This window comes from Ochotona princeps, chromosome 5 (assembly GCF_030435755.1).
Source record: "Ochotona princeps isolate mOchPri1 chromosome 5, mOchPri1.hap1, whole genome shotgun sequence".
Classification (NCBI taxonomy): Eukaryota; Metazoa; Chordata; class Mammalia; order Lagomorpha; family Ochotonidae; genus Ochotona; species Ochotona princeps.
This window is the reverse complement of record NC_080836.1, coordinates 53,399,182-53,543,360: the sequence shown is the minus strand read 5'-3', so window position 1 is coordinate 53,543,360 and position 144,179 is coordinate 53,399,182. Positions and strand designations below refer to the sequence as shown.

The 144,179-nt window shown below is 43.1% G+C and overlaps 1 protein-coding gene, 2 long non-coding RNA genes and 1 pseudogene across 3 annotated transcripts; 2 read left to right on the top strand and 2 right to left on the bottom strand.

Moving 5' to 3' along the window:
* Positions 1-23,448: 23,448 nt before the first annotated feature.
* Positions 23,449-72,258, top strand: SP3 (Sp3 transcription factor). The gene is made up of 7 exons (XM_058664649.1): positions 23,449-23,988; positions 24,514-24,671; positions 25,187-25,306; positions 32,585-33,944; positions 62,276-62,468; positions 68,395-68,591; positions 70,520-72,258. The coding sequence occupies exons 1-7, from the start codon at positions 23,982-23,984 to the stop codon at positions 70,834-70,836; spliced, it is 2,352 nt and encodes a 783-aa protein (XP_058520632.1). The 5' UTR covers positions 23,449-23,981; the 3' UTR covers positions 70,837-72,258.
* Positions 72,259-76,248: 3,990 nt separating this feature from the next.
* On the bottom strand, positions 76,249-76,990 carry LOC101534028 (platelet-activating factor acetylhydrolase IB subunit alpha1-like; annotated as a pseudogene).
* A 541-nt stretch (positions 76,991-77,531) lies between these two features.
* Positions 77,532-97,372, top strand: LOC131480308 (uncharacterized). The gene is made up of 3 exons (XR_009245405.1): positions 77,532-77,766; positions 95,634-95,741; positions 97,213-97,372. It is a non-coding gene; the product is annotated as an uncharacterized LOC131480308 (long non-coding RNA).
* A 14,114-nt stretch (positions 97,373-111,486) lies between these two features.
* Positions 111,487-120,779, bottom strand: LOC131480379 (uncharacterized). Its single transcript, XR_009245463.1, has 3 exons — positions 120,643-120,779; positions 120,300-120,386; positions 111,487-111,542 (listed from the first exon to the last, which is right to left on the bottom strand). It is a non-coding gene; the product is annotated as an uncharacterized LOC131480379 (long non-coding RNA).
* Positions 120,780-144,179: the final 23,400 nt, after the last annotated feature.

The window sequence follows — 144,179 nt, the reverse complement described above, 5'->3', positions numbered from 1 at the left end:
AGAATTGGCAAAAATATTTTGATAGCAATGCAAAACTTTGTAGATGCTTAAAGAAAAATTAGAGTAGGCTCTTATATTTTAAGGAAGCCTGGTTGGACTGGCTCTGTATTTTGGTCTTAGGGGTTCATTTATGTTTCTGTGTTGTGGGGTCTGCACAAGGGTCTACCAGCTCAGGGATACACTTAACCATTTGCCAACACTGTGGGGGTATTTATGTATTTCTGTGCATCTGTTTATGATGTGCATTTTTAGTTGTGACTTGAAGATGTGCATGTGCAAAAACTGCATAGATTTCATATTTGTTACATGAAACTAAACTTATCTTTTAATTCCATTTTCCATGAACTTTTTTTTTTTTTTTTTTTTTTTTGAAACAGCGATAGACTGAGACAGAGCTACCACCTGCTGGTTCACTGCTCAAAAGCTGGCAGGAGTTGGAACTGGGCTGAACCTGGGAGCTGGGCACTCCATCCAGGTCTTGCCTATGGGTGAGTGGGGACCCAAGTACCTGAGTCATCATTACTGCGCCCCGTATCTGCATGATCAGGGATGGAGTGGGGAGTGCAGCTACGCAAGGCGTTTGTGCCTCTTCACCTCTGGGCTAACCCAGCATTTGAAGAACACCTGCCTCTCTGGGTGTGGACCCTGTAAGTTCTGTTAAAGTTGCAAAATAATATAGCACTTTAGTCATTTGGGAAAATGAGGAGGGGTAACATCAGATAAATCTGGTAATACAGAGTCAAACAGGGAAGGCTTCAGTTATCAATTTGAAGTTGGCCTGCCTATCTGGAGAATCCCACATGACCCCACCTGGCTATCATCACCAAGTCACCTCTAGCACATTTCCTTTCTCAGGGACCGTCTGTGAACCTGTCTGGGAATTCATGGGCTCCTAATAAAGCTTGCTGTTTTCCTCCCACCACCTCTTGGGTCTCTTGAATTGCTTAGGGAAAATCTTCCCTTTTGAATCCATCATAGCCTTGGAGGTAAAAGGACTGTTGTACCTTCATAGTGACCTGGCCATGAAATTTCTTAATGTGTTCTCATTTTTAATTGGTGTATGCTATTGATTGCTGTTCTGTGGTATTTTATTTGGTATAATATATTCATTTTTCTGTACTAGTACCCAAAGTGCATGAGTTGCACACCTTCAGATAAAACAATGTTAAGAATCCTTGGAGGTGAGCAGATGGGGATTTAAGCATCTTATACAGTGAGGGTTTCCCTTAGTCCTGTGCACATGAGTCAGTGCCAGTCCATCAGTCAGCTTTCCTGAGCAGTTCAGTCTGTAGAATCGGTTTGGATTCAATTAATGAAAGTGGGAAAGTTTTGCTCATCTCAGCAAAAAGAGGTTTTCATGCAATTTGGGAGCGCGTGATAAACATCTCCATGGTAGAACATAAACGTGCAGGATTTGAAGGACCAGGATTTTCCTAGTGGCCCAACTATGAGCTTTTTTGAAAGGCTGAGCAGTTAAAACTGAGCAGAATTCAGATTGGAGTCATGCTTGCTGCAGGACTTAGCAATTGTGTAAATAACATCTTATCTACTTCATAAAGTGTTGTAAAAATAACTCACCCTGGTGAGTTGGTTTAACTTTTCAGGGACAAAAGACACAGAAATTCTCTGATTATTTTAAAAAGGATGAGAGGAAAATATTTTCATTCACATTATTATACTACAAGCAATTTGTTTTTCCCCCCTGGAATGTCAAAATACAGACCTTGATTACATGTAAATTCCACAAACAGAGTCTCAAGTTTGCATTGTTATCAAATTTAAGATTGAGCTTTATTTAAAAAGTTTGAGAGGCAGTGGCTAGCCTAGTGGTTAGAAAGCTGTTCATATCTGAGTACCTAGGATTGATACCCACTGCTGGCTCCTGACTCCAGCTTCCTGCTAATGCAGACCCTGGGAGACAGCAGTGATGGCTCCAGGAACTGAGTGGGAGACCCGGATTGAGTTCTCAGCCCCAACTGTCCATCCACTCCATCCGCAGCCACTGAGGGTATTTGGAGAGCAAACCAGTAGTTAGAACCTCTATCTGTCTCTCAAATCAATGTAAACACTTCTACTTAAAAAAAAAAAAAAGAAAAAAATTATTTGTTTTTATTGGAAAGTCAGATTTTTATTTTACTTAGAGAAGGAGAGACAGAAAGATCTTCTGTCTGCTGGTTCACTCCCCAAGCAGCTGCAACAGCCAGAGTTGAGCTGATCGGAAGCCAGGAGCCAGGAGCTTCTTCAGGGTCTCCTACCTGGGTACAGGGTCCCTAGGCTTTGGACTGTCCTTGACTGCTTTGCCAGGCCACAGTCAGGGAGCTGGATGGGAAGTGAAGCAGCTGAGATACACTGGTGCCCATATGGGATCCCAGTGAGTGCAAGGCAAGGACTTCAGCTGCTAAGCTTCTGTGCTGGGCCTGAACACGTCTACTTTTGAAAAGAAAGTCGTTACCCTGAATACTAATTGATCATGGTAATTACTCTTTTACAATGCTAAGCAGTTTATACAAAGTTCTCAAAAGCTGGCTCATTAAATTTTCAAGCCTAGAGAGGTAGATTCAACAGTATTTGTTATCTCTCCTTTACAGGAAGGAGGGCAGGGAGAGCAAGGCTCAGGAAAGTTAAGGCTCTTGCTCTAAGTCATAAAATAGAAGCATGAAGTCAGATCTGACACCAAAGCCATGCTCTTGGTTAGCTGCTGGTGATCGTTGGTAAGGACTGTGAAAAACTGCTGGATTTTGTCAGATGTTCTGGATCTTATGGTTTTATATTAAAGTGTCTAGTTTTGTTGGGATTCCAAAGGGAAAATCGCAGACAGGAAGCAAGTTCAAGCTTCCTAATGCTTTCAGGTCTCTGTCCATATTTATCATCACTGTTGGCCTAGGCAGCCTCTGTTTCTGATCCCGATGCTAAAAAATGAGATCTACAAAAAAATTCTTTCCTCTAGGCGTGGGCCAGCCCAGCTGTGACAACACAGGGTCCTTTCAAAATCGGCTCCTTCTAGTAAACTGAGAAAGCAAGTATGAAAGCATGTAAATGGATTTGTTTACAGAACTCGGATTTTTTTTTTTTTTTTTTTCAAATTTTAACTTAGCTCTTGCCTGGCCTGTAGCCAGTGTGGCTGTCAGAATACCCTACAGCAGTTCCTAGGCCTTGCTTGGAGGTGACAGGATGTGGTAGGATGTCACTGGAACACCTGGCCTAGGGTGGATTTTCCATCTCATAAACTCAGTCCTTCCCTTCATTCTTCAGTGTGAGCCCCCTGACGGTGGGTCCTGCCACATCTCTGTCCTGTGGCCACTTCCGGATCTTTTGGCTGCTGGATCCCATGGGGCATGTGATTTACAGCATGATAAACAAGCACTAGGTTGGGAGGAAGAGGCCTGGGACCAGGATCAAGCTCCTCTGTATGATGCTGGCAAGGCACTTTGCTTTTCTGGTCTGTTTCCCCACTTGGGAATTAAGTGGGTTACATTGGGCCCACTCTTATTTTGCAAATCTCCATCCTAGAAATGTCTGCCAGTTGATAAAGCTGAAGAGTCCCACTGGGCGTGGGGAGGAGTGTCATCTTTAACCAGTACAGATGCATAAGGGAAGGGATTAGATGCAGGCACCTTGCCTCTCCAAAGATCCAGAGGGCCAAAAACAACTCTTTTTTTTTTTTTTTAAAGTCCAGCACCTTATTGTCCAGATAAGTTCAACGGTTTCTTGGGGAGTCCATCTCTGGTCTGAAGGTAGAGCCGGCAGAGTATCATCCCAATCAATTAAAAGTCCCGACCTTACATCAGTAAAAATTTATAACGTTATGGAATTAGTTAACATGGTATTAGGTACCCAATATGTTAAAAGAGAAAAAAAAAAAAAGAAAAGAAAAGAAAAAAAAGAATGCAAGTTCTGTGACTTCTACACTGACAATTCCATTATTAGTTTATATACAACCTGGTTCTTTTTTTTTTTTTTTTTTTTTTTGAGTAAATTTTGTAACCGGGTTCTATACACCTTAAAATGGCTATAGATTACTATTCAGCTGTCTCATGTCTATTTTAATTTTAGTATTTCGCAGTTTATAGCGTTGAGGCATGATTTTGCTGAACCTGGCTGTTTTTCAGGTTGTCTAACTCTATAACTCTAACAAGACATATGTCAACAGTTTAGGTGAACAGTTTTAGGAGGGGTGTGCAGAGAAATCTTCAATACCCCGCTGAGGAGTAACTAAACTTTGTGTCCCACCCAGTGAGTTATAAGTGCATCCCCGCTGACCATTTCCTGTCTATTTCTAAGCTTTCCATGTTGTTCTCTATCTATTCTAGTTTTTGTTTGTTTGTTTGTTTTGAGGGGTTTCTGGAGCGATCCTGATAGTCATTACAAGAGAGAGGGTGGGGACCCAAAGTCGGCACCAGGCAAGGACTAGAGAAAGCTCCTCTCCCTAGTCCTGAAGGAAGTTTACTGTTCTTCTGTTTCTGCGGACCGCTCAGTGCTCCTGGTTGTCGTTCCAATGACCTTGTATCCTGCAAGGCAGGATTTGGGCTTCTTCTATCCCATGTGGTAGATCCAAATGGGGGTGGGTGACCTCAGAGTTCTTGGCCTCCGAAGGCACTCCATTTCCCCGTGGTCTCCTTGGCAGTTGGGATGTAGTCTTTAGTGCTCATACAGATAGTCCTTGGTGAGGATCTGGGAGTCTTCAGCCTCCTCCTGTCCTCCTGCTCCACTCTGGGGTTCTCCCCCCCAACCCCCCGCTGTATGCATATGACCTCCTGTTAAGAGGTAAACAACTCATTTGAATTCCAGGGATGCAAATAAGAGGGGAAAACCTGATAACTGCCGTGAGGAATAGAGAGCTGGAGAAGATGCAGGGCTGTCCCAGATGACAGTGGGATGTAAGCATCCCAGGGCAGCAGCTCCATTCTGTGTGGTGAAGTCCGCTATGTTTAGGCACCCAAGGCATGCTTCTTGGATGATAAAGGAATAAACATCTGATAAGATAAATGTGAGATTAGCTTGTCTGACAATATTTACCCTAAAATTATACCTGGACTTAGGCTAGCCCCTGGGTAGTCACATGGAGTACTGGAGTCACTAGAAGAGATGCTATCTATGGAGCCACTAACTGGTAAGAGCTTTCTTTTTACAACTCTTCTTTAACCCAAGCCTTGCCAGTGGAATGGGTGGTCTGACATTTATGACTCTGCCCATTTTCACTTAACCAGCACTCCCAGAATAACCACCCTGTAACTCAATTCAGTCATGAAGATGAAAAATCAGCAAGCTCATGCAACCCTCTGGAGAGTTCCTATAGTGCTAAGGGTGCTCCATAAACCTGAGTGGATATGTAAATAAGCTGAGAAGAGAAGGGGCTGGCATGGTGGCTCTATTGGCTAATCCTCTGACTGGCTCAGCTCCAGCTGTTGTCATTTGGGGAGAGATACAGCCAATGGATGATCTTTCTCTCTGTCTCCCTTCTCTCTGTAAATCTGACTTTCAAAAAAAAAAAATCTTAAAAAAAAAAGAACTGAGAGAAGAGGAAGAGAGGAACGCCACTAATTCTCCCAATCTCCATGGGTGCTTTTCCCTGATAATCAGGAACAGGCACAGATTGCCTTGCAAACACGCCTCCTGTGTTCTACTTTAAAAGCAGACAATAGCAAATGATTTCATTTTATTTTACATGCACCTCAACTGCAGTCAGAAAAGCCTGACACAGATATGCAACACACTAAATAGGGCTATAGGATTTAAAAAGAAACCTGGCAGGTCTTATGAAACCTGCGCGGAGCCAGCCCCAAAGCGTTGAACTGTGATGGGCCGACACCTCCCTCAGCGGCTCTTGCCTGCAGGCAGGTTCAAGCTTCTCCCTCTGCTTACCTCTTTTTCAGAATCCATTTCCACAGCCTGATGGCTTGGCCTTTTCACTTCTTTTCTTCACCAACCTCTGTTCTGCCTGGTCCCGTGGTGTGTGAGTGCTGTGGGATCCACATCCCAGGACACTGGCCATGTTGGTGAGCCCTGGCATTCGTCCCAAGAAGCAGGGTCACATAGTTCCAATTATACATGATCCTTGCGCAGTAAACACATCACAACTGAAGAATTCCATAGGACAGGCATGTTGATGGTGTGTAAAGAGTAAAATCAGCTGATGTTTTACAATGCATAATTTACAAGGAAATGGGATTCATTGTTTTTTCATGGAGAGAGCCGAACACTCCTGGCTGAGGGGACGGATTTATGATTTATTCATTTCATCATCCAGTGGTAACCACATAAATGCACCATGTTGGGCATTAATGTAGGAAGAAGATAAGTAGGCTGTATTTCTTTTCTCAGAAGTTATGGTCTGTAGCAGAATAGTGATGTATAAGTACAGGTAATGTTCAGCATGACCAAAAAGGGACACACACAAGGCGTAGGCGAAGGAGCATGGCTTTTCCACTGGGGAGGTGGTAGAGGCATTTGAAGTGGGTTTGCATGGGTGAGATCACTGATACTCTGAGATCAAAATAACACACAGAGGCACCAGTGCTATCACACAATGGATCAAGGTGCCTGTTGCTATGCTGGTATGCAGGTTCTACTCTGCTTCTGATCTGGTTCATTGCTAATGTGCAGAGGAAAACGGCCTGAGAACATGGGCCATGGTTCTGGACCTATTTGCTTTTTTTCTTTACAGATTCATTTATTGGTTTGAAAGGCGGAGTTACAGAGAGAGGTGGAGAAATGGAGACAGAAGTTTTTAGCCTTTTGGGGATCACATCCTCTTGAGAATTTGATAAAAGCGATCCAACCTCTTTCTAGAAAAATAAACACACATGCTCAGTCAGTCTTGTCGGGAGGTCCCGAATCCCTGTAGCCTATTCTTGGACTCCCAGGAGTCCATGGTCCCTAGGGTAAAAATTCCTGATGCTGGAAGATGTTAGAGTTCAGTGCTACAGGGCAGGGTCACACTGCTGGGGTCCTGGAGACTTCCACCCAAAGGAAGCCACCATCACAGTGCTTTTTTGGAGTGTGTGTGTTGTGTGTGGGGGGGGGAGAGGTTAGCACTCCTGGTACAGACTGATCTGCATGACCAAGAGTCACATTGGGTGCAAAGCTGTGCTCCTTGCTAGTGTGCGCCCACATGGACACGCTCGCACATGCACATGGGCAGAAAGGGGCTTTGTGCCTAGACAGGCTGCACATGTGTTTGGAAGTTTCCCTGGTAACTCTGGCACCTGGGAGATGTCCCACTCCCACTGCCTTAGGATGTTATTTTCTATCTGTCCCGCAGCTCTCCATGCTGAGAGACGCCTGGCAAGCCCATCAGACGTGCCCAGGCGAAATCTGTGTCCTGGCCCGGAGCCCAGCTGCAGCTCAGGCTGGGCCATCCCTCCTACTTGCCTTCCACGCTGCATTAATATTGAAACTGGATGGCAAAATAAGGCCACCAACAAGGAAACTCTAGAAAGCAGAGAGCTCATAAGCACTGGAGGAAATCCCTCTGCCATCTAGCCTCATGGGCAGGAGCCCGGCCGGGTGTTTCGAGGTCCTGGATAGGACTCAGTGGCTAAGGAAGTCCCATCTACTCTTCCAGATGCTGTGTAGAAGCAAGGTGGGATCTCCCTGGGGACTGAGGCTTTGAACAAGACAGAATGAGCACGTGGGCAAGGCCCCAGCACTATCCTTGGCCTTGGCCTGCGTCTGCTCCCATTCTCTTCAGGGTCCAGGGGCTCCTATCTCTCCCTCCGTACCTCCTGCCCCCAAGGAATAGGGCCATCCTTGCATGGTTACTACAGTAGCCCTTCTAGTCCCAGGATCTGCAGAGATGCTAAAACTGTATCTCATCCACAGACATCAGTACTTCTCAGAAAGTACCAAATTCCTAACAGTTAAGCACAAAACCCCATGTCATATGGGGATTGGGTAAAACACTACAGAAATACAACATTTATGGGGGAATTTCTGGCAGAAAGATATTCTGAAGGAATTTTTAAGTAGACAACCTTCCCAAGGTCTCTTGACTCGACAAAAAAAGCTAACTATGAGTGCTGGTGCTGTGGTGTGGCCACTTAAACTGCTGCTGTGGCACCAGCATCCTACATGGATGCTGGTTCAAATCCCAGCTGCTTCACTTCAAATTCAGTTCCTGAGAATGTGTCTGAGAAAGCAGTGGAGGATGGCATAAGTGCTTGGGCGCATGCACCTATATTGGAAGCCTGGAAGGAACTCCTGACTCCTGACTTTGACCTGGCCCAGCCCTGGTCATTGTGGCCATTTGGGGAATGAGCCAGCGAATGGAAGACATCTCTTCCTTTCTAATTCTAACTTTCAAATATATATTACATGTATTTTTCTTTAAAAAAAAAAAACCTATGCTCACATCTGTTAAAATGGTTATAATAATCAAGAGTCCAAAGTGTTGGTGAAGACATGGAGGAAACTATGGTAAATTAGTACAGCCATAATGGAAAACAGTAGGAAAGTGCCTCAAAAAATTAAAAGTAGAAGAATTCTATGGCCCTAGTCCAATTTCTAGTGCTATTACAGAATACCATAAACTGGGCAAGGTATTAACTATGGAAATGTACTTGGCCATGACTCTGGATACCAGAAAGTTCAAGAGTTTGGTGTCAATATTAGGATCTCCCTGTTGCCCCATTATATGATAGATGGACAAGAGACAGGGAGGAAATCCAACCCTCTTAGTCAGGAACCCATCCCTGAAATAAGCAACCCATTCCTGAGATAACAGCATTAAACTGTTCAGAAGAGTATGTCCAATCTGTTACTCTGTTATGATGGAAATTGGATTTCACATAAATGCTGAATGGGGTAGAGAGGGCATTTGACCCACTTAAGATGTATGCACTCCGTATGAGTAGCTGTATTCAAGTCCCTGCTTTGCTTTCATATCTAGCTTCCTTTGAATGTTGTGCCTTGCAAGGTAGCAGGTATTGATTGGCCCAAGTCCTTGACATCCACATGGGCGTTTTGAATTGAGATTTGAGCATCAGTGGATGAAAAATCTCTCTGTATCTCTGTCTTTCAAATATAAGAAAATAAATAGAGCTGGACATTGCTATAGCACATCTAGGAGGTAGTTAGTGATAGGCCAAGTTCTCGCTGCCCACAGGGGAGATCAGGATGGATTTCTGAGTTCCTGGCCTCAGGCTGGCAGAGTAGTGGTTGTTGTGAGCCTTTGGATGTTTGGGGAGTGACCTGGTATGTGGAAGAGCTCCTGTCTGTCTCAGTCTCCCCCTCTTTGTCAGTCTAACTTTCAAATGAGTAATAAACAGAACAAAACATGGAACCATAGCACATGTGCTCCAGCTACCGGGTAGAAAGCCAATGGAAATGAAATCAGTGTGTTAAAGAAATACCTCTACTGCCATTCATTGCAGAATTATTCACAAGAGCCAAGTTATAAAATCAATCTATGTGTTCACTAATGGATCAACAGATACATAAAATGTAGTGTTTATTCACTGTGGAATACCACTCAGCCTACAAAAGAAAGTCCTGTCCCTTTGGAACAACGTAGAGGAACACGGAGGACATTGATCAGGCATAGAAAGATAAATCCTGTGTGACCTACTTACAGATGGAACCTGACATAGTTGCAGTTACAGAAGCACAGAGTAGAGGAGTACTTGCCAGGGCCTGGGGACCAGGATGGGGTTGGACATCAGGATAGATGTGTGAACATGTTGGTGACAGAATGCAGAATGTCAGTCAGACAGGAGCCCTAAAGTCAAGAGCTCTACTGTACAATGTGTGACTACTTTAATGGGACTTTGAACAATGTGAAGAAGGAACATGTTACATGTCCTTACCACACACAAGAAATTATCAGTGAGGTCAGGCATATGTCAGTTGGCTTCATTTTGCTATTCTACAATGCATATTACAAAACCTTATGTTCTGCACCAGAAATATATATCCAAAAATATGTCAATTAACAAAAAACACAAACTGTAGTCTGCATCTGGGCTCCAGGCCTTCTTCTTGCCTTGTTCCCTTTTCTCTTCTTTATTTTGTCTTTACTTAAATGTTTTCATTACAGAAAAAGAGGAAGAAGGCATTTTAATCTTTCCGGTTCTTTGTAGTAACGTTCAGTCCTTCCTTCTGTCCTGAAGTTGCTGTGACTTTCAGTCTCTTACGATGGAGGCCAGGAGAAGGGAACACAGAGACATCCAGTCCCCCAAGCAGGCTGCCAGAGTCCAGGCGCTTGCTCTCACACCCGAGAGAGCTCTGCCTCCCTGTTGGCTGGGCCAGCAAAACACAGTCTTGGAGCTCTGGGAGCTAAGCTATGTTGAATGGTGGGATTTTCCACTCAGGGGTATTCATGTCTTTGGAATGCATTTCCTTGAAGGCTGTAAGCAGCAGCATGGAGCACTAACCAGGTCAGTGTGCTTCTGAATTTGTATGCCTCTTCTTTCTTTCTTTCTTTCTTTCTTTCTTTCTTTCTTTCTTTCTTTCTTTCTTTCTTTCTTTCTTTCTTTCTTCCTTCCTTCCTTCCTTCCTTCCTTCCTTCCTTCCTTCCTTCCTTCCTTCCTTCCTTCCTTGATTTATTTATTTGTATTGGAATGGCAAATTTACAAAGAGAAGGAGAGACAAAAAGAAAGATCTTCCATCCACTGGATCACTCCAAAAATGGCTGTAATGGCCAGAGCTGGGCTGACCCAAGGCCAGAAACCAAGAGCCTGGAGCCTCCTCTGGGTTTCCCAGGAGGGCACAGGGTCCCCAGACTTTGGGCCATTGTCCTATGCTTTCCCAAGCTACAAGGGAGCTGGATGGGAAGTAGAGCAGCTGGAATATGAATTGGTGCCCACACTGATGCACTTGAAGATTGAGGATTAGCCTGTTGAACCATGGCTCTGGCCCCTGAGTGTCTTTTTATGTCCTAAAGTTTGGGACTGTGAGGACTAAGGTCCTGCCTCTGGGAAGTAGAGCGCACGCTGCCAACTTGTGATGATTTGGCTAAGCAATGAGGCTTGAAGACTCACAGAAGCTGCTTGGGACAGAACAGGAACCACCAGGATTCAGGGTACAGAACTGAGCTCCATGTGAAACCTACATGATCCTCAAACTAAAAAGCAAAAACAGCTTGCAAAAGCAGAAATGAAATGGAAAGGTTCACCCTCTCTCCAAAGATCAAGATATCCTTAAAGCACAAATGAAAAATTGGGAAAAAATATCTGAAGCATATTGAGAAATTGCAATGTCACTTCCAGTCAATAAAAAAACAATGAATGCCTCAGTAGAAAATTGGAAAAGGGTAAAAACAAGCAAATTACGGTAAGTAAAAGTGCTGACTCTTAGTAATAATCAAACAAATTCAACTTAAAATCAACCCTCCAAATCACCAATTATTGATAATCAAGGTGGCAAAGATTTAAAAGCAAAGCAAAAATAGAGTTGGGTATGTGGAGAAATAGGTGTTTTTATAAACTGCTCCTGAGTACATAAACTGATGTGTTTATACACTTCAAAAATCTTTCATCTGAAAGGCAGAGCAGCAGAAAGAGGAAGGAAAGAAGAGAGAGAGAGAGACAATACCTTCCATGATCCTAGTCCATTCCCCAAATGGCCACAACAGTCACGGTTTGACCAGCTGAAGCCAGGAGCCGGGAGCTCCACCTGGGTCTTCCATCCATGTGGCAGGGGCCCAGGTTTCTGGGTCATGTGCTACTGCTGTCCCAGGCCCATCAGCAGGGAGCTGGATTGGAAGCAGAGCAAGCCAGGACTTGAACTGGCACTCTGGTATGGGGTGTTAGTGTCTGGCTGTTTAACCCCTGTGCCACAACACTACCCCCCCCCCCCCATGTATATCTGCTTTGTAAGGCAATTTGGCAGAGTATTAGCAATTGCTTTACAAATGTATATGCCCTTTGGTATGGTAAGGGATTTAACCTTTGTCATTGTCATTTATCTGTCTGAATTCCTAGGCACAGCCTTAGACAGTATGTCATGTTGTGGAACGTTATACAGGAATTAAAAATAATGGCAGAGATGTTTAATTACATAAAAGATATTGTTAAAATTTCAAAGTTAATTCAAATTAAATATAATAATCTTTTTGCAAAATAAAAAGTGTATGGATAAAAGAGGTAAAAGGAAATGAAGAAGGTTAACAATACAAGTGGTGGTTGACTTTTCTAGGGTAGCAGAAGTACAGGTCATTTTCTTCCATTTAGTTATTTATATTTTTTGAAGTTTCTACAAATAATATGGTTTCCTTTGATAATTATAAAAACCCTTCATAATTTTGTTTATTAGGCCAAATGCTGTGTTCTTAGTCTCTGAGGATGGCACAGTGGAAAAGTCTCATAGCTTCAAAGATAATTTGGCCAATGAACTCTGTCCCTTTAAAAGTTCAAATAAAAATTGGTTTTCCTCTTTGTGAAATAGTAATGTAAGAACTATCTTTAAAAGCAGAAAATTCATTCCGACTTGTTGCATGATATTGAACCAGTGATCTAAACCTTTTAAATTATGATGTTCTGTGGAAGTTCAAGCCCACAATACTTAATATAATCATCACTTTTGTAGATTAAAAAAATTTGGACTATAAGTCATGTAAAATCAGTTTAGATATGAAAAAAAGATAAACCCAAACTGAGGAACATTCTGCAAAATAGCAATATTCCCCCAAAGGGTCAAGGTCATGAGAAACAACGACAGAGAAACTGCCATGGCCCAGACAACGCTAAGACTTGGCAACTGAACACAGTGAGTGGAGTGCCCTCAGATCTACGAAACAGAAGAAAGTCATTAATGAAACACTGGGGAAATCCCAATAAAGCTTAGAATTTCTTAGCAAAGTGCCATTGTTGGTTTCTCACAACTTTTTTTTTTAAGCTTTATTTTATTTATATTTAGAAGGCAGAGTTACAAGTAAGGAGACAGAGAGAGACAGCTGATTCACTCCCCAAATGGTTGCAACAATGTGGCTGAGATGATCCAAACCCAGGAGTTTCCTCTGCGTCTCCCACGTGGGTACGGTGTCCCAAGTACCAGAGCCATCCTCTGCTGCCCACCCAGGCCGCAAGGAGGGAGCTGGATCGAAGTGGAGTATGGGATGTTGATGTGGCTGATGGCAGCTTTGCCTACTACCCCATGGCGTTTGCCCTAATTTCTCAGTTTGGACAAATGTACCATGACACTATAAGATGTTTGCACTGTGGGGTGACTAACCATTTGGATCTGCCTATGAGGAATTTCTTGGGATGTTGGGCTTTATAGTGCTGGAGCCAAGGCAAGGTGAGCAAATTGGGACATGGGTCAGCTCACATTGGGGAAAATGGGTTAAAGATATACTGGGACTTCATTATCTTTCTTTTTTATTTTTAATTTTTTTTTGCCTTTATCCTTTTACATGAGCAAGAAAATAAATCTTTATTTCACTTTTGCTTATCAATAAGAGAAAGTCAGGTTCACAGTTTTAGCTCTGGACAAAGTGACCTGGTGATGTTCTGGCCTTCTGGCTTTAGCCTGCTCTAGTCTTGTTGCTGGCATTTGGGAAGTGATCCAGGAGGTGGAAGATCTCTGTCTCTGTCAGATACAATGACAAGAAATTGAAGTTTAAAATCCACACAAACTAAGAATAACTGACCAATGGGATGCGATAATACCCAGTTACTCACTAAATTCATCGAAACCTTCCTACATTCAAAGCTTTCTGCTGGTCCCTGGTGTCTAGTGGACAGATACATTCAAATGTATATTCTTCTTTCTCTTACCTTGCTGGGGGTATTTTCAGAGATGCCAAGTATGAGTTTATAAGGGGTCCTCTGGCTTTATCATTCACCTTTTAAAACTATTTATTTATTTATTTATTTATTTAGAAAGCAGAGTTGCAGAGGGAAGTGGGGGGAAGAGATAGAGAGGCTTAACTTGCTATGCCATGAACCTGGTCCCTATGCATTCACTGTTTAATGCATTCACTTTTAGCATACATTAAATAAATTTTCAAGAGTTTGGGGGCTGACGTTGTGCTACAATAGGTTAAGATGCTGTGAGTAGTGCCAACATCCCATTTGAGCCATGATTCGAGTCCACCTGATCTCTTCCAATCCAGCTCCCTACCAGTGCACCTAGGAAAGCAGTGGACTATGACCCAAGTGCTTGGGCCCCTGCACCCACGTTAGAGAGATGGAAGAAACTCCTGACTCTTGGCTGGCGATGGGCTTAGCTCCAGTCACCGCGGCCAGTAGAAGACTGAACCAGGAGACATATCTCCATCTCTCTGTCTCTCCTTCTATCTCTTAACTTGTTCAAACAAATAAGTCTTCGAGAAAAAAATTCCTCCACTGAGAGAAGTGCTTTGAAATTACCTCTGTCAGTTTTAATAAGTAAAACCCTCACTAAATTCTTACTTACTTCTTTAATATCCCATTTCCTTCCCTGAATATACAATCCAAAATTATTAGCTTTAATTTGTGCCAAAGAGAATATGAATAAACTTCTTTGGAAACCAAAATTGAAAATATGAGAGAGTTGTGAGTTATCTGAAAAGGAGTCAGAGCAGATTCACATTTTAGCTGCCTTGATATGGGAAATAACTTCTGTGCCGAATAACAGGTGTCAACTGAGGGAAGTATTGAGCCAATTACTTGGATTTGGGGTAAAGTACCATGAAAAGAGTACTAGACAACAACTAATCTAGAAGTTAGATAAGTATGGTATACAGATGAACTAGTTAAGTAGATTATGCATTGATTTTGATATTAAAGTGTGGAATAGTTTGGCATGGATGGGCGACAAAGTTCCAGGGATCAATATTAGAAGCAATTTTATTCATTTCATGTGTCAGTGATCTGGAAGAAGGAACATGCAGTAAGCTTGTCATACAAAACTAGAGGGAGGATCAGTCAATATGAAGAAGGAATGAAATGACTTGTAGACTAGGTACATAGCAGATAAGTGGCTTGTTCAATGCACTGCGGAGGAAATATGAAGCAGAAAGACTGTCTCACAGGAAAGCGTAGTGTTTAAAATGGGATAAAAAAAAAACACTTCTGAGTAAATAAGCTTGTTGGAGACAAAGTAATTCCAAGTGCTGTAAGTAAGTCAGGACTATGCATTACAGAGTTTCAAGAAATGACATAATTTAAAAAAAAGATTCATTTATGTGAATGAGTTACATAGAGAGAGGGAGCAATAGAGAGATGTTCCATCTACTGGCTCACTCTCCAATTGGGCCCAATGATCAGGGCTGGTCCAGGTCAAAGCCAAAAGCCAGGAGCTTCATCCGGGTCTTCCATGTGGACACAGGTGCCTAAGCATTTGGTGTATCTTCTGCTGCTGAAATGAGCCAGCATCCATATGGGTGGTGGTTCTCCCTGCCATACCACAGTATTGGTCCCTATACTTTTTCATATGCTAAAAAATAGTGCACTGAAATATATGTAATGGGAGCAAAAATAAGGATATTTGCTGTCAATCATGGTAGAATGTTTAAATTATGAGTGATCTAGCAATACCAGAAATCTGTTAAAATAGGTGATGGTGTTTTGATGACGTGTACAGCTGATGAATAAATGCTAATTTTATGGTCTGCTTACAGAGAACAGGACATATTACCAACCGCTTCTGCAAAAACATTAAGAAGCTTTAGGCTTCTTACAAGAATCCAAATAGATGGCTTATTGAAATCACTGAATTGTTAAGTGAATCTTTGTTATCTTCTATTTGCTCAACACTGTTAAGAATTATTTCTTGAGCCCTGTTATTAAACATGTTTCCTTTGATAAAATGTGAAAATCTCATTTCCTTTAATGTTTGAAATTCAATAAGTTAAATGTCATAGTTTTTTTAAAAAAAAAAAAAAAAGTCCCCATAGGCAGGACAAAGCTGTTTTTCAAGTTGTACCTCCCTTTCCTTGAAAGTCACTGCTTAAAAACCACATAAGGGGGGCCTATGCGATAGCCTAGTGGCTAAAGTCCTCGCCATTCTAATCCTGGCGGCCCTGCTTCCCATCCAGCTCCCTGTTTGTGGCCTGGGAAAGCAGTGGAGGATGGCCCAAAGCCTTGGGACCCTGCACCTATGTGGGAGAACTGGAAGAGTCTCCGGGTTCCTGGCTTTGGATTGGTGCAGCTTCGGCTGTTGTGGCCTCTTGGGGAGTGAATGAATGGACAGAAGATCTTTCTCTCTGTCTCTCCTCCTCTCTGTATATCTGACTTTGCAATAAAAATAAATAAGCCTTAAAAAAATGTAAGAGGAAGAGATTATGCTTGTGGACAAGGGGCTAATGATGTAAATTGTGGTTGACAATGTTAAACCATGAATACAGGATACTGTAAGTGTTATTGAAGTTTAAAGGGGAGGCGCTGGCACCATGCATTAAGTTAGGGACAGGGTTAGGCACCGTGGGTCATGCAACCACTTGTACCACTAGCATCCTGCATCACAGCACGTTTAAGTCTGGCTGTTCTGCTTCTGATCCAGCTCCCTGGTCATGCACCTGGGAAAGCAATCAGGGAGACGATCCACGTGGTTGGGCTCCTGCTACCAGGTAGGAGACCATGATGGAGTTCCAAGTCCCTGGCTTGGGCCTGGCCTAGCCTGGGCCATTGCAGTAATTTGTGGAGTGAACCAGTGCATGGGAAATTCTCTCTCTCTCTGCCTTTTAGATAAATAAATATTAAAAAGGAGAAGAAGGAAAAGGAGAAGAAAGTTAAAGATGATTCATTACATTGCTTGATATTTTGGTTTCCATCCTCACACAGTTCTTCTCGTAATTCCCTCAAAAAGACAACCCATAAAAGCTAGCCTCTTTCTTCCCCAAGGAGGTCCGAGACACTCTGTCTAATTTTCCTGGTTTTTCTGTGACACCCTCACATCCTATGCAGGACAGGGATCCATAGCCATGGGGAAGTCTACTAGCAGTCACGTGTCAGTGGCCAAACCTCCACGAAGACAAAAAAGGACCGGCTTCAGAGAATTTCTGGGTGCCCAATCGCACACAGCTTCCTGGGGAATCTGTGCACCAGGGGAGGGCATGGAAACTGTCCCCCTTCTCTCTATGTTGCTCGTGTGCCTCTTTGTGCCCTCTGTAATGTTCTTCAGCAACATTACTAAACCTAAGTGTGTTGTTGATTTCTGGGGTCCCTCTGATAAATTAAGAACCCTGGGGAGAATAGGGGTTGTGGTAACCTGTATTTGTAGTTAGTTGATCAGAAACAGGTAAAACAGCTTGGGGCTTGCATTGGCATGTCAGGTGGGTGAGTGAGTCTCTGGGTCTGGGTCCCAGAGCCAGAAGTGAATTAAAGGTCACCCAGCTGGTGCTTGCTTAGTGTGTCGGGGAAGGAGCTCCATAGGTGTGGTGTGAGCAGTCAGCCGGGCTGTGAGCACATGGTAGGAGAGACGGGGCGTGCACTGCTTTTTCTTCCTCTGTCTACGGACATCACCACTCCCAATTCTTACAGTCCAGATTTCAGTTCCTAAAGCTGAAGTCTGAATCATCTTCCTCTCCAAACCTCTGTTCGTTCCCTAGGCATGCTTATTTTACTACTTCCATCATGCACTTGTTCAATAATATTTTCAAAGTACCTTTTTAAAAATGTTTATTTGTATTGGGCCCAGTGTGATGGCACAGTGGCTAAATCCTCGCCTTGCATGTGCTGGGATCCCATCGATGCCGTCACTTGGGGAGTGAACCAGCAGACAGGAGATCTTTCTGTCTTTCCTTTTCTCTAGAAATCTGCCTTTCCAATAAAACCAAATAAATTTTAAAAAGTTTATTTATAAAGGTCGAGAGAGAGAGAGAAAGCAATCTTCTTCTTGATGCTTCACTTCTGAAATGCCTGCAACAGCTATGGCTAGATCAGGCCAAAGTTAGGAGCCTGGTGCTCCAATTGGGTAGCAGGGAAGGGCTTGAGCACTTAAGCCATCATTTGCTGCCTCTGGGATGCATCAGCAGCAAACTGGATGTGAGGAACAATGGCTGAGTCTTAAACCAGGCAGCCCCAAATGGGATCTAATGTTTCAAATGGTGGTTCAGTCTGTGTACCACAATGTTCACCCCATTTTTATTCCTTCTTTCCTTTCTCTTTTTTGTTTAAAAAAGAGATTATACATTATTTCAGGCAAATGACAGTATTAAAATATAATGGAATTAAGTAAAATATAATGGCTCCAGTAAAATTTGCAAATGCAAAAAAAAAAAAACCTCTGGGAAATGAATCCCAGTCCCATTCTCCCCTCCAAAGCGTCATTGTTTTGGTTTAAACCTCCCCCTGGTATGCCAGCATCCTATAAAGCCTTGGCTTGGTCCAGCCCCAGCAGGTGTGGCACTCTAGGGAGTGAACCAGTAGATGGAAGAAACCTCTCCCTCTCTTTGCAACTCTTTCAAGAAAATACATTTTTATAAAAATAAAAAATTAGCATTTTTCATTTCCTTGAATCATATAATCTTACTATACATGTATGTAAACACAAGTAGTATGGAATGTATTTGGTATGATTTAAATCATCATATAAATGGTATTATACTTTTTCCATTTTTATGTTTTATTTTTATTTGAAAGGCAGAAATGGGCAATCATGTTCCACCCACTGGTTTGTTCCTCAAATTCTCATGATAGCCATAGTTGGGCTGGGCCAAAGGTCTCCTATGTGAGCCATATGTGCTGCCTACTAGGATACACTGCAGCAGGAAGCTGGATCAGAAGTAGAGTAGCCAGGACTTGAACCAGATATGGAATGTGGGTGTTGCCAAACACCCACTCCTAGTTCATCCTTCTGTATCTAGCTTTTTAAATTCAATATTGCTTTTGAAATTTATCTATGATGATAGGCATCTTCCATTTAAACATCATTATGTAGTGTGTAAGTGTATTGTTCCATGCACAAGTATGAATGTGTATATATATTATACATGAGGGGCTTCAAACAGCTCATGGAAAATATGTATATATTGAAAAACTATCTTTGGATTTAAAATTTTTAGTATATGTGCTGCCGAAGCGAGCACTGGATTTAAAATTTTTATTTTTTTTTGCACCAAAGTACCTGTTTTTTAACCACTTACGTTGAGCCCTTTGAAGGGCTCCTATGTAGATATGTGCCTATGTGTCTAGCTGTATCTCGTTTTACCCTTGCTGTGAGGATGAAAGGAAGTGATGACATACGATGTAGCATTTCAGCCACCTTTGAGGGAAACTGGAAAAAGTCTATCCAGTAAGCAATGTATTGTAGTTTTTTCTAGAGTTCAAGCCAATTGTCTCCATGACACCTCATTTTTAATTTCCCCCCTCCCCATTCTCTAGCTGGACCTGGCTGTGGTGGATCTTTTGGAATTATTTGATATATCTGTTTATACAATTCAGGAAACAAATTCCACTGAAGACAGTGCACTCCATGCTGAAGGTCTTTGTTCACCACTGGAGGACATCAGACTTTACAGCCGTGCCAGATTTATTCTTCTTTGTTAAGCAATGCCACTTCTTACATTTGCTAATTTGTAGCCAGGAGAATTTCTTGCATTCTGTGTTCTTCTGGGACAAGCATGAAGGAGATATATATTATACATTCCATCTTGTCTTGGAAAATTGCCAAGCGTTGGAAATCAAGTGTGAGTGGACTGAGCTCCCCGGACTTGGATGAAGATGACTTCAGGAGTGTTGTGGATAATCAGCCATTTTAGAACATCAAGCAATGTTGATGGTTAAAGTGGATGGGATTATTTGATTATCAGGATGCCAGTACTTTCGTGGACCTTGAATGAAAGTAAGAAACTCATTTGGAGAAGGAATATATTGAAAGAGGTGAACTATTGTTAGGTCAGATTATATCAGACAGTATTTGTTAGTTCACTTTTTAAAATCCATCATTCATTTTTTCCCCCATAAGATAATTGTCTTAAGCATCTTTCTGTCTAGTATTAAATGTCTACAACATGTCAGGTATTGGTTAGAATATCCAAAATATATGACCCTTAACATAATGCACACTCTGAAGAACACTTGCTTGAAACTGATACGCAGAAACATATAGTAATTATATCTGTTATCCTCTTATTTACTTATCTATTCTTTTTATGGGTAGGTGAGTCTCAATGTGATCATTTAAGGAGAGCTGTTGTGTTGATGGGCAAAGCTGTGGGTTTGAACCCTGTCACCTGAAAGTGACTAAGCTCAATAATATTGCTGAATTTCAGATTCTACATCTGTCAAATCTATAATGTCACATGGCAGCTGTGAAGACTATTTAAAGTTATAGTTGAGAGGCTTGGGACACAGTAAAAGCTCAAAATGTTATTGTTATGTTTTTGCAGATTTAGAAACAAAAGGCAAGGCTTCCAAAGTGTGTTTTCAAGAAAACAAGAAAAGATGAAGGAGGGTAGATATAACAGAAAGTTGAATGTTTTCGTAATGTGATTGTCAATTGTTTAAACACAGGGGATAAATTAAGACTTAAAAATTTATTTGGGGCCCGGTGCAATAGCGTAGTGGTTAAGGTCCTCGCCTTGCACCCCCAGGATCCCATATGGGTGCCGGTTCTAATCCCGGCAACCCTGCTTCCCATCCAGCTCCCTGCTTGTGGCCTGGGAAAGCAGTCGAGGACGGCCCAATGCTTTGGGACCCTGCACCAGCAAGGGAGACTTGGAGGAAGTTCCTGGCTCCTGGCTTCAGATAGGCGCAGCTCTGGCTGTTGCAGTCACTTGGGGAGTGAATCATCAGATGGAAGATATTTCTCTCTGTATATCTGACTTTGTGATAAAAATAAAATAAATCTTAAAAAAAAAAAAGAGATGAAAAGCAGTTGAAGATCCACAATTTTAAATGGTCCACTTAACAGATGTTGGGGGTGGGGGTGAGTGAAGGGTGGGGCAGAATTAGAGACTGAAGATAAGCACACAGTCCTTAAGGCGTGGTCCAGCTAAGCAATGAAAGCAGCTGAAGAGCCCGGGGCAGTTAGATGCCTCTGGAGACTTTCCACCCTCATTCAATTTACAAAGTTGTTAAGCAAACTTACAAACACATATACAAAGAAGGAAACAGAAGAGAAGCGTAGGTGAGACCACACATCCGGATCTCCTAACAGGATGGACACAGGCCAGCACAGAGCTTCCTTAAATCAATTTGGAAAGGAGAAAGAATAAATAATACCCAGCACTGATCTTCGCGGGATTAGTTAACGGGCTCCTCTGGGTATACAGGAACCCAGTGACAGGTTCGTATGTAAACAGTTGGTGATGCCTTGGGAAGCACCTTTCTACTAAGCATCTTTTAATTAAATTGCATTTCAGGATTTGACTACAGTATTGGAACAGCTGGGAATGGGCATTCATTCAGGTGACTGTCTTCCTTGTTGGTTATCTAAGGGTCTTCATGATGACAGTAATGTTCTTGTGTGCTCTGAGTTTTCTGAATCAGGCTGTGGCAGTGAGTGACACCAAAATAATACATGATTTCTCAATCTTGATGTGCTTCAAGAGCATATCAGTTTGGGTACATGGTTTTCTTTGTCAGAATGATTCAAAGTGTTTTTGTGTGTAAGAGGTCTTCTCCCACCCCCTGAAGACAATTTTTTTTTCATGTCATTTGTATCAGTGAATTGAATTTAATTCCTGTGGACAAGCGCTTTACTCTCCATGGTACTAGGCTTAACTCTTTACCAAAGGGGCATGGAGCCAGTGTATTAGACTGTGTAACACAGCTCTACTCCTGGCCAACCAGCAAACTTGTCGTCAGAGAGCAAGCTAGGCTCTACCCAAGATGGCCAGGTTAAAACCAAGGGAGAGTGTGACCTCCCTCCTCTTCTACTCTTCAAGCCACCCATCCTCCTTTTGTCTGCCCCTTGCCCTGGACCAACTGTCTTTTTTGTTGAAAAAAAAAATTAAGTGTAAAGTAGTGCATCAATTTTTTAAAATTTGTTTTTATTCAAAAGGCAGATATATATATATAGAGAGAGGAAGATCTTCTGGCGGCTCATTTATTCCCCAAGTGGCCGCAATGGCCACAGCTGAGCCAATCTGAAGCCAGGAGATACTCCTTAAAAAGTTTTCTTTTTATTGAAAAGGCAGACTAGAGAGAGAAAGATCTTGCTTCCACTGGTTCCAGCCCAATGACTGGAACTAAGCAGATCTGAAGCCAGGAGCCAGGAGCTCTCCTGGGTCTCCCGTGCAGGTGCTTTCCCAGGCCACAAGCAGGGAGCTGGATGGCAAGTGGGGCTGCAGGGATTAGAACTGGTGTCCATATGGGATCCTGGCACGTGCATGGTGAGGACTTTAGCTGCTAGGCTGGGCTGCCACACTGAGCCCAACATCAACTAACTATTTCAAGTGGTTCTTCTGATCAGGAAAGGACTTACTATTGGGAGAATCAACCCTATTGCTGGGAGTCACAATTTCCAGTCTTGTATTTGCATGATTGCGGTTTTCCTGCCAATTTCCTGGAAACTCCATCTTTTGCACAATTAGGAGCCAAGTGACCATGCTGTGCCTCCCATGCCATGAGCACAGGTGGCAAGTGTTTGGTGCCTTGGGACTGAAATGCCCAGTGGGTCTCTCACAGGGGGTTCCACAGTTACTGTTTCGAACTTTTCAACCTCTTCTAACCCCCAAGCGCTACTTCATTGATCACACAAAATGCAATCATTGCCCTAATGGGAACACTGATTCTTGTGTTGAGTCAGGTTGACAGTATGAGAAGTGTAGTTCTTGTGGGCAGACTCCACCTGGAACCGTTTTCTTGGCAGCTACACTTAAAGGTAATAGGCAGAGATGTCTCTTGATTGGCAAAATACACACGTAAAAACTTAAGTATTTTGGCCCAGGACAGCCGTAAGATAGCAAATATGCCAAAGGGAAGGAGTGTTACCTTAGCCAGCAAGGCAAACACGATTTCTAAAAACTACGGAGTATACAATGTTCCAAGGGCGGGGAGGGGGTGGGGGAAGGAGGGAAACCTCCACTCATATTCACTATTTTAGAGATGTTGGCAATGACCGACAGGCTCTTTAGGATTTGGTACTAAGAGGCTTAAGAAGCAGGGGATGATATGTGTATGTGCAGTAAAATGATTACGTGACTAATTTTTATTTTAACACCAAGAATTCCGCCTCACTCAACACGACACTTGGTTAAGTTTCCATCTGGTGCCATTGGCCAGCAAGAATGCTCTCCATCTTTTTTTTTTTTTTCCACTAAGTGGGAGCAGGCTGGAGACCCAGGGGCTACGAGGGCTGGGAAATGAGATGGCTCTGGCTGTGACTCCGACAGCTCCCAGTGTGCGAGAGGAAAATCCTCCCCTAGCCTCGGAGGGGGTGTCTCCCCCAATACCAGCTCCCTCCCCCCGGGCTCGTGGGGCGGGTCTCGTTCGCTCAGTGGCGGCCGGCGGTGGCGGCCGCAGCAGCAGCCCCGGGGCTCGGCCCGGCAACGCAGGGAAGCCGCAGCTCCGAGGCCCTGGGGGGATCGCGCCGAGGCGGCCGCCGGAGGAATGGAGACAACGCTGAGCAGAGCCGGAGCCACCGGGGACCGAGCTCCTCCCCAGCCCGGCTGCCCCCCAACTGGCTCGGAGCGCCGGCGAGGTGGACGAGGCCTGTGCCCGGGGCCTGGCAGCGGCAGCCGGCGAGCGAGGCGGGCCCAGCGGGGTAACTGGCGAGCCGTAGCTGCTCTCGGGAACCGACGCCGCCACGGCCGCTTATTGTCTCTCCCCTTCCACCGGCGTGGGGGGGGGAAACAGGAAGCGCGCCGCTTGGCCGGGCGACAGACGAGCGGTCAGGCCAATGAGGACAACCGATGAGGAACGTGGCGGCGAATGATCGCGGAGAAGAGGGGCGGAACTTCCGGGCGGGCTGTCACCCTCTTCCCCCCTTTTGGGCTGGAGGCTCCACCTTTTGTGTTTCCCGCACAGTCAATCAAAATAGGAAAAAAAAAAAAAATCCCCGGACCGCTCCGGCCGTGTCCGCCGCCGCTTCCCGCATCCTCTCCCGCCGCCGCCGCCTTCGCTCCTCACCATGTGTAAGGCGGCGGGGAGCCCCGCCTGAGGTGCCCTAAACACACTATGACCGGTACGTAGAGCCGAGAGCGAGCGAGCACCCCCGGCTGCCGCCGCCGGCCCCGTGGTGTGTCCCGAGTGTCTGCGAGGCAGAAAGCCGCACTCCCCTCCGCCTGTCTTCCGCTCCCCGCCAGCCGCCGTCCAGCCCGCCAGCGCCCGCCCCGCAGCCCCGCGGGCGGCCCCCGGGAACGGGCGGGCGGCGGGCGGCCCGCCGGGAGCGCATCCCCCTGGTGTGCGGGCGCGGGCGGCGGGGCGGGCGCTGTGCGAGAGCAGCGAGCGGCGCGAAGGGAAAGGGGAGGAGAGGAGAGGGGGCAGGGGCAGCGCGGGGAGGAGGAGGAGGAGGAGGAGGAGGAGGAGGGCTGCAGCCGCGGCGGGCGGGGGCAGCACGGGAGGGGAGGAGGGAGCCGCCGCCGCCGCCGCCGCCGGGGCCGCTGGGGGAGGGGAAGGGCCTGGGCCCGGGCGCTCCGAGTCAACTGGGCCGCGGCCCGCGGGCCCCCCTCCCTCTCCGCCCCCCGCCTTCCCCGCGCTGTGCCTGCAGCTCCCGAAAAGCCCGTGAAACAAGAGGAAATGGCTGCCCTGGACGTGGACGGCGGCGGCGGCGGCCACGGCCACGGCCACGGCGAGTATCTGCAGCAGCAGCAGCAGCAGCCCGGGAACGGCGGCGCAGCGGCGGCGGCGGCAGCGGCGGCGGCCCAGGTGAGGAGCGGCGGAGCCCGGCCCGGCTCCCCCCGTCGCGCCGCTTTCTCCTCCCCTCGCCTCTCCCCTCCCTCCGCGCCTCTCCCCTCCCCTCGGCTCCCCTCCCCCGCCCCGGGAGCTGCCCGCCCGAGGCGCCAACGCTCCGACCCCGCCCGCGCTCCCCCGCCCGCCTGCCCGCCCGCCCGCCGCCTTTGTGTGTGTGCGTGTGTGTGTGTGTGTTGAGTGTGTTGTGAGTGTGTGCGCGCGCGCCAGCGAGGGTGCGCGCCCTCCCCGGGTGGGTTGCGGGCGCCAGGTGGAGGCCCCGGCGTGCAGCCCGCCCAAAAACCGGGGCCCGGTGAGCGTGCGAGCGGGCCGGGGGCCGTGGGGGCGGCGAGGCCGGGGCGGGCGGCGGGCGGCGGGCGCGGGGGGCCGGCCCCGAGCAGCGAACCCGCACTTCCTGTGCGAGCGGCCGCCGGGCCCTAACCGCCACCCCCTCCTGCCCTGTCTCCCTCTCGGAACCCGCCCCTCGGGGGTAGGACACTCAGCCGTCACCGCTCGCTCTGCTGGCCGCTACCTGCAGCAAGATAGGGCCGCCATCGCCGGGCGACGACGAGGAGGAGGCGGCCGCCGCCGGGGCCCCCGCCGCCGCCGGAGCGGTAAGTCCCGCGCGCGGCCCGGCGCCGCCCGCCCTCCCCGCGGTGCCCGCCGGCCCCGGCCTGCCCTGGGCGCTCCCCGACCCCGCGTGGAGCCCCGGCGCGGCCCGGCTCCCTGCACGGTGGCCCCGCGGCCCCGCGCTCCGAACTGGCCACAAAATGAAGGCGGGGAGGGCGGGGGTGGAGGAGGACTCCAAAATGGATGTTGGAGCGGTTCGTCTCGGCGCCGCCAGCCCCGCGCCGCCGGCGGGCACAGCCGAGCGGCCCTAGATCCCATCACCGCAGGCGCGGGCTGTGGCACCTCTGGGGCCCGGAGCTCTGCGCTTCGCCCCCTCTCCTGGAGCTTACTACATCTGACTGATAGAAGTCGTAAACCGTGAAGAAGAATGAACTTTCCTTGAGCTGTTCTTTTCTGTGTAGGAGTGCACGCTCCTTGAGTGCTTTCGTAATGACCGCTCAAAATGGTTGGGTTTGGGTTGTTTTGTACACTGCTGCTTAGCTTCTCGGTCGTTTTCCCCAGGTAGTGTTGCGTGAACGAGGTACTTAGTGACTGCTGGAATGAGCCTGGTGACTTAGGTGGTTCTTTAAGCTTCAGGAACTGAATGGGTGTCAGCGTTAGGAACCCAAGTAGGTGTCAGGAATTGCATTTACCCGCGTGTTACTTAGAGTGGGATTTGTTTGGCCTAACTGGCATTTTCATTTTGTTGTGGTTGCTGTAGGATGTGGTGGGATTCTTTTTGTGGTGTTTTCAGTGTCTGGGCCTGGGACGCGGGGTAGGGGATGGGGTAGAAGTTGGCCATATTTTGAGGGCTTAATTCACAATTATCTGGTAACAGTTTTTACACAGTTGTGAATTTTACGTTTGGACTGTTACCATTGCTGTAGTTGAACAAGTTCATGTGTTCACCTATTGAAATAATGGGAGCCCTGTCTGGATGTGGCTTCTAGGCATTGGGATTTTCAATTGGTAGCAGACACTTCAGGCCTTAAACTTCTTGAGCTATTGTTCAGCCACCATTAAGCTACATTGCTGGTAAATGTAATTTTAGTGCTTTGAATTACACTGTAGGGGATGTGAGTAGTTTTAACGTCTTAGTTCTCCTTTTGTAAACATTAAAATACCAAAGCATAAATTTGTGAGAAGCACCGTTAATTAACGAACAAACTTAGTAAACATTTGTAAAGAACTATATGCCTCCATTCCCAAAGTGCCAAAACAAATTGGCTTTTTATCTTAATAAGCCTCTGCATAAAGTCAAATTGCAAGTCAGATTATTTCTGTTGGTCTTCTGTTAATATATTGAGTAGAAGGAACTTTTCTTGTAAATGTGATTTGCCAAGTTTGGGCATCAGTTTACAGCTGGGACCTGGAGAAGCAAAGAAGGAAGTCACAGGTCAGAGCGTGAGCATGTGCGTCCGTGTGGGTCTCAGGTGAGGCTCAGATACTGTGTGCATCCTTAGCCAGCTGTGCTCATACACTTGTTCTGAACTTTCCGTGCCTCCCAGTCCCTTTTCTAAATTACCAGATCAGTGCTGCTGGCAGCAGGTTTCCTGCTAGGTGAGCATGAACTAAAGTCAGATAAATCTGAGATTTAACAGATACCTCATAATTTGACAGTCATAAAAAAATGGAAATACAGTGTTGCCAGGAACATCCCCAGAATGCATTTGTGTTTGGTACCTGTGCCTAAGACTGCACTTTGAGTAAAACCAGTAGACTGGCTTGGGTAAGTGTGCTTTAGCAGACAGAAAATGGATTTCAGATGGTTTCCCCCTGCCCCTAGTACATCTAGAAAGTGGGAATAAATTAGGTGGGTTCCTGAGTATTTTTTTATTCTCATTTAGAAATGTGCCTAGAAGATACTCTGACTCAGATTTGTGGGGGACCCTGAGAGGTCTGCAGGCAGCTGCCTACTTGCTTTTGTGTGTATGTGTGTCTTGACAATTTGGACAGAAGTAGCTTTAGATTTAGGGATAAGTTGGAGTAGACCTGAGAGTTCCTTTGTATTCTTCAGCCAGCTTCCCCTAATGTGTAGATAACTGATCCGTTTGTTAAAGCCAGGGAATTGATGATGTAGTACTACCTAAAGCAACTATGAACTTGATTAGGCTTTCACCAGTTTTTCCATTAATGCTAATTTCTGCTCTGGGATCCAGTCCAGGATGCCACATTGCATATCGTATTGTGTTTAAAAGTCAGGTGGAAATATCCACATACAGTTTAACATTATGCCAGTTTACTTTGATATTTTAAGATTCAGAGGGCCTTGAAAAAGACAGTTAACTGCTCTGAAGATTTGCCTTAAAAGTCATTTTGAATTTAGAATTTGCTATTTAGGAAGATCCCAGTCAAGGGCATTTGGATACTTTCAAACAGTGCTGTCACAAAGCAAGTCTCCAAAGTTGTGGAATCAATTTAATAAACCAGGAAATAAAGCAAAAAATAGACTTTATACATGTATTGATTTGTCCAATTTACATGTGTGAATTTGTGGATTATTAATTCCTTTTTTACTTTAGCAGAATAAACTGAAAAGTAAATATCATGATAAGTCATTTCCTGATCTTTGGTTTGAGATGTGAATTTCACATTTAATTACCTTAACACATAAATGTTGGTGAGCTAAAAAAGCATGAGTTCACAGCTTACTTGAAGAAAAGATTTTTTTTTTTGCCATTACACTGTCATTGTAACTGATTTATTAAAAGCTTTTATTTCTGTTAATGTTCTTTGAAAATGTTAAGAAACTTGTATTTGCCCGAGAATGGTTCTTAGTTTGTTTCAGGTATGTCTTCTGACTTCTGTAAAATTGTTTGTGGGAACTGAGAAGAGTTAATCCCTTCCGAGTGGTAGGCAATGAGCAGTGTGGATTTGTTCATTTTCCCCTCCTGCAGGTATCAGCTCAGAAGCTCTCCCCTTCCCTCTTCCTCTGAAATCCCCATCCCGGTTACACTGGTTTATACTGGAGCGTGCCCTTGTAATGAGCTCTGCTGTAGCAAAATCACTGCAGATACCAACCCCCCTGAAGCCACTCCCCCTTTTCTCACTGTAGCTTGTGATTCTTTATTTATGTGTAGGGGCAGTCTTGGAGTGCCTTCAGTTACAATTTTTTTCTGTGTTACCCAGTTCCATGTTCTATATAGTGTTTGCTGATTGTCCAGTTAAGTATACTAGTCACTGAAAAAAAGCAAACCACAAGCTGATTTTTCTTTTAGTTTGTAGTCCTAATATCTGGCACGTGTTGTGTTTTCGTGTCTCTTTTGCGCTGTCTTTGTAGTGCTTCCAGTGGCTTGGCATCAGACATTTTTATAACTTCTTTGGACTGAGAAATCCTGTAATCTATCCCTTTCCTGTTTGGTGTTTAGAATAAAATACTTATCTCTGTTATCTGTGTTGATGAAATTTTAAATGAATGGGTTTAGAAGGATTTTTAGTTTTCAGATTTTGAGGCTTATTCATGGTGGAATTATGGAAATTATGGAAATAAATAAATTGAAAGAGTTTTTCAGTGAAGGCTCCAGTACCTGAAAGTCAGTTTTATTGATCTGATTCCCATCATCTATTTCTGTTTTCCTGTCCTTGTCTTTGCAATATAAAGTAGAACACCTTTATTCGACATGCTGGTCTTATTTCTATCAGGAATTGTGCTGCTCTCAGATGGGTGGTTTTCAGTTAGTCATCATACTTGGGATTACATAGAACTTTATAAAAGCCGGGCTTTTATCTTGGTTCTTGTGACCCTGTGAGGTACTAACTCTTGTTAACCTAAGAACTCATGTCTTGTTTTAAATCGTATACAATTTCACACTTGTAATAGCTGGGACTAGAACTCAAGTCTGAGGTCTCTCTCCTTTCTTCCTTTCTACTGTAATACACTCTTCTCCCCCAGCACTGTTTTAGTTTAAATCATTAAAGTGTAGTATTTTGGTTCACTTTTTTTTCCCCTTCATTTAAAAAATGAGCAGTATTTTTGACTGCAGATTTATTACGTGCAAATATTTCTGGGCTTGCTTTTTCTTTTCTTTTTTGAAGACCGTTTACTTATTTGAGAGTTAGGAGAGGAGACAGTGATCTTTCATCTGTTGGTTCACTCCTGAAATGTCTGCAATAGCAAGGGCTGGGCCAGGCTGAAGCCAGGGCTTTGGGTGTTCCTCTGGGCCCAGGGAGCCAAGCCCTTGGGCTGTTCTCCGCTGCTCTCTTAGGCTCATCAGCAGGAAGCTGGGTGGGAAGTAGATCATGAGCCAGGGCTGCAGCTGGTGTCCAGCTGGGGAGCAGGCGCTGCAGGTGATAGGCATTGGCATTACCTGGCAGCGCCGGGAATGCTGGTCCCAGGCTTTTTTTACTTAAATTTCTTGTGGTTGCTTTTTTCCCCCTTAGTTTTTTTGTTTAATTAGCAGTTTTAATATATGTATTAGCACTTTTTAAAACTAGCACTTTTAATATATATATATTTACCTTAGGTTTATTCAGAAAAGTTGAGAATATATCATTTTGTCTTATGTTTAGTGGTTTTCTTTGGACTCTTGGCCTCCATTGCTTGGGTTACTGTTACCTGGCTTTTTGAGATGGGGCAGCTTGGGCAGTGTTTACTCAAGCTTGTCATTTGGATCGTATTGATTTTCAGGGAGTTTCTTGACCACTGTGCACTCGTGGTTGAATATGTGCATTTATTACTGTTAAGTGAAGTAATTAGGTACTTGTTTTTTTGACAAGACGGAGTTGAAGAGTATGACTTTCATGTTGGGTACTTGATTTTAAAATTTAAGTTGAATGAATTTAAGTGTTTGTATTTGCAAGACAGATTACTGTTTTAGTTCCATCCTAGAGATTTGTACAGGGTTCACAGTTTATCTGCTTTTCATCTTTTTCTGCCTTTGCTTTAGTTTCTTTCACTGGGCCTAAGTTGATAAAGCACAGATGTGATTGCACCACTTGTTATAAACCTTTTATGGCTTTCATTTACTATCTGTAGGATAAAGTCCAAACAATTCAGCAGGATCTATGAAGCCATTTACAGGCCTTGATAAAAACGTCTAGTCTGTTCCTGGTTACTTTTCTTAATGAATATGAACTTTTTCTGGACCTCTTTAACACCATACTCTATGTTATCCTTTAGGGACTTTGTCTGTGATTTTGATGGTCACTGTACCTTTACTAGTGCCTCTACTTCCCAGCAAGCCATCATGAGATCTCATTAGTTCAGCTGTCTCTTCTACATGCCCAGTTAGTGTACCAGTCATGTGGCTGGTCTGGGCCACTTTTCTTACTATGTTAGCATGAATGTGTGTCAGCGTGGATAGATTGAACCATTTGATGACAGAGTTTGTGTATCATGAGAGGTTGCACATACATGGCTTATTTCCTGTTTGAGTATTAAGCTGGGCTTCATCAGTTGTAAAAACACATTTCCAACTAGACATGAAAATTATAAAGTGAGGTTTTTTAAAGAAACTTAAGATCTTTTGGTTCTGTGATATTTGCATTAAAATGTATGAGATGGTTTATGTTAGGAGAGCAGTATTTGTCCTAGTCTTTTTTTACAGTCATAGATTCCCGTTGAAACCCTACATTTTCCTCCACTCTTGCCCAAATCATGTCTTCTCAAAGTGTTGGTATGCCGTAAAGCCCAGTCATCAATCCTAGATTGACAGCGCTCGACTAGATATGTTTTCATTGGTGATACCTGTGAGGTTGTAGAAAATGATAAGTAAACTGGGAAATGGACTAGAGATAGTGTACAAGCTTTTCATTACCATAACAAAATAGCAGAGGAAGACCACTTTATAAAGGGAAGAGGTTTATTTGGGGCCAGGGTTCAGAGATGTGTGAGGGATAGGAACCTTGTCAGCTAATAGCCTTCTTGCTGGCAGAGTTCTGTGTGTCTGTGTCTCTCCTCATGAAGCCATCAGGGTTCAGTCATGTGGACTGCATCCCAGTGACCTGATTTAATCTGACTTTACAAAGACCTCCATCTCTAAACACTACAACTGGATTGGGTGTCTACCCTCTTAATAACAGAGACATGAGACTTCGGGAATTAAATTTCCACATGAGTTTTTTGAAACAACGTTGTTTTCAGACCATGACACTTAACTTTATTTTGATAAATTTGATCAATTATGTTGTGTTGTACTCTCCTTGTTTTTACCCCTGGCGTTAGGAGGGACAAGTAGTTTATAGTATTTAAGGCCATATGTTAGGCTTAGCCTAGTTTTAAATCTTGGCCATTTGGTATGTGATTTCTATCCTTCACTCTTCATTGTTAAATAGTAATAATAATTAACACTTATCCTCATGGGATTGTCTTGTCTTGGCACATTAAAGCTCAAATGTTAGACTCTGTTGTTACTATTCCCTTAAAAAGATCTACTTTGGACATTGACAGGCAGGATTTTACTGCTTTTTTGCTTTCCACATGGGGATTTTTCCTATCTTGCTTAATCCATAAATATGAGGATGATATGTGAGATTCTAGCAGGTCACAGAATGGAGGTGTGTGCCTGGTATCCTGCTGCGAAGTTAAAATAGAGCCCTAGGTGAAGCCGTGATATGTATCCTCCAGCATTCAGAGAAACACCTTTCAGATGGACTTGCTTTGCCATGTGGTTTCAGAGTGATAACCTTCTCTTGTAAAGTTTTTTCTAAGTTTTCAAATACTTTTTCTAGTAATTTATGGGAAAAGTAAGTTTGTTGACTTACTCATGGAATAACTCTAGCTGTGAGTTTAATGTAGAATATATTGGTGCTTTAGTTATTTAATCAAAGCTTAATAAAGCAGTAATGTAAAAGTCCTCTTAATTTGGATGATTTGCTAACATTGTATGAATATTCCTTTTTGGGGGGCACAGATGGCAATGTACCTGATTTGGTTATGTGTTTGTAGTAGTAATATACTTTTAAAAGCTCCAGTAATTGAGATAAGTTTGGTTTGAACTATTCATAACCTTTTCTAGCCACCTTCACTGATTCGGTGGGGTGGGGATAAAGTAGAGGGATTAAAGATTATAGTTGAAAGAACATAGATGAGAGATGAGAAGATTAATTTGTAGTTGTGTGAGAAAAAATATTCTGAGATTTTTTTTTTACAATGTTCAAATGGTTGGTCTGTGTTTGCAGTAATAAAAGTGACATGATGATTACTGCTTGTGTATTTGAATTCTGTTGTATTGCTAAAGGTAACTTTGTTTTCAGGTAGTAGGATTTATATCAGTTTGTAGAGCCTTGAGTTTTCACTTAAATATACCTCCAACATATCACAACTTTTTTTTTCTTTTATCCAGACAGGTGATTTGGCTTCTACACAGTTAGGAGGAGCACCAAATCGATGGGAGGTTTTGTCAGCCACACCTACAACTATAAAAGATGAAGCTGGTAATCTAGTGCAGATTCCAAGTGCTGCTACTTCGAGTGGGCAGTATGTCCTTCCCCTTCAGAATTTGCAGAATCAACAAATATTTTCAGTTGCACCAGGATCAGATTCATCAAATGGTACCGTGTCCAATGTTCAGTATCAAGTAATACCACAGATTCAGTCCACAGATGGTCAGCAGGTCCAGATTGGTTTCACAGGCTCTTCAGATAATGGGGGTATAAATCAAGAAAGCAGTCAAATTCAGATCATTCCTGGCTCTAATCAGACCTTACTTGCCTCTGGAACGCCTCCTGCTAATATCCAGAATCTCATACCACAGACTGGTCAAGTCCAGGTTCAGGGAGTTGCAATTGGTGGTTCTTCTTTTCCTGGCCAAACCCAAGTAGTTGCTAATGTGCCTCTCGGTCTGCCAGGAAATATTACCTTTGTACCAATCAATAGTGTTGATCTAGATTCTTTGGGACTCTCGGGCAGTTCTCAGACAATGACTGCAGGCATCAATGCCGATGGACATTTGATAAACACAGGACAAGCTATGGATAGTTCAGACAATTCAGAAAGGACTGGTGAACGGGTTTCTCCTGATATTAATGAAACTAACACTGATACAGATTTATTTGTGCCAACGTCCTCTTCATCACAGTTGCCTGTTACGATAGATAGTACAGGTATATTACAACAAAACACAAATAGCTTGACTACTTCTAGTGGGCAAGTTCATTCTTCAGATCTTCAGGGAAATTATATCCAGTCGCCTGTTTCTGAAGAGACACAGGCTCAGAATATTCAGGTTTCTACGGCACAGCCTGTTGTACAACATCTGCAACTTCAAGAGTCTCAGCAGCCAACCAGTCAAGCCCAAATTGTGCAAGGTATTACACCACAGACAATCCATGGTGTGCAAGCCAGTGGTCAGAATATATCACAACAAGCTTTGCAAAATCTTCAGTTGCAGCTGAATCCTGGGACCTTTTTAATTCAGGCACAGACAGTGACCCCTTCTGGACAGATAACTTGGCAGACATTTCAAGTACAAGGAGTCCAGAACTTGCAGAATTTGCAAATACAGAATACTGCTGCCCAACAGATAACTTTGACGCCTGTTCAGACACTCACGCTTGGTCAAGTTGCAGCAGGCGGAGCCTTGACTTCAACTCCAGTTAGTCTGAGCACTGGTCAGTTGCCAAATCTACAGACAGTTACAGTAAACTCTATAGATTCTACTGGGATTCAGCTGCATTCAGGAGAGAATGCTGACAGTCCCGCAGGTGAGTCTGAAGTTATGTCATACGCTAAATAAATTTAGAATAATACACATGGAAACATTGAATTTTAGGGGTTTTAAGATCAGTAGCTGGCTCTTGCTAAAGATCATGATATGTTTTTCTGTGTTCTATAAAAGTATAGAGTTATCTTCAAAATGGTTCACCTTTGAAAGTTTGTAGTATTGGAAATTGAGAATCCATTTTTCTTTATACCAACAATGATGCTTATAGTTTTTCCTTAAAATTGTTTTTGTTTTGACTTCTATGCTCATTGGTATCATCAAGCATTATAAAATGTTTGTTTGGCAGGTAGAATGTCTTTGTTGGCCTTGGTTGTGATGTGGGTTGTTGGTTTATGCTTTATGTGTTTGCTTGGGAGCCAGGGTGGCACAGTGAAAACCTGATGCGTGGAGTCAAGACGGTTCAGCCACTAGCTAGCTTGCTGTGTGGCTGTGGTCAAGTTGCTTTTCTCTTGCAAACTTGCTTTCCTCATTGTATAAGATGTGAGTGTAAGACTGGGTAATATAGGGTGCTTTCTAGACCAGAGGTGGGGGTAGGAAATTTTTGTTTTGCCAAGGGCTGTTTTGGTGTGTATAACATCACTCATGGGTCATACAAAATTATCAGCTTAAAAATTAGGTGGGTATAGATTCATTGTATTTTGAGCCTTGCCTGCATTTGTCCTGGCAGGGCTAGAACAGATGATTTTTCTGGGTCTTAAACAGCCTATGGCAGGTCCTGCCATCCCTTCATCATGTTCCCTCTCCTATACCCACCCCTCCGAATAGTTGTCTTTTTTTGTGATATTGGGCATTAAGTTTAGCCATGCTAGAGATAACTATTGATAGTATGGGTAGTAACTTCAGAAATCTACTCATGTGATGTTGTGCAAGATTCACATAAAACAGTTGGAAAACGAGCTATTCTTGTAATGTTATTTATCTAAGATAATATTTCATTCAATGTTTCATTATGCAGCAAATCCCGAATTTAATACTCTTACTTTTCTACTTTGTACTTGAGTTTCTGTGGAATTATTGTGTTAACAGCTTTCTACTGAGTCAGTGATTCCAAACTCTGATATCGCAATGATGGAAATAACTCCAGTCACCATTTAGAGATGGCCTTTGTTTTGAGAAATTTCATGGTATATGCATATAAAATTGAAATTATGTAGAGCCTCAGATCTGTATTTGGAAATCTCTGATTTTGCATTTGTGCCTTGTGAAGCTGTGGTTCAGAGGAGCAGTTCTCGAAGTTTGATCTGTGGACCTGTGAGAGGGCCCCAGAGGTCTCTCCTGTCCAACTACTCTTCATAACACTAAGAAAACATTAGATACTTTCCCTATGTTGACACTTAACAGTTAAAGAAAATTTTCAGTTTCAATGAAAAATGACTTTTATGAACCAGTAAATATATTTTTTAAAGTTTCATCCTGAGTGGTGCATGTCTTTTTGAAATAATAGTTTATGGGATATAACTCACATACCATAAAATTCATCCCTTAGAGAATACAATTCAGTGGTTTTTAATATAGTTACAGACTTTTCTAGCCCTCAGTACTCTAACTTTAGAGCATTTGTGTCACTCCAGAAAGCAGAAGCACCAGGCACTTGTTAGCAGTGACTCCCCACTCCTCCCTGTGCTGCGCCTCTGGCAGCTATTCAGGCATCTATTTTTGTGTCCTTAGGTCGGCTTTATGTGTGTTTGCTTGTTACTTCATATGAATGTAAATGTATGTGACATTGCCTTTAGGGTCTGGCTTCTTTGATTTGGTAAAATGTTTTCAAGGTTCATGTGTATAGTAGCAGGTGTGAGAACTTCATTTCTTTACTGATGAATAATATTTTGTTGTGTGGCTATTTACTACATTTATTTACCTGTGGATAGACATCTGGCTTGTTTATACTTTTTTTGCAGTTATGAATAATGCTCTTATGAACATTTGTGCAGAGTTTTGTGTAACACATTTTCTTTTGAAGGCTGTATCTGGCAGTGGATTGCTGGGTTGTATGCTAACTCTGTTGAATTTCCTAAATAACTGCCAGACTATTTCCAGAGTACTCGCCCTTCTGTGATCTCAGTGGCAATGTGTAAGGGTTCCAGTTCCTCTGTCTCCCCACTGTTGCTTGTTCTTCACCATCTTTTTTTTTTTACTGTTACTGTTCTCTAGGAGTGAAGTGATATCTCATTGTGGCTTTGATCTGCAGTTCCTGCTGCATGTCTTTATCATTTTCTTGGTGATGAAATGCGAAGTATACTTTAATATAACTTCTGTTGCCTACCAAGATAAGATAGTTGTCTTTGAAAAAAAGTGTTTTTACTCCTTGTTGTGCAGTTGTGTCAGTTGCAAGCAAAACTAGATGGTGTTTTCACGAACGTTTTTACTTGAAAGAATGACGAACTGTAGTTTTTTGAGCCTCATTAAGTGACAGGTATTTCCTCAATAAAATGAGGTGAGCCTGTCACATGCAGTCACAGTATTTGCTGTCAGTGATAAAATTTGGACTTTCCAATGAGAAATTGAGTTTTTCGAAAAACTTTCTTTATCTGAAAGGCAGAACAAGAGAGAAATACCTTTCATGTTCTGGTTCACTCCCCAAATAGCAGCAACAGCAGGTCTAGGGCAGGCTGAGACCAGGACCTGGGAATTCCATCCTGGTCTCCCACGTGGGCGGCAGGGACCCAAATATTGGGTCATCTCATATTGCCTTAGTAGGGAGCTAAATTGGAAGTAAGCAGTTGGGACTTGAACTATCAGTGTGATATTGAATGCTGTTGTCTTAAGTGGTGACTTAATCCTGTGCCTTGATGCCAGCTCCTAAAATTAGAATTTGGGGAGGTGAGCTGGTGATACTAATAAGTAGGATTTTCTTGATGTTGTGTCAATGCTTCCAAGATGTATATGGAAACTCAGTTAACAGTATTTTCAGTTTACCAGCCCATAATGTTCCCAGACCACGCAAGGGTAGAAGATTAAATCAGTGTGTGAGACTTCTAAAGAGTTTACTGATATGGTTCAGAAGCTGCAGTTGATGCTTGTGTCCTTATGGTACTGTTTCGAGCGCCATCTGCTCCACTTCTGATCCAACTCCCTGCCAAGGTGCCTGGGAAAGCAGCAGCTGGTGAGCGAAGTGCTCTGCCCCCACGTGGGCTCTGCCACCGTGTGGGCGACCCAGATGGAGCTTCTGCTTTGACTTGGCTGTTGGTGCTGTTGGAGGAGTAGACCAGCGAATGGAGACACCCTCTGTCTCTCCCTCTTTCTCTTTGTGCAACTCTCTCAAATAAATAAGTAAATCAGTCTTTTAAAAAAATTCAGCAGTTGTCAAATTTGGAGTACTATGAAAGAATAACCTTAACTGACTAAAATGCCAGGTTATTTCTTTTTTAGCATACGAATCCTAGTGAGACAGCATAATTCTTTATGTGTTTCAATGTAAGTCATATATTGCAAGAAACGGAATGTAGAAACACATCTTGATACTCTGTAGATGGCTTAGTCTTGATATTATAGATTTGTAAAAATGTGAAATATTACTTTTTTATCAAACCTGTATTGTTTTGGAAAATGAGTTTTTAATGTTAATTGATGTTAATCTGTAAGGTATTTATTTTAGAATTACTCAAATTTTATAATTTCTGATATGACAAATAATCCCATAGTATGTTATACACACAAATATGTGTGGCCTACATGAACAATAAGCATTACTGTGGGCTTCAGTAATATTATTTATTTATTCTTTAAAATATATTTTTATTTTGAATTTTGAATTATGTGGTACAATTTCGTATAGGCTGGGATTCTCCCCCAAATTCCCCCGACAGATTTTCCCCATTTTACTACAATGGTGTAGTCCTTCATAAGGAATCATAATTCTGTCAGTCTCTTACTTAAGTGTACCCCGACATTGCTGGTACAGACAGTGTCAGACAGTCCGGCATCCCATTGTCTACACATGTCCGACAGTTTCATTGGGAGTCCATCTTCGTCTGAAAGCAGGGATGCATGTTCCGTTATTCCCCCACGTATGGATATGATAGTTGTTGTTGTGGATGTTCTAACTCATACCATTTGTTGACCTTGTTTCATAGCTTCACAGTTATGGAAATGTATAATGTGGGAGTATTGGGGTCTATTATATGCACTAATATTTAAATGTTTCAAAGGAGTCCTGAGGTAAAAAAATTTGAAGAATCGTTTTTGAATCAATTTTTTAAGATTTTGTTTATTTATTTTTATTGGAAGGATAGATATACAGAGAGGAGGAAGCTCTTTCGTCCGATGGTTCATTCCCCGAGTGACTGCAACGGCTGGAGCTGAGCCAGTCTGAAGCCAGGTGCCAGGAACCCTATGGGTCTCCCACATGGGTGCAGGGTCATCAACTGCTTTCCCAGGCCATAAGCAGGGAGCTGGATGGGAAGCAGGGCCACCGGGATTAGAACCGGCACCCATATGGGATCCCGGTGTGTGCAAGGCGAGGACCAGGCCTGAATCAGTTTTTAATTTAAGTCAATATCATATTATGGAGTGGTATACTAAGTTTTGTGGACTTGGTAAAAAGCAATGAGTACTTCAGTAATTTATTTTCAAAGCTGAATAAATCTGAAATATAGAAGGACTGAATTAAATACAAAACGGGGTTTTTCTTTGGACTGATAATTTAGTTTATTGAAATAAGAACTAAGAAGGGAAATACAAAGGAGTAATCCAAAAAGGCCATTAAATTTGAATTTGGTTCCAGTTTTAAAGCAACCAGGAAAGAATTTGAGAAAGTAAGTTAGTACAGTATGTGTTTAGTAAGAAAAACTAGGAAGTTTCCATTTTGTAGCTATTATGAAGACTTCTTTCTTGGTCTTTTTATTGACAAGAATGATCTTTTTTTCCCCAGGAAGACTTATTTATTTTAAAGGCAGATTAACAGAAAAAGGGAGGCATAGAAATTTTTCATCCACTGTTCATTGCACAGATGGCCACGGTGATTGGGTCAGGACCAGGCTGAAGGCAGGAGTCAGAAACTCTGTCTGGGTCTAGCATGTGGGCGACGGGCCCAAACACTCATGCCATCTTCTCTTGCTTTCCCAGGCACTTTAATAGAAAGCTGGACCAAAAGTAGAGCAATTGGGAATTGAATTGGCTCTTCTATATGGAATTTCTTGCTGGAGCTAACAGTGTTGGCCCATAAACATACATTTTTATTTATTTCTCACCCGAAGAATCAGTTAAAAGCTGTCTGTGTTGGGCCCATGACAGCCTAGTGGCTAAATCCTCACCTTATATCTGCTGGGATCCCATTTGGGCACCAGTTCATATCTCAGCTGCTCTTCTTCTCAACCAGCTCCCTGCTTGTGGCCTGGGAAAGCAGTAGAGGACGGCCCAAGATCTTGGGACCCTGTGCCTGTCTGGGAGACCTGGAAGAAGCTCCTGGCTTTGAATCAGCTCAACTTCAGCTGTTGTGGCCACTTGGAGAGTGAACCAGTGGACGGATGTTTCTGTATCTCCTTATTCCTGTAAATATGCCCTTCCAATAAAAATAAATCTTAAAAAAAAACCTATTTGTGTTAAGTGTAGCATGCATAGATAAATGCTTGAAACTCTGACATTGTTTGGACTTTAATTTTTGGTAAGTTTGAATTGAACAGTTTTCTAAAATACAGGAGAAAACTTTTTTAACCAGGGCTTTGGAATTTGTCTTGTTTTTGTTTTTGAACCTCCCCTGTAGGGAGGGGATTGTGGCTGCTGTTTTCGCTATGCTGGTATCCCATATTACTTTGCCAGTCTCATGTTGGAGTGCTGGTTCAAATCCTGTTACTCCATTTCTGATCCACCTTTCTAAGAAAGCAGTGGAAAATGGTCCTAGTGCTTGACCCTGGCCAAGTACTCCTCCCCATGGGAGGCCTGAAGGGAGCTGCACACTCCTGTCGTGCCTTCCCCAGGCCTCTGGCCGCCATTCATCAGATGAAGCACTGGATGGGATAGCTCTGTCTTGCAAGGAAAACAATTAATAAACTAATTAATATCTTTTTTTTCCTCTTAAAGCTTCACTTTAGCAGAAATGACTTCTCTCACCAGCATGTTTTAAGTTTTGGTTTTTTCTTGAAGGGATAGGATACTTTTACTCTGAGGAGTCAATCCCCAGCTTTTCTGGAAATATGGCCCATTTGAGCACCAACCTTCTGAAATTTCTTTACATTTCTGACCCACTGGGAGATGCATGCTATTTATGAGAACTCCTTTGGAGTCTTTGTTTTGTTTGTCATTGCTTTGTATTTGAACCTGCGTGGGAAGGAACAGAGTATGCATCTTCTTGACATCTTCTTTAGACAGAAAATTTCTCCTCCAATTTTAAGATCTAGTCTCCTAAATCTTGGTCGGCTACCAGATTTTGTTGTACGTAAATATAGTTTTACCCCTCAAGATTGGGCATATTTAAAATTCATTCAGGTATTTGAAATAGGAATGAAAAAATTTTTTTAACAGAACTGGGATGTCTGGTGGTATTCTCCATTTTATGATTTTTTTTTAAAAAGATATATTTATTTTTATTGGAAAGGCAGATATACAGAGAGAAGAAGAGACAGAGAGGAAGATCTTCCGTCTGCTGATTCACCCCCTAAATTACTGCAACAGCTGTAGCTGAGCCAATCTGAAGCCAGGAGCCTGGAGTCTCTGCTGGGTCTCCCATGTGGGTGCAGGGAGCTGGATGGGAAGCAGGGACACTGGGATTAGAATCAGTGCGCATATGGGATCCTGGCACATTCAGGGCGACGACTTTAGCTGCTAGGCTACCACGCTGTTCCCAGGAATGAAATTTATAGAACGCATTACTTCTTTGAAACAAACTGCCTAATGTTGAGAATTCCCCATTATCCACGTAAAACTGGATAGTAGTTGACTAGTGGGTATCTGTACTAATGTTTTTAATTAGAGTAGAAGCAGTGCACAAAAAGGTTAAAAACCATTTGTTTTTATTGGAAAGGTAGATTTACAGATAGGAGAATAATAGAGAGCAACCTTCCTGCCACTGCTTCACTATGCAAATGACCCCAGTGGCCAGGCTGGACTGCTCTGAAGCCTGGAGCCTGGAGCCTCTGGGTCTCCCATGTGGTGCAGGGTCCCAAGACTTTAGGCCATGTGTTGCTGTTTTCCGAAGCTGTTAGCAGGGAGCCGGATCAGAAGTGGAAGCAGCCGAAACTTGAACCAGTGTCTGTATGGATGCTGGCAGTGTAGGCAGAGGTGTAGGTTGCCACTGCACTGACCCCATAAACTTTGGAAAGTTTTGAATTTTGGCATAGTTTGATTTATGTGTCAAAAAGATCGTCCTGGCAGTTGCCTGAGGCAGAGGGAGCCTAAAGCTGACAGTGATCTGGGCTAGAAGGGATACAGAATTTGGCTTCTCTAGTAATAAGGAAATCTGGGGAGAGTGGGGTAAAGAGGGAATTAAGAATTCTGTTTTGATTATGTTAAAATGTGAAATGCCTTTTAGATACCCAACTGGATGGTTCAAGTTAATTGTTGTGTATCAAATGTTGGTGGTCTGGTTGGGCCAGAGATTGATACGTACATAGGTATGACCAAATGAAATCATTCGAGTCTTAGCTTGTAATAGTACTGTTAGCAGTTAGAAATATTTTAAGGGGCTTTAAAAAATATTACCCCCCCCTTAAGAGTATTGAAATATGACCTGGTAGTTGGAGGGAAGTACTTTGACTGAGAGAGTGTTTTTCTAGCAATATCTCAAAAGAAGGGAGTTGCTGATAAGGGGAAGAAGGTATAACAAAGTCTAAAAAAATTTTTTTAGATTTACTTTATTTTTATTAGAAATATAGAGAAGAGGAGAGAGAGAAAGATTTTCATCCATTGATTCACTCCCCAAGTGACCGCAATGGCCAGAGCTGTGCCAATCCAAAGCCAGGAGCTCAGAACCTCTTCCAGGTCTCCCATGCGGATGTAGGGTCCCAAGGCTTTGGGCAGTCCTCGACTGCTTTCCCAGGCCACAAGCAGGGAGCTGGATAGGAAGCAGGACTGCTGGGATTAGAACCAGCACCCATATGGGATGCTGGCATGTGCAAGGCAAGGACTGTAGCTGCTAGGCTACTGCACTGGGCCCTATAACAAAGTTTTTGCAAAGTTTTAAAAGTGAAATGCAAGACACAGGTAAGTGGAAGGATAATGATGTTGTCATGGGAAATACACAGGGTAGAGCTTTATAGATGAAGATAAGTTGGTTGAGAGATACTTCTAGGCATTGAATGTTTCTCATTTCCCTTTGTGATAAGCAGCCTGAATGGGCAGGTATTAGAAATTTGAAAAGGAAGATGGTGTATGAAATGAGAATCTGAGAGTTGGAAAGTGAAATGTAGAATTGCAACAGTCCTGGATACCCACTTCAATCATTAGCACGGCTGTTTTGACTCCCATAACCTTTACCTGCTGGCGTGTGTGTGCAGTGTTAATTCTTCTTTGTTCCCTTGGAAAATCCCATTTTTAAAATTGTCTCTGCTATATTTTTGTGATCTACTCTCTATTCTCATTCCCCCTTTCAGAAATTAGTTTATTTCATAGATTCAGTATAGTTCATAGAATTGTAAGAATACAGTGATACTTTTCATTTTATTCAAAAGGCAGAGTCCATTTTCATGTTGTTAATCTGGTTTTGACTGGCTCCCTAGGCCATTGTTAAACCTCTGATGTGTTTTCCATATATTGGATCTTTCCCCTTACCAGTACATTAAAATTTTAAAAAATGAATTACTTCTTCAGCAAGTAGGTATCTAGCACAAAGTGTAAGGTCAGAGATATGGAAGACTAATGCCTCTTCCTTCCGTGTTGTGATCCTTCGCTTCCTTTGCTTAGTTTACCTGTTGTTGCTGTGTTTTTATGTGTAGGATATCTGTGGTGTAAAGATGCAACTACAAATATTGCCATCCTGTATATTCTCTGCCATTCCCTGAAATTGTACCATTTTAATATTCTATTTAATTTGAGAAGTTTTAAATTGGATACCTTGATATAATAAGTATACAGCAGTCTTTTTCCACAAATTTTGTAAAAATTATTTTCATTGGAAAGGCAGATTTACAGAGAGACAGAGAAGTAAAAAAAGATTATTAAAGGCAAAGAGAGAGTGTGAGTGAGAGAGTGAGTGAGCTTTCTCTTCCATTTGTTATGTTCGCTTTCCAAATGACTGCCAACAGCTGGGACTGGGCTGGGTTGATGTCAGAAACTTACAGCTTCATCTGGGTCTCCTACAGACTTTACAGGGGACTAACTGCTTGGGCTTTTGGTTCAGAATTAAAGCAGCCAGGACCCATACAGGAGGCTGGTATTGCAGATGGCAGCTTAACCCGCTGGGTCCCAATGCTGGCCCCAGCAATCTCATTCTTACCAATGACAATAACATTATTGAACAAATGTCTTGTAATTTGTTGGGAAGATCCTTACTGATATGTATTTATTTTAAAGATTTATTTACTTGAAAAGACAGAGCTACAGAGATAGCTTTCATCTGCTGGGGAACTCCAGCAATGGCCACAGTGGCCATGGTTGGACCAGCCTGAAGGCAGAAGCCTGGAACTCTGTGTAGGTCTCCTAAATGGGTGCAGGATCCCAAGCACTTATGCCATCTTCTGCTACCTTTTCCGGCCCATTAGCAGGGAGCTGACTTGCAGGTGGAGCAGCTGGGACTTCACTGGTGCCCAAATGGAATGCTGACTTTGCAGGTGGCAGTTTATTAATCCACTAAACCGCAATGCTGGCTCTAACTGATGTGTATTTATTTTCCGTCTTAAGATCATGTGGTGAATATATTTGCACAGATATATAGTATACATCCTGTTTTTATTGTAATTCATCAGTTCTGATTCCTAGGTTAGAGGACACAGGAATTTTTAATTCTGGAAAATACTAGAAATTGTTCCAGTATTTTCTTTATGTCACTCATTTTTCCTAAACACAGAACTTGTTACTGTTTTCTGTAAAATGTTACTGGGAGCCGGTGTTGGACCTAGTGGTTCAGATTCTGGATGAGGTGCCTGTATCCAGTGTGGTGTGCCTCGGTTTGATGCCTGACTCCAGCTCTTTCCTGCTGCAGACCCTGGGAGGCGGTGATGTTGGCTCTGATGATTGAGTTCTTGCTACACATGAGGGAACTCTGAATTGAGTTCCAAGTTCCCAGCTTTGGTCCAGCCCCGTTGTGGGCATTTGGGAAGTGATATCTCTCTCTCTCTCTCTCTCTCTTTATCTCTATCTCTATATGTCAGTAAATTGATATATCAATATGCATCTATCAAACAAATAAAAATTACCCCTCCCCAAATAAACCTAAAATAGAACCCTGAGACGGCTTCACTGACTGTCAGTGCCTTTGGTATATAGAGAGCTTTTCTTGTGTGTCACATACTGGAAATGCAGTGATGAATGTGATCATGCCTGCGTTGGTTACTGATGAATTTCTCTATCTCTCCACTGTTGATACTTTGGGCCTAGTGGTTCTTGGTCCTGAGGTGTGTCCTCTGCTCTACAGGAGGTTTACCTTAGCTCTACCTCCAGTTGTCACAGTAAAAAATGCCCCTGCCCCTGGAAGACTAAATCTTCCCTTTGCCCGTTAACAGCTGCGGGGTTAGGCAAGCATACAGGTACTTTAATGTAATGTGTTGGTCAGTGTAGTGATATTGAGCCACAGCACAGAAAATAGAGTATCCTTCAGGTTGACATAACCCTAAAGTTCAGCTTACATGTGGCCTTATCCTGTGACTTTTCTTGCCTCCTTTGAATTACAGTTTAATATTACTTGCTTTTTTTTTTTTTTTTTAGTGTGCTCTGATACGTGATGCTGCTGGCTTCATCCTGTGTCACAACACATGCCCTGTGTGTTAACTTTTTTTAAACATTTATTTTTATTGGAAAGGCGGATATACATAGAGGAGGAGAGACAGAGAGGAAGATCTTTCATCCGATGATTCACTCGCCAAGTGAGCCACAACAGCCAGAGCTGCACCAATCCAAAGCCATGAACCTGGAACCTCCTCCAGGTCTCCCACGTGGGTGCAGGAACCCAAGGCTTTGGGCCGTCCTTGACCGCTTTCCCAGGCCACAAGCAGGGAGCTGGATGGGAAGTGGAGCTGCCGGGATTAGAACCGGTGCCCATATGGGATCCTGGTGTGTTCAGGGCGAGGACTTTAGCGGCTAGGCCACGCTGGGCCCAATATTACTTGCTTTCTTTGTTTTGTAGTATATATAGTTAACAATGTTTGTCTTTTTGGATTCAAAATCATTTTTTACCTTTTTTGAGAATGCATAAATAAATATCAGTAATAGGTACAGAAAATTTGGATGGTAATGTGTCTTGTAAATTTTACTATTTGCTTTGTTCAGATGTGTTAGGTACATAGTATTCATTTTATGCCATTGCCATTTGTGTAATTATGTTAAATTTGTAGTCTTTAAAAGATCCTTGACTTACAGAACCATGTTATACAAACTAACCTATAAATTGATTGGGGAAGGAGGAGGAAAGGAGCAAAATAGATAGCTCTCAGCCTTTTTATGAGGGAATTTAGTAGGCGAATTAAATGATATACCCATAGCTGCTTTCAGTACAACAGATTTCATGTATTTATATTAAGAATAACAAGATGAGAGATTTAAAAGTGTCAGTTCTCTGCAAGTAATTCATAACAAAGTGTATAACGTGGAGGAACTTCTGAGTTGTAGAGGAACAGAATTGTCAGATGTTATTGAAGCTGGGTGAGGGGTGCGTTGGGGTTTGTTGCACTGTTCTGCTTTTGCTTGTTATTTGAGATTTTTTTAAAAAATGCTTTTGAAATTATTTGAGCTGTTTGTTTTTGATGAATGAAAAGTTTGTTTTGCTAGACATTTTAAAAACTAAAATTAACATACAAGTAAGATTGGACCTTACTTTTGTGTACACATCTTGATGTGTGGGTTAGTGAGGCTTGTTCACAGTAGCAGTCCGAGCAGGGTGTGAGTGCTTGGGCTCCCTAGTGGGCAAAGTATTTTTGGTTCTGTGAAGGCCCTGTTTAGACTGTGTTCCTGCTTAATCTTCCCATATTATGAAGAATCCTTTGGATAAACTTGAAGGGGCTAAATTACAGTGCAATGATCTTGTTTTTTTTTTTTTTTCTTGGCTATGAAGGATAAAGCCATGTACATTTTTGTAAATGCTTTGGTGCTTGGATTTTGGCAGCTTTACTTGGCAAAGTAAAGGCTCAAGAACTTGAGATGGGACGAACATTTCTCAGAGTGAACCTCTGTCTGATCAAATAAGTGAAGTTTGTGTGTGCTCCTGTTCTTGAGCTTACTGATTTGTTGGGTGCACTTGAGCAGACACAGTGATCAACAGTACACACCCATGTAAGTGGAAGTGTAAGTCCGTGTAAATGGGAACAGAGGCAGTCCATACAGGACTCAGGTGCATAACTGAACATGACCTCAAAAATAAATTGTAAGGTGTTAGATACAGTATATTAAAGTTTCTGAGGAATCTTGTAGAAAATAAGCTTGACAGGTTAAGCAAGGAAACAGTATCCTTTTTCTTGATTGTACTTTGTTCAGACTAGCATTTCCCTTGGTTAATTGTGAAGCACTACTTGGAGAAATGCTGTAATAATAAAGGTAGAAGTTTGGGCTGTTTGCTATCTTGTGGCTGATAGGGCATATGTATTTGAGAAAATATACGAAGAATGCTGCTGGGCAAAGGATTTTCCTATTTTTTTAAGTTGACTTAAGAAACCCTTCAAAGTTTTTGAACAAGAATATATCAGTACTTGAAATAGGTGCTCGGGCCCAGCACAGTGGCATAGCAGCTAAAGCCCTCACCTTGAACGTGTCAGGACCCCATATGGGCGCCGGTTCTAATCCCGGCAGCCCCGCTTCCCATCCAGCTCCCTCCTGCTTGTGGCTTGGGAAAGCACAATAGGACAGCCCAAAGCCTTGGGACCCTGCACCCACGTGGGAGACCTGGAGGAAGTTCCTGGCTCCTGGCTTTGGATTGGCGTAGCTCTGGCTGTTGTGGCCGCTTGGGGAGTGAATCAATGGGACGGAGGATCTTTCTCTGTCTCTCCTCGTCTCTGTATATCTGACTTTGCAATTAAAAATGAAACAAATCTTTAAATAATAATAATAGTAATAGGTGCTCATCTCAGTAATAGGTTAGAATGAGGCAAGCCAGATGTTAAAGAAGGTAGGAGGCCATTTCAGTGAAAGAAAGATGAAGTAGAGAAAGGAAGAATTCTATACATCTTAAATGATTAGTTTATAGGATTGGTGACCAGCCATTGGGAACAAGTGACATGAATCCGTTGCTTAAAGAAGATTCATTGGCTGAGTTGTGAGGAGGAATGAATAGGAGTGGTGGAATAATACTAATTTTAGAGGAGTATTTGGTAGCAGAGGTGGAGGGCAGAGCTAAGGATGAATTTCTGTGGGATAGAGGTGATGACATAACATCATAAACTGAGCTGAGGAAGTAACGAAAAGTAAAATGTTTTATGGGGATTTGAATATGGAGTGGAGAGTGTGTAACTAGCTGGTAGTATATTAGCATCACTAATAAAACATTCTGGAAAATGGAACATTTCCTACCTTTCCTAAAGTATCCATCCCTACAGTGATCCTACCTTCCTGACTGATTCCCGCCCGCCCCCCCCCCCCAACTTGTTGTTTTAGGATAGTAATACTTTTAAGTGGTAAGAGAAAAATAGTATTTCTCTTCCCCTGACTATTGGGAAATTCAGCTTGGACTAAGTGAATAGTTTTGGTTTCGGTTGTTTCGTTGGTTGTGTTTTATTTAGGTTTGCTTTTTTTCCCAGAAAAACCTCTACATTGGCTGCCTGTAAGTTGTGTATATTATGATTACTGCTTTGTTTAACAGAATTTATTAAATTTTATTTAGGTTAAAACATTCAACTTTAAAAGCAGTGGTTTTAAAGCTAACTGCTAAATGAAGCCAGTGTACATGTATATTACTACATTGGTTTCCTAAGCAAGGTTTGCTGTTAAATTTACGTAAACCCCTCCTTGTAATGCTCATTCATCCCGTCACCTAATTCCCAGCTGTCCTACAGTTCAGATGTTACGGGTGCTCCAGTAGGCCAAAGTTCTATCTTGAAAGCAGAAGTGAAGATGAAATAGAAGATAATCACCTGTTTTTAGGTGAAATAGGCTTTAGCCTTAGACATGTGAAAACAAAGTTAAACTTTAAAACTTTATTTTATTTGAAAGACATTTTACAGAGAAGAGACAGAGATTTCTCTGCCTGCCGGTTCAATCCCTAAATAGCTGCAAGGTCCAGAGCCATGCTGATCTCAAGCTGGGGGGCAGGAGCTTCTGCTTTTCCCACGTGGGTTTAGGGACCTAAGGAATTGGGCCATCTTTGCTGATTTCTTAGACTTTAAGTAAAAAAGCTGGATGGGAAGTGGAGCTGCCGAGACATGAACCGTACGTGTTCATGGTCATCTGCTGATGCTGCAGCCAGAGGCTTAGCTTGCTATACCATAGCCCCAGCCCTGGCTATTACTTTATTTGCTGCTTGAAGCAGGTTTATAGCAAGGGAAAAATGAAAATTAGAAAATAGAGTTTGAAAATGAAGTTTAAATGTTTTAAACCGTGAGTATAATAAATCATCAGCACACTTCACCTAATACTTTATTCCCGGATATGCTTACCACATTGGATGTGGCTGTTTAGCATGCTTTATCAGTGAAATAGGCCATCGTGACTACTCTCTGATAGTATTGATCTGTAAGGGAAGAAGCGTACAGTGCTCCCTTAGTTGACCTGTGATGGCTGATCTGTGATAGATCTAAGATAATAAGCTTGTTTTAAGTCAGTGATTGCAAGAGTGATTGTTTCCTAGTTAAGCTTTGCCCTGTGCTCTCTTGTGTGGTCGTCTTTGGTTCTGTGGTGCTGTATAGTTAAGGTTGGTAGGCTTGATCAGCTGAGTATAAAGTGCAAATGGAAAGTTGAAGAATTAGTATAACAATAGAATGGAGTATCAATTTTTATAGTGATGGCAAGATAAAATGTAACTATTGGAATAAGGGGTTAAGTGAAGTATATTATTAATTTCATTGCTTTTTCATGTTTCTCTGACTCCTAGAAGTTATACAATGCTTTGCATTGTGTTTCTGTTCGATGACAGCACTTGCTATAGCTTGTCCTGACTAAAATAAAAATTGATACTAGATGTGTTCTAACAAAAAAATGTCTATTGTGGTACTGGCTTAAAGATGAGACAGCTGGGAACTGATACTAGAAGCTGGGAAGACAGCAGCGCAGAGGAGCATTGTTTGATAAAGTCTGGATGCAGTGAGGTAGGGAACAGGGAGTATACCTAATGCACCTGCTTGGTAGGCAGCCTTACAAAATGAAGTTGGAAACCTGTAGTATTTTAACTGTCTGTGTCTTCATTTGACGATATATGAAGAGATGAGCTAGAAATTAATTGGTTTACAGGTAGGAATGATTATAATAGAATCCAGAAAATTGGAGATTAGTAGTAGAAAAACCAGCTACTACTAGTCAGTGAAAGATGAGACTTGGAAGACTTGAACAGATAATCACAAGTCAGTCTTTTGGCAGTTACCACTGCCGTTATTGAAACTTCTGAATAAATTAAAATAACTTACAATAATGTCTACCAACTAAGAATAAATGTACACCTAGTGATAGTTTTTACTCACTTGGAGTAGAAGAAAGGGTCTAAAAATGTAGATTCCCGAGGCTCGGTGTGGTGGCATAGTGGCTAAAGTCCTCGCCTTGCAGGCCTGGATCTAATATGTGCACTGGTTCATATCCTGGCTGCTCCACTTCCCATCCAGCTCCCTGCTCGTGGCCTGGGAAAGCCGTTGAGGTCGGCCCAAAGCCTTGGGACTTTGCACCCACGTGGGAGACCCAGAAGAAGCTTCTCGTTCCTGGCTTTAGATCAGCTTAGCTCTAACCATTCTTGCCACTTGGGGTCACTTGGGGAGTGAGCTAGTGGATGGAAGATCTTTCTCTGTATCTCCTTCTCTCTATATATGACTTCCCAATGGAAATAAGTAAAACCACTTAGAAGCTTCTTATTTAAAAATAAATGTAGATTTCTTCCTATAGCCATATAGTCAACTCAAGCTACCCTCAATTAAGTAGAGAGAAACAGATATGCATTATCATGGGGGCATGACAGGAGAATGTAGTTAATCTAAGAAGTGTTTCTTAGAAAAATGGTGGTTGTAGGTATTGGCGCTTAGAAATAGCTGGAATCAAACAGGTAAGACACCTTCTGAATTTTTCAGGGAGTTGGCAGTACTATTCAGGGACAGAAATCTGAAAATGTGATTTTGAGATTTAATGATCTTGCTTTCCATCCCATCCTTCCCTAACCTGCTTGCCTAAGGAGGGACACTGATGTTCATTGCACTTGAGGTGGAAGAGAGTAACACAAGGCAAAATCCCCACAGGAGCAGAGCCAGGAGCCACTGAGACAGAGCACGTCCCCATGAATCAGAGCATTCTGTCCCCCCTAACCCCCGAGAGAACACCCTTGCACTGTCTCCTCAGTGGAGTTTATAAATTGCTATGAATCAGTGATTGCCATGTCCCCTTTCTTTGGAGATTTTGTTTGCAGGGATAGGGTGTGTTTGGGGCACGGTGGAGGGTGTGGACAGCATTTGAACGGAAGTGAGGTAGATAACTTGGTTATTTTTGTGAATACAAGTGGATCTTTCTGAAGAGGGATCACATTTGGACCTGATGTTGAAGTTGTTCCCATATCACTCACATGATTGAAAAAGGAGAACTTCCTTGTTTTGTTTAAAGGCAGCATATATGTATTTTTTGATGAAGGGGGGAAAACCCCCAAACCATGCCTCTTCCCCCTGTCCACAGTAGCAGTGACAGCAGTGTGAACTTTAGTTCAGTGCTGCTGCCAAACCATTTCCTCAAACGAAGTCTTAGGTGAAACACCAGTGTACAAAGCAGTTCTTAATTGGGTTGCTCTGATATATCCTGAGACCTGGGGTCCCAGATGCAAGGACACATTGGAAATTTCTTGTGAAAACGTGTAATTAGGCAGTAAGTTTACTTTGGTGAAAAAAACAAGATAAAAGAAGTGAACATTCTGGATGTTTTTGTTTTTCTGGTGTTCTTGTCTAATATCACAACTTATCTTTAATAAACCAGAGTCATTGAAAAAGAATATTTGGAGCTTCCTGCTGAGGATAGTAGATAAGTAAATAATTGATTCTGGAGAGATTTCTCTTCAAATTATGGTAACCTGTAGTTAATCTGGTAACTATCTGGTAAATAATTCAAGTAATATATTTTGAAGTGTACAGCAGTACTGAAACAAAAGCAGCAAATAAAACTTCTAAAATCTATGATGTTTTGTATTTGAAGCTTTTAGCAAAAAACCATAGGTTAAATTTTAGAAATTAAGCTTATATTCTATTGTGTGCCATTACCATTGTGCTTCAACAATTAATAATAATGAGTATCTAAAAAGCATAACGTAATTCTCTTCTGACATGGCTATATAATATTTTAAGAGGCAACTCAAGCCACCTAATTTGAGAGACTTTTCTTGGGATTATACAATTAAAAGAATTGGCAATGGAATTAAGTTGGAGGCTGTTTTTGCATTTTTAAGAAAATGAACCTGGAGGAACATATGTATCTACTGAGTAGACACTACAAAAACTTGAGAATAAGATCATGAAAGGTAAGGTTTAAAAATCAAGTTTAGGGTCCGGCGGCGTGGCCTAGCAGCTGAAGTCCTCGCCTTGAACGCGCCGGGATCCCATATGGGCGCCGGTTCTGGTCCCGGCAGCTCCACTTCCCATCCAGCTCCCTGCTTGTGGCCTGGGAAGGCAGTTGAGGACGGCCCAGTGCATTGGGACACTGCACCCGCGTGGGAGACCTGGAAGAGGTTCCTGGTTCCCGGCTTCAGATCGGCGCGCATCGGCCCGTTGCGGCTCACTTGGGGAGTGAATCATCGGACGGAAGATCTTCCTCTCTGTCTCTCCTCCTCTCTGTATATCTGACTTTGTAATAAACTGAATAAATCTTTAAAAAAAAAAAATCAAGTTTAGGGTTTGGATTTTGGCCTAGTGGTTAAGACACCAGTTGGGACTCCCCCGTTGCATACCAGAGTTGTGGGGCAGAGTTCTTGTTTCCTGCTAATGCAAGCTCTTGGAAGCAGTGGGTGATGACCTAGGCAGTTGGGTCCCTGCTACCTGCTTGGCTTTAGGGAGGCCTGCTCTGGCTGCTGTTGCACATGTTTAGGGAGTGAGCCAGTAGATGGGCTCTTTCTCTTTCAGATTTAAAACAATATATCAGATATTGCCTACTGCTATTTTTACATATTCCCCCAATTGAAATTTACTTTAACAGAGACTTGAGCAGGAGTATAGGTTTGTCCTCTAGTGATGCAATGTTTCGAAGAGTGGGTGATTTAAAGATAGGGAAGTAAATTAAGTTAGGATTCAATTGCTATGATAGCTTGTTTTAAATCAAAAGTATATTGTGGGCCTGGCTCAGTGGCTGAAGTCCTCACCTTGCAACTACCAAGATCATACATGGGTTTTTGGTTTGTGTCCTGGCTGCTCCATTTCCTGTTCAACTCCTTGCTTGTGGCCTGATAAGGCAGTAGAGGATGTCCCAAAGCCATGGGACACTGAACCCATGTGGGAGGCCTAGAAGAAGTTCCTCTGGCTCCTGACTTAAGATCAGCTCAGCTGCGGCCATTGGGGTCACTTGGGGAGTGAACCAGCAGACAGAAGATCTTTCTGTTTCTCTTCCTGTCTGTAAAATCTGCCTTTTCAATAAAATAAATAAATCTTAAATATATATGTAAATATATATTTATTTTTTCCATATATAGTATTCCGCTTTGAATACTTTACTGAATTCCTAACATACAGCTTCATATTCTCTTTCGTTGTCTCTAAAAACTGAGTCTACACTTATAATGAGCAAAAGGTGCTGTTGGGATTTGAACAGCGAGCGTCGTCATAGCTATTGGTAGTAAGGCCGTTTTTTGTATAGCAGATCACTTTATTCCTGTTTGTTAGCTAGCAGCTAGGAATTATTGGAGACTCATTTTTGTATTAACCAGGAGAACAGCTTTTTTAACCTTTAATTTTATAGCAGTCTGTAGTTTTTTCTTTTGAAAAGAGACACAATGATGTCTCATCTCACCTGCTGATTCAGCCTACAGTGCCTGCAACTGGCAGGAGTGCAGAGCCTGGAACAGTCTGGGTCTTCCATGTGGGTGGCAGGAACCTGTACTGGGCCATCAGCTGCAGCCTCCCAGGGTGCTCCTTGGAAGCTGGAATGGGAACCTAGGCTCTCTGGTAATGACATGTAGGCCATTGCCTGCCCCAGAGCAGTTTTCTCCTTTTAATCTGAAAAGGAAGGTGGAAAGCTGGAGTGGTGGTTAAGGAGTGGAGCCTTGGGAAGGGTATTCTCTGCACTGGTTATTTACACTACTGATGTGTATCCTTCATAGTTACTTTAAGCTTTTTACCTGTGACATTGCAGAGTTTATTTCATAGGAAGAGGAAGCAACAAGACACTCCCAGATTATTTTTAAAGTATTTCAGAGGCAGAGTTAACAGAGAAGGTGAGTGAGAGTGTGAGAGAGGGGCTGGGGAGAAGGCAGGCAAGGGCTGAGCCAGGCCCAAGGTGGGATCTCTCACAGATCTCTCACGTGGGAGGCAGGGGCCTCTCCCAGGCCTTAGCAGGGATTTGGGTTGCAAGTGAAGCAGCAGGGACACAAACTGGTGCCCATATGAGACACTGACATTGCAGGCCGAAACTTTACCTATTATACAACGCTGGGCCCCTTGCTAATTTTTTTTTTAATGTAAAAAATACACAACATGAGATTTATCATCTTAACCATTTTTAAGTGTACAGTTCAGTAATTTTAAGTTCACATAATTATTCATTGAATCCCTAGAATTTTTTGATCTGGCAAAATGAATTTCATCTTTCTGCTTTCTGTATATTATTTAGACTAGTATATATACTTTACGTTCATGAAGCATACACATTTGTCCTTCTATGGCTGGCTTATTGACTTTATGTCCATTTTGTAGTCTGTCAGAATTTCTTTTTCTAAGACTACATAGTATTTCATTGTGTACTTTAGATTTTTGAAATATTTCTCAATTTCTAAACTTCATTTTAGTTTGATTTGCTCGAACTGCAGTTAAAGTCACATATTTCTGTATAAGGAAGGCTTATTTAAAGCTGCCATTTCAATGAACTGATCTTGGTAACGAACCAAATTTTTTTTTTTTTTTGCAATAATTGTGCTAAAGTGTGATTTTATACAAATTTTTATCTTGTGTAATTGCTGCATCGTTTTCAACTGTGAGTGACTTCAGGGAAACTAAATAACCTCCTTGCTTTCTCCTCTGTCTAGAAAGTAGACAGAAACTATTGTCAGAGTGTATGGGAGTGAAATGAGTTAACGTATGTTAACATGAACAGTATGCTAACAGTGTCTGAAGAGTAGCGAATTTTATCTAAGTAAAGCCTCTGACAGCAGACTTGCTTTTCCTTAACAAGGATTTATCCTAGTAGTTCAGATAATTATGGTAAAAGAAAAGCATTCTGCATGTATTAATTTAACATCACAATGTTTTTCTTATATTTGTGGTGAGACTATAGTGATACTATGTATGGTGTATTACAAGATTCATTATTTCATTATGTTCATGTGATTGTGTATTAAGGATGATATTATCTAGGTGTAATAGGAAGAGTAATCCTGTTAATGTATAATTTCCAAATGAGTAGAAAAATATTGATGGCAGTTTTAGAAAACTGCTGTAATAAATGGCACTTTAAATTTTTTTTTTTTAAAGATTTATTTGGAAAGGTTCAGAGAGAGGAAGAAGGAGAGGGGAAAGCCCAGGATAGCAGGGCCTCTTGCATCTGCTGGTTCACTCCCCAGGGGGCCTCCCTGGCAGCTCTGTGGGTGGCATAGGCCCAGGCACTTGGGCCATCCCCTGCCTTCCCAGGCATGTTAGCAAGGACCTGGATCAGAAGTGGAGCCACCTGGGACTTGAATCAGCACTTCAAGCAGTGGCTTGACCTTCTGTACCACACTGCCTGCATAGGGAAAGAGAGTAGTTAGGATCCAGATCTCAGGAGGGGTATCAGGGAAGAGACTGTTTAATGTTAATGACAAATAATATGGTATATATTTATATTTTGATTATGTTTGGCAAGTGAATAGAATTCCTTTTTTTTTAAGATTTATTTATTTTTATTGGAAAGGCAGATATACAGAGAGGAGGAGGAGAGACAGAGAGGAAGATCTTCCGTCCAATGCTTCACTCCCCAAGTGAGTTACAACGGCTGGTGCTGTGCTGATCCGAAGCCAGGAACCAGGAACCTCTTCCAGGTCTCCCACGTAGGTGCAGGGTCTCAAGGCTTTGAGCTGCCCTCTTCTGCTTTCCCAGGCCATAAGCAGAGAGCTGGATGGGAAGTAGGGCTGCGGGGATTAGAACCGGCGACCATATGGGATGCTGGTGCGTTCAAGGCGAGGACTTTAACCACTACGCTATTGTGCCAGGCCCTAGAATTCCGTTTTAAAAGCTGCCACTAAAGTGTTAATTTCTTTTTGATTACACCTGACTAATTATGTTTTAGGAACCTGTGTCTATAATTTAGAACTATTTCCGTTAAAAGAAAAATCACTAAAAAGACTTCAGGGAGTTCAGAATTGTCCACAGGAATCCAGATGATTACAACAATTCCAATTAAAACAAGTGTGTGAGGGGTTGATGTTGGTGGTGCAGTGGGTAAAACTATGGCCTGTGATGCTGGCTGCTCCACTTCTAATCCATTTCTCTTCCAGTGTCCTGAGGAAAGCAGTGGAAGATGGGCAAGTGCTTGGGCTCTGCCTTCCGCATTGGAGATGTGGGTGAAGCTTCTGGGCTCCTGGCTTTGACTTGCCATAGGCCTAGCCTTGTGGGCCATCTAGGCAGTGAACGAGTGGGTGGAAGATCTGTCTTTCCCTCTCGTGTAATTCTTTCAAATAAACAAATGAATAAAACTTAAAAACAAAACAAAATAAGCCAGATTTATGAGATTATTATTATTTTAAAGATTTATTTATTTTTATTGGAAAGGCAGATATACAGAGAGGAAGATCTTCCATCTGATGCTTCACTCCCAAGTTGACCACAATGGCTGGAGCTGAGCCAATCCGAAACCAGGATCCAGGAGTTTCCTCCAGGTCTCCCACATGGGTGCAGGATCGCAAAGCTTTGGGCCGTTCTTGACTGCATTCCCAGGCCAAAGACTGGGAGCTGAATGGGAAGCGGGGCTGCCGGGATTAGAACTGGCGCCTATATGGGGTCCCGGTGCGTTCAAGGCGAGGATTTTAACCACTATGCTGTTGCACTGGGCCCTATTTGGTAATTTTATTTAGGTGATTTTTATGGCAAAGTAATGTTAACAATAAAAAGCAAATAAAACAAAAGAAATAAGCAAAGGATTAAATGAATTGATTTTGTTAATACTTAAAAAAGTTAAAGGCACAGAGTATATGAGAGTTTGATAAGAGCATCAACATCATACTGATTTCACTATTGCTAAAGATTGCCTCTTTTTATCAACAGTACTGCAATTCATATTTGTCTAGTGCTAGGGATTTTATGAGTGTTTCAAACTTGATCCAATTTATCTTACATATTTAATTTATTGATAAATTTGGAATTAGTTTAAAAAATTAGAATTTGTTTTGGCATAGAAAATCAGGAAGATGGTAGATTTAGTAGAAATTATAATAGAAATTAGGCCTGCCATGGGTTATTAGCATTCCCATCTCCGGTTATATCATATATACCTCTGTGTGTGTGTCTGTGTATATATGTGTTATAATTTCAATTTCTTGTTTTCTCTTCAGCTCTTGTTCAGGTATGTAGTATTTTTTTCTGCTGAATCTCTTCAACAGGTTGTTTTATTTGTAGACTTTGAAAACAGCCGTGATTATGGGAGACATATTGTGTCAGTGCTGTATCAGATTAGGTGAAAAGGAAAGTTAAATGTTTTAACAAATATAATAAAAGAGCCAGTACTTTGGTTAGCTTGTAAAAGTTCTTCAATGTACTATGTTATGTGTTAGATATGATGCTGATATCCTTGAGTTTCTGTATATTTTTGGTATTTAAATGTGTTTTTCCTCAAGTACCAAAGGTCACATTTAAGTAGGCCTGTTCATTTGTAATAACGCCAGTATATCTTACTCAGATATTGCAACTGAATTTAAAGACTACATTGGTGTAAGTCTGCATTTGTGGTCTAATCAATTTTTTAATGCTTGCTTTTACAGCAAAGCTCAGTTGTCTCTGTGTGTCTTCATTATCTTTCCATTGCCTTGCAACAGTGTTTATCAGGATCATTGGTGACTGTCTTATTGTTATCCCAAAGGTGTATTTTTTTTTTAAGCTTCGCTTATTTATCTGGAAGACAAAATTGGAGAGGTGGTGTAGGGGAAGGAGAGTCATAGAGGGTGTGCTTCTGCCCATTGATTGACTTCCCAAATGACCCCAAGAGCTGGGGCTGGGCTGGACCAAGCATAGAATGCAATCCCCATGACTCACATGGGTTCAGGTGCCCTAGTGCTTGGGCCGTCTTCCACTGCTCTCCTAGGCACTTTAGGAAGGAGCTAGATTGGAGATTGGAGTGACTGGGACTTGAACCTCTGCCCATATGGATGTAGCATTGTGGCCTTACCTGCTATGGCACAGTGCTTCCCCCCCTTATTTTACTTACTGAGCGTTTCACATGGAAGATTATGTTCTTTTAATGGGTTCTTCATTTGGCTTCTGGGTGCCCGTTTTCTTCTCTCATTGACCTCATGGGATCTCCTTTCCAGTCTCCTCTGCTTGTTCATGCTGCATTGTCCAGGAGTTCCTTCTACTTAAATGGTATTCCAGGTGACCCAGTGCTGCTTATATTTGTATTGGCAGGCCAGATTGCTGCCTGGACTCTAGACCCATCAGCTTCCTGATCCATGTCTTTATTTGGGTATTTAATAGCCATGCCAAAGCTTTCACATACAGAGTTAGGTCTGTGATTGGCACCTCCCATCCCGTGACCTTTTTTAAACCTGCTTTGCACCAACTCCATTTTTCTAGTTGCTTGGGATGCAAACTTCCTTTCCTGTTCTTAAACCTCATATAGTAACCAGCCATCAAATCTTTTAGCAGCCACCTTTGGCTCTGCTTTAAGGATGTTCCTAACTGACTAATTCTACCACTTGTTCATAAGTATTACTTTAACAAAAGTTGATACAGTTGTATAATTTTTTAGTCATAGAGCAGATGTGTGTTATATCACTACTTGAGATACCCACATCTCGTGGAGTACCAGTTTGAGTGACATCTGCTTTATTCTCGATCCAGCTTCCTGCTGATGTGCCTGGGACGGTGGAGGGATGATGGCCCAAATATCTTGAGTCCCTTCCATCCGCATGGTTCCAGGCTCCTGACTTCAGCCTGACACCCCCCTGTTTCAGGTATTTGAGTGTGGAACCAGTGAATGGAAGATGGATCTCCCTTTCTCTCTGTCGCATAATTTTCAAATAAACACACACACAAATAAATCAGTAATGATATTGTTAATTAAAATTTAATTTCTTTGAACTTTAATAATGTTGAGTATCTTTTCATACTTCTGTGAGCCATTGTGAAGTGTATTATTTATCTTTCTCCTGAGTCTTGTACAGAGTAAATTTCTGATAACTTGGTACCATATAGGACACTGACAGAGCACTGTTAAAAAAAAGTTTTTCTGTCATCTATGCTAAAATAGTAAGGAAGAGGTAAACTTGACTGTCTAGTACTGAAGATTTACTTTTAAGGTATGAGTTTTGTCTTCCTCTTTGGAAATGCTCAGTGCTGGAAGAATTATAGATTTCAGATGTTCTTTTTTTTTTTTTTTGGAGTATTTGCATATACTGAGCATCCTAGATAAAAAATGGAAAGTGTCCTAAAATCCTAACCTTTTGAGTGTACACGGTGCTCAAAATGTTTTGAGTTTTGGAGCATTTCAGATTAGGGTTGCTTAGCCTATTTCTGTTTTTAAGTTGGTTTGCATTTGGCAGAGGGGAGTTATTTAGAACTTGCTGATTTAATTAATTTCGTATGATTCCATGGTGGCTGAGGTAAGTGCAGTGACTATACTGTAATTGGGTATAAACTGTTGGGTAATTCCTGCCTTCAGCAAACACTTTGGTTTTTTCATGTGAACTGAGCTTTTAGGAAATTTTTAACCTTTCATCTCATTTTATGTGCGCAGAGCCTAGAAAAGAAGGGGATAAAGTGCTTCTGGATAGATTGTGACCTGTGTTGAAAGTTCCTTCTTAAGAAGGGTCGGTTCACTTATACGTGATACTTTCTGGGCACTTTCTAATTAAAGATAATTGATTCTGTTATAAGCATATATAAAGAAATTATTTTCAAACTCGTTTTGAAGGGTAAGAAGTGTTACCTGAAGAGCAAGAAGGCTAGATGACAGTCTAGGAGAGTAGTAGTGCATGCAAAGGTGGCACTTTGGGAAAGGCTGTGTTTTGAAAATGATGAGAATTTTGGTATTTTAATATTAAAGTTGGAAAATAATGGTGTCAGATTGAATACTGATTTAATGAGTTGAGACTTTATTCTCTGCAAAGTAGAGAATTGGTACAAAATGTTGAATCAGGCATGTAATACAGTTAGATTTTTATTTAGCAAGAAGATTTTGAGAGGCTGTGTAGAAAATAGATGGACGCAACTCACCTGAAGTTGGTGACTTGTCCAGTCAGATTGCTGGTAAGTAAGGAATGTGATAAGGAAGGTTTGATGGATGGACAAGACATATCGTTTGGACCTGTTCTAGTTCTGTAGGCTCTCAGGTCCTGTCTCGTTTGTGGCTTTTTGTTCTCTGTGTCTGCCAGTCTTCTCAAGCATCACGTCTTTAGACTCCATCGCTTCTTGATGTATTTTGTCTGCCTTTTCCTACTGCCTTATCACATGTAGTGCCGAATACACATTGATAAAAGGTTGAATGGTAAAATAGTTTTAAAACACCCAATAACATGTATTATATGAACTTAATATTCAACTCTGTACATTTGATGTTTGCTGTTTTAGTCATCTTGTGAAAGCTAGTACTGTACAATATCTGTGTAGTATCAATCTTGGCATAATGATCTAAGTGAACATCTGATTATAAATGAACAGAAGCTAAGATTCATTTATATTGGTTATCTGAAAGGATTGGATTAATTTCTGATTGTTCACTCTCCCCTTAATTTCAGCCACCAAGTCAGATTCACTATGTATCAGGGCACAGAATAGACAGTTATATTACTGAATGAATGAGTAAGTGAGAGGAAAAGGCTGTTCTCCATCAGCTTAACTTCTACATCTTTTGGATGATCATGTCCTGACTTTTCAGAACTTCACTTCTGTGTTTCCAAACTGGATCTTTCTTAAAACTTTTTAGAATGATGTTTATCTGTTTTTCCTGTCTGTCAAATATGCCTTCTCATGTTCCCCTTTGCAGCGTCTTTAGCTTCTGCTGCCATGTTTGTCTCTGATCTCTGAACCGGGCATCTTGAAAAGGTTGAATATACCTACTAACACTTTTTCACCTTTTGATAGCTTTTTAGTTTAATTATAGTATTTAATATCTGCTTCCTGTCTTTCTTGAAATGAAATCTTTTTGTTAGCACGTTTTTACGTCTTTTCTCGTTCTACCTTCAATCCCTGACGGATCTGTCTGTTTCTTTAAATGGGCCTCATTACTGTGTAAATACTGATGAGTACTGATGATGCGCCAGTCTCTGTATTTCTGGCACATACCTGTCTCTTGTTAAGTTCCAGATCTGTGGGTCTGGTTTCTTTGGATGAGGGCACTTTAAAGTTTATCTAAGGGCAGTTGATGCTGCCACTATAGTTAGGCTACTGTTAGGGACTCCTGCACCCTATTGCAGATTGCCTGGATCCAAGTTCCAAGTCCATTTCAGATCCAACTTCCTGTAATGTGCACCTGTGAGACAGCAGATGATGGATGATTCAAGTGCTTGAGCCTCTGCCACTCCTGTGGGAGACTCAGGTGAAGTTCTGACTCATGGCTTTTATTTGGACCAGCCCTGGCTATTGCAGGCATATGGAAAATACACGTTATCTCTTTAATTCCATTTTTTTCCCCATCAGCCTTTTGAAGCTCTGTCATAGGTCTCAAAAACAGTACCAACGGATGCCTTTCTGCCTAGGACTCTTTAACTGTCCTTCCCCTGTGCCTGGATCTTCTTCAGCTCTCATGGGATGGTAGTGCCCATCCACCCAGGCCAAGATCCCCTCTCCCATTTTCCCCCTTGATTGGTGTGGTTGTTAGGTAAGCTTAAGATACTGTTGGTTACACATTATTGTTTTCATTAATATAAATTCAGGAGTTATTAAGTCAATGTAATTTTTAAGGCTGTTATTGCCCAAGAATTGGTTAAATAGCCCTGAGGTAAGATTTTTAATTTACATACATCAAATAAAAATTGCTGGGAATTTATTTTTACCAAAGATGGTTACATTCAGTGTTTGTTCTAAAACCACTGAGTGTTAAAAAACAATTCCACTAAGATTAAAAAGTATTAATTGATCTGCTCTTAGTTTCACTTAGAAAATGATATAGCCTTGTTTTTGGTATGTAAATAAAGAAAGCTGGTTGGTCCTGCTAAGAAAATGCCAAAACTTCTTGCCATGCCATCTCTTTTATTACACCATTATTTGTTCATTTTTGTTTTCCAGTCATATATGATAAAATTCCTTAGTAATAGAAACTGTCTCATACTTGTATACATCCTTCTACCATAATGTGACTATTATATTTTAGTAGTAATTAAATCTTAGCATGAATGACACTTTTAAGTGAATTCTTATTCTTCTTTTGCATTCATATACCATGTGCATGTAGGCATGATGGATGCAAGTTATGAAAGAGAAATTAAAGGCATTAGAATTTGTGCCAGTCTGAATTGATCATTGGATTTATTGACTAGTTGAGCAAGTATCATTGATGTTTTTCTTTCTTTCCTAATCTTTAAAAAAGGAAGCTGTCACACTGGCTTTAGTTCCTTTCTGGTCTGATTTCTAATAATTGGAATAAAGGAGGCTGTTGGAGAGGAATAAGCCAAAATGAGGAGCAATGACTAGGTTCTGCATTTTTTACTCCAACATAACACACAGCTTTTCCTTAGGAGATTCAGATCTCATGCTGTCATTTTGGGCCAGTGGGCTGCTTCTCATCTGTACTTGTTTTCTCCTTTAGATATTAGGATCAAGGAAGAAGAGCCTGATCCTGAAGAGTGGCAGCTCAGTGGTGATTCTACCTTGAATACCAATGATCTAACACACTTAAGAGTGCAGGTGGTAGATGAAGAAGGGGACCAACAGCATCAAGAAGGAAAGAGACTTCGGAGGGTAGCTTGCACCTGTCCCAACTGTAAAGAAGGTGGTGGGAGGTATGCACATACAAACCATAGTTTCTTTTAAGAGCGTTAATAACATCACCCTGATTCTTGATATACTGCATGCTGGATCACTTAATTGTGGCAAGTTGTTCATTACATGATCATTTTGGGTGTGTGTCTGTTTGAATGTGGTGGAATTTAAAAGACAAAATGTATGAAATAGAACTTTCTGTTCTAAATGCTTTTTAAACTTAAAAAATTTAGTTTGTGTTTTAAAAATCAGTGTTAACAGATGCCTTTTTTTTAGACCCACAACAGAAATTAGCATATTTGCAAACCAGCAAAGAGATTTGCCAAATACAGATGAAAAAGTTGATTCTTAGCTTGAGAATAGCAGTTATGTAAAAATAAGTTAAGAAGCAGCTCTGAAATACTTGATAAGCATAAGCATTTACATTTTCAACAGAAAGGAAAAATAAGCCTTAATGATGATTTTTTTAAGAAACTGGCATTATAGTATTTCATTGGAGTGTTTATGAAAAACATTAGGATAAATAACATGACAGGAATAAACTCAGAATGATCAGTAATTATGTTAAATATGGATGAGTTTGCTTAATAATTATAATATTGAGAATCAGATCATATTTTGAAAAACAATAAAATCCAGTCTGATGTTGATTATAAGGGACATCTCAAAAAAGATTGGCAGCAGAATGCAAAAAGGATTTGTTGTCAAGTGTTAACAAAAAGAAAGTTTAAGTAGCAATATTAATATCAAGCTAGATGGGATTAATGGACAAAGAGGGATTTTTTGTTAATAGGAAGTTTCCATCAAACTTTCATAATTATTGTACCATACTACAGGGTTTACTAACCCCAATGCCTAGTCATAGTGAAAGGCCTTATTAACATACCTTTCTTGGAAATCTATTTAAAGTAGACAACAGACAATGAATGAAATATGAGCTTGATGTAAGAAAGCCTTTCTCTTTGCTGTTGAGGACATTGGCTAGACCACCTAGAAAAAGAAATAATGGCTAACAATAGCTAACACTGAGAACTTACTCCCCCCCCCCCCCCGTTTAAACATTTGTTTATTTGACATGGGGTTGGAGTGGGTGGGGAGAGAAAGATCTCATAACTTTGCCAGGCTGAAGCCAAGAGCCTGGAACTTCATCTAGGTCTCCGGATGGGTGGAGGACTTGAGCCATCATCTGCTGCTTTCCCAGGTACATTGGCTGGGCACTGCATTGGGAACTGAGCAGCTGATTCAGAATATTAGCTCTCAGTGCCACAAAGACCTGTTTTAGTCTTATAAGTGAGACCTAGAGAATGACTTCTCAGAGTATACACAACTGGAATTTGGGCACACTTTCATATTTCAGTGCTGTAACTGTCATACTGTGCTGCCTCCAAGGGGATGATCGTTTGCAGCTCACTCGTGGATATCCGTATCTACTTTTTAACCATTACAGATTTTACTTGTTCTTTCAATTGTTTTGATCTGTTAAAATAAGTTTTGTTAGGCCGTAGCTTCTGAAATCTGCTTCTTAGTAAAGCTTTAAAAGATAAATTGTTTATGAAGGTCAAATCTAATCAGGATAAAGGCCTGGCCCATATTTCACCCATTTCTTATTTTAAAATGGAAAAAAGAAATTCTTTTATTTTATTACACTAATATGTGCTCATCAGAACTCAGATTTGGATTTTAGAATACCAAATTCTGGGCACTGGCATTATGGTGTAGCAAGTTGTGCTGCCACCACTATGCTGGCATCTCACTTGGGCTCTGGTTCCTGTCCTGCTGATCTGCTTCCAACCCGGCCTCCTGCTAATGTGCTTAACAAAGCAGTGGAAGATGACCTGAGTGCTTGGGCCCTTGCACTCACTGGGAGATTGGGATAGACCTCCCGGCTTCTGGCTTTGTCCTGGCTGTTGTGGTCTTCAGGGGAGTGGACCAGCCAATGGAAGATCTTTGCCTCTCCCTGTAACTCTTGACTTTCACATAAATAACTCTTAAAGATCCATACATGTATGCATACATACGTACATACGAACGTATGTACATACATACATACCACATCTTATTCCATTTTAAGAAAATCATCGTCGTATTTTTGCCTATATTCTTCCAGACATTACATATATTTTAGAGTAAAATCATCTTACTCTCATTGTTTTACTTGTGTTGGAATATTTTATAAATTTGTCCAGGTCTGTATAGTCTCCATCGGTTTTATGTCTGTTTTCTCATGGATATATAACTTAACATCTTTTATTGGGATTTTATTGTCATACTCCTAACACATATCTACAAATTGTCTGATTATGTCATTAGTGTAAGTTGGCAGAGAATAATTGCTGGGTCAGAGGGAATGAATTGTCTGCTAGCAAGGCTGCATTAGTTGAAGTTAGTCCCCCCAGCAGTGTGTGAGGATATACTCTTTACACCTTTATTGGCTTTGTTTTTTCCACTCCTTTTTTTTTTTTGAACCTTTAATGTTTTGGAAGATAAGAAGCAACTTCAGTGTTATTTTACTTAATGTATTTTCTAATGGTTGAGGTTGGACATTTTAAGTTTATTTTGAAATTTGTTCTGTGAATTGTTTAATGTCCTTTGTGAATCTGTTAGTTCCTGTTACTGTGTCATACATGCAAATATTTTTTTTCTAATTTTACATTGCCTACACCTTTCAGTGATTTGCAGAATGCATTGTTATGAAAGAGTTCCATTATTTATGGTTTTGCAACCTTGTATGTAGCATGAACATTTTGAGTTGTTCAGTTTTCCTTCTTATTGTCTTATATTATTTAAAAATTTCTCTGAGGATTATAGAAATACTTGGACATTTTTTCAAAGATTTTAATGACTTTGTTTTTGAAAGTAGTTTGCTTCTAAATTTGAGGTTTTTTAAGAAGAAAACTATTGTTTTATAGAGCTTATTTCAGCATAATTCAATTATTACACATATGAGAAGCACATGTGTGTAAATGACAATGTTGCATCTAATTAAGATGAAATTAGTGACACTTAAAAGTGTTTTTAGAGTATTGGCCTCTTTGCAACATTTTCTTAATGCGGGCAAGTGATAGAGATATTAGATATTAGGTAATTTCATTTGTGTACCTTTTAAGCAAAGTATAGAATATAAATCTTAACACCATGTTTATTTAGCCAATATTGATCAGAAACAGTGTTCCGAGACTCTTCAATGAAAGAGCCATGTAAGTGTAGAAAAGCAAAATAAGATTTAAAGACATTGTGATGTGGGTTTTGTATGAATTAAGCATTAATCCATAATTAATTAATTACTTTAATTTGCTTATTTTTGCAAAATGCATTTGTTCAGCATTTCACCTTTGCTCCCACTCCAAGCAAGAGACTGGATTTACTTAATTTTTTAAAACCCCTATATATCTTGGAACTATTATTTTTGTAAATACATTTAGGCACTTGAGATAAGAAAATTAAGTTTTTAGTGGTTGTGTAATAGATGTTAGTAGTATTATTGCGTTAATCACAGAAGAAAGCTAGGTTATCTTTTTCTTACCTGCAGTTGGATCCTTTCCTTTGTTGGACATGCCATAACTCCATGTCTAGCATTTCCTTTTTAAGTAGAAGCTTGTACTTGGGTGTTGAACATTTATTTCCCTTCAATTATGGGATATTTGTGTGCTACTCTGCCACTCCTCCCCCCATTAGATGTCCATTCGATTATCAGACAGTTTTTCCTGTTTCCTTGTAACTGAATTGAAAATGTCTTTCCTTGATTCTTTGAGAATCCAGATTATTACTATTAATTTGTTAGCTTGTGCTTTGTTTTGATAAATGTGCTTTGTTTGCCATGATAAATTTTGCTAAGTTTGTGAAATAGCACTTTTGAGTTTATAAAAGCACATTGATTCACCTGAGGAGGGCAAGAAGTGATGAATATACAAGTGAACTGAATTGGAACCTTTGTGAAATTGCTATGGTGAACATGTGTATCATTGGTTTGTGCACCAATAGCCACAAACATTCTCTTTTTCATAGGGCCATTTAAGAATAAAACAAATATTAAAAGCTAAATTAAATGGGAAGAAAATTGGCTTTGGTAAATAAAATTTTGGCGTTGCAAGTGAGCCAGAAAAACCTGTCTCACTCAGCTCTTGGAAGAGAGTTGTAGAAATTGGGGGTGGACTGGAGCAGAACTGGAATTGTGTTAGATTATGACGTCCTTGCCCTTGAGACAACAGCATGACTCCTCCTTGTCTTTACTTATGCTATTCCTCTGCCTGGAATGCCTTCCCTCCTTTCTATCTAAATCCTACCCACCTCCTCCACGAAGTCTTCTCTAACTACTGGAGCCCATTGATGTCTCCCTGTTCAGAACACCTATGGCATCTTACAGCCAGCACTGCACCGTTTAGCACTGTTTGTCCTATGGCAATTTCACATGCTACTGAGTGTGAGTACATTAAAATATAAATGTGGGGAAATATGCATTTTTCCAGTAAAATTTGAAAAACAATAGGTATATTTGATTTAGTAGGATTTTTTTATAGGCTGTGGAAGGTTTACAGGCTACACCTAGACTTGAGATTGGGGGAGGATGGGATGTGGGGAGGTTTTAAATGTGCTTTTAAACAAAATCTCAAACATTGCAAAGTTTATACAGTATGATTTTGGTAACTGTTGTGTCCGAAATGTCATGTTTTTCTTAAAAAAAAAAGTTTTTCTTTTCAATAACTAGCCTGTTTTGATTTTAAGGGCTTGAAAAATAACTATTTACTGTAGTTTGTGATACTATTCAAATATCAGTTTTGCAATCAGAATGTTTTCTATTTGCTTAAGCTAAGAATACCTTGGTTCACGTGTCGTCTAATCCCTGCTCTTGGTATTAAATGCTGAAATGTAATAAATGTCATTTTGTAATATGGATCAAACTGTATTATATCATGAATAATTTTGGATATCTTTATATGGTTTAAATGAAAGCAGTCTTAATTATAAAGATAAGTTTGATTTGAATGTATTTAAGCTAATAGTAAGGGAATTAGGACACCTAGCTTTACACAGAGTTTTTAATAAGCACATGTTAGGTTGTGGCCATAAAAATGCATGAATAAAATATGCTGCAATCATGTTAAGCTATGCTTAAACTGCCTGTCTACCCTTTAATTGTACCTGTGATCAGTTAGTCATTTAGTCTTTGATTTATATGAGGGACATTGAAAAAGTTAATGGAAAATGCTCCTCCCCCTTTTTTGAAGATTTATTTGAAAGAGTTAGGGAGAGACATCTCTTCTGTCCATTGGTTCACTCCCCAGATTGCTGCAACGGCTGGGGCTGAGCCGGGCTGAAGTCAAGAGCCAGTTTTCATCCAAGGTGTCTGATGTGGATCGCAGAGACCCCAGTAACTCAGGCCATCTTTCACTGTTTTTTTCCCCCCTCGGCTAGTAACAGGGAGCTGGATCAGAAACAGAGCAGCCAGGGTGGGAATTAGTGTTCCTTTGGGTGCTGGCATTGCAGGTGGCAGGATTTACCTGCTATGCCATAATGCTGGCCACCACCAGTCATCTTTTAGTTAACATTTTTCCATGAGCTTTTCTGGAGTGGTCATGTATGTATTTGAAACTAACTTTCTGAGTGAGCACCTTGCTACTTGATTGGATTGGGCCTATACATAGAATTCATGAATGGTTCTGATGGAATAATAGCTTATGTATGAAGTGTCCTTTTGCTTATATAATTTTGAGCATATTTATATTTGGACAAAAATTACATTAATTTTGGACAAAAATTAATAGGTAAAACATGCTTGAAATACAAATTTTCTCTTGCATTTATCTAAAATAGTCTTGATTTCTTGATGGATTTCATCGTAAAAGCGTCATTTAGTTGAAAAACAACATGGGGGTATAGGTCTAAGTGGTGGTATTCATTTTGATATTTTCACGCAAGTGCATATTATTCTGTGTGTGTTTCTTTTAGAGGTACCAATCTTGGGAAAAAGAAGCAACACATTTGTCATATACCAGGATGCGGCAAAGTCTATGGGAAGACCTCACATCTAAGAGCTCATCTACGCTGGCATTCTGGAGAGCGCCCTTTTGTGTGTAACTGGATGTTCTGTGGTAAAAGATTTACTCGAAGTGATGAATTACAGAGGCACAGAAGAACACATACAGGTTCATAGTGTTTATTTTTAACAGATAAAAATGAATTAAATCTGAATAATCACCCCAATACTTTTTAGCGTATCTATTAAACCAAATCTTTAAAATGTAACTACATGGAAATTTTGCCTACTTGTAACAAACAAGCCAGGGTGGGTTGTTTTGTAGTTGTATTTTATGCAAATTTTGGTTAGCTTTTATGGGCATCATTGAATGTTTTAAGGCTCATTTATGCTATTCCTTATCTGTTACAATTTTAAATTAGTTGCTTGTTGTTTTTTACTCTTGATCTGTGTTAGTTTTTCTTCCCCAACACTAACAAAAAATAATGTCTTTTCTCAAGATAAATTTGGGCATTAACACCTTTTTTGTTGTTTTAGTATCTATCAGGAAGGGAAAGACTTCACTGAGGAGTAACTAAGGCATTGCTTATCAAAACTCTGTTGTATACATTGTTTTTACCTAGTGTTGCATGGTTGTAATAGAAGAAATGGCCCTAGAACTGACTCAGACAGCTTTCTTTTGCTGTGAGGTAGAATTAAATGGTCAGAGTGCCCTATCAGTTTGTTCTGAATACTGGAAAATTAAAGACTGTTTATTTACAGTCCCCGAGAGCTTATAAAGAAGAAATATGGGGAAATGGGGAATGTAGTGGATTTTCAAGTCTGTGGTGTCTGGATTGCATTCCAAGTTCTTTATTAAACAGGCTTTGCTGCTGCACACCTCCTTTGGTTTAAATATTGTTTAAAATAACCTTGCAGTATGCAGTAGTATTGGATCAGATGCTCTACTTGTTCTTAGTTTGTTTCTTCTTTGGTTAGCTAGACAGATGAGACTATAAGAAACTGTTAATAGTGTAAGAAAAGAAGACAGTAATAAGGAGTTTGTGTTGCACTGTTTCATGCTAAATATGCTCATATGTGGAAATACTGATTTCCAGACGTTAGGGTGGCCCAAAACAGTTTTCATAAGTGGATTTTGATTAGTAAGTTGTTACAAAGGGAGAAGATGTCTGTGATCAGATAAAGGTGGGAAGCACTGGGGAAGCAGGTTAAGGTTCCTACAAAGACAGCAGCTCATCTGTTACAGAACATCATGACAATGATTTGTTGGACTGGAGAGTGAGGCTGAGATGTCACTGAAATACAGGCATGAGGTCTAGGGAGGACCTACATGGAGTGGAAATATGGAGACGAAGATAGCTAAGACATTTTTGAGGAAAAAAATAATAGGTTTATTCTTTGATTTCTTACTGAATTCCTTTTACCATCCCTTCCAGTAATCCTGTCACATAATAGATCGTATAGTAGAAATTCAGTATATCTTTCATATTGAAGTATTTTATTTATGTCTTGTAATAAAGTCAAACATCAGGTTATTAACTAACATCTTAATGTGTTGGGTTTGCTCTTGAATAGTCCTGCTGAGATCATGTCAGCTGTCCTCACTACTCCTGGATCACTCCATTGGAGTGAACCTCTGAGCTTCTATCTGCCTCAGCCTTGGAAGTACTTGCTTGTTTCTTCAGCTCCATAAAATTGCTGAAGAAGGTTTAGTTGCATGGATATGACATGTTAATTAAAACTTAACTATAGCTCAAAGTGTACTGTAGTTTAGACTTTAATAAAGCATGCTGCAAATGATTTTTGTAAGCTGATGTTTTTCAAACATAGGTATAATAAAGTCCTAACATGGCTAAGATCTTGAATGCTAATTTAAATATCAGTCTGTTATACGCTGGAGGATTGAATTTCAGAAAGAAAATATGACATACCTATTTTGAGGAGAGCTATTCTCTAAGAAATCTTGCAGGAACCCGGCGCATTTTAATAGACTGTTGCTGCTAGCTCCTGTCAGTGTTGATATACTGTTTCTGGGGTGGTGATTAATCGCTAAAATTGAATTTTAAAAACTAAAAAGCTTAATTTTTTTCTTAACAGGTGAGAAGAAATTTGTTTGTCCAGAATGTTCAAAACGCTTTATGAGGAGTGACCATCTTGCCAAACATATTAAAACCCATCAAAATAAAAAAGTTATTCACTCAAGCAGTACAGTGCTGGCATCTGTGGAAGCTGCGAGAGATGATACTTTGATTACTGCAGGAGGAACAACACTTATCCTTGCAAATATTCAACAAGGTTCTGTTTCAGGGATAGGAACTGTTAGTACTTCCGCCACCAGCAATCAAGATATCCTTACCAACACGGAAATACCTTTACAGCTTGTCACAGTTTCTGGAAATGAGACAATGGAGTAAATATTACACAAATACTTATTCATTGTGGTTATTTTTATACAGTAGTGAAAAGAATATTGTTCCTAAGTTCCTAGATATCTTTTTATTGATGTGCAAAAATTTTTGGATTGACAGTAACTTGGTTATACATGACACTGAAATGCCTTACTTTGTATGATATTCCATAGTATATAAAAAATGGTAAAATTGCATGGGTTTTGTAGGTACTTTTGGAATCTAGAAGAAATGAAATTTTACCAAGTTATATAAAGAGAAATTGAATTTAACAATGCGAATGGTAGTCTAACCAAATGCATCAATCCTGTGTGGTTTAGTGTAAAAATGAGAACATGTTGGTATTTATCTATTGTAAGATAAAAAAAAAAGTTGGTGGGTGAGAGAAATCATGTTATGATAAAAAAATTTTTGTAATTTTCTTGATGACTGGAATTTTTATTATGCATAACTGACAAATCAAGTTTCCAAGCAAATGTTACATAGTGTAGGCTTTACTTAGCTTATCAATTTGTCATTTTGAAGCTAATTATTTTAATTAGGTTAACTGTACAATATTTTAAGCATTACTCTTGTAAGATTTTGAAAACTACATTTTAACATGGAACTCTAGGGATAGTCACCTTTTAAATCCTGTTGAAAAGCCATGTGTAAGATTTAATTTGCCAAAATAATGTCTTGTTAATATTCTTTCAATAACAAAGTTGGGCAATATAACCAATGTTTAAAAAATTTAAGATGTATAGGTTGAGGCATTTGGGTGGTAAGACAATGTCACAGTGAATTATCCTTTTTCTGAATATTGGAGGACCAAAAAATATATATATAATAATAAGGTGTATTGCGTCTTAGCAGTGATTTTTATCCAATCTTGTTTCCAAAAACCATGTGTCTGCCAGGGCCTTAAAAGCCATCATGTAAATTACCAATAAAGTATAACATATGCAAATTTAACAAAATCACTTTCATAGTGACGATACTCCAACTATATGGATATTAGTCATAGAAAACTAGAGGTTTTATGATATTTTTTTAAGTCTTTTCTTTGTCTAGGTAGTCAGTCTGCACTTAAATATCAACCATTTTCCTTTTTTGCTTCTTCCCTTAAAAAATTTATATGTATCCAGTACATTTAATTGAGAATTGTATGTTTTTTATTATGCTGTATTTTCTTTTTATTTTTTAATTATTGTTTATATTTTCAATTAAAAATGTACAAAATAAAGTTACAATTGCTGGTCTTGTAAGAACTATACAGTTTTCCTAAATGTATACCTATAACTGCAGCAGTTCACCTATTTCAAAAATTTGGAATTCTGTTCATTTGTTATTCTTAAGACCACCTCAAATTTAAAGGCTACCTTATTGTACGTTTAAAGTGTATTATAACAGTGTGGTAGTTAATAAAACACTATTTTTTTTTTCTTTTGAGTTTGTTGTATTCCTGTGCATTTAAATACTGCTGTGGTGTGGGGAAGATTTGTGTGATATATTTTTCCTCATCTTCGTTTTTTATTTTCAGATAGTGAATTGTAAGTGAGACTATTGTAAAAGAATTGAAAAACACTGGCAGTTTTACTGAATTTCTGAGAATTAGTTTAGTGAAGAGAACGAAGTTTCTGTTAGCCTCCAGCCCACACTGATTTGTGTCAGTTTTATCCATGCCACGTAACAACCCCCCCCTTTTTGTTTTTTGTTTATCTTTTAAAGGACTGTTCAGAGTATTATGGAAAAAATGTTGAATTGACATGAAGACTCCTGAAAATGATACCGTACTGACAGGAGTTATTTGGAAAGTTTACTGTGAATTTGCATGTATTTAATGATAAAGGCAGGAGAGGAGGAAAGGAATGTTGATATGATTGTATTTTAGCTAATTGAAAGTAAAATCAGATTATCTCCCATCACTTCTCTGTATAGTGGGGATAAAGGTTTGCATCCTCTGTTCCAGGCCCACCCTAACACTGTCAGTTAATGTCTTTGAATGGGTAGCACTACTCCAGACACACATAAGGAGTCTTGAAGAGTTCATGGAAAACACTCATGAAGAAGAGTATGGACGGATTTTCAACTTTTGTTGCACTGAAATAAACTTTAAAATTTCATTTTACATTTTTTGAAGTAACTTTGTATAAACATGGAGGAGTTTTTTTGAATGTTGAAAGTTCAGTTTGTGATGTGACATAGGAGTATTGCTTGGAATTACAGAAATCAGCCAGTTGAATGTGTAATTATTTTTGAGGTTACAAGGATTAGAATCTGAATCTTCAAACTCCTTTAGGGAATTTTTAGTGTTACAACTATGTGAAGAGGATTAAGTTGACAAGGTTGCTCACTTGAGCAAACTGCCCATTAAGTCAAGAGGTTAAACTTTTTTAGAGTGATCGTAAAGATTTTAAAAATAATGCTGAGATTTTATAGTAAGTGTACAGAGCAGTCTTAGATTTCTTGAGTACCCTCTAGGGATGTTTTAATGAACTTTAGATCTTTTACCTAACAAAATCAAAGTATTCAATCTCATTAGGCAACTCTTAAAATTCTGTTTTTATATTTTAAGTATTAAACATACTGTGGAAACAATATTGAAGACTTAAGTAAATTCTAGTTATAAGAATTTTTCTAACTAGCAGTATATATGTGAGTGTAATACTTTCGGTGTAAGTATGCACTAGAGGGTTTTTGCTTAGTTACTGGAGTTAATGCACATTCAGTTTGTAGCAAATCTCATTGTTACAGTCACCTGCTGAACTAGATGTCTGTACTGCCTCAAGTCAGAGGAAACACCACTTAGGAGCATCTCATTTTCTCTAGCTTGAGACCTAATACTTTGGAAAAGTGACTTAATGACAACAAAATCCCCCAAAACCATAACCCATCAGTGAAGCTATACCTATTGTAAAAAGTTAGGTACTCTGCAAATAACTTCGGTCTTTAGCTCAGTGAAAGAATGTTTAGCAAAACCAATGGGTTGTCAAATGCTTCATGGAAAATAAGCTTTTGACCAATGTTCATCAGAAAATGCTGGAGAGAGCATTTTTAAGAGCACATATGTGTGGACTCATACTTACCTACTAACAGTTCAGATTGGAGTGTATGAACGTGTGATCTTACTTGAAACACCTTGTGTGATTCTGAGCAGCGTTTCTGTGTTAGTATGTTAAAGCAGGCATTCTGATGAGGATTGGGATCTTAACTATAGTTTAAATCCTAACAGCTTACTTAGATTCTCAAACTTTTTCGTTAAAGATAGCTATTAAGTATGTTTGAAAATTTGGCTTACCGGAAAAAGATTGGATTTTAGAATATATATTGAAAGGTTAGATCTACCCATTAGTAGACAATGTGGCCTACCCTGCAATTTTATTTGAATGGTGTTGATTAAAAGTTTTTAAGGTAAAATAATTATTTCACTAGCACTGCTGTTGAATGAGTGCTAAGTCTTACTTGACAGCAGAAAACTAACCAGCTGCTGTCTTGGGAACAAAATGGTATTTAATGGAACTTAGTGTTGGAGACAGGAGGTTATCTTTACTGGTCAATTGCTTTGTTCAGATTTTCATATAATAGAATGCCCTGTGCTAAATATCTTGTAGTGGCAAATACAAAATGATATGGAAATCGAAAAGAGTTCTGCGTGAAGGAGTCTGGGAAACTCAGGAGACAGGACCTTAGTCCTGATCATGTGAACTGTTACAGGTTGTATTTGTGGGGGATGGACTGGAAACATTCTATAAGAAAACTTGGAACTGTAAAGGATTTATTTATTTTTTTTTAATTGGTGATTCCTTATCTTTTGGGAACAAGTGGTCTTAAAGGTACTGAAGGACAGTGTTTTGGAACACTATGGGAATATCTACCTTGTACCTAAACCCATACTATTTAAATGTCATTAGATTTGATACTGTATAATGTTTTTACTCTTGAAACCTAATTTTCATCTTCTGTTAAAATAACAAAATAGTTGTTTCTTGTAGAATTGCTGTGAGGATTAAATGTAAACATTTAGTATAGTGCCTGGTTTTAGTATCTGTACTCGTTTTGTTTATTTGAGAGGCAGAGAGAGCTCCTATTTGCTAGTTAGCTTCCCAGATGCATGCAACAGCGAGGACTAGGCCAGGCCAGCGCTGGGTCCCACATAGCTGGAAGGAGCCCAAGCCAGGGACCTGAGCAATCACTTGCTGTTTTCTTGGCAGTCTGGAACCTAGCTGTTTGCTCCCAGGCACTCTGATAGGTGGCTGCCTCCTTGTCAGTGTCTTAACCACTTCACCAAACAACCACTCCCTGTTTCTTAACTCCAGAGATTTCACATTTTAGTTGGGGAGCAGTGTTTTGGGATGTGTGTGTGTGTGTGTGTGTGTGTGTGTATGGTTTGCAGTTTCTTCTTGAAAATGAGAGGTAGTCCTGGTTTTATTGCAGCAATGAGAAAAGAAAAGAATTTAAATTGTTAGTGTTTCTGAATTACTGCCTTGTCAGGATTGAAAAGAATAAAGAGTGTAGATGTCTTTAAGAAGTTAACCCTCGGGCCCGGCGCTGTGGCCTAGTGGCCAAAGTCCTTGCCTTGAATACACTGGGATCCCATTTGGGGGCCAGTTCTAATCCTGGCAGTCCCACTTCCCATCCAGCTCCCTGCTTGTGGCCTGGGAAAGCAATTGAGGACGGTCCAAAGCCTTGGGACCCTGCACCCGCGTGGGAGACCTGGAAGAAGTTCCTGACTCCTGGCTTTGGATCGGCGCAGCCCTGGCCGTTGTGGTCACTTGGGGAGTGAATCATCGGTCGGAAGATCTTCCTCTCTGTCTCTCCTCCTCTCCGTATATCTGACTTTGCAATAAAAAAAAAAATCTTAAAAGAAGTTAACCCTTTAATGTAGAGTTCTTCAACATTTCTAAGAATTGGCGTAGGAACCTTTTATTTTGACTGAAATATAAAAGGTTATTCAGCTTTCATTTTTTTTTTTTTAAGTTGGAGAAGGCCATTAGAGAAATGCAGCATATTTCTTCAAACTAATGTTTAAGCCTCCAGTTGCTGGACAACAGGAAAAGGCAGCAAGTGTTGGAGTAGGTATTTTTCAGCTTGTCTGCAGTTCATGACCCTGTTCTGGAGCTTGTGCCTCCTGCCACCGTCAGGGCTGTTTGCATTGTGGATCAAGGAATGGGTATTTGGTCAAGGTTGAGTCAGATAATTTTTTCAAAACTTGGAAAACAGATGTCTTCGGTGACATTGGAACATGTGAAGCTGTTCAACTCTGCAAGAGGGCAAAACAAAAATATATGGCTGCTTTGATTTCTGAAACCTTTTTGGTGTTTGTTCCAGTGTGTGGTTCCTGTCTACATTTCTAGCTCCTGGGGTTCTAGAAGAAAGCCTTACAATCTTAAGAAGTCCCCTCTTCATAATTTTTGTTTAAGATATTTTTGTTTTATTTTATTTTTTTTCCAAGGAAGGAGAATTTACTGTTGGGGGAAGATTGAATGTCCAGGGTGTGGGCTCCGGCAGAGGAACGCCCTGTCTTGGGCCAGCAGGCGAAGCAGCAGGGAATGCAGGGTCCGGTAGAGGGGCGTGTAGCCCAGGCAGCTGAGATGCAGGTAGTCATACATGTGGTGGCTGATTGTGCCTTGCGAGTGCACAAAGCCGGGGTCGGCATCCAGGAAGTGAGCCCGTGGGTGGCCTGCTAATGCGGCCCGGACCAGCTCATTCACTTGCCGTTTCTTGTCCCAAAGCGGGTTGGGGTGTTGGCCCTTTGGAAGCAGGCCCAGCTCTACGACCCGGGTCTGGGGCTGCCGCAGGTTCACCAACTGTATGATGACCTGGATGCCTCCAGACACCTGCTCGGCTGTGTGCCCGTGGTTGTTGGTGCCCACCCAGACCGCCACAATCTTGGGCCGGATGGGTTCCAGCTCCCCATTTTCCAGACGCCACAATACGTACTGTGTGCTGTCGCCACCAATGCCAAAATTCAGGGCGTGCAGAGGGGAGAAGAGCTCCCGCCAGATCTCACACCGGTGTTTTACGGGACCAAGGAGTCCCCGATGAAGACAACTTCAGGCTCCTTATCTTTGCTGTCGGCCACAAGCCAATGGCGCAGGGACATCCAAGACCCTTCGCCCTGCACGTCCTGCACCGTCGTGGGCTTGCTAGCTGGATTCTCTTCGCCGCTCATCTTGGCGGTCACCGATATATTTATTTTTATTGGAAAGTCAGATACACAAAGAGGATGAAAGACAGGAAGATCTGTCCACTGATTCACTCCCCTAATGGCCACAATGGCTGGAGCTGAGCCGATGAGAAGGAGCCAGGAGCTGCTTCTGGGTCTCCCACATGGTGCAAGATCCCAAGGCTTTGGGCCGTCCTCGACTGCTTTCCCAGGCCACAAGCAGGGAGCTGGATGGGAAGTGGGGCCACCGGGTCAAGAATTTGTGCCCATATGGGATGCCAGGGCATACAAGATGAGGACTTTCGCTGCCAGGCTACTGTGCTCGGACCCTGCTTCACTAAAAAGTGCCAACAAAAAACACCTAGTATTGTGTCAAATATTGAGAGGCTGACTTGGTCTTGTAGAAAGGTCAATCTAGTCTTGATCATTGCTAGATAAGCCTCAGAAAGGATGAGCCTTGAGGGGCTGGTAAAGTGTGTTCGAAAAACTTCATCAGCTAAAAGCCTTGCAGGTCCCTTGGCCGTCTCAGGACACCCGGATGACTGTGGTTTTAAAGAGTATCGGCAGAATACCTTGGCCCTCACTTTTGATTATGTATACCTAATTATTTAGTGCTTCTCACAGCCTGCTCAGTGGCAGCATTCTCATTTTAGCTTTTTGCTGACTTTCACTGTGAAATTGTTTAACAGTGATCTAATGCATGTGTTTTAGACTTCATTCAACAAACCTGGACTGTGTCCTGCTGGATACTGCTACTTGGCTTTGGGCTCTCTCTGCTTTGAGCCTCTGTAAGTTCTTAGAGTTCTCTATAAAAAATGAGAATGATAGTAGCATTATCTTTATGGGGTGATTATGGAGTTAAAATGCGCGTAAACCATTTCCTATTGTGCCTGGCACATGTTAAGTATTCATAAACAAACGTTGTGGAAATCAGTTCTCTTTCCACATGTGGAAATAGCTGTCCTCACCAGGTGTTAATGAATTCATTTACCTTGATGCATCTGCTGTCAGCAGATTTACTAGGAAAACTGTTGGCGTTTGTATTGTGCCTTTCTTTAAATATTTGCGCTTGTACCTGCAGGTCTACTTTCATCGGGGATGCTGGGCCATGGTGTCTCTGGTAGAGGCCAAGACAGGAGAGGCCCTGAGACAATTGAGTCAGAACATTCACTGTCGGGTGCGTGATCTGCCGCCATGGAGCGGGCCATTTGGTCAGCGGGGGGGACACCCTAACTGGGTTGAGGTTCCCACCAAGGTCACGAGTGCTGGAATGGGGGCTGCGTTCTAGCTAGGAAACAGTCGTGGTCTCCCATGACGCTAGTATGACAGGGATTGGATGCACCGGGCTGGGCCAGACCCCAGCACCATCTGGTGTCCTGGAGAACCAGGGTGGATGTGGGACTGACTTGGCTAGGTTTCAATCCCCTACTGAGCCATGTGTGAGCTATACATGGGTATGGACGAGCCATGGATGGACTGAGTCATCCAGCAACAGGAACCAGAGTGGGGTGAAAGCCAGCCATGAAAAGCCACTGTTCCTGCTAGGACAGAAGGTGAACTGAGAAGGGCTGGCTCATGGACCCCCTGGTATGCGCAAAATAAGCGCAAGAAGTATGATAGGAAACAGCCCCGAATGGGCCATGGAAAGTTTCCCATTGGCATACATTTGGCATGGGTCAGGGGCGGACCAGGCTGAATCAGTTCATGTCATCCACTGGCAAACCCGGGCACCGGAGCAGAGTGTGGGTCGGGCCAAGTTCGGTCGCGATTAAAACTAGTGCATGATACGGAATTCCTGGGAGAGATTACCTGTACTGGATTAGAATGCAGCACCCAACCAACACGCGTGAGAACCAGGAAGGGAGAGGGTAGAGCAGCGGGGGGATGGAGGGGCTGGTCCCCTCACTGGACAGCTACTCTCATTGGATAGTGTGGGATGGGATGGGGACAGACCAGACTGGGCAGGGCTGCAACACCTGAGCGCTGCACGTGGACTAGAACAGGGAAAAGCCAGCTTGGGCTGATTATTCCTGCCGGTTCTAGCATAAATTGGAGTGGGTGAACGTTGTTTGGGCTTAACCGCAGACAGCTGGCAGAAGCTGGCACTGGGAGCTAATTCTGTCGAGTCAAACCACAGAACCACCCAAAGAGATCATAAACCAGGGCTGAGAGAGACCCAAGAGGGAAGTGGTGGGGTTCCCCCTCTTGGGTCACTACTCCCACGAGAGGGCATGAAAACTAGGACGGGGGCTGGGGTGGCTAGAAGGAGAGGCACTCAGCAATATCCGTGAGGGCTGGAGAGTTGGTTGGTTGGAGGGAACTAAGCTTCAATGCCCATTGACAGGTACTGGAGCCATATGGGAAGTGGGACAGACTGGACTAGTCTGCTATGTACACTTGCAGACCAGGGTGAGAGGTGGGCCTGGTGGGGGTTATTGTGGGTCAACCCGACTGGGCTGCAGACCCCACTGGTTGATGAAAGAGTAGAGTGCATGCTGGGCAGAACCAGGCTGGACTGCAACACCCTTGGTTCCAGTGCAAGCCGGGACTGAGAACGGAGCCAGCCCAGCGATTGCAACCACCAACTGATTGTGGCGATGGACTGTGCCAGAACCGGTACTAGCTGGAACATGCGGGAATCTGATCTGGGAATACCTCTAAGTCTCTTTGGTGATCTCCCCAATCGAACTGCTGGACTCAGAGCCCTGGCTAGGAGAGGACGGAGGATGGAACAGGTCAATCAACCACCTCAGCTAAACGTTGGGCAGCGAAATACTGGGCAAACGAAGACTCCATGATGGACTGTGACAATCAGTGGCTTCTTCAATGACCTAATCGAGCTGGGAGGGATATGACTGGCAGAGATCCATAACTGGAAGACTATAAAGACCACTTGAGCAAGTATCTCAGCATGCCCCACATCTGGGACCTTGGGCGGGTGGGAGACTGGGTGGGGATTCTCCCTCAATATTCCCCTTCACCTCAGATATATAAATAATATAATAAAATATATATTTAAAAAAAAAAAATAAAAAAAATAAAGTGCTAGGTAGGACACCAAAAAAAAAAAAAAAAAAAAAAAAAATAGCCTGTGGAAAGTTTACCATAAAAATGTTGTATACTAAAAAAAAAAAAAAAAAAAAAAAAAAAAAAAAAAAAAATATTTGTGATAAAAATATAGAAAACTGGGACAAATACTTGATTACCCATCATCCAGCTTTAACAATCTTAGAATGTTTGTACCCAAATTTTTCAAACCTTACCTAAATTTGCTTGTGTCTCTTCAATGAGCATAGTTGGAGTTGGAATCTACCATATTGCCCTGTGTCATTCTATTGCTCTCCTGGTACCTGCAGAGGTAGCTGCTGGTTACAGTGGTGGCGTTGATTATGGTGACACTATGAATGGTTTTATGAGCTTAAATTTTTGCATGGACAGTATTTTCATGTTTTTGAAGTTTTCTATAAATGATATCACCCTCTTTATGGCCTTGTGAGATTTGTTTTATCGCTCATGATTTTGAACCATATCTACACAGCCACATGTTTTTTGTTCATTTTAAGAGCTGTAATGCATCGAATGAGTTTTTCTTGTGGATGGAGGTCTTCATGTATTCCCCTTTCCCCCACTATCATCAGCAATCCTGCAATGAAATAATTGACATGTTCTCTGTGCATGTGAATGGGCATTTCTGAGGTGTGTGTCTAGAACACTGATCAGAAGGCTATTTTTTTTTTTAATTGGCAAGATAGATATACAGAGAGGAGGAGAGACAAAGATCTTCCGTCTGCTGATTCACTCCACCAGTGCCTGCAATAGCCAGAGCTGAGTGAATCCGAAGCCGGGAACCAGCAGCCTCTTCCAGGTCTCCCATGCAGATGCAGGGTCCCAAGGCTTTGGGCTGTCCTCTTCTGATTTTCCAGGCTACAAGCAGGGAGCTGGATGGAAAGTGCAGCTGTCGGGCTTAGAGCCAGCGCCCATATGGGATCTCAGCGTGTTCAAGGCGAGGAGTAGTGGCTAGGCCACGGCGCTGGGTCTGGTTTTGTGAGTTGTCAAGTTGAACTCCATTAAGTATATATCCAATATGCTCTTACCAGCAACTCGTGGGAGTTCGTTTTTTTCTTAGATCCTCCCCAATTCTGGGCTTTTTCCCCATGCAAATTATTTTTTAAGTTTTCCAAAATAATTCTATTTAATATGGAAAAACAAGTGTAATTGAGAAGAGGGGATACAAAATTAAGCGCTGTATGTATAAGAATCATTGCTGCTTCCAGCCATAACTAAACATTTCTTAACTGTTGCATCAGTATGTATTTTGTCAATGGTTCTGTACATTTCAGTTGTCACTCAATCACTGCTTAGGTGTGACATTCACAGTCTCCTTGTAGGTGTTAACAGTAGATGCCTCTCTGGGCAGACATCACTCTTGGGTTGAATATCATAAAGAAGGCTTTAGCCCAGACAGCTGTTTTCCATACTTTTTATCATAGGGTAGGAAAATACAGACTGTTGCACAAGTTGGCTAGATGGATATGAAATGCTAACTTGTGATTTTAATTCTAATTTCTCTTCTGGTGAGGTTAAGCATGTTTGCATAAAATTGGAACCAGTGTTTTCTCTGAAGGGGATTGCCTACTAAATTGCTGCCCATTTAATCGACTTTTTGGTGTTTTCATTTCTGCCTTGGCTTTTGAATATTTTTAATAGATTTTTCCTTGTTAAAATTTTATTTTTATGTATATAAAGGAATTGCAGAGAGGACGCAGGGTGAGGGGGGGAAGGGAGGCCTTCCATCTACTGGTTCACTCTCAAATTGGCTACAGTGGCCAATGTTTTGCCAAGCTGAAGAAGACAGGAGCTTCTTCCAGGTCTTCCATATGGATGCAGGGGCCCAAGCAGTTCAGCCATCTTAACACTGCTTTCCCAAGATATTAGGGAGCTGGATCAGAAGTGGAATAGCCAAGATTTGAACTGGCACCCCTATGGGATGCTGGAGTCACAGGTGGTGGCTTAACCACAGGAATAGCCCCTTTAAACATTGCTCACATGGTCTGCATACAGGTTATGTAGATGTGCCTGCTGATAATCTCCCAGTCTAAACTAACTTTTTAACTTGGTCGATGAGGCTTTTTTGGTGTGCGTCTTATTTTTGTAGTGTATTGGGTATGAGTTGTGGTTTTCTAGTCATTTTTTCTAAAAAATGTTTATGGTTCTGCCTTTGAATTTTTTGGTTATGGTGTGAAGTTTTCCACATGGTAATGAGGTATCTAAAGTGTCAGTCACAGGGCAGCCCTCCTTTCCTCTCTGTGATGCTGTTGACTCTGTCATTTCCAATTTTCTGTTTGCGTGTGGGTATATTCTATGAGTCCAATCTGTCACTGTTCTGAAACCATGTCCTCTATGCGTGGATTTGCAGTCTTAATATGCCCACTGTATCCTGGCCTTCAAAATGAGTTAGAGCTCTGCCTCTCTCTGAATTTTAGGGCTAGATTACCAAGTACCATTTGAAGATTTTTATTAAAATCACATTGAACTTATACATCAATTTGGAGGAGGAACATTATTTCCCTACATGGATATCCTGTACCTTATTCTGGCCTTCTTCGTATAGCTAGCATTTGTGTTATTGTTATAGGGAATAAGCTTTGTAAAGTTAAATGTTTCATCAATGTTGATGTAAATAAATGCCACTGATTTTTCCAATTTGCTTTTTTTATTTTTAAAAAATATTTATTTATTTGAAAGGCAGAGTCAGAGGGAGAGATGGAGAAATGGCTTCCATCCACTGGTTCATTCCCCAAGTAGCTGCAACAACCCGGACAGAGCCAGGCTGAAGCTAGGAGCTTCATCCTGGTCTCCCATGTGGGTGACAGGGAGCCAAATATTTGAACCATCTTCTGATGCCTTTAATAGGCCATTAGCAGCAAACTGGATTGGAAGTGGAGCAGCTGGAACATGAACCAGTGCCTATATGGGATGCTGGAGTCTCACGTGGCAGCTTAATTTGCTATACTACAACAGTAGTCCCTATAAATTGATTTTATTTAAGAGTCTCAATGTGGTTTATTTGCAAGTTCTATTAGTTCATCTGTAAGTTCTATAACATTTTTATATTGTGTCTTCAAATAGGGTTTGTCTTCATTTCTCCTTTGCCTCTACTATTACGATGTTTTTTGCATTGGCAGCTTCATAATGAAATAGCAGTAGGGGTGATGTCTATCCTGATTCTATCACTGACTTCCCTTCATGTAACCTTATCTGCTCCTTGTATCAACATGGGATGGGTGGACAGGCACCATTTCTGTTCACAGCTCAGACACTCCAAGGTGCACGGCTTGTCGAGGTCAGAAAGTAGACTCCAGGTTTCCTGATTTCAGATCCTGTGTGATTACCCCAAGTGCCTCAGTTAGCTTCGTAGAATTCTCAACATGCATGATATGTATTCCTTCCTTCAACAGCTATCGGAAGGTATGCTTTTGTGGACAGTAGGGGTGACGTTTTCAGGATTTCTGTCTTGACTGTTGCAGTCGGATGTGGCCGATGACACTGTGACAACTACCTTTCTAATTTTTGAGAGTATGTCTTTCTGGTCTCTAGTTTCCTACACCTTTTCCATCATAGCAACATCTTCCCTGTATTTAAGTTAGGAGAAGACACTTTTGTCTCCTTAAATGTGATCCTTCTAAGAACTACAGTATAATGCTGCTAAATGTCTACAGATGTGACATCTGGAACATTGTATCCTCAAGCATGTGAGAGCCAGAGCGTAGGCTCTCAAGCTGCTTGGCATGATTATGGTCATGAGGACACCTCATAAATCTTTTATGACAGAGAAAGAACATTGAGCCTTACTTGTTCAGACTCTGGTCTTAAAGCTCAAGGCTTACTTGATAGACCAAGGTCAGGGTAGGAAAAAACTAAAGAAAAATGTTGTTCGTGTGATTTGTCTTTCTGACCAAAGAGGACTCAGTTCTCCAGTACTGAGTGAGTCAACCCTGCAATGGAAACTAGAAACTATAGCAACGCTTACAAAACCAACTTTCTAAACATACCCAACAAGGGAAAAAGCAATGCTTTGCCCTACAAGTCATTTTGCTGGTAATGAACCTCCAAAGGGTCAGTTGAGGAAAATATCACTCCTACCCAAGGCATTTGGTGTTACCTGAACTTGGCTGGGCTGCCTCCTTTCTTCATTAGCCAAGAATGAATAGACAGTTGTTCTTCCCTTGTCTCCTAATCTAAGTTAAGGACACAGAGAACAGAGGTTTGTAAGAAGGAAGGGAGCACTAACAACCAAGGGCTTGGAGGAAGACAGTGTGAGGAAATGTGCTGGGTGGCATGGGGGTGGGCCTTGGCCAGCCTGGCTGGTGCTGGGTGGCAGGTGTCTTCTTGGTGCAAGGGTAGACTCAGCACTGTTGGAAGTTGGCTTTTGGGATTCCAACCCCAGTGCAATGACACCGATGTTCTCTGAGAGCTGCTGGCCAGCAAAGTTGTAGACTTAAATTCCTTGATCTCTAAAGGACTGGTAACACCAGGTTTCTAACTCCTTTGTTTCTGGCTAAGTTTCTCTTGCTACCTGCAAATAGTTTCTCTAAAGTCTCCAGAGGCAGGCAGCTGGGGTGAGGGAAATGGGATACTGGCTTGTTGCTATCGCTTACTCCTACTCCTCACCTTCATCATCAACTATTTGAAAGAGTTGTCTCCTCCCCTGCCCACCCCACCCCACCACCCCAACACACACACACACTCTGCTTCCTCTTCTCCGACTCTTGCTGGTTGATTCCCATCTGCTTTTTGCCCCATGGTTCCAGTAAAATGCTCTTGACAAGGTTGGTAGTGTCTTGTTACCAGACCACATGGTATTTAAGCATTCATGGACCTCGAGGTGTTCATGCAGTTGGCCATTGGTTCACTTCTTGGGAGCAGTCTTTCATACCTGGACATCCCTGGGCAGTTGAGTTTCCTTCTGTCTCTCTTCATTTACCCCCATCTTTGCTAGCTCTTCTAATGTACCCAGTATTTAACACTGGGTTTATTTCTCAAGGCTTGACCCTGAGCTCATTTCCCTTCTCCTTCCACACTCTTCTGCTGCATGATCTCATTTCTTCTGGGCATTTCCTTTTACTCCACACACATGGACAGCTCCAGACTTCCTCCCCCACTCCACTCTTCTGAGTCACAGGCAAGGTAACTAGTTGCCTATCTGGCTCCTCGACTGGAAGTTTCACAGGCACCACACAGGTTAGACTGAAAAAGAGAAGAAGGTTCTGAAAGTATACCCCCAAACCTGGACTTAAAATATGTATCACAATAAATAGCATCTTCATAGGCATTTCAATGCTTTTGCCAGGAGTGTGAAAGTTATTGTCTACACTGCTCTACTTCTGTTTCATACTGTATTGTGTCTTGAATCCATTTGCTTCACCACATATCTTCTGCCAACAACCTAGCCAGCAGTCATCACTTTGTACCTGGATTACAGCAATATCCTCTAATTTGGTCTCCCTATAACAGCTCCTCATGTGTTCTGCTACTGTACTCTGCAGTAGGGTGGATGCTTGACATGGAACTGAGTTATCTAACAGCAGCTAAGTTGCCTCTTTGGGTGACTGCATCCCATATTGGAATGCTTGGTTTGAGGTCTAGTTACTACACTTCCAATGCAAGTTCTTGCTAATGCACACTATGGAAGACAGCAGGTGATGGCTCAAGTACTTGAGTTCCTGTCACCCATGTGGAAGACCTAGATTCAATTCTGGGCTTCGGGCTTCAACCTGGCCCAGTCCCTGCTTATGGCATTTGGGGGAGCAGACCAATAGATGGATCTTTTCTGTCTCTCAGCCTTTCAAATAAATAAGGGAGTAAAAAAATTCTTTAAGATTTATTTTTATTGGAAAGCCAGATTTTACAGAGAGAAGAGCAGACAGAGAGAAATTGTCCACTGGTTCATTCCCAAGATGGCTGTAATGGTTGGAGCTGAGCTGATCCAAAGCCAGGAGTCAGGAGCTTCTTCTGGGTCTCTCACGTGGGTGCAGGGTCCCAAGGCTTTGGGCTGTCCTCGACTGCTTTCCCAGGCCACAAGCAGGGAGCTGGATGGGAAGTGGAGCTGCTGGGGCACGAACTTATGCCCACATAGGATCTTGCTTGATGTAAGGAGAGGATTTAGCCACTGGGCCATCACTAAAAAAATTTGGATAAGATTTCCCAAAGCATAAAAATTCCCTATTAAATTTTTTTTTATGAGAATGTACTTATTTATGAAGTATGATTGGATTTCTCAAAATACGGATGTCTTGTGAAATGGCTAAATAAAGGCCATTACAATGACTTTCTTCACACACTTAAAATCTTCTCTTGAAGCAAGTTTCAAGTGTGAATATGCTGTCATTAACTGCAGTCATCGTATTGAATCCTGACTATGCTAAAGTGTACAGACCAATGGCTTTTAATACACTGTGCAACCATGATCTTTTTTACCTCCAAGGAAATCCCCGTAAGCAGACACTCTCAGATCCTGAGAAGACTGACCTACTATTTGCAATAGATCACTCTGTATGTTTCATGAAAATAGAATTACATAATATGAGGAACCTTCAAAAGGCTCATGGAAATTCACACTGTTTTTTAATATTGTAAAATCTAGGAGCTGGTGTTGTGGCTCAGCAGCCTCAGTCGTACTTGCATTGTTGACATCCCATATCAGAGGGCTATTAGATATCCCAATTGCTGTGAAGCCAATCAAGCTCCCTTAAAAGGTGCCTGGGAAAGCAACAGAAGATGGCCCATGTGCTTGCGTCCCTGCCATCCACACGGGAGCCTCAGCTGGAGTTCCTGGCTCCTGGGACATTGTAGTAGTTTGCGGAGTCAACTAGCAAATAGAATTTTTTTTTCTGTCACTCTGCCTTTCAAAAAGATCAATAAATCTTTTTAACTTGTTTTTAAGAATTTACTTATAGACAAAGGAAGATATCTCCCATCTTCTGGCTCTCTCCCCAAATGCCCATAATAACCAGGTCTGGATGAATCTGAAGTCAGAAGCCTGGAACAAAGTTGAGATCTTCCGCATGGGTGATAGGGACCCAAGAACTTGAACCATCAGCCGTTGCCTCCAAGAATATGAAATAGCAGGAAGCTGGAATCGAGTGAAAGTGGAGCTGGGACTCAAACCTAGGCACTCCTGTCGGCAATGCCCGCGTCTCCGCGTACCCTGAGCTGAGCAGAGGGACTAGGGTTACAAAAAAGACAACACGCAGTGGGTAATTCTTGTAAAGAGAATGCCGTTTATTTGAAGTTGGCCTGCCTCTTTCATAGTCTGCCAAGTTCCTCCTAGTATTTTACCAATGCCCAAGCAACTCCTAAGCTCCCCTGGGGGCATCTTAAAAAGGGGGAAGCAGGAAAGAGGGAACTTGTGATCAAGTCAGGGGCTAAATGTATCAGGCCAAGATTGTCCATCCTGTTACCCCTAGAGAAACAAGTTAAGCTGTAGAGTTAACCCTTGGGAGACTGGGCCCTGCACACTCCCTTAAATTATGTGGGTATTGGACCCGGTGCCGTGGCCTAGCAGCTAAAGTCCTCTCCTTGAACATGCCAGGATCCCATATGGGTGCTGGTTCTAGTCCCAGCAGCTCCACTTCCCATCCAGCTCCCTGCTTGTGGCCTGGGAAAGCAGAAGAGAATGGCCCGAAGCTTTGGGTTCCTGCACCCACGTGGGAGACCTAGAGGAAGTTCCTGGCTCCTGGCTTCGGACTGGCACAGCACTGGCCGTTGCGGTCACTTGGGGAGTGAATCATCAGACAGAAGATCTTCCTCTCTGTCTCTCCTCCTCTCTGTATATCTGCCTTTCCAATAAAAATAAATAAATCTTAAAAAAAATTATGCGGGTATCTCCAGCGGTGTCTTATCTGCTATGCCAAATGCCCTCCCCTCACGTTATGTTTTAATTCCATTTCTCATGAACTGTTTGAAGCCTTCTTGAATATGGTCTTTTGTGCCTGACTTTTCTTTTTCAAATTTAAAGATTTATTTTTTTGAAAGAGAGAGTGTGTGGTGAGAGTGAGAGAGTGAGACAGACAGGGAAAGAGAGGGAAAGACAGAGAGTGGTTTTCCATCTGCTGGTTCACTCCCCCAGATGGATGCAAAAGACAGTACTGGGCCAGGCAGGAGCCAGGAGCTTCACCTGGGTCTCCTGTGTGGGTGGTAGGTGCTCACACCCGGGGCCATCTGCTGCTGCTGCTTTTCCCAGGCTATTACTAGGGAGCTGGAGTGGAAGTAGAACATCTGGGACTTGAACCAGGGCCCATGTTGAAGGCTGTTGTTACGGGTGGCAACTTTACTCACTCTGCCACAATAGCGGCCCCTGTCTGGCACTTTTTTTCCTTAATGTAAAATTTTGGCAATTTATACTTGATGCAGCATGTGTCAGCACTCCATTTTCACGTCTCAGCAATATTTCGTTGCGTGGGGTATGCTACCTTTTGTCTATCCATTTGGACGTTGATGACACTTTGAGTTGTTTATACCTTTTTGTTATTGGGGATAATGTTGCTGTGAATGTTTGTGTTCAAGGATTTGTTTGAATGCCAGTCTTCAATTTCATTGTATCCATATCTAGGAGAGAAATCGTTGGATTCATTTTTCTCATTTAGTTTCACTTAAAGAAACTTAAAATACTTGCCTAGGTCTCTGATATGTTGTGAACGTAGGTGCAGCCCCTGTTGTACCTGATGGTGGAGTTGACCTGCCTACTGGTCCTTATGCCTACACCGCTGCTATTACAGGAGGGGCCAGCTCAGCCAGCAAGATAACCCCTGGGAAAAGCTGCTGGCCTTGTGGAGCAGGTAGAGCCCCTGGTAGCATGGAGAGTGAGTCTACTCTCTGTTCCCATCCCAGGGAGAAACATGATTTGACTGCAAATGTCTGTGCGCAAAGCATGAAACTGCTCTGCAAATCTGCATGGTGATCTCGCTGTCCAGCCCTCTATAGGGTGGAGTAGGAGGCAGCAGGGCCAGCCACAACTGCAGCTCCTGGCACGCACGTAGGCCACCAGGGTCTCTGGGGTCTCGTATGCCTTCCTCCTCACTTCAGCTGCCTCCCCTTGTGCAACCTGATCTCAGAAAAAGGATAATAACCAATACCTTTCGTCCGGAGAATGGCCCTGCAGATCTGCTTTCCTCCAAAACCTTGGGATTATATTCTTGTGTTGACTGCTCATGTGCAATTCGGGCTTTAGGAAAGAAGAAACTCCAAGTAGAATGAATACTAATAGAGGGCATGGCGGAATCCCCAGAACTTTGTCATTTCTCTCCGTTGCCATATTTGCAGCGACCTGATGGTCGTAGGAAAGAGGAGTATATTTTTGCTTGAACACTGTTCCTACTCTCAATATGAAGCCCAAGTTGCTTTGTTTTCCTTCTGTTTCTTGCATGATAATTCAACAAAGAGACTAAGAGGAGATTAGCACAGGCTTTTGTCAAAGAGGATGAAGTGTCTAAATTTACCAGCCTATGTTCTAGACTCATCTCTGTCTTTCCCATTGTGTGCATGCCAGGTGGTGAGAAGAAAGGGTCTGAGCTGTGGAGCTGTCATTGCAGGCTCTTTGCATCAATACTTTTTGATGGTGATATTTGTAACAAGAGAAGATTATAGTCAAGAAAAGTCCCTGCCCAGTTTTTTTTTTCTTAGTGAAACCACAGTTTTTTCCATTGCCCCTTTTAATTACATTTTCTCTGTGGTTTGGGTAAGCAGGCCAGATTGCTTGCTGCCTAAATTATTTTCCAACTACCAAATTGCTGTGTCCCTGAAGACATCCCCAAATCATTGTCTACATGTTTTTAAACAAGCTGTTTTTTAGGACATTGAATTATATTCTTCGTTAAGATACATAATTATAGCATCGATGTTTATACCCCTATTGTTGCAATTATATGCCAATTATTTTTCTTGTTTCAAGATTATTAAAGTGATTTCTAGGCATTAAATGGTATTGTCAGAAGAGTAAAGAGTGAATAGAAGATTAGGAGGGAATAGCCAGAGAAAACAGTTTTAATAGATTAGTCTACTAACTTGGTACTTGTCATATCTCCTACTATGCTTCTGAAAGTTAGTGATGGGTGAATTTCCCTGCCTTTCTTGTAATTATCTAGTGAAAGTAAATGGGTTGTTGTGAAGTCCAGACTCTCAGTAATCTTATTTTCTCTTGTCAAAATTATCTCTATTTGGAGACAGGCGTGTGAAATTTGTCATTAGTTAACCAATGTCAGCATATTGGGAAAAAGGCTTCCGTATTTTTTAAATCGCTATTTGTAGATTGTCATTTTATTTGCTATATAAACATCTCCCACCTGCTAGTTTACTCCCCTAACAGCCAGGGATGGGCCAAAGGCGGAAGCTTGTAACTCAATCCAGGCCTCTCCCAAGACTGGCAGGTAGCCATGTACTTGAGCCATCACCTGTTTCCTCCTGGGCATGCAATAGCAGGAAACTGGGCTTGGAATGGAGCTGGGAGGGAAGCTCAGTTGCTCTGATCTGAGCTGCAGGTGTCCCAAGCAGCGCTCTCACTGCTGTACCAAATTCAATCCTGTTTCCACGCTTTTGTCAAAAGCTCAAGATAATAATAAGTGCTATGAAAACAGAGAAGGGCCGATTGCTCTGGGAAACCCAAAAACATGGGCTGAGGCTTCCTTCCTTTTTCTGTTGGCCTTTTGAAAGAAAGTAAGGAACAGAAAAGAGTGAGGCAGGTCTTCTGAACGCAAGAGCCTGGAATTGCTCCCCTGTTTCCAAATTTTATGGCACCAACTAGACTTGAGAGAGCGAAGAAAACCCTGTTGATACTTTTTCTCCTCTCTTATTTTTCTTTGATTTTTTTTTTAATCTTTCACTGAAATTTCTGGGTCTGGTTTTAATGTCAAATTTCAATCATGCAACTTGGGTCATTAGCAGTTATTGTCATGGATAGGGACTGCTTACTTATCACTTACCATCCTAGTGGCCCAGGAGCATGCAGGAAGACACAACGAAGCTGCACTAGGAAACTGGAAGATTGGATCTAGGCTGTGTGAATGGAGGGCCAGAAAGGGCGCTAAGTCCTGGCTCCTACATGTTGGGCGGTTGGGCGTGGGAGGAGTGTCTGGGAGGACAGTGTTCATGATACACCTAATGAAGATACTGAAAGCAGGGCCCATCCAGGCCTTGGCAGGATTAATTAACTTTCCCCATTATCTGCAGTTTCATTGCCTTCTGAAGTTACTAATGTGAAGTCTTGTGAGAGGTGTTTTATGAAAAAAGTTCTAACTTCTTATGAATGGATTTTAGTAATGTAGACCAGATTTATGAGCCCCAGCCACAATGCAGCATGATCTTGAGGGAGACAGCCACTTTCTTGCAGACTGGATGCAGTGAATGTCAGTTTTCTCCTCCCTTGAGTAGTGCTTAAGGAGGATGTTTTCCAAGTTATTTTATGCAATCCTTTACGACCCAAGTGAAAATGACAGGAGACTTGGGGCTAGGTGAACAACATTCTGCCCCTCTTTGGAATCCTAGGAACAGGGAGTCCCCTGTTTGAGTACTGTGTCACAGGGACGTGTGCAGAATACGCTAGGGGAGAACTGAAAAGGGTGTTTAAACCAGAACTGGGGCTCATGGCAGACTTTTTGGGGGAGTGGCAACAGATGAAGGTAAAAATGTGTTGCACAGATAAAGAATGACAGGTTGGACAGGAAAGGCCGTATGTCTGTCTTATTTAGCACTATTCCTCAGGGCTTAGCAGAGGACCTGTGTGCGTGGTGAATAGGTATTGCTGCATGTTGGAGGGAGGAAAACATCACTAATGGGTAGTCCTTCCAGAGTAATGACCTTGCAATGGGTCATTTGAAGACAGAATACATTCACGCAAAGTGCGTATTTTGGGCTCCAGCAGACCTTGGGAGAAAGAGTTCATGAGCAGATCATGCTTCGATTACAAGTCCTCTAAGTTACTGACTTCTCTGTATCTGGCATCTGCATTCTGGCACTGGTTGGAGAGCTGAAAGAAACAGCAGAAGATGGATCTGGCATGATAGTCTAGTGGCTAAATCCTCACCTTACATGTGCCGGGATCCCATAGGTGTGCCGATTTGTATCCCGGATGCTCCACTTCCCATCCAGCTCCATGATTGTGGATGGGCTTCCAAAGGGATTCTTTCCTCCATTGCTCTTGCCCTCTAACCGGCCCACGTGGTAGACCAGCTGCTCTTAAGCTTTCTAGTTGCGTTTGCTCTGCATGCTCTGCCATTGAAGAGAATACGATGACTACTGTGGGGCTCTTCTCCAGCTCCCTGCCCTCTGTCTCCTGCCACCTCCACAGCAAGACGGAGTGTCAGGAGGGTGAAGGATGCACTGTGGAGGCAGGAAGCAGTGAGGGACCTTGGTGTATTCTTTCAAAGTGCAAGCATGATGCTTCAACACACCCCCTTCAACACGGGGTGGGGAGTTCCTGTATATCCTGTATGTCCTTCCCCGATTTCCTTAATAGGAACATCTTGCATGACAATGCCACAACAGCTGAAATTAAGACATGAACAATACAACAAAGCCAATGACATCATGTGAATTTCACCTGTTTCACCAAATTGCTCCAGCAACTGACCAAGGGCCTTGCTGATGTCCCAGTTGGCCTGTCTCCTTCCTGTACTCCATGCTGCGACTATTCTTCGATCTTTCGTTTCATGACCTTGACTCTGAGAGTGCTGAACGCTTACTTTGGAGGAGATCCTTCAGTTTGGGTTTGTTTATTGCTTTCTTGTGATTAGAGTAAGGGAAGTCCTTGTGGTAATTATGTGTTCCTTTTGGTCTAACAAGTCAAGGGCACGTGGTGTTGGTGTATCACATGACCTCTAACGGGAACCCAGAAAACTGTCTGTTGGGTTCCTCTAGGGAGGAGAGATGATTCCTTTTGTAAGTAAGAACTTTCTGGAGGGAAATGCTTTCAGATTATATAAATATCTTAATTCTTTCCACACTTTCGTCCACTAGTTTTAGAAGCCATTAGTAGCTCTTGTGGCAACAATCATTGCTATGTGACTTTTTTTAAAAAAAGATTTATTTATTGACTTGAAAGAGTTACAGAGAGAGAGAAGGAAAGACAGATAAAACAAGAGACGAAGAGATTGTCTATATGCTAGTTTGCTCGCTAAATGGCTACAATGGCCAGAACTGTGCTGGTGTGAAGCCAGGAGCCAGGAGCTGCCTCTAGATATCACACATGGGTTCAGGGTCCCAAGGACACAAGCTTTCCTCTGCTGCTTACTCAGACCATTAGCAGGGACCTGCACCAGAAGTGGACCAGCTAGGACTTGAACCAGTTCCCATATGGGATGCTGGCATTACAGGTAGCAGTTTAGCTTACTTCGCCATGGCACCAGCCCCTACTGTGTGAATCTAACAGTAATTTTGTATTTTTCTTTATTTCACCTATAGCATTTTAGTTGAAAGTTTTGTGTAAGAAGAATTATTTTTCCATCGACTTATCTAGTCAATGACTTACAATACAACTAAAACTTTACTGATATCAGGACTAGTCATTGTATTCCATGGATTGTAACACAGTATTTATTTTGTTGCCCAAATGGTTTTAGTTTTGGTGACTGGGAGTTCTTTGGTGTGCAGATTTATCCAGGCTCTTGTTTGGAGCCAGCACCACGGGATAAGGCCAACTCCTGTTTCTCTTTTGTTCTCCTGAACTGGGGACATTTCCTTCTTTGAGCAGCCATATTTTCTTTGATTGGAGAATGGTGTGTGGATCCCCAAACCTGGGGTCTTAGGCCCACCCCCTTGCAGCTGGGGTGTCATTGACCTCAGCCCTCTCAGCAGACAGGGGCTGGAAAGTGTGTGCCTACTAGCCCATATGGGGACACACACACACACACTCCTCTTCTCTCTCCTCTTCTCTGTGTCTCTCTTATTAGCGGAGGTAGATGTTCTTAAGAAGCCATGTAGCTATATTCTTCCAAATAACACAAAAGTCTCAAGGGTCTTTTTAGCTTTCCCTCATTTCTCATGTCTGCCGTCTCTCCTCTCTCCCTGGCAGTGAGAAACCTGGCTGTCTTTCCCCACAATCCTCACACATTTGTCCATGCTCAGCCCTGGTTTACACTTAGGGCGTTTTCTGAGAGTCCCAGAAGTCGTCCTGGACTAGCTAGGTTTTGGGGTAGCTCCTCATCTGCTGACTGTAGCCAGGGGTGTGACCTAAGCTGACTGGCTGGCTAGGGTACTGGCTGTCCAGCCCTGATCTTGTGGCGTGGGTGCGGATGTGCCTGCCTACACACCCAGGAAGGCTGGGAAGTTAAAGTCCTATCCACCGACAAGGAAACTATTCTCCATAGGTTAAGTCCACAGATGTGTCCCCCAACCCTGCGGCCTTGCTGACTGAGGGTATAGTAATAGTGGTGGGGTGTCAGAGATAGGCAAAGAAAAATGTACATATGGGGAGTGTTTTCAAAAAGTTTATGGAAAAATACGATAGAAAAAAATCGCCTGGATTTTAGATGCTTTGGCAACCACAGAGGCATCTTTAAATCCCCCTTTTCACTTTTGAAGGACACTTGTACTGCATAGATGCAACTACCAAAACAGTGAATTAAAAATTTCGGGACAATCGGTACAAAGAGACAGAGCTTCAATTGGATGAGAATTATTGTCAGTCTTGTTAGTTTATCCTAATTTAGGAGGAACTAAAGGGACACATGATGATATGAAAGCCTTTTGTTCAAATCCATGCTGAATGTCCGTGACATGTCCCCCAGACTCCAGCAGTCATTGAGTCGTACGTGTGGGCAGCTGTCCCTGGGTGCTCAGGGTTGCCCTCTGGGTGGGTACTGGTGGGTCCTTTCGGGGTTGGTGTCCAGGGTCACCTTTCTCTATTGCTGATAAAATGACTATAGCTTAGATAACCTCTTCCCAGTAGGAAAACTGGAAGACTCAGTCTGTTTTTGCAGGATTTGAAATTCACAAAAACCTTGGCTGTCTTCAGCTATGTACGAGACAGCTACAATCTGCTGAGCTGCGGGTCTGGACTCTGAGAGTCCCAGGCCTGTGCCCAGGGTCTCTGTTAGCCTCCCGTGGGTCTGGAGTGATGTTTTCCTTCGTGTGCCTGGAAACCTGGCTGCTGCCTGTAACTCCCCCCTTTACTGCTTTCCATTTGATTAATACTTCATGTCTGTCTAAATGATGTCTTTAATTAAACATTGAAATTCACTGATCTAGCATTCTGCTAAAAATTGTATTTTAACAGGGGTGTCTAATTCACAGCATTAAAAAAAAGCATCTGTATCTTTAAGGGGCTGAGCTCTTTTCTTCTGTGATGTGAGGAGGATCTATAATGGAATACAACAGTTTTTGTGCAGCTACCCAGTGGTTTAATCACAAGGCAAAAACAACATTGCTAATCTGAACAATCTACATGGATGACAACTCATTGAAATAACTATCAATTAACGGCATAATTGTCAGTTTTAAGTTGCCAACATTAAAATTGGCAATTGTAACTTCTATGAGGCTTTTGTGCCTTTTTTTTTCCTTCCTCATCATAGGGCGTGGATACAGGGCAGGCGCCCGACTTGAAAAGTTTAAACCGATGACCTAGTTCATTGTTGTTTCAACCATTGGGTCATCTCTCTTACAGGTTATTGTCAAGCAAAAAGATGGGCATGAATTATGAAGTTCTGCTGCAGGTCTGACAGCCATGCTTGCCTTGGTTCTGAAGCCTCTACCACAGCAAGGGCAGTGCCAGGTCTGTATTCCCTTTAATCTGACACTATTATAGACAGCATGACACCGAGTTCTCTCCCGGTTTGCTCCCTCAAGATCATGGCCAGGAAAATCCAGTCTCCGTGAGAAGGCACAGTCTACCTTTGCTAAAGCACTGGAAAAAAAATTAACCCAGTGTTGTCAGGAAAATGGTCTTCATGTCTCTTCTGTGTTCTTCAAGTGGAGACACCACCATCCACTCACCACTCCGCAAAACCCTGTGGATGATCAGGGCGAAGCAGAAGGAAGAGAATCAGGTTTTGATAAAGAAGGGCACCGTGGAAACCAACAGTGCCACGATGGCCTTTTGTGTGTGTGTCTCTCACTGGGCAGGAGGCATGTCCAGGTGCAGCTAGGCTCCTGGGCATGTGGGACTACCTTCAGGAAGAAGTACCCAATGGTACATAACTCTAATATGTGCTTAAGCACAAACTCTTCATGGTGTAAAATCGTGCTCCACTGGGCCAACACCTGGCTCTAGTTAGAATAAAAATTAGGATGCAAAGAAAATCGGTTCTCCTGTATTAGGTTAGAGGACCTGCTGATCACCAGTGGGCACTTTCCTGTTTGCAGAGACTAGGAACTGGTGACAAAAGCTTCCTTCTTCCTTGGGGACATTGCAATGTCGGGAGAGAAAGCAAGCTTTGGAGCAGTGCTGTGAGTTACTGTTCGAGTATAGCCAGGAGCCTGTCTTGAGTCTTGTATTTCTCATTTTTCAGTAAGGCGATGAATTCCATGTCATGAGGCTGCTTAAAACATTGAGTGAGTTAACAACGTGTAAAGTGCCTCGCGCGTTCTTGGTGCTTACAAGTGGCTGGTCATGATTAATTCCAAGAGATAAAGAGCAGCACACTATACTGGCCTATGATATTTAAGTTAATGAAATAAGGGCTTTGCCTTTAGTGAAAGACACCTTAACTTTTAAGACAATTTAAAGCCAACATGTAGTATATCTGTTTGAAAATGGATGATTGAAGTTCAATGGGCTATTATTTTTATAATAATTTTAGTATCAGTTCCTGCATCCAACCTTTCTGCATCCAGGTAGTGGTTTATAAACAAGCATGTTTAACACATGGACCAGGACATGCATAGGTGAAGCTTGATAATCACCCAGGAAACACTCCTTGTTGCTTGCACGCTTACGTCATCTGACTGTGTGCCACAGAGTCAGCATTCCAAGAGAGCAAGGACACTCCCTCATCCCTGTTTCAGCAGTTGTGCCGTACTTGGAGGAGATATGCTGATGGGCTTGGGGGCTGTCGGGGGTGGGGGTTGCTGTGTGCCAAAGAGCCAGATTTCCAACTCTTTAATTTTCTTTCTTCATGTTTTCCTCCTCTGACTACTCCCCTGAAGCTGTGCCCATCATGTTGACCCTGGTGCTGCCCGAGTGTCTGTATGCTTCCCCAGCTATGTAGGAGATGCACTTCACCTTGTGCCTTGGCCTTTCAAAGGTTCCATTTGCTGCATGGAGGAACAGTCGGCTTTGCCAACAGGCAACGTCTCACTGCACCCCTTTTCCACGCCATCTGTCTGACCTGGACCCATTCCAAACACTTCGGCTTTGCTGGCAGGACAGCCTTCCTGCCACAGAAGTTTTGTAATCTGCTAATTGACAGGGTAAGGAAAATTTATATTTGGGTTACAGCTGAAAAAGTTGGATGTTTCTTTGATGGAGCTTTAAATACTGACATCTGCTGCCTTGGATTTGGATTTTCGGCAGCCCTGTTTTGTGCATGAGCACGCAGTATCCCCTGCGTTCTCTGCCTCATTGAGAAGACGGCATCCTTTGGAGAGGAGTACGATCTACCAGGGAATTATCCTCTACTTAGTTTACTCATTAAGCAACGATTTTATTATTATGATCTCTTTGTAGTAGGAGACAGATGGCAGAGAAGGAGTTTGCTTTGTTGAACACGATGCAGTCCTGGGCATGGCAAATCTCCCTGAACGGTTAACATCTTCAGTAGTCAGTCTGCATTACAGGCACTTCTGCTGGGTACAGGGCCTGTTCCTATACTCAGATTGTAATTGAAGTGCAAAGCTATTAGCAATTCTTTTTTTTTTCTTTTGTCCTTCTTTCACCCCCATCTGCCCCCCAGCCCCTGCATGTGGGCACAGGGCAAAAAATAATGCTAGGGAAGAAAGCATGCTTCAAATTGTGCTGTTCAGGCAGGGCTTTGTGGTGGTCCTCACCTTGAAACTGTGCTTGCCAGCTCCTTGGCTGCAATCCCTGCTTTAGCAAGTGTGTTCCCTCTTGTTCCCTCTTCTCCTTTCCTGACCCCCGCACCCAAGGCTCCTGTCTGCACAGCAGTGTTGGCACGTGCTACAGGTAGTGCTGAGTGTCGTGTCATTTCGGGCCTCTGGTTTCACAAGCCCCTCCCTCAGTGGTTTCCCCCTCCGTCTCCCCCGACAACCTGCAGTTATAACAATCATTGGCTGAAGGAAAGATGAGAATGAAAAAGGATTTCTTCCATACCTTCAAAAACTTCAAAGAAGTGGTATCCAATCTGGTTCTGATGATCCTGTCTCAACGCACCGTGAGCATCAGGGTCTGAGAGCTGTGTGCAGATCGGAAATAGTTTTTGCAAAGTCGGATTTAATCCCATGAGCCAAATGATCACTACTAACAGTGATCAGGGGAAAAACCAGAGTCCGCAGCAAATTTTAATTTGGCAAATGCATAAAAGGTTCAAAAGAGCAGAGGTCTCATTTACATTCCTCCCTCTTAGATGGGATTTTCTTCTGTATTAGTAATTAAAGGGTGCAGGCTATACATCGCAACTATATCACATAATAGCCATCGGGGACACGCTAACAACTTCCTTGAAGTAACGCACACTAGGGTGTTTATGGTTCAGTGTCACATACACTCTCTTTGATCTAAATTAGGATTCATTGGCAAACTCACAATAGGCTCCACATGTACCCCTCTCAACCTCCTTCTTTTAATCATGGAAATTAGAGATGGAAAATATCCATTAAGTCACTTAGTCCATTTTCCTGCCAGGGTGAAATTGTTGCCTGTATGATACATGGATAGTGCTTGGTCCAGTTTCAACGTCTCAGAGGATGTGCAGGCTCCTGATTGGGGAACTTTTTTCTTTTCCTTAACATTCAGAAGGCACAGGAAGAGGTTCCCTCCTCTTCTGGGCTGCAGGTCATGGTGGCAGTGTGACAAAGGTACTCACATGGTGTCAGCATTCTGGAAACCACACCTATGGTCATGGCAATACCATTACTCATAAGGTACACAGACAAATTCACCCCCTGTTCCTAGCACGTTTTTCCTCTTTGGCTTCAATGAACTCTCTGGCATCCTGCCATGTTCTGGTCGGCTTGAGTGACAAGCACACCAGATTTGGTGAGGGAGCCTTGGGCTCAGGCACAGAGGACTTGTCTACTTTGGCCTTCATGGGTGTGGAGGGAGAGGCGGGGCAGGAAGTGGCTGCAGCTGTGTGAACTCAGGATTGGAACACTGCTTATCTTGCTTTGAGTGGCCCTACTGTGGTACTTTGAGCCTTTGAGTATTTGGCATCTGAAAGGTAACAAGTGTGTGCCTGTGCACAGTGGATTCCTCCCTGACTCACGTTTGCCCATGGAAGGAAAAGTCGTCCCTCAGCATCTGCCCAGAAAGTTGGGGCACCCCTCCCCCGCTTCAGGGAGATCTTTCCTAGGGAATGCCTAGCCATGGCTGAGAGAAGACATCAAAGGGGAAATAAGGACGTCTTCTGAGGTTTGCATTTTGGGGTTTGCTTGAGAGGTTGTCTCGTGGTTGGCTGAAATCATGGTGAGATTGCCCTACTTTGGGGAACTCTGATCAGTGAGTATTTCACGTTCTGGTCCAGATGTGGAGCGTGATTATCCACATCAGGGGGTGGATGCCTCCTCTCCAGTCCCACTGTGGGTTTCATTAAATAACCGACTTCCCTCATGTATTTGAAGGGGGATCAGGTTTGCAAAACCTAACAGACTTATTGACGAGCATACTTAGTGTGTAAGGCAAACACAGGTTCCCATTAGAGCTCTTTCAGTATGCCTGCACACATGTCTGATATTAACTATGCATTCAGAGACTTTCTTTGACATCTGTAATGGATAGGGTATTTCTGAGATCATTGTGATTTTAAATACCATGAGTGGTAATAGATGATGGATCTTGAATGAGGGAAAAACTAGAATCAGTTTTTACTTGGTGGCCTAGAATCTAAACCTACTGAATACAATTGTAATACTGCATTCTAATGAAAAAGCTCACGTTTTAAAACAGACATAGCAGCAATTGCTTGTCATTCTCCTAGCTACTCTTTCCCCTACTGCTTAGTGCCTGCCATTTCCAATTCTGACTAACAGAGATAGGGGAAGGGGTGAGGGTGAACAATTTTACAGCATGTCTTTCTAAGGCATGATAATTTGCTTTCCTCACAGTTGTTTTTTTAGTGCTATCCTGGAGTCCCTAAGGCAGGCTGCCTAGGAAGAATAAGAAGGATTTTGGAGGTTCCAGGGCTTGCGGTTGGCACTGGCTCAGTGCTGGTTGAGTGTGTCCTCTTGGCTGCATTACATCACAGAGGATCATGATAGAGGGAGCAGGTGTGGGTGGGCGTGATTACATCACCAAACGGGAAACCAGAGAGAAAGTCTGGGTGGATCACCCTTGGACTTCTGTGGTGATGCTCTTGTGAGGACTAACTTGGGCCCCCTGAGAAATCCTTCGATTCCTTTGGAGGCAGTGTCCACCATTCACCTGAGGACCCCGTGCCAGGAGCTACCTCTTAGAGGTCCATGCTGGCTCCACACACTGCCACCCCTGGACCAAGCCTAATACACAAACCTTTGTGGAGACAGATAACATACAGGCCACAACACTTGCCTTTGTTGGAGGGGTCATAGCACATGCTTGTTGGAGCTCCACCTGCCATCTTAGATCTCAGGACTGTGGGTCACATCTAAGGAGTGACTGGAAGGGTCCTGGGGTCCCATATAATTTCTTAGAATTTTCAGACTAACCCAAGAGAAGGTTCCTTTGCGCTTATTTTTATTTATTTGAACACTAGGCATGGAGAGACAGGCAGAGTGAGATTAAAAGACAGAGATAATGGGAGAGAGAACTCCCATTTCTATCCACTGCAATGCTTGGAACTAAAGCAAGCCAGGCCTCTCACCTGAGTGTCAGGAACCTAGTTTCTTGAGCCATCACTGCTGTCTTCCATGATCTGCATTAGCAAGAACTGGAGCCCAGACTCAAACCGAGGTGCCCTTAACTGGTATCTTAACCACCAGACTAAATAGCCACCCTGATGGTTACTTTCTGAAGGGTTCTGTCATCAATCCTAGTCGAATGATTTGGTAGATGCATTTTATTAAAGTCTAAATATTTCAGTGTCAGTTGATAATCAGTGCTAGCTCACATGACTTTGAACATGACCTTGAAATGTTTGGGTGCCTTGAAAAAAAAATCACCTCTAAACTTAACAGGTTCCCAAATATGTAATTAGCTAAAATAGCAAGATGGATATTGAGAGAAGAAGGTCATGTTCAGTTTCTTGTCTCCATTCTGCTCACAGCATGTGGTGATATATACCCTCATTGCATAGTAGATATAGTGAGAATTCAGGCAAAATAAAAATAATGGTTCATGTAAACAAAAGTAAAGAGCGAGGGCAAGGAAAATATGTTGGTCAGGACCAGGGAAAGTTGAAAGTGGTTAGAAATAGATGAGTTTTGAAGTAGTGTGCACACGTGAAATCATTTTGGTTTGGGAAGAGAATATCTATTAGAATGCTGTTATGTTTAGTTAGTCATTTTTCTTCCTAAAATGAGATGCATTCAGATTTACTAATATTTACCATGTGGTTTGTCACATGTTTTACTTTCCTGGTCTGTGACACTCATGGAAGCCACAGGTCACTGAGGAAAATTATGGAGCCATTTCACACCAGAGAGAAGCTTGCGGGCTCTTGCACTGGCTTCGTTGTTTTCAGCAGGCAGAGGTGTCTGTCTGGCAGTACATGGGAGTCCACTAATGTGGATTTCTAATCTACATTTCCCAAATTTAGGGCATGAGTCAACTTCTCATTGCTATAACAAAGTACCTGAAGCAAGTCAGTTAAGAAGCAAAGAGGTTTCTCTTGTTTTAAGAAAAAGATTTATTATTTTTTTTTTTGTTGTTGGAAAGGCAGATCTACGGAGAAGAGACACAGAGAGAAAGATCATCTGCTGGTTCACTCCCCAGGTGGCCACAACAGCCAGAGCTGAGCTGATCTGAAGACAGGAGCCAGAAGCTTCTTCTAGGTCTCCCATGTGGGTGCAGGGTGCCAAGGACTGGGGCTGTCTTCTACTGCTTTCCCAGGACACACAGGGAGCTGGAGGAGAAGTGGAGCAGCCTAGACATGAACCAATGCCCATAGGGGATCCCGGCATGCAAGGTGAGGATTCAGCCACTAGGCTATCATGTGGGGCCTAGAGGAACCACACGATAAAAAGGAACCACGATAAAAGGAACCACAGAGAGGTTCCTTTTCATGCATGGATTTGGACATTCAAAGATTAGGCAGCCCCATTGGCTCAGCATCCAGGGATGGTGTTTTGACTGACAGGATCTTCAAGTGGTATAGAGTGTCACATGACAAGAGGGAGCATGGGCACAGCAAGGGTTGCATGGTGAGGCAGGAGGGAGGGAGATAGAGACAGAGACAGAGAGAGAGAGACAGAGAGAGAGGCTGACACTGAGCCAGCTTTTATAACCAACCCTCTTAAGAGGCCCCACTTCTTTTTGTTTTTAAGTTTTATTTTTGATGATGTTTATATAGTTGATCAGGGTGGGAAGGATCAAGGGTTAGGGAAAAAAATGCGAGACTGATGTATTTCTCTCCCTACTCAAGCAAACTCTTTGTCAGCCTTATTAAATGGAAATATAATGATGGTCTCATACAGCGGAGTTTGAGAAAGTAAAAACAACTTGGAATTTATGTGAAGAGCCTTTGAAACAAGTTTTGTTCTTGTTCATTAACAGTGAACATGGGCCTCTGTATGTATTTTACTGTAAGAAATCAGGTCATGGGGTGAGGCATTTAGCCCAGCAGTTAAGACACCCAGTCTCACCTCAGAGTGCTGATTCTGGTTCCTGGTTCAAGCTTTCTGCTGATGCAGACCCTGGGAGGTAGTGACAATGGCTTATGTTGTGTTTGACCTAGGTTGAATCCATGGCTCCAGCTTTAACCTCACCCAGCCCCAACAGTTGCGGGTATTTTTATGGTGAGCCAGCAACAGCTTCGTTCTCTGTTTTTTTTTGTGTCCCAAATTTTAAAAAATAAGAATAAGAGAACATATCTTTAGTTTACAAATAAATAGATACACAGCTATGAAGGGACTGTCCACACATTTTCCCCATGGAAATGATGAAACTAATACACAGTTTCAAGGGGTGGGCATCATGGCTCAGTGAGCTGAGCTGCCTCTTGGGATGCCTGCATTCTTCGTTAGAGTGTCTGCGATTAAGTCCTGGTAATCCTACATCTAGTCTAGCTTCCTGCTAATGCAACCAGGGAGGCAGTGGGTGGTGGTTTGAGTGCTTGGGTCCCTGTCATTCACCTGGAAGATCCAGATGGAGTTTCTAGCTTCTGGCTTCAGCCTGGCTCAGTCCTGGCTGTGATGGTGAGCTGGATGTAGAGATCCCATTGAACTCAGGGCTCAAGGCCACTGCCCCAAGACTCCATTCTTCCCTGCCCGCAACCCCACACTGCTCACCACTTCAGCTACTCTAGGCTCCACAGGAAACGCCATTCCTTCTGCACCATCTGGAACATAGCACTGGAGTAAGCAAGATGCTGAGGTTTAGCTGGCTTCAAGTGCCCTCCATTCATCCTTCTCAGAGTTTCCTGCTTGCTTCTAGAGCCTTCAGGTCTTATCTGATGAGAACTTCTGCCACTCAGAAGAGACCTGAGGCAAGTAGCTAACCTCCCCTGGCCTCAGATTGCTCACTGCAAAATGGGATGCTGTGTGAGGTTCAATAAGAAAATGACTGTGGGCAGGCAGTTGGCACAGTGGTTAAGCTGTGGCTTGGAATGCCTGCATCCCATTTCAGAGTGCTTAGGTCCTAGTTCCCAGTTCACTTCCAATCCAGATTGCTTCTAATGTGTACCCTGGAAAGCAGAAGATGATGGTCCAAGTCCTTGGGTCTCTGCGCTCCATGTGAGACCTCTTGGCTTTGGTCTGGATCAGCCTAGATTGTTATGGGCATTTGGGGAATGAACCAGCAGATGAAATCTCTCAAAGTGAGAATAAAGACCAGTCAGTGACAGGTCCTGAGGTTGCAGTTTGGCATATGGAAGCCTCTCAGGAAGAGTTCTCCTCATCATCTTCCTTCTTGCTGCCCGCTGTCTCCTAGCCATCATCCTGTGCCTAGGAGCCAAGTCTTGTGCCCAGTCAATGCCTGCCAAGCCCAGTTAGGGTGGTGGATGTTAACCACATCATGGATGAGGCTCAGTGTACTCAGATGATTAGGGAGCGGGTAGAACTTTTATGCCTTCTGCCTTGACCTAACCACCTGTTCATTCACATTTTAAAAACTCTCTAATACCCCTTCTTTCCTTCCTTCCTTCCTTCCTTCCTTCCTTCCTTCCTTCCTTCCTTCCTTCCTTCCTTCCCTCCTTCCTTTCTCTCTCTCTCTCTCTCTCTCTCTCTCTCTCCTATCTAATAGACACAGAAGGTCAGAAAAATCTTGCTTCCAGTGGATCATTCCCCAGTGCCATGATGACTTGGCACAGGTGTGGAAGCCTGCCAGTCTAATCCAGGTCTCCCAGGTGGGTGGCAGGGACCCATCCTCTCGAACACTTGAGCCATCATTGCTGCCTCGCAGGGATTGCATTAATAGGAAGCTGGTGTTAGGAGTGAAGCTAGGACTTGAACCCAAGAACACTGAGATGAAAAGAGGGCATTTTTACCCTGCTGTGTTACATGCCTACCCTGTCTACTTCTTGAGACTTGGGGAGCAGCTAGGAGGATAAGGGTGTGTATTCCAAGTTCTTAAATAAGTTCTGGGAAACATTTCCATATATATATATATATTTAAAGATTTATTCATTTTATTACAGCCAGATATACACAGAGGAGGAGAGACAGAGAGGAAGATCTTCCGTCCGATGATTCACTCCCCAAGTGAGCCGCAACGGGCCAGTGCGCGCCAATCCGAAGCCGGGAACCAGGAACCTCTTCCAGGTCTCCCACGCGGGTGCAGGGTCCCAATGCATTGGGCCGTCCTCAACTGCTTTCCCAGGCCACAAGCAGGGAACTGGATGGGAAGTGGAGCTGCCGGGATTAGAACCGGCGCCCATATGGGACCCCAGGGCCTTCAAGGCGAGGACTTTAGCTGCCAGGCCATGCCGCCGGGCCCATATATATACATTTTGAATCCCAGGAAGGGAAGTCTCCCACATGCCCTGACTGCTGAGTGTTCCTATGAGCTAGCAGATAAATTAAAACAAGCCTCCTGTTGACACCTCTCTGCCCCCTTGCAGGCCCTGGCTTGTCTGTCTTTGTAACTGTGGCCCCTGATGGCGTGTCTGAGCTTAGGAGCTGTGGTAGGTGCTGTGGCAGTGGTTTCCCAACATCTCTGCACATTGGAGACATGAGTGTCTTCCACGATCCTGGTGCTGTCACCACCAATGGTTCTGAGTTGGTGCTTATGGGGTACAATTGTGCAGTGGGAACTGTAGAACACTCTCCAGCAACTCTAATATGCAGATGCTCTAACATGTGGGCGCTCCTGGCTCAGCAGCCTCACATGCAGGGAGGCCCAGCAGGTAGGGTGGATTCTTGCTGGTTGCCCTGGAGTGGGCACTCTTTGGATTGATGTGTGGGACTTAGTTGTGGGAAGAAACTTCTGCTCTCTGTTGATCAAATGCTAATGTGTAGCAGAACCATTTGCTGGTGATTCCACAGGGCTCCACCCTTAGCATCTCTGAGTCAGTGACCTGAGAATTTGCGTTCTCACAAGTTCCCATGTGATGCATATACTGAGGAGAACCATGGCCTTTAGGCATCGTGTCCCTGCCTTCTCCACTCCCCACCCAGGAACCTTGTTACAAAACAAAGATGCTGAGTCTCACCCTGTAGCCTACTGAATCGCTCGCTCCAGGGCAGAAGCTCGGATTTAGTACTGTCGCCTCTTAGTTCATATCCTTAGGGACATTGAAACCAATCCTATAAAACAATACCCAGTGAGCCAAACTCCAGCATACATCAGAATGACAAGTTTGGAAGTTCAGAGTTCTGAAGTTGCTCAATGTTTAGCTGGTAATTAACAGCAACAAAAGGGGCTGACGTGAAAACATTTGTAGAGTGATGCTGAAAGTGTTGCTCATTTCACAAGACTTTCCTCCCCTCTTCCTTCTTAATGTTAGTGCTGGACCTCCTCCTGGTAGGTGGTATTTATTGCTTAAATGTGGCTAACGGTGCAAAGTGGGAATCAAGCAGGAAGCTTAGGTGGGAATGTAACTTCTGCCAGCCCTGTACCTGAACTCCACCCCTTTACTTGCCAACATAGTAAACATACTTTGCCATGATACAGCCATGTCACATCAGGCCCAGGAAGGAGGAGGTGCAATGATGGCCACATGGAAGCTAAATTCCTCCATGGGAGCCATGGAACCCCCAGGAAGCCTCACATATGCTCTACTCTTCCCTGATTGTGTATTAGGGGCCCACTTCCTATCACATAGAAGTGACTGATCATGTGAAAAGAGCCCTTCTTTGGCTTTTGGCTTCTGGCTTCTGGCCCATGCAGTGGATCATTCACTGGCCTCCTCTTCTTTCTTTCCTCACAGACCCATGCATGATGGCTATCTCTCTGGGTGGGGCCCACACTCATGGATGATGGAAATGTGCATTTATTCTTTTCTTCTCTCTGTTCTCTGTAAAGGTTTATTTACTTATTTGAAAGCTGGGGGCAGGTTGTGGGTGGGGGAGAGAGAGAGAGAGAGATCCTTGATCCTTCTTCTGCTGGCTCACTATACAAATGATTTCAACAGCTGAGCTGGGCCAGGCCAAAGCTAGGAGCCAGGAGCTTCATCCCAGTCTCCCACATGGGTGTAGGGGCCCAAGGCCTTGGGCCACCCTCCACTGCTTTTGCAGGTGCATATGGAAGAATTGGAACTGGAAGCTGAACAGCTAGGACTTCACATGGGATGTGAGCCTCATGGGCGGGTGGTGGCTTTTCCTGCTGTGCCACAGCACTGCTTTTCTCTCTGTCTCTTTCTTTTGAGCAAATCCTGCTCTCACTGGTGCACTGCATTTATACCTGTGTCTTGAGTTCTTTACCTCCGCAGGGAAAGATCCTGCAGTAAAGATGAAGAAGCATAAGCCCATGACCAAAGGCCTTGGGTAAACTGGTTGATTTCTTGGTATGCAGGGACCTAACACAGAGTCTAGTGTCAAGACCTTACTTGGCTTTACTTGTGATTCTAGGGTCAATTGGACACCACCTCTGTCCATAGTATAATAGTACCTGTACAGTGGTAGTACATTGAGTATATATTCTGATGAGCTTGGCTGAAGAAAGCAGAAACAAAGGGGTTGGGGGAAGCAGATTAGTCATTTACAAATTTCTAACCTTGGAGTGTGGAGACTGGGAGACAGAACAACAGAAAAAAAACCAATGACAGAAATGTTTGGTTGCCAACAGATTCCTTTACACTGCTGTCATGGGTTGGAAGTGAGAGAAATTCCAGGACACACAAGGAACAGAACTAGAAGCAAGGAAGCAGGTGGCAGGCAGGTCAGCTAAGGGTTGACAGCTGCAGCCACACTGATCAGGGGGCTGCTGGCTCTACATGTAGCAGCAGTCTCCTCTGAGGGTGACTGTCACCACACACTTCCAAGCAAGCAACATAGGCTACAACCCATATGGGCTACAACTGCCAGTATTTCTTATTGGGATTTCCTTAGGTGGGAGATTTATATGACTGGGTGTTGGTGGGGAGCTGATAGCCTCTTTATCTTAGAGGAATCCTGCAATGCCCTGGGACCACCTTCTTCAGTTATTTTCTTTGAGTCAGGATTAAAGCAGGATTAAAACTTGATGAGCACGCTCACCACAAGTGGGCTATTGGGGAAATCTGGCTGCTGCCTCTGTTCTAGCTCTGATGAGGTTTGCTGATCAGGAATTTCAGCAGACGTGAACCTATTTTGAGTTTTAGTCCTAGTATACTGAACTCTGGTTCAGGAGTTTACCCCTAAACAGTGGCCCCCTATATTTATGTTTAACAGACCAGCATTGTACAACTTCTTCCTTTATAACATGTAACTGATCCCAGTGATCTCTGGCCCCCATTCCACAGAGGATTTGGGGAGTGGAGAATTTAGACTTGAAAGCTAGAGACAGACACCATAGTAGCTTTTGGTTTGCAACAGGTAGCTCAGACTATGGTTAGTGAGTGTACAATTTTTGGCAGTTCCTCTCTCCCTTCAGCCATGCTGGCTTCTTGCATAGCAGGACCTGGGAGCCACATGGGGCAAGGGAGAGCATCCTGGACAGCCCTGTCCAGAGATGGGATGCCCTCCACAACCCTCAGGTGGCAGGGAGTACTCTCCTGTGCAGCAAGCCCATGCCTTAGAACTTCCAGTTGGTACTGCAGAGCCCTGTTCTGCTGGTGGTGGGGTCGCGATCTCTACAGACCTTAGTGGGTACCTGTGGGTTTTCTTGGATTCAGGAAGATTAGATGACTTGCCTTGATCATAGAACTTGTGTTTTGGTAATTGACCAGCACCTAAATATGAATTACTTGGTTTTTCAGCCAGTATTTGGGATTCTTGTTCATTTCTGTCTCATCTCCATCCTGTAGCCAGCCATGACCTGATGCTAACCTTAATGGCATTCTGTCTCATTCTTGCTTTGTAGGCTGAATTCAGTTTCTCCAGATCTGTGAAATAACTTATTTAAAGAATATTTGACAGAGTTCTGCCAAAATTTGCTGTCATTAGATTCAAGTATGACACAGACTTTAATTCCAAAGACAAAAAAGTCAAACTTTATTTAAAAAACAAGCAATCCCTATTGTATTCACTGTCCATGCGTGTGGAACTGTGCATTGACATTGTGCTGTGTATAGCTGAGCAGACACAGAAAGGCCCCAGACTTGGGCAGGGGGATTTTCTTTAAAAACCTAATATTTATTTGAAAGGTAGAGTTAGAGAGAAAGAGAGAGAGTCAGACAGAGGGAGAGAAAGAGAGAGAGAGAGAAAGAGAGAGAGAGAGAGCGAGAGTGAGCCATGTTCTGGGTCACTTCCCAAATGGCAGCAATGGCTAGAGCTGAGCCAGGCTGAAGCCAGGAAGCTGGAACACCAGTTGGGTCACCCATGCGTGTAGCAGGAGCTCAAGGACTTGAGCATCTTCCATTGTCTTCCTAGGTGCATTAGCAGGGAACTGGATTGGAAGTAGAACAGCCAGAACTTGGATTGTTGCTCCCATGGGGTGCTGGCATTGCAGGTGACAGCTTAACCTGTTGTGCAACAGTTATGATAGCTTAACCTGTTGTGCAAGGGATAATTAAACTTCAGTTATGGGCAGCCTTAGGTGAAGATCATACTGCTGATGTTCTAAGAAAGATGAGAGGAGACTGAGAGCATGTGCCAAAATAGTAAGAGAAGCTTGCATGGATGGTGTGTGTCTTGGAGCCAGTGTCTAATACAGTCAAGGCTCGAAGAGGTGGAATGCACCTGACAACTGATGAATTCAGATGTATAAGAATCCACAGGTGAGAAAGTGTGGGCATTGCCATGAATGGTCCATGGGAGACCAAAGCCTGGGGCAGATGAGTTTAGAGGTTGCAGGAGAGGATAATGTGGGGAATACCAATTGAAGGGATGAAGAACGAGGAGACCAAGCAGAGTTGAAGTCTGTAGGCCATTAGCATATTACAGCTCATGTTACATGACAAAGAACAGATGATGACATGGGCCAAATGGATTCAAATGCAAAGATGCCAAGTCTTAGAGGCAGTAAACTCTGAAAAACTGGGGGAAACTGGGGACTTTCACTCACATGTTGCTATTAGTGCTCCACTGGTGTGGCTATCAGACCTCATAAATGTGTGGCAGAAAGTCTATTTTTTCCTCTCATAAAACTTCAGGATGAAATATCTAAGGGAAGACAATCCAGGAAGTATTTTGTAGAACTTGGAGTAAATCTGCACTTTCTGGCTGTGTAAATGGGTATGTCCCTTGGCCTGACTCCAAGGAATCCAAAAGGGAACAGGAACACATGCATCTCCTGTTCCTCTAAGCTCATCCCAATCCAGATCTTTCATACTCTTCTTTTTTTTTTTTGGATCTATATTTTTATTTATTTTAATTTAATTTTTTTATTCATTGATTACATTGTATTATGTGATACAGTTTCATAGGTACTGGGATTCTCCCAACCCCTCCCCACACCCTTGCCCCATGGTGGATTATTCCACCTTGTTGCATAACCGCAGTTCAAGTTCAGTTGAGATTCCCTCTTTGCAAGCATAAACTAAACATAGAGTCCAGCATCTTATAGTCTAGTCAAGTTCTTCGGCTTCTTGGGGAGACCCTGTCTGGTTCGAGGGCAGAACCAGCAGAGTATCATCCCGATCAATTAAAAGCTCCAACATACCATCAGCAACAATTAACTTCGTTGTGGAATTAATTGATACAGTATTGAGTAACCAATATGTTGAAAACAAATGCGATTTCTTAACCACATTCTGTGGTCACCTAATCACACTCTTCTTATGTTAGTCCTAAACTGTTACTTGACTGGGATCATGTTTCCTTGGTGGTGATGATTGTCTCACCAGCTAGACATGTTGGTCACCCTGACATTGCAGATTCACAAGAGCTAATGCTGACCCAATCTCCCACCCCCTGTTCTTCTGGAAGGCAGATCCTGCAGGTGATTTATGGGGAAGGACTGATTTAAGGCTGAATTATCCTCCTTTTAATAACTATAGTGGCTCTTCCTCAGAATTGTCTAGCATTTCCCACTCAATTCCCTGGCTTTGAGTAATTTTCCGCTCCATTTTAATGGGCTGACTTCTTCCTTGACTTCAAGACTTTGCTTTAAGAAAAATGAACACTAATTGGTGCTTCATCTATACCAGACATTGCAGCAGCCTTGGATGTGAGTTACCCCTGTGAAATTCATGATAGGTCTTTGAGCAGGAGTCCTTTTTTGCTCTACTTTTTCATTTTGCAATGAAGTAACCAAGGCTCAGAGAGGTTGAGGAGCTTGTCTGTGGCTGAAGGGGTAGTAAATGTGAATTCAGGTGGCTGTGGGGGCCTCAGGGACTTCCCCTCTTTTGAGAAAGGCCCCTGCTCTCATCAAGCCAATCAAGTCATTCCTTGGAGGGATTTGAACCCACAGCTAGAGAGAGAGAGAGAGAGAGAGAGAGAGAGAGAGAGAGAGAAGAAGAAGAAGAAGAAGAAGAAGAAGAAGAAGAAGAAGAAGAAGAAGAAAATGAAAATGAGAACAAAGACTATGCTGAGGCCTTGAGATCCTGGTCCCAACCATCCATCAGATGCAGTAGCAACCTGCCTCCCTTATGGGTATATGACTCTTTTAGCATATTCCTTTTTGGTCAATCTGCCTTTTGCATCCAGAAAAGAATCCTAGCTTTCCTAGTGAGTAGAACAGAAATTTGGGAGCATGTGCTTTTTCTGTCTGCTGTATGATACAGATTAAGTTTGTCACCATTGACCTACCTGGTTGAGTCTCACTGATCTCCTGGAAGCAGCTTGCCAGTCACTCCCATCCCATGGCCTTCTTCTGTTTGGGAGAAAAGAAAGGAGGGTGAGAGTTGGACAGCACAAAATTGAACTCCAGGCTGTCATCACTACAGATGTTACCACGACAGACTCAGAGTGTCTAAGACCAAGGGTTTTGGAATTGCTGTGTGTAACTGGAGAACACTTCAATTATGAGCACGTTGAATAATGTGACTTGGAAGATTGAATCTAGATTCAGTATTGTAAGATACAGGCTTTGATTGCCTTTGCATTCACCAGCAGGCCAGCAAACTATCCAAGAGCGTAGAGTGTGCATAAGGCTCAATGTAGTAGAAAGAGAGAGAGAAGCAGAGCACAGAAAGTGGTTAGAAAGGAGGCAAGTCATAGCCAGGTTGCATGGAAGAATGAATGTGAGCCCAATGGTTAACATGCATATTAAATGCTTGTGTAAAACCCCCCTCCTTTCTGAGGATCTGACAAGTCCATCACACAAGGCAGAGCTCCCTCACTTGAAGGAGCTCTTGGTCTGCTTGAATCTGAGAATAACAGAGAAGACCAGATCCAACTAAGGGGCACAAATCCACCTGCAGGCTCAGCACTTGGCAGGTGAATCTAGAAAGATCTCAGTGGGGTAGACCATTCTGGTCCCCTTCCTTGACCTGCCTTTACCTTGCAGACCCAAGTCATAGGTCATGTTCCTCACACACAGCTTGGAGGCTGTGCCTGATGTCACAGGCAGGCAAGCCATGGGTCACACTCACCAGGTAGCAGGCAGAGATCCAGAGGCGATCTCCCACATCGCAGCCCTCTTGCAGCTCTGCCCAACAACAGGACCAAGTGTTCCAGTCTTGTGTCTTACTGTTGCCCCAACCTCTCCCGCTCTCCCTCCACTTCCTTGCCCTAAACATTCTGGGTGCCTTTGGCATGTGCCTTCTGCCCCATCCAGATTTTCTTTCCTCAGATCCGCTTGCTCTGTTCACATCTCCAGGCTTGCCTAAAACAGCACTTCCTCCCTTGGGTCACCTCCCCAGGGAGACTTGGTCACTTCCTCCCCTGGATTGTGTTTGAGTCATTTAACATTGCTTTAAACTTAATCCACTCTTATTTATTTCAGTTGAAAGACAGAGAACTACCACTTTCTTGTCACTCCTCAGATATTTACAATGGCTGATCTGGCCATAGCCAAAACCAACAGCCAGGAACTCCATCCAGGTCTCCCACAAGGGTGGCAGGGACCCAAGCACTTGATGAGGTGTGCATTAGTAGGAAGCTGGAGTTGGGATTGGGAGCCTGGAGCCATATCTGATGCGCGATGCAAGAATCCCAACTGCTGTCTTAATCACTGGGTCAAATGCCCACTCCAACATGGCTTTTAAAATGCTAATTCTATTAATTAATTAATTAGTTTGTTTTGCTGTATCAGGCTGTTTATAATTTTTATTTGCAATTGCTTACATTTAAAATGTGCTCAGCTTTATTTAAACGTTTTTTTTTTTTAGAATCTTATATAGTTGATTAGTGTAGAAAAGGTTAAGGACTACAGGCAGGTAAGTGGGTAAGACCATTGTTTCCACACTAATATCATGATTTTTCCCCCTGTATCTGGGGTCAGGGTAGAAACAAAGGGAGAAGTCCCACCCAGCCTCCCACCCATCCCAGGTCCCCAATGTGGGGCATGCTCCGAGGGTCCTGCTCAAGCAGTTTTGATAGTTCAACAGGTCTGAATTGTGCCATTCTCGCCATTCCAAGCATGATGAAATCTATTCAGAATCCGCTGGCTGACATAGTTTCTTCATGGTTGGGATTCTGAGATCAGCAGTTCAGTTGGAGGGATCTCCAAAGAAACTTCGTCTGAGGTGATCCCAGACCTGATTCTTGTGTGTGCTTGCCAGTATGGGGTCCAGCACTGTCCGTCACCCCAATCAGCTTATGCACATGCTGGTCGTTGTGATTGCTGTTTCCGTTCTGTTTCCAGCCCTATTTTCCACGCAAACCAATGGATGTTGCAGTCCAGACCGATCCTGCCCACTTCATACTCGGCCGTCATGCAAACCAGTGGGAGCTGCAGCCTAGTTGGTGGACTCCCCATAACCCCCACCAGGTCTGCCCCCTACCCTGGTTCCCATGCATGCCAGTATGTGCAGCAGACTAGTCCTGTCTGTCCCACATCACATTTAGCTCTCATACATGTCAATGGGCATTGAAGCCTAGTTCAACCCAATCAACCCTACTATCCAGCCCACACACATCCTGGCGGGTGCCTTTCTATCTAGCCACCCCTGACCCTGTCCTGGTTTTTGTGCTCTCCAGTGAGAGTGGCAACCCAAGAGGGAGGAGCCCACTATCTCCCTACTAGGCCATTCCTGGATTATGTACTCTCTAGGTGGTTCTGGAGTTTAACTTGATAGATTTAGCCCCCAGTGCCAGCCTCTGCCAGCTGATGCTGCGGCAAAGCCCAACCATCCCTCACCCACTCTAATTTTTGCTTGCACCAGTCAGAACAGTCAGCCCATCCTGGCTTTTCCCTGATCTAACTCACATGAGGCCCACAGGTGTTATAGCCCTGCCTGGTCTGGTCTGCTCCCATCCCAACTCATGCTCTTCATTGGGAGTGGTTGTCCAGCAGGGGAGCCCACATTCCCCCTGCTGGCTTTGCCGCCTCCCTCCCTGGTTCTCATGCTCGGATTCGCCAGTGGGTGATGTGAACTGGTTTAGTCTGGTCTGCCCCTTAGACCGGTGCTCAGAGCTGCAGTTAATGTGCATGAAGAAGGAACTGACTGTCTCCATGAAGAACACAGTTATGGCCATTCCCTTCAGCTTCTTGGGCCCTCAGGATACTGCTGAGCCCCAGCTATTTGGGAGCATTTGTTTTTATGTGGAAAGACCCTGAATGTTACTTTAAAATGATTAGTGTGACCTATTACAAATGATGAGGGGCAAATAACCTCAGTGCTTTGTTTCACTTCCACAAAGCCTACTTGAATGTTAGAAATGGGAAAATGAATGTTCACCTAATGTCACTATAGAATTATCCTTTTTCTTGCCATCGTTGTTAATGATTCTGACAATTATAACAGCTGGAATTTCTGGAGTCTGCTTTTTTAAAAAATGGCTTATTTATTTTTACTTGAAAGGCAGATTTACAGAGAGAAGATACAGAGAGAAAGATCTGTCTGGTGGTTCACTCCCCAAGTGACTACTGCGGCAAGAGCTGAACTGATCCAAAGCAAAGATCCAGGAGCTTGCTCTGCGTCTCCGGGTGGGTGCAGGGTCCCAAGGCTTTGGGCCATCCTCTGCTGCTTTTCTAGGTCACTGGCAAGGAGCTGGATGGGAAGTAGAGCAGCCACACTAACTGGCACCCACATGGGATGTTGGTACCCCAGAGTGGTGAATTAGCCCCTGGATCCTGGTTTTGATCTGGTCCAGACCTAGCTATTGCAACCATTTTGAAAGTAAACCAATAGAGGGAGGGTCTCTGTTTCTGTCTTTCTCTCTGGATCACTCTCTTTCAAAAAATAAATGGGTAAATGAACAAATGAATAATTATATAAATTTTTTAAAAAAGTAATTAAAGTTGTTCCCTGGCATCTTAAATGTTCATCCAAGGCAAAAGCTTACCAGGAGTCAAGATTGGCACATAAATGGGGTGAGAATTGATGATTTTGCTTGCTAGGCTCTAGGTTGTTTTCTTTCTGAGACTGTGGTTTTGGAAGTTACTGATCTAATATCTGCTGCCGAAGGGAGTTTCACTTTTAAACCATGGCCTCAACTCTGGCTTTGTCCTTATCACCAGGTAGAGTATTGGCAGGAGCAGAGGCCTCAGGCAAGCAAGGACTGGGCTGAGGCGGCCATGTGTTCTCTATCTATTAGATCAAGCAGAATCTTCCCTTCGCTTTTTTGTTGTTGTTCACAAACAGAAGCTGGTAGCAGGAAGAAGCGTTTCTTTATTTCCTTGATGTGATTCGGGAAAAATGCTAGAGTTGGCACATGAACTGTAGGCAGCACTTGGCCTGGCTGTGGGCAGTTGAAGGAAGTTGGCAGGAATGAAGCAGGGCAGTGCATACATGCTGAGCAGCCAGGAGGTGAGAAGGAGTTCTGACGGTGCTGGGGGCCTCCTCCCATGGTTCACCAGGCATCTCTCTTCCTGGAGTCTGGTATTAACAGGCGATGTGGTCTCTTCCATGTCAGCTTGGGTTTGGAGGTTCTGCACCTGGCTGCTGGTACAGTCCCATTCAGGTAGAGGCAGCCCATGCTGGACAGACTTAACAGTTTCGCGACTTCGCGATGATGCAGAAGTGACGTGTGTTCGGTAGTAACTGTACTTGGGAGTTTGAATTTGGATTCTTTCCCAGGCTAGCAGTACAAGATTCTGTCTTCTCTTGTTTTGCTGAGGGGCAGCAGCTTTAGGTCAGCCAATGACCTGGAGGGGAAGGCAGGCTATGCTGTCCATTGCTCCATGTTGCTAAGCAACAATAGTGAGTTTAGGCCAATGGAGGCATTTTCCACCTATGGTAATTTCAACTTAACTATGGGTTTCTTAGGAAAGAATACCTGTAAGCTAAGGAGCTCCTGTAGTAGCCAGGCCTGGCCCTGCTTAGCTTGTGAGATCTAGAGAGATTGAATACATTCAGGGTGGGATGGCCCTTTATCAAAGAGATGTTTTCAGAAAGTTCATGGATATACATACGTGGTGAAAAAACTATGTTTTGATCAGTTTCAAATTCTTTCACCCGGAAATATGTATACATTTTAATATTCTCTTTTTATGAGCTTTCTTTTTGTTTTTCAGATCTTCTCTATTCTAGAATAAACATCACATTGTCTGGGTGAAGGCACACGTTACTATTTTCCTCCAAATTTTCTACTTCTACAGATAATCTCTATTACTTATACACTAGCAATGTGTCCAGCAGCCTGGCTATCTACATCCAACTGCTGCCAGTCCTATCTTCCAGGCATACTTTCATCTGGAAAATCTCCTTAAGCCCTAACCCATCTGATACAAAAGTTTTTGTTGAAATGTTGTGTGGTACAGAACAGAACTGACTCTTTCAAGAAGCAGCCCATTTATACCAATAGTTCCTGTAAAAAAAGAAAAAAATTTTTTTTCTCTTGAGCACATGATCAGAGTGGCAGTAGAGCACTGAATAGCTACATGAATCAAATAAAATGCTCACATTGTGTTTGAAATGCTGAAAATCTGCAGTCTGGGCAGCGGGAAGAGTTGTACTTGGTGTGGTATAAATCACACTTGTAGACTCGGGAGACGCTTCCAAAGTGAGATTCCTGTGGCTTTAGTTTCTTTAGGATTTTTATCTGCAGGCGGGGGTTAAGGCTTTGGGTGAGGGTGAAAAAAATCATTTTGAGAGTTGTAATGCCAATGCAATGTGGATGCACACCTGAGAATGTTGGGACGAGTAAAGCTACTTTTTTCTCAAACACTGTATACCAACCTTTGAGTTTATTTCTGTCTTCAGCATTCCTTTCACAGGCTAAAATGACAAGGCAATGAGAAGTTTTCTACTGAGGCCTGGAGCACCCGGGGCGGGCCAGTGGTTTGTTCTGATACTCAGAAGAACTCTGTGTGAATTCACTCCTAATTATTCTGCAGATAGACAGACCTATCCCTAAAGTTCAGCCCCACCCTCCCTCCATGCCATTGACCATGCTTCCTTTGCCCGGATGCATCATGGGAGAGCTGGAAGGGGTCAGGATGAAGTCACTGAGGGCCGAGGGAGCTAGTTGGCGGGTGACTCACGATACTTAATTGTTTTGGCAAAGCCAATATGTTGCTGTTGTGTAGAGATGGAAACTATGAGGATATTTGGGTTGATACTGTGTCTGATTTTTTGAAGGATCTGCAATAAAATTGTTTGGTCTTCCACAAACAGAATGGGAACTGGGACTTGAGGAAGGGAGATTTGGGGCCAGTGTCTTCTGTCGCTTAACTGAAAGCTTTAATGACAAGCTGAGTCATCCAGGAAGCGTGGTTTAATCCTGCGGAAAACAATCTTGTCTTAGGAAGCAATGGCAGCAGTTTTTAGGTGATCATTTCATTTGTAAATATTAAAAACACTTTGTAACTGGAAATGGTGCAGTGAATAGAAACCTGTCATTTTCCCTGATAATCATTTCTATTTATATATGTGTGTGTGTGTTCATGGTGACAACCATTTATCAATATTTCTCAATTATGTGCAGCTTGGCTGAGAACCAGAGAGTTAGTAAAAATAAAAAAAAAGTGACCAGAGTAGATATCGCCAAGTTCATGAACCAAAGCCCTTGAACTTCAGACGTAAGTGTTGCTGTGGTCTTCTGCAAGGAAAGGCAATGCTGCCCAGCACTTGCACAAGCCAGGCTTGCAGAACCCTGCCAACTACCTCCTGCATCCGGTACGCCCTTCCATCTCCAGTCCTTGTCACATTGAACTGGTAAATAACTCTTAAAGCATCCACTCCTCTCCACGGTGGGATTTCTTAATCTATTTTTGGCAATGAGGCCCTGTGGCAGACTGGAGAAGCCTGTGGGCTGATTTTCAGAATACAGTTTTAAAACACACTAAAGAGGGGCAGGCATGTGGTGCAGAAGTTAAGGGGCTACTCGCGATACCTATGTGCCATATTAGAGTGGCTGGGTTTCAGTCTCAGTTCTGCTTCCAATTTGAGTTTCTTGCTAATGTACACTCAGGGAGGTAGCAGACCCATCAGGCTCGGGACCTTGCCATTCACGTGGCCTGGCCCAGCTCCAGCTGTTGTGGGCATTTGGGGGGTGAACCAGTGAGTGGAGAAGTGTGTGCTCTATCTTTCTCCCTCTCTCTTTGCTGTTGCTCTGCCTCGCACATAATTAATTAATAAATAAACTGCTAAAAAACACTAACTTCATTTGATGTAAAAAATTTTGGAATCCATGCATGGAGATGCTGCCTATAGTATAACCTTGATACTTACTATGCTCAAGGTTGGGTGGTAGATACTGGGTATGTGAGACATAATAGCGTGGGAGTTACTTTTTTCTACAAAGGGATGAACTATTACCAAAGTTGAACTATTGTATAGGAATTGTGTGTGTGTGTGTGTGTGTGTGTGTGTGTGTGTGTGTGTTTTAGGGCTGGTGGAATGTCAGAACACTTCTTCCTAATCCCCACAGGGAAAGAGGAATTATTGTGCTGTCACATTAGGTACCTCTCATTTGTGAGCCCCTTCCCACATTTAGTTCCTCTCCTCTTGGTGAATGCCTCCTAAACAGGGGTTGAATTCCAATGCAAAGTTAAGGGGATTCCTTTATTTCCAGCTGATCAGCTGCTCATCATTGACTGAATGCAAAACCATATGAAATTCTCCTCCTGTGGGTCAAGTTGGTGAGCCCAATCTGGAGCCCTCTACTGTGCCAACTGGGGCAAAAGGCCTGGGCTACAGCCATCCATGACTCGTGAGCTGATTTCCATTTGCTCTTTCCCATTGGGCATGTGCCCAGCAGCCTGTACAGCATCTATGAAGCTGTCAAACACTGTTGTGTCAAAGTGACTCAAGCCCTTTTGGGCGGGGACCGTTGAAATGATGGACTATTCCAAGTTTTCCCTCATAAGGTCCATTTAATGCCTGCTCAGGGAGCACTTCATTTATAAATCATTTCCATGCAAGACTTTTTTGGGTGAAAATTCAGGATTGTTCTTCTATTGGAGCCATGCTTTTATTTAAATAAAATGATCCCCTTTTACCCCACATGAAGGGGCCAGCACATAGATTTTCTAAACTATTAGCAGTACGTCTTATTGCAGAATTATACTTCTTAGTGAATGCAAATAATGTTGAGCTTTCAAAAAGGGAAAAAAGAAGTTGAAGTAAAGCAATTTGTGTTTTGGTCATTGTTAGAATCCCTTCAAAATTCATAAGGAATCTCTTGTAATTTTTAAACGAGGCTTTTTGTCTGTCTTAGGCTTGACAGATTGTAGAAATCCAAATGCCCGTAGGAGACCAACTTGAAGCAATCAAGGCACTGTGCCCAAATTTATTGATAATCAGAGATTATTTACCAATGTTCTCTCTGATTTCTACATCATAAAATTGAGAAGCACAGAATCTGACTTTTTGTATCCATAAGAAGAATACACATTTATAGTAAAACGTAAGGGAAAAAAAAAACCTAGTGGTGGTCCACAGAGATGTCACCATGCTCAGAAATATTAAAAAAGAAGACAGTTCTTTTTCAAGTGAGAATTTTAATATATTGAGGACTGCACCCTTAGTTAATAAGTAGAGCCCCCATTTCACTTGTTTTTTAGGGAGATTATAAATGGTTCAGACTGAGAGTTTTAAGGTCATTGCCACAAGGATAGCATCAATTGGTTTTTGTCCATTTCTGGTTTTTACTAATTGTGCAAAGCAACAGAACATGCAACTCTCACATCATTCTCTTAATTAAAAATAGGAAATTTGGAAATGAAAGAGTTACTTGAGATGTTTTTCTACATAAAGTTTACTGATATCTTAAATTGAATTCTGAGGTAAATTTCCAATAAGTTCAAATACAAAGGATTTCTCTCCAACTACATGGATCATTTAAGCAGTTTAATGTCTAGTCATTTCTGAGAGTCAAAAGGGCTTCAACCAGCTTTGGGTAGGAGAAAACGTGCTGAATTTCCATTTTGGAATTTATGTTCAGCTGTGATTGAAGATTGAACAGATAGATTCCAAAGTTGGGGTGCTGATTTGTTCATGTATAGTGGATGATGCAGCCGACAGTTATTTCACCTGCATTATGGTGTGCCTGTCCCAGGAAAACTTCATTTCCTCACCTGCAGCTTTGAGTTGCTCTTCTCAGTAGTTACAAAGTCGAAGCTGACTCTTGGCATGTGGTTTGCAGTGCCTTTTCCCTTCACACTCTGCCATGAATATAACACCCTGGGGTTAGCACAGTCAGGTGAGTGTTTTCTCTCTGGCCTACACATCTTGTACCAGGGCTCCATTTTACAATGTTGACTGAGCCCTGAGATGGGATTTATGGTCCCTGTAGAAGAGGTATTCTAAAGCAACAGCAGAAAAATGGGAAAATACAAAAGCCAAAACAAAATTCCCCAAACAACACAACAAAAAGATTTTCTGTAGCTATGGAGAGCCCTTCAGTATCCTCAGTCCCACCTGAATGGTGGTGTTCACACATCCCATGAACAGCAGGTGCAGAGCTGGCTAGAGATAAAGCAGTGGTGCTGGTTTAACTTCCCTGGCTGGCAATGGCCTGTTTTTGGGAGCGTAGCTTTCACTCTTCTCCACCCCTGGTGCTCTGCTCCTTGCTCACATGGTGATGCCAGGAGCCCTGGGGGATCCTGCCAGTCAGGAGCTGCCATGGAATGTGCAGAATTTCAGCAGGCTCCACAAGGTCACCAGGGGAGGTGTGTCCTTGGCTCATTTAGGCTGTCATTTCAAACATTCCCTTTCAGCTCTTACAGAGCTGGGCCTCTTACCTGGGCCTGCCAGTGTAGGGCCTGAGGCTGGGGAAAAGGAAGCGGGGTTGACGTGTTTTAATTTGGGCATAGTCTTACTTTCTCCCCTTTTCCCAAGTCACTCTCACAAGGAGTGTTTTCTTGTTTTACTATCAAGCCAACACTGGACTTTGTTGATTCTCTCTTATTGTATCTTTGTTTCCTATTTCATTCATTTTGGCCTTTATATTTTTCCAGCTTTTTCACCCTCCAATACTCAAAATTGGATGCTTGCATTATATTAGAAAAGTTACAATTTTCTAATATGGATATTTAAGAACAGACATTTCCCTGTAGGTACTATTTATGCTATGAATGCAAAGTTTGACATATAAATTCTCAAGTCTTATTACAGACATGAGTGTATTCTGGGTATATCTAGATTTATAATTTTTTTTTACTTGAGCATCCAAAAATTAAGTTTATTCTTTTTTAAAAAGGATTTATTCTATTTTTTATTTGAGAGGCAGGGTTACAGAGAGAGAGAAGAGAAAAAGAGCGTCCATCTGCTGGTTCACTCCCCAAATGGCCAACAATAACCTGAGATGGGTTTGTCCAAAGCCAAGAGCTGGGAGCCTCCTCTGGGTCTCCCACATGAGTCCAGGGACCCAAGCAATTGGTCCATCCTCTACTGTTTCCCCAGGCCATTAGCAGAGCGCTGGAATGGAAGTGAAATAGCTAGACCAAAACCTGTGCCCCTGTGGGATGCTGGCACTGCAGATAGAACCTTATGGCGTTACCCCCATATTTATCCTTAAAATCCTCAAATATGTGAGATTCTCCTCATCTTCCTCTTTTCATTACAGGGGTCTAACACTACAGTGTGAAGTTGTTTTATGATCAAAAGACAGGTTCTGTTTGATATAATTTTTTTAAATTTTGCTAATATAAAGTTTTTAGTTAAATTGTGAATTTTTGAAAGGCAGATGGAAAGAGAGGGGCGAAGTTCCTATTTGCTACTTCACTCCCCAAATGCCTGTCAGGGTCTGGGCTGATCCCTCAAGGCCTCAGGAGGGACCTGTTCCTGGGGCTGGTCCTGGATGGGATTCTGCCTGCAGTCCGACCCTTACCTGCGCCTATGCAAGCTTCTGCAGTAAGCTCTCCCCAGGGGCTCATGGGTGCTACCTCTCTTTCCTGTTGGAACCTGACTCCTAGCCCCTCTGCACTCATCTTTGCCTACTCTATCTGGCTAACAATCAAGACAGATGCAATCCTGTACTACAGTGATGGTGGATTTTCCAATTGCTATGCCTTAGCTATTTTTGCATAATATATTTTCAGCCCATTTTAAGTGCATGCAATCTAAGAATTGTCATACTTTTCTGGTCCAATGAGTGTTTGATCATTATTTAGCAGACTTCTCTGCACCTCCTGGTGATTCTCCTCTTAAAATTTGTTTTGTCAACACCAATATAAGCTAACTGTGTGGCAGTTCTCATATTTGGTCTTGGAATCCCTTTGTATTTGTAAAATTACTGAGAAGGCCAAAGAGACTTGTATACATGTTAAGTATGAAGAGTCTTCAAAAAGTTCATAGAAAGTATAAATTATAAAAAAAAGCTTAAGTGGATTTAAACATGTTTTTACACAAGCAAATTTATTTTTTCTTCCCATTTCTCACTAACTTTAACAAATACTCTTGAATAGATCCATGCTAGAAATTACAACTGAGAAAGATGAAAATACTTTATCTTTAAAAAGTAACAGCAATAAACCTATTACATGCTAACATAAGCATTTCATTTTCTGAAAATGAAAGAATTAATGAGAAGAGTGGGATTGTTTTAAATCTTAGTTTCTTTAATATTTGTTTTTTTTATGTGTGATGATAACTGAATTCTTGTATCTGTTTCTGCATCAAATCTGTTGGGAAATGTTTTGGCTGGAGTATACAGAAAATTCCAGCTTTACCCAGCTCCTTGGCTGCGAAAGGGTGGAACAGGCTTTTCATATCATCTGGAATATTGAGCTTGGAGAGTGCACCAACAGTTGGCAAGGGGCAGTCTCTTAAAGCCTTGTTCTAAGAGGAAATAGGAAATCATGCACTTTTCATCTTAAAGCTCACGAATCTGCTGTGGGTTCTGAAGGCATTTCACCCTTGGCTGAGTCCGTTATGTCACTCATAGAAAGCATGGAAAAGGTTCATTCACAGAACTATGTCTTTCAAAATGTGGACACATTTTGTTGTGCAATATTTTTTAAAAATTACACTTGCCTTGTGCCTTGTCCATAGTGATGTTCCTGGTAGCTCTAGTTTTCCCTGGGTACGATAGGGGTGGTAATGATGCTTTTCTGTCAGGAGAGCTTGCAGGAAGAAATGAAGTAAGAACAATGAATGCATTTTGTAAATGTTTATGTGCAATCCTGGTCAGGTACAAGGATGGACAGATTACAAAACTATATCTTTATTGCTTCTTCTAAAAAATATCCAGATGTCAACATTTTAATAAAAGCCATGATTGTGCTATCATTCATAGTCTTCTATTCAGAATGGTTACAGAAATTCACTGTAAAAGAACATTGTAACTGTTAAAAGTAATTCCACTTTCTGCCATGGGGATTAATAAAACAATGAGCATTTTGAGTGAACCAAGGTTCATCATACCTGGCACATTGACAAGTTGACTTTCCGTGAATCGTCCCTGACTGAGAACGGCTGCTCTGACTGAGCGGGTTTAGCCCTTCAGTGAGGCATGAGGCAGCTGAAAGACTCCGGGACTCATCCACAGACATGCATGTGTCAGCAAGAGGGATGCATCCCATATGGGCTGCGGTTGGGGTGCCAGCTGCTCCACTTCTGACCCAGCTCCTTGCTGATGGCCTAGGAAGGCAGCAGAAGATGACCCAAATCCTTTGATTCCTGCATTTACATGGGAGCTCTAGAAGAAGTTCTGGGCTCCTGGCTTTAAACCGGCCCAGCTCCCAGCTGCACTTGTTGTGTACATTTGGGAAATAAACCAGCAGGTACAAGTTCTCTATGTTTCTCCTCTGTAACTCTGTCTTTCAAACAAAACAAAGCAAAATAAAATGAAGCAAAGAAATAGAAGTTTGTCCCAGGGTCTTTGGATCTTCATTTCTGAAGGCTCCTTGTATCATGGACAACTTTAAATAAATACATTTATTGAGTTTTTTTTTCACCCTCTTTTTAGCCTCTTTCTTGTCATGGAATTGTCAGCCTTATGACAGGTGAGGGAAGAACACAATTCCTGCCTCTAGAGAAAAAACATTATTTGGAACATTTGAACTTTTTGGTAACACACCTAAACATGAAAGGCTTTGGGGGAGGGGGGCGCAGCATGGTGGTGTAGCATGTTAATTCACTGCCTGCAGTGCTGGCATCCCATATGGGCTTGGATTTCTGTCTTCTGATCCAGCTCCCTGCTTGTAGCTTAGGAAATCAATAGAGGATGGTCCAAAGCCTTGGGACTCTGAACTCATGTGGGAGACCCAAAGGAAGCTCCTGGTTCCTGCCTCCCAGCTTCAGATCAGCCCAGCTCTGGCTATTGCAACCATTTGGGCAATGAGTGAATAAATGGAAAATCTCTCTTTCTCTCCATTGCTCTGTAAATCTGCCTTTCAAGTAAAAAATTTTTTTCTTAAAAAGGTGAGCACACCTTTTTAAAGAGGTAGGGGAAGAAAATGGAAAAAGTCATAGACATAGACAGCCATCATCACCTGGGTTTGCCTAGAGCTGTTTGGTGGCCAGGTGGCGCTGTCTTGTACATCCCTAAGGGCAAAGGTCCCGTGTGCTGCATGGAACAGGGACTGTGTCTTCCAGGACACCCTGACACTGTATTCTGCTCTCTTCTGCTGGCAGGGATTTGTACCAGGTCTTAGACTGCATACTGTGATCCATTCTGCTCAATATTTCACCTGGCAAATGTTGGCGGTGTGTGTTCTCAAAGACAGCAAAAAACAGAGTTTACACATTGATCAATTTTGATGGCACCCCCAGCAGGGTTCAAGGTTCACTGGGGTACCATGGCATGTAGAAAAGGAGGGGAAGGGGGAATGCAGGTGGTTGCCATGGTGACGGTGCTGTGGCTGTCAGGCCCTGCCTCATTGATTGCCTCTGAGGGGGGCCACCTGGAGCTGTATGTGGAATTCAACCTGCACTTGCTACTGAGCCAGCCGGAAATGAAGTTTACCCCTCCTCCCTCCTTTGCCTGTTCAGTGAGGTTTAGAGGAGGAAGTTTCCCCATTCCCATGCCAAGATCCAGTGGCTCAAATACAAATAATTTTCTTCCTTTTTATCTTAAAGGCACATCACTGTCCAATTCCATGGCCCAGAGATAGGATCAGGTGCCTGCTTTGTTCTCTGCTTGTTGTTCCTCACTCCCCAGGCCTTTCCCATCCCTTCTCAGGCTTCCGCTCCTCAAACTGGTCTCTGCCAAGCCAGTCACAATAATTCTGCCCACTCTCCAGCTCCCTAAAACTTGTTGGCTTATTTTGTCCATTAATGTCTTCTCTCTCACACCTTGTCCTCCTGGGGTTGTCTCTACTCCAGTTCTTTCACAAGGGGAATGAGGCGAGTGCATATATTCAACCTCAACCTTTCCCTGTTTCTTTCCAAGTGTTAGCACCAAGGATTTCACAGCAATTCTAGTAGCTAGAACCGATCCCGTATGAGGCAGCTAAGGCAAAAAGAGAAATATGCCCATTCTCACCCATCCGGAGGAGAACCAAAATCTACAGGTTGGACTTTCTGCCCATGAATCTCTAACATTTTCCCATGGCTCTGTAGCTGGGGTTTGGATTCTCCCTTAATTTTGCTAATGTCCTCCCAGCTCCCAGATCAGAATCTTCATTTTTTTTGGTAAGATTTATTTATTTTTATTGCAAAGTCAAATATACAGAGAGGAGGAGAGACAGAGAGGAAGATCTTCCGTCCTATGATTCACTCCCCAAGTTAGCCGCAACGGGCCGGTACATGCCGATCCGAAGCCGGGAACCAGGAACCTCTTCCGGGTCTCCCACACGGGTGCAGTGTCCCAAAGCTTTGGGTCGTCCTTGACTGGTTTCCCAGGCCGCAAGCAGGAAGCTGGATGGGAATTGGAGCTGCCGGGATTAGAACTGGCACCCATATGGGATCCTGGGGCTTTCAAGGCGAGGACTTTAGCCGCTAGGCCATGACGCCGGGCCCAGAATCTTCATTCTTTTTTTTTTTTTTTTTTTTTTTTTTTTTAATTTTTTTTTCAGAATCTTCATTCTTTAAGATTTATTTTTATTGGAAGGTAAATCAGATTGATGGAGAGGAGAGACGAAGAGAAAAATCTTCCACCCACTGGCTCACTCCCCAAATATCTGCAATGATTGGAGCTGAGCTCATCTGAAGCCAGGAGCCAGGAGCTTCTTCTGGGTCTCGCACACAGGTGCAAGGTCCTAAGGCTTTGGGCCATTCTCTATTGCTTTCCCAGGCCACAAGCAGGGAGCTGAATGGGAAGTGGAACAGCTAAAACACAAATCAAGCCCATATGGGATGCCAGCACTTGCAAGGTGAGGCTTTAGCTACAGAGCTATCATACTGGGCCCTGGACCAGAATCTTAACCTCAAGGGTAAACAGGGGTTGGGTGGCATGGAGGGAGTAGAATTGAGAAGTTATCCTTATGTTGATGTATTAGCAGAGAAGATGTTCAAACTTATGTTTCAGCCTAATGATATATTTGTTAGAATCAGTCCCAGAAAAACATACACTGAGATTTAAAGAGCACATTCCAAACTTTAGCTCTGGGTTATGGCTCCCGCATGAACATACCTTCAGCTATGGTGTGGATCTGGGTTGCATGTGTTCTCCCCAAAGCCGAGGTGCTGAGGGCATGGTCCTCTGGGTGGGATGCTGAGAGGTGGGGGTGCTGCCTCAGAAGGGATCAAGGCAGTACTTGTGGGGTCCCTGAGTTAGTTCTCAAAAAAGGGCTGTTGAGGAAGAGGGTACCTGGCCCCTCTGCTCTCACTCTCTCTGTGTGATCTCCCTTTCTGCTGTACATGATCCTGCCATTGTGATGCCATCCACCAGGACCATGCCCTTGAACTTGTACTGTGAGCTAAAGAAACCACTTTGGTTCATAAAGTGCCTAGCCTCAGGTATTTCATCATAGTAATGAAACATGGACTCCTATACCTACCCCCAACAGTAAACAAACAGAAAAATCAGCAAAGCAGGTTATGAGACAATGTAACTGGCAGGTTCATGGACTTCATCTGTAGCTGTTAGTATAAGTCCCACAACAATCGGAGGGAATCTAGAGTCACCCATTGGGATGCAGGCAATCATCCTCAAGGGTGAGAAACTGCAGATAGAATAGCCACCAAATTATTTGGAGAGAAAATGAGTCAAATGCCCAAACAACAACAACAAATGGATGAAAAAGAAATGGATGAATACACTGAGTTATGTAAGAATCTGAGAAAGAATTCATAGGGTTTCTGGCAACACAATTTCATCAGGAGCTGAGGGAAATGAAAAGGAAGACAGCAGGCGTAATTGCTGAGAGCAGCTGCTTCCTGCTGAGACAGAAGAGTTTTACCATCAGCTCGGTGAGAATACATCCAGGCAAATACAGCAAACATGGAAATAAATACTTCTCATAAAATCAGGATGGGAGGACAAAAGGGCAGCCCAAGGCACACCATGTGTAGCAGAAAAGAGAATGGGCAAAGGCCAGGTAAGGTGATAATAGAAAAAGAGAAGTGAGAAAATTACATCTCTGTGGGCATCATTAGGGTGAAGGAAAGCAGGCAAATAGAAACTGCTTAAGATGTAACAGAGCAAAGCGCCCAGAACACCACAGGTCAAATCCTGTTAGAGCAAACAGTGGCACCAAGAAAATCTATAACACAAAAGGAGAAAGGGGTTGACGGAAGAGCAGGAGAAAACGTGGCTGGGAGAAGATGGGAGAATTGGGTCGTAACTCAGCCTCTCTTAGCAGCGGGCTGTAGTTCCTGGGTGTAGCTGCTACCCTTTATGGGCCAGGGTCCTTGGGTCTTTAACCTCAAGGGTTTGGCCTGGAGTTTCCATCTCCTGCTCACTGCAGCCTGGCCTGTTAAGGTCTGACAAAGGTTATTAATCCTCTTCTTAGAAAGATTGACTCAGGCTGACACCATATTTTTCACCTCATGCATGTTTTGAAAGGAGACAATGGACATTGAGCTTGGAGCAATAACTTTAACAGATCTCTTTTCTTCCTTCCAGCTTGAAAAACCCACGGTTTCATGATTTCCAGGTGGTTAAGTATCTACTTATTTCAAAGAATATTTAATTTAACTTAACTCCGGTACTAGATTTTGTGGAAGTATCCAGGAGACTGTGTCGAGGCAATTGTACTATTCAGAAGTGAGGTGTGTCTGAGCAAGGGAGCAGGAGACATTGCTAAGCTGGTTCACAATGCTTTCTTTCACTGAACACTTTTAATTCACTCTATATGTCAATGAAATTTAGCTCAACTTATTGTTGGGATTTGTGCTGACTCAACTCTTCCTGTTTTGATAGCCTCATGTTTTTGCTCCTGATCCCACTTCATCTCTGTCCTTTATCTGACCTCCTCTTCTCACCCCATTGTATCCTACCTTTTAAACGAGGAATTGCAATGATTAGGACTAGTGGATGGGAGGGGGATAACTTAATGTGGAGCATTCCATTTGCTGGAGGTGGTGCCAGGACAGAGAGAACAATAACGGAGTATTAGGAGAAACAGTTTCTGTGCTCAAGGAAATGATGGTGGGATGGGAAAAATACAAATACGTTCAAACTAAAGTTACCATAAGGACTAGACCTCAAGAGAGATGACTGGGGCCCGGCGGCGTGGCCTAGCAGCTAAATTCCTCGCCTTGAACACACCAGGATCCCATATGGACGCCGGTTCTAATCCTGGTGGCCCCACTTCCCATCCAGCTCCCTGCTTGTGGCCTGGGAAAGCAGTCGAGGACGGCCCAATGCAATGGGACCCTGCACCCGCGTGGGAAACCCGGAAGAGGTTCCTGGTTCCCGGCTTCGGATCAGTGCAGCACTGGCCGTTGCGGCTCACTTGGGGAGTGTATCATCGGACGGAAGATCTTCCTCTCTGTCTCTCCTCCTCTCTGTATATCTGACTTTGCAATAAAAATAAATAAATCTTAAAAAAAAAGAGAGAGATGACTGCAGGATGAAAAGGACCCTCAGGTGGTGTGTTCTGTCACACAAGAGCCTGTGGCACATAAATGCCATCAGTTCAAAGGAAGGTGAGATGGTAGGTCTGGGATGGCTTTGTGTAAGAGGAGCCTCTTGCTGCTGGGCAGACTGAATGGATGGGACAGTTTATTGAAGAAGGAGGTGAGAGGATGACCCACTGAAATTGATTTTAATTCTCTTTCTATTCTAGAGGCCCTATTGCAAGCACTGCCTCTGAATCTCTAACCCCAATGACCACTGAGAGGACAGTCCAAGACGCAGGCCATAAAATGGAATCATCCTTCCTGGGGTCATCACAAAGAGCACCTGTTCTTCAGCGACCAGCAAATGAGACAAGCTGGTTCAGTCCATCAATGTTAATTGAGCATCACTATGTTTCTGGTGCTATGGGTATACTGCATAGGTGCTTTGACCTTGGGTCTCAGTGAAGGCCAGTTAGACAGATTCACACTGCGTACAGAAGCTCTGCACTGAGATTGCCAGTAGGATTAGAAGTCTAATCTATCTACTTCCACCCCATTGAGGCCTGCTCTGTTAGGAAGTTGGTGGGGGTCAGCAACAGGCCCTTGTCCAGGAGAGGAATGTATGATTCTGGAAAGTGATACACTTGCTAAGAGTACATCAGGATCCGAACAGCAAGTGAAATTCCAGCACTCAGTGCTAGATGAATGAAGGCAGTAGTGAGGCAAGACCACAACACAGAAATCTTTCTTGGAGATTGGGAGAGCTACACTATAGTGACTGGTGGTTTTTTCCCAAGAATACAAATAACAGGTAGGAGGAAGTAGGCTTTAGAAAAAAAAAAAAAAAAAGAAAGAAAAAATCCAAAACTAGGCAGCACAGCAGAGATAAATAAAATACACAGTAAAGAGGCAAAATAATAAAATACTGTAATTTGGCCTCTCAGCATGAAGAAGAAAGCTGAGACTAGGAGAATGGATTAGAATTCATGAATCATTCGATCAGTTTTGAACTGATGGAGCTCTGGCTGGCTGGAGAGGCCAGAGCAAGCTGTTTATTTTTTCTTTCAACTCAGAAGTCGTTGAAGAATGAACCTGCTGTCTCATTCTTTCTCCTGCCAGATCAAGTATTGTTTGGCAATGATCTCGGGCCTGGTACTGGATTAGGTGTTCATCAGCATTACCCTTCATCTTCACAAACACCTGCCAGGAAACTGAGACAGAGGGACCTGGATGAAAAGTTAGGTCGTTCGCTCAGCCAGCATGGGGGTCCCAGTGAATCCCACCCTCTGTGACTCTGCTGTTGACTCTCCTACGGCCTCGCATGTGATTTCCTGGACCTTTTGACACATAACAAATGACCTCTGTCTGCAAAGCAAAGCAAAGTCCCAAATATCTAGAAACAGCCCTTTCCATGGGCAAGACAACAGCTTTAACGGCCTGTGTTTGAAGCTGCCTGAAATCAGAGTGTGAAGGGAATGATTTGAGAAACATGTCAAGCAGTGACATGAGCTTGCAGTGAGCAAGGTAACTGAGGGCTCGGAAGACAAGAAACCACCATATTGATGGGGAGGTCTTCAGAGGGAGATGAGAAGCCATCTGAAAAGGCTCCCAATGAGTTATAGTCCAAGATATAGAGTGGATATCCAAGAGTCCATAGTCATGTACGTGAATCAGTAAATAGATGACTGGAGGAGAAGGAAATGCGGAATTCCAGTAACTGACACAGAGACCCTGTCCTCAGGTGGTGGTGTGCCACGCCCCACGCCCAGGTCATGGCCGCATCCCGTGCCTCCTTTCCAGGTGATATGAGAACCTTGTAGTGGTGAAATCTAACAAGTAAGTACCACCTGAGCCAGGTATCAAGGTCAATAGCAGCAGTGAAGGCCAGTTGGCGCCCTTTGGGAGATGTGGGGAGAGAGGCACTCTGTCTCCATCATCTCTTTAACCCCACACTCCCTGGACAAGGACTTCCTCTGAAATCCTGGACCAGAGTGACTGAGGACTGCGAGTCCCTGAACCCCATGGTATCTGAGGAGGATCCCGGGGAAGACACCCACCTTCATTGCCATGCAGTGTCCTGACAGGATCGTGGAACAAAACAGGGAATTAGGTTAAACACTAAGGAAATAGGAAGGAGCTGTGGACTGTGGTGAGTGATAATTCTATGTGGGAGTCTTCAATAAACATGCATGGATTTACAGAATTAAAAAAAACTTATCTTTCACTTTTTGAAATACTCTTTTAAAAAGATTTATGGGCCCGGCAGCGTGGCCTAGCGGCTAACGTCCTCGCCTTGAACGCGCCGGGTCCCATATGGGCGCCGGTTCTAATCCCGGCAGCTCCACTTCCCATCCAGCTCCCTGCTTGTGGCCTGGGAAAGCAGTCGAGGATGGCCCAGAGCTTTGGGACACTGCACCCGTGTGGGAGACCCGGAAGAGGTTCCTGGTCCCCAGCTTCGGATCGGCGCGCACCGGCCGTTGCGGCTCACTTGGGGAGTGAATCATCGGACGGAAGATCTTCCTCTCTGTCTCTCCTCCTCTCTGTATATCCGGCTTTCCAATAATAATAAATCTTAAAAAAAAAGATTTATATATTTTTGTTTGAAAGGCAGATTTACAGAGAGAAGACAGATTTTCTATCTGCTGATTCACTCCCCAGATGGCTGGAGTTGGGCCGATTCAAAGCCAGGAGTCAGGAGCTTCTTTTAGGTCTCCTATGTGGGCGCAGGTGCCCAAGGAACTGGGCCATCTTTCACTTGTTTTCCCAGGTGCATTAGCAGGGAGCTGGATTGGACGTGAAGCAGCTGGACTTGAACTGGTGCCAAATGAGATGCCGACCCCACAGGTGGAGGTTTGACCTACTACACTGTGGCTCTAGAGCTGAAGCACTCTTATATTAACAAATATATGGCTAAATAAATAACCCAGGCTATCTTAGCAAGATTTAACTTTTTAAAAACTCTATTTGAGGGCCCAGTTTTATGGCATCCTGGGGTAAACAGCTGCTTGTGATATCAGAAACCCTATGAATCTTGTCTGTGGGGGACCCACATAGAGTTCTGGGCTTCTGCTGTTAGCCTGGGCTTTGTGACCAGCTGGGGAGAGAACCAGCTAAGCAAATTACTTCTATCTCTGTCCTCTCCTTCTCTCTCTCTGTCCCTCCCTTCTTTCTGTTAACTCTGCCTTTCAAATAAACACAACAGAACACAAAGAAACCTTCTCTTACTTGTTCACTCCCTAAATGCCTGCACTGGCCAGGACCAGGCTGGGGGCTGAAGCTAGGACCTGGGAACTCAGTCTGGGTCTCCCATGTGGGTAGCAGGGACCCACTTATTGGAGCCACTACCTGCTGCCTCCCAGGGTCTGCGCTGGCAGGGAACTTGAGTCAGGAACCAGAGGTGGGCATTGAACCCAGACACTATGAGATGGAAGGTGGGGCTTTTAACCACTATGCTAAATGCCCACTCCCTAATAGCAGGATATTGTGAGCATGAATGTATACTGCCTGATGTGAATGGCATTGTTACCTGCTATGGTGCTATTTCTTGTAAGTCCAGGCCTGTTCTTCACTTTCAGCTCATAATGAGAACTGTCTGAGCTACCCTTTTGACCTTTAGAAAGGTATGGAAAGCCAGTGTGCATCAGCCAACTGAATCTTGTGCCCTCTTTATCTCTGAGTCTCTTGCAGGTGAGCAGCGTGCACCCTTGGGTGGAGGAGGGCAGTTTAGGCGCTTGAAACTGGATTGACTGGAATAGGGCTGGACTGGGCGAGTGGTCATTGAGAGTCAGGGCAGTTTCCTGGTCTCTTTCCCAATACACTCCAAAGCCCATTTTGACAACCGCAAAGTCCCTTCATGGAGTGTTCATTTTTGCCAATGCAGATCCCATTGTTTTTTCTCTGTTTATCTGAATGAATTGTCATGGAATGTTATGAACTTCCCGTGCAGCGCTAGGGGCAGTAGCACTGATGTAGCAAAGTGGAAGGCACAGGAGAGCGCCAGCTGGGGGATGCTTGTAGTTGGGGTGAGGCCTGTGAAGGAACAGAATGGTCTGGGGCCAGAGGGAGAACAAAGGAGGGGTAGTTGGAACAGCCCTTTCTAAAGAGAGGACATAAAAGCTGACGTATGAAGGATGAAAATGAAAGTCACGCAGAGTGTGGAGTTCTGTTTCAATTTTTAATTTGAGAGGCAAAAATCTATCTATCATCTATGTATCTACCATCTATCATCTATCTATCTATCTATCTATCTATCTATCTATCTATCTATCTATCATCTATCTATCTATCTATCATCTATCTATCTATCATCTATCTATCTATCGGAAGGTAGGTCAGTCTACCAGTTCACTCCCCAAATGCTGCAACAAACCAGGCCGGGGACAGCATGAGATCAGGAGCCAGGAACTTCATCTGGATCTTCTACAGGATGGGAGGGGCCATGCTCTGCTGCCTCTTCAGGTGCGTTAATGGGAAGTTGGGTTGGAAAGAGAACAGCTAAGACTCAGACTGGCACTCAGACATGGGACAGCAACTCGTAAGTGGTAGCTTAACCCACCATGTCACAACACTGGCTCTTCTGAAATTATGCTTTTTTTAGCCTGAATTGTGTTGCCACCAGTTGTAAAACATCTCTTGTTGTTTCTAATGTTTCCTCTAATTAAAAATATATATTATATATAATTTATTTATTATATATAGAATATAATTCATATATTTCATATATAAATAAAACAGTATATATAATCCAGTTCTTGTTTCCCCTTCCCGAACCTCAGAAGAAGCCCCTTCGTTCCCATTTCTCCAATTCCTCTTCCCAGTGTGTTTGTTTTGCTCTCCTTTGCTGCTGTCTCAGGTTGTCCCAGAGATGCCATGTCTAGGAATCCTGGACCCTGTTCACTTTTTTTTTTTTTTTTAAGATTTATTTTATTTTTATTACAAGGTCAGATATACCGAGAGGAGGAGAGATAGAGAGGAAGTGGAGCTGCCGGGATTAGAACCAGCGGCCATATGGGATCAAGGCGAGGACCTTAGCCACTAGGCCACGCTGCCAAGCCCAACCCTGTTCACTTTTAAAGAGGAGGTGCTCTGCAGCCGGTTGGCACAGGCTTGGCAACTGGCTTGCCTCCCTTTAGAGCCTTGTAGACACCCAAGTGTAGGAATTTTCCAAGACTCCATTTCTGGGAAGACAAGTCCTCCAGCCAGCCATTGGGATGGGATTGGGTTGGCGGGAGGGTATCAGAAGTCCACGCTGGCATCTGTGTCGGGGGGCAGGGCCTGGGTCTCCACACACGGCAGCCAGCCTGCCCGGAATCCCCAGGACCGCCCTATAGCTTGCTCTCTCGCTTCTTCCTGCCTCTCAGTCTCCATGCCTCCAAGGCTCTTGGAGATGCGACAGCGGCTATTGGCTGCTGCTTGGGGCCAGGAAGGAGGTCTACCATGCGTGCCTTGGCCTTTGCTCCTTGCTTGCCCCTTGACCGTGTACTTCACCCTTGTTTCTGGAGCTTTCAGGGAACTACTCAGCCTGTTCCCTAGTCTCAGCCTCTGAAAGGTCTTTGCCACCCACCATTTCTCTGCTCATTCTCCCGCTCCCTGAAACTTGTGGCTGGTGAAGCTCCTTATCCCCTCCCTCCCGCTCCTTGTCACCCTTTCACAAGAAGCTGCCTGCATGCTGCCATCTAACGGCTTCGTGAGACTCCCCAGAGTCTCTCTTCTCCCATGGCAAGAGAAGGCGGAGCTAGATGCCCTTGGCCTTGGCTCTAGAATGAGATCCAGGGTGTGCAGACAGGGGGCGTTTTGACCTCAGAGACCTTGGACTTCGAGCTGAATTGCTTTCTGTTATAGTCAAGCTCAGTTTGCCTTTAGGTTAGTCAAAGATCTTGCGGTTTTACATAGAAAATAATATTTTTGGGGGCTGGTGCCGTGGCTCAACAGGCTAATCCTTTACCCTGTGGTGCTGGCATCCCATATACACTCTGGTCCGTGTCCTGGATGCTTTACTTGCCATTCAGCTTCCTGCTTGGGGCCTGGGAAAGCAGCAGAGGATGGCCCAAAGCCTTGGGACCCTACACCTGTGTGGGAGACCCAGAAGAAGCTCCTGACTCCTGAGTTGGTATTAGCTTAGCTCTGGCCATTTGGGAAACAAACCAGTGGATGGAAGACCTTCTCTCCATCTCCTCTTCTCTCTGTAAAACTGACTTTCAAATAAGCAAATCTTTAAAGAAGAAAGAACATGTATTCTTCTTCAGGCAGGGTAATGGTTGTAGGGCTTGCCTCGTGCTTCCTGGGGCTGGTGCTGTGGCATAACACGTAAGGCTGCTGTGTGCATTGCCGGCACCCATGTGAGTGTTGGTTTGAGTTCTGGCTGCTCTGCTTTCAACCCAGTTACCTGCTAATGCACCTGGGAAAGTAGGCAGAGATGGTCCAGGTCCTTGGTCCCCTGCCACCCATAGGCAAGACCAGGAGGAAGCCCTCCACTCCTGGCTTCAGCCTGGCTCAGCCCTGGCTGTTATGGCCATTTAGGGAGTGAACCAGCAGATGAAAGATCTTCTCCTATCTCTCGCTCTCTCTCTCTCCCTCTAACTCTTTCATATAAGTAAAATAAAATTTTTGGGAAAAAGTATATCTCTGGTAACGTGTAACTTTTTCATATTGATGTATTTGAATCGCATTATTAGTTTGATAACATGTGAAAATGTATGGTATCATTAAGAAGATTTTTTGGACAGAGTTAACACGCAGCTTTCTCTGAAGAAGGCTGTTGCTGTTCAGTGCTGTTCTGTGCTGGGCCAAGGGTCCACACTTAATATCTGTAGGTTGTTTGCTTGCTTTGTCTGCTCATGAGTCTAGGGTTTATAGATCCGTCTCTGGTCAGCTTCTCGGACGGTTGACTCAACACTCACTGGAATCTTCACTTTGGATTCTGTCAATATTTAATGAGGAAATTGGTCTCAAGCAAGTCATAGGTAACAGAGAAATGGACAATTTTTCAATTTTTTTTGCCCTAGAGAAATTTTAAAAATGTGATATCACATAGAATCATCTATGAGTCAGCTTTAAATATCAGTTGTTAGTTAAAAGAAATGCATCACTTCATATATATAGCATATTTTATATTTTATATCACTTGGCCCCTTTTAAAATACTAGGATATATATAACTTTGGTATACAGTCATGCACTGTCTGATTAGGGTGGCCCCATAAGTTTGAATACAGCTGAAAAATTCCTGTTGCCTGGTGACTCATAGCCCTCATAGCTCAGTGCATCATCCACAGGTTGATGGTAGCACTATTGTACACAAGTCTACTGCACTGCCAGCCATATGGAGGTGCAGCCCATGTGGAAAGCAGATGTTTAGCCCAGGGGTTAGGAGCCCTGCATCCCACATTGGAATGCCTGGCTCTGAGAGCTAAATCTAGCTCCTGGTTGGCTTTCTGTTAGTGCAGAGTGCAGGTCGGGGTTACTCATCATGCTGAAATCCTCTCCCCAGTGAGGGAGATCTGAATTGTGTGCCTGGATCCTGGCTCTGGCCCTGGCACCATCCATAGCTGCTGTAGGCATTTGGGGGAGTGAACCAGTAGATAGGAACTCTTGCCCTTTCTCTGTGTTTCTCTGCTTCTCTCCTGTAGAATAAAATAAAACTTTGGAAAATTTACTGTAAAGCAGTGTGCTAGGTTACCTTGGAAGCAACCTCATATGTTTCACATTTATTAAGCATCTTGATCACATCATTTTCTCGTGTACATAAATTGATCTTGTGTTGCTTTGTCCGTCATGACCCTGGGAGCAGTAGGCTACACCGTGTGTGTGTGTGTGTGTGTGTGTGTGTGTGTGTGTGTAATATAGCCTAGGTGTGTCATAGGCTGCAATGTGTAGCTACATGGACATTTTATGATACTCCCACAATGATGTGATTGCCTAACAGCATACTTGTCACAGTAGGTCTCTGTCATTAAGTAATGTATGTAATTGCCACTCTTCATTGAACATTGCTTTTGACCTTTGCTTAGTAAACAGCAGGCGGAAAGTCTGGCTCTGATGCATGGTTTAGGTACAGCAGGCCAGATCTTTCTGATTTCTCATCTCCCTTCTGGGTGGTATTTCCATCTGGTGGAAACAGAATCTTTTTATAACCAGTTATGTAGCCCAGCTATGCGAGGTGATCCATGTTAACAAAAGACAGGATCATCTTGCTGCTCTATAGACTGTGAAAGAATTCTTGTTGTTTTCTGGAGGCTTTTCTGGGAGCCTCTGACCTTCTCCCTCAAAGGTCCTGAGCCCGTTTGTTCCATCTATGTGCTAGGGACTTTCTCATCACTCCTTTTTTGGTCTGTAGGTGCCCTGGATGTGCATCCTTGGAGAGGGAGCAGGTGGGCCTGATTCAGACTGGGGGATCTAAATGTGTTTGTGAAGGTCTGAGGGTGATGGGTACCAGCTAATCAAACCTAAGCTCACGGGGATCCTGCAGGACAGTCAGCTGGTACAGGCTTGGGGTGGTGTGGGCTTGCCTGGTCAGCAGTGTGGTCGGGTGTGGTCCAGCCTCTGTGGACTCCCAACTCGCCCTTCATAGCTAGCCTCACCAGGGTCAGCCCATTCCTCTTCGTGGCCACCTCCTCACTGTTCTACCTGCCCTGTATCCCTCCTCTTCTTGATCTTGGAGAGACCCAGAAAGTCTTTCCTTTCCTTTTTCTCCGTAGAAGGGATAGACAGAGACAATGAAAATCCAGCCAGACTGCATGTTTAGTTTAGAAGATGGCTTGACTGAAAGACGCAGTAGCCATGCCCAGACCCAGACTCCTGTGGGCCAGTCAGGTTGTTGTTCACATACCCATTACGTAAAGCTTCTCAACCCTTCCAGACTGAGTATGTCATTGAGTGAAGAGTCAGAGTGGGTTAAGGCATAGTGGGTTAAGTCACTGGAATGTCTGCATCTTGGGTTGCAATGCCTGGTTGGAGCCCCAGGTACTCTGCTTCCAACCCAGCTTCCTGCTAATGCATTCGAAAGACTCTGGCACTTGAGTCTTTTCCACCTACAGGGGAGTTCCTGTCTCCTGGTTTTGGCTTGGTCCAGACCCAGAAGCTGTAGTCTGTTTGGAGAGTGAGCCAGAGGATGGAAACTTTCTTATTCTCTCTGTCTCTGTCTCTCCTCTCTGTGCTTTGCCTTTCAAGTAATATATCAAGAAAAAAAATGGTATGGTATGGGGGGTGTTGGCATCAGAGACCACATCCCTCTCCAGCTTCCCCTGGTCCCTCTGTGGTCTCACCAGCTCCCCACGTGTTGCTTTCCTTTGTTCTGTCTGTCCTGGTAGTTTGGTCTGTTTGTCTCTTATTTCAAATCCTTCCCTCTTCCAGAGCCCCTTCAAATAAGGCTGTATCTTTCCACCATGGCTTCATTTCCCTTGCTGTCTTTAAAATCAATGCACAACAATTTTTGTTTTGGAGAGCTTTTTATTGTTAGTTTTTCTGGGGGAAACAACATAAGTAAACACTGCTCAGATAGAAATGGACTCAAGAGCGAGCAGTTAGTTGGATGCTGTCCCAGGTGTCTCATTGAGGCAGAGCAGGGCCAGGGCCTCTCTCAGCTCCCCTTTGTCCTACCTCTTCTCCCAGGAGGCTTTGTAACAGTTGCTGCTAGATTATACCCATGTCCCTGGCTCTGTCCAGGGATCGCTGGATAAAGAGATCCATATCTCTAGGAGATACGAAGGAAAAACAAACCTGGGCCAAGCCAAATATTTCTTCTAATTTTACTTAAAAAAATCACATGTATTTATTTACTTGAATGGCAGAGCAATAGAGAGCAATATATTCCATACATCCCAAGTGGCCACGATGGTTGAGCCTGGGTCAAGCTGAAGCCAGGAACCTGGAACTTCTTAAAGATCTCTAATGTGGGTGGCAGAGACTGAAGCACTTGGGTCATCTGCACATCAGCAGGGAGCTTGATCAGAAGTAAAAGGGTGGAATTCAAACTGGTGCTCATATGGAAAGCTGGTATCCTGAGTGATGGCATAACCCAAGGCACTGCAAAGCCAGCTCCCTCTTCCTTCTTACATAAACAGTCAATACAACATCTCTGACACCACATACGTAGGTCCCCCGCCCCCTGACACACCAAGCAATTTTCCTGTGGTTATCAGATGGATGTCCTCTAATTCAACTAACCTCTGACACACCCTACCTGGCGATAGTTGAAGACTCAATTCCACAAGACTGCACTGACTTCAGGTGCATAGATCTCAAGGATCAGGCGTCACCCTTACAAATCCAATTTACCAGAGCACTCCCCTTGGGTTCCATCCACATATGAGAGGTCAAATGCTTAGGGAAACCCTTTGCCTAGGTTTGTCCAGAGAACACAGATGTATACAGGCAGATGGAGGAGCTGCACAGGGTAAGGCTTTGGGAACAAGAACTACTGTGCCCTTGCTGGGCTCCAGCTTTCCAGAAGCTTCCAGGCAGGTGTTTGTGTATTCAGGATCTCCCTGATTGCTGTCCTTTATTTGTTTTGGGAGGGGGTGGGAGACAGACTTTATTATTTAATTTAGTAAATGTGATTGATGACATCATTGGCCATTGGAGAGTATAAGCTCAACTCTCAGCCCCTGTCCCCTTCCTAAAGGGGGTGGGGGTGGAATTGCAGTGAGACTGAATTTTTCCAACCCTCTAATTACAGGATTGGTTTCCCCTGGCAACCAGTTCCACCTGGAGGTTATCATGGGGCCCCCAAACCCCAGTCACCTGCTGGCTCAGAGATGCCTGCGTCACCCAGGAAATTCCAAGACTTTTTGGAAGCTGGAACAAAGACCAGCAAACATCTGTTTCACAATATCCCAGCACTGAGCCAGACTTCTCAGTCTAGGTACTTTGAGGTTGGTATTTCATCCTGGACTCCACCTTCTTTTTTTCCTCTTTCCTGACAATGATAGGGTTCTCTGCCTGGTTTCACTGTCACTTCCTGGCAGCTTCCTGCTGTCTCTGGGTGGTCTTGGGCTCCAGCCTCTGAGCTCCCCATCCAAGACCCTAGTATGCTCTCCCTTTTGGTTGGGTCATAGGTAACTTGCTCATCGTGTTCCAATCTTAGATAAACAAAACCTGCTCCTTCTGCTCTTGCTTTGTTCCATTTTGAGTGCCCAGAAGGTCTTATGAACAATCACAATGGCACAACAACCCCCAAATGGGGGTAAGAGAACCTGAGAGTTAAATGGACAGGTTCTGGAGTTGGATTCCCTGGCCTTGGCCTGGATTCCTTTCTCTTTACTTACTAGCTTTGCAACTGGTTGAGTCCTTTGGCTGTCATCGGTACCACCCTTCCATAGATTAGTTAAGTTCTAGGGACAAGATTTGTTTTGACACAATTCTGGAGATCCAAGGTCAAAGACCTGTATCTGGTGATGGCCTTCTTGTTGGCAGAGGCCCACAGTAGCATTAGACATTACACACATAGCTGGAGACAGGAAGTGAGTGAGTGTGTGTGTGTCCTGTAGCATCTCTTCTTTTAAAGCTACATGTATTCAACCTCGGGATCTCTCACCTGATGCCTTTATTTAGTCTTTACTACCTCCCTGTGGTTCCAGCTCTCAATACAGCAGTCCCTTTAAATGTCCATCCTCTCAATCCCCAATAAAAAACAAGCAAGCCCACCATGAGCTTTTGTAGGAGACAAACCCAAAAGCAGACTCTTCAGATACAGCATGGCTTTTAGAAGACACTTGACCAGTGTGAGCTGTGATTATCCCCATCATATAGGTGGAGGGGCTGAGGTCCACAGAAGTCACACTACATGGTCAAGGTCATCCAGCTGCAGAGAGGAGGACACAAATTCCATTATCTTCTCTGACAGCTCCCGGCATGGCCTGCCAACTTTTTTGTATTCTCTCTGGCTCTACCATCAGGGTGTTGACCAGACTTCAGGGAGACTGGGTGTCTGGCTTGCCACTTGGCCACATAGTACACCCCGAGGCTTCAAGTCCTCTGGCCGGTCACCCTCTCAACATACTTCCCTTGTTTGAGGTGATCCATCACCCAGGTACATCTAGTGCCTTCTGGGGAGTGCTCATCAACAGGAAGCTTAAATGATGCTCAACAGTATCTCTATTCTGGGAAGGGGTAGGTCTAGCACAGGTATGGGCAAACTAGTTCAGGTGCAAAAGAAGTCATTTGGGCTCTTATCCAAAACTCAAGCATACAGGCAGGAATTTATTTTTAGGCTTTGAATTGTTGAAGAAAGATGTTTCAGTTTTCCATTGCCTTTATTGTTGGGGTTTTATCCAGGTTCATAAGGAACTCTTTTGAAATACCACAAGAAAGTCCTGGCTGGGGTGAGGCTTGGAGGGGTGGTACAAGAGGATGCCTGAATGGGGGTGGGGAGGAGGTGGAGAGGAAGGAGTCTGGAGAGGGAGTTTTCTGTTTGATGGCAGGCAGGAAGGACACGGGATCTTGGATGGGAGCCTGCGTTGTCATATTCCTGGCCCCATTGTAAAGCCCAAGGTGGTTTGGCTCAACATCAAAATGCAGGGGTATTTCTTCGAATTAAGCTTTATTGCATGGAGAACATATAGGAGACATTCAGCTATGTGAATTTCAAATGTGTGATCTCTGGTTTTCTTTTTGGCTTGAGGGCCCTAGCATTTGTGAGAGAGATAGCATGCAAAGAGATAAGCAGTGACTGTGTGCCGGACGCCTGAGTACTCGCTGGCTTTCTGCACAGGGCCAAAATCCCAGGCAGCATGGGCCTTGGTTCTTCACCTGAGGTGGATGGCATGGGACTGGGTGGAAAATCCCCACCTCTCACTTAGCCCCCTTGTTGTCTTGCTGTTCGGTACCCGGGTTCAGAACCAGTGGCCAGCATCTTTAATAACTTGGAGTGCCTCCTGAATGCTTTGTCATCAGGACTGAGAGCTGAGCCGCCTCCATTGAGTTAAACAAATTTGAGGAGAGCACAATTGCTACTTAGATCTTTTAAATGGAAGACTGTCACTGTAAAAAAACAAACAAACAAGCAAACAAAAAAAAAACACAAACCAGAAGGGGAAAACTGCATTGTTTATTGCTTTAAAAAATCCTTTGGATGTTCTATTTAGTCATAGTTGCAAAATAGAAATTAGGAGGAAGCTTGTTAAAAGCAGATCGAATGCGGTGCTGTTCATTTCTAAAACATTTTGGTACAGAAATTTCAAAGATAAACACAAAAGTAGTGAGAAGAGTAAAATGAACTCCAAGTCCATTACTGGTTTCAACAATTATGAGCTCTTGGCCAATCTCATTTCCTCTATTCTCTCTCACACTTACTCTTCCTGCATTGTTTTGAAGTAAAGCCCAGACATTGTATAATTTTTCCTAAGTATTTCAATATGTATCTCAAAAGGATTAAGGAGTCTTTCCCTTCAGCATTTTATTAGGAAAAATTGGAAGCATTGAGCAAAGTTAAAAGCTCCCTAACTACCTAGATTCTTCTGTTAACATTTAAAAATGTATTTATTTGAGAGACAGAGTAACAGAGAAAAGACAGAGGGAAAGATTGAGGGAGAAGGGATTTTCATCTACTCTCTCACTCCCTAAGTTCCATCTCCCATGGGCCTTCAGGAACCAAAGCACTTGAGTCATCATCTATTGGCTTCCCAAGTACATTAGCAGGAAGCTGGATCAGAAGCAGAGGTCCCAGGGCTGGAACCAACATTTGGATATGGGATGTGTGAGTCACTAGTGTCAGCTTAGCCTTCTGTCAACATTGGACTTGACCTATGTGGCTGCCTGTCTGTCCTTCTGTCTTTCTCTCCATCCATCAGACTGTCCTGTATATTTTTTCTGAAGCATTTCATAGTGACTTGCAGATATCATACACACTTCCTTTAACATGTCAATATGCATATTGTAAGCTAGAGAGCAATATTTGCTTGCAGTTTCTCCGTCATTGGGTACAATATTTACCCATAAGCAAAATATCAGGTCTGAAGCCTGCATGTGTGATATTTTTCCAAGTGCAACCCAAAACCTTTTAAGATGCAGAGTCTCAGCATTGCCCAGGAATATTCCTAGGCTGTTTCCCAGGCTTCCCTAACCAATGCCACCTTATCCATTCTGCTATGTCACCATCACAGATTCAGCAAAGCAGCACTTTAGAAGACTTCTGCCATCTGCTATGAGTGAAACTTGAGGCAATATGCAGAACAACACAACGGTTCCTGCTGGCCTGCTTCACTCTCCCAAATGCTGTGGGTTTTCAAGGCACGCTCTCCATGTTTGGGCCAGGTTGTTTCTGCTGGAGCAGCATCCTGATTGGTGAGAGCAGAAGGGTCTGTTGCCAACCAGCACCCTGTCCCTTTCAGTTCTGGTGCACCTGTGTGTGAACAACCTGGGCTTCTGAGCAACACCCTGGGCAGCTGTCTACTTACTGGTGTCCAGAACCTTCTTGGTTGAATCTGCCTCATTTTCCCTTGAAGGCAAGTTCCAGGGCTTTGAACATTTCCAGAAACTCAGCCAGGAATCCCTCTGTTCAAATAATCCTTCTTAGCTCCTCATCTGACCCATAGAAAGTTCTGCTTAATAACAAACAAAAATGAACACTGATAGCTGTCTTTCCTCCAAGTACCCAACTGCACTGTATCAAAGTGCACTTGCTGGTAGATATGTCCTGGCCTCTGCAACTCAGATGAAACTTGGTTGAATGCCATCATTGTGGGGGAAGAGCCATGCTGCCAGACCCCGCTCAGGTTCTCTGGGGGGCATGGCTTGTTTTCTTCCTTACCTCTTGCCCCAGTGTCTGGATCTTCTGCATCTGTGTCTGGGTGATCTTGCTCCCAGATACATGTGTCCCTGCAGGATCTTGGGGCACCCAGGCTGTTCGCGAGAACCCATTCCCACAAGAGTTTAAGGTATAGAGTGCATGTTTCTGAAGAGTTAGAGGTCTGGAGGAGGTTTACATTGAAAAATGTAAAAACCTTCATAAAGTTTATCCCCAAAGTTTATCCGCTTGCCCATGCTGCCCAGTTCTGTACTTTCTTTCTGACACCACAATTTTCTTTTCCATGTGGAATAATTTGCCTTCTTTCTCTGCTTGTCTTCTTTCAA

What these genes read in the sequence shown, in the direction of transcription:
- SP3 (XM_058664649.1), top strand. An exon ending in GAATGCTGACAGTCCCGCAG is followed by an intron (nt 33,945 to 62,275) that starts GTGAGTCTGAAG and finishes TTTCTCCTTTAG; the next exon opens with ATATTAGGATCAAGGAAGAA. An exon ending in GCACAGAAGAACACATACAG is followed by an intron (nt 68,592 to 70,519) that starts GTTCATAGTGTT and finishes TTTTCTTAACAG; the next exon opens with GTGAGAAGAAATTTGTTTGT.